The sequence below is a fragment of the Vigna unguiculata genome, chromosome 11, assembly GCF_037176805.1.
Source record: "Vigna unguiculata cultivar grain cowpea cultivar isolate G323 ecotype 2 chromosome 11, ASM3717680v1, whole genome shotgun sequence".
Classification (NCBI taxonomy): domain Eukaryota; kingdom Viridiplantae; phylum Streptophyta; class Magnoliopsida; order Fabales; family Fabaceae; genus Vigna; species Vigna unguiculata.
This window is the reverse complement of record NC_140802.1, coordinates 42,462,710-42,601,762: the sequence shown is the minus strand read 5'-3', so window position 1 is coordinate 42,601,762 and position 139,053 is coordinate 42,462,710. Positions and strand designations below refer to the sequence as shown.

The 139,053-nt window shown below is 31.7% G+C and overlaps 18 protein-coding genes, 1 long non-coding RNA gene and 2 pseudogenes across 28 annotated transcripts; 9 read left to right on the top strand and 12 right to left on the bottom strand.

Moving 5' to 3' along the window:
* Positions 1-819: 819 nt before the first annotated feature.
* On the bottom strand, positions 820-1,733 carry LOC114170565 (small polypeptide DEVIL 13). Its single transcript, XM_028056068.2, has one exon. It carries the CDS (start codon positions 1,281-1,283, stop codon positions 972-974), a length of 312 nt encoding a protein of 103 aa, XP_027911869.1. The 5' UTR covers positions 1,284-1,733; the 3' UTR covers positions 820-971.
* A 4,675-nt stretch (positions 1,734-6,408) lies between these two features.
* On the top strand, positions 6,409-11,671 carry LOC114168818 (ATP-dependent zinc metalloprotease FTSH 10, mitochondrial-like). The gene is made up of 8 exons (XM_028053778.2): positions 6,409-6,690; positions 6,773-6,995; positions 7,091-7,162; positions 7,666-7,805; positions 8,294-8,767; positions 8,915-9,682; positions 10,593-10,820; positions 11,017-11,671. The coding sequence occupies exons 1-8, from the start codon at positions 6,490-6,492 to the stop codon at positions 11,500-11,502; spliced, it is 2,592 nt and encodes an 863-aa protein (XP_027909579.2). The 5' UTR covers positions 6,409-6,489; the 3' UTR covers positions 11,503-11,671.
* Positions 11,672-16,614: 4,943 nt separating this feature from the next.
* LOC114168717 (uncharacterized protein C24B11.05-like) lies at positions 16,615-19,312 on the top strand. 2 transcript variants are annotated; one of them, XM_028053625.2, is made up of 9 exons: positions 16,615-16,881; positions 17,064-17,145; positions 17,235-17,300; positions 17,533-17,630; positions 17,736-17,773; positions 17,875-17,965; positions 18,072-18,353; positions 18,757-18,822; positions 18,955-19,312. In XM_028053625.2, the coding sequence occupies exons 2-9, from the start codon at positions 17,085-17,087 to the stop codon at positions 19,102-19,104; spliced, it is 852 nt and encodes a 283-aa protein (XP_027909426.1). In that variant the 5' UTR covers positions 16,615-16,881; positions 17,064-17,084; the 3' UTR covers positions 19,105-19,312. The 2 variants fall into 2 exon arrangements, with proteins under 2 accessions (XP_027909426.1, XP_085524754.1); XM_085668628.1 differs by having other exon boundaries at positions 16,621-16,737.
* Positions 19,313-22,227: 2,915 nt separating this feature from the next.
* Positions 22,228-24,846, bottom strand: LOC114169037 (scarecrow-like protein 30). The gene has a single exon (XM_028054052.2). The coding sequence runs from the start codon at positions 24,458-24,460 to the stop codon at positions 22,346-22,348; it is 2,115 nt and encodes a 704-aa protein (XP_027909853.1). The 5' UTR covers positions 24,461-24,846; the 3' UTR covers positions 22,228-22,345.
* Positions 24,847-31,377: 6,531 nt separating this feature from the next.
* Positions 31,378-32,250, top strand: LOC114169910 (small ribosomal subunit protein bTHXc-like). Its single transcript, XM_028055300.1, has 3 exons — positions 31,378-31,633; positions 31,736-31,800; positions 31,896-32,250. The coding sequence occupies exons 1-3, from the start codon at positions 31,468-31,470 to the stop codon at positions 32,028-32,030; spliced, it is 366 nt and encodes a 121-aa protein (XP_027911101.1). The 5' UTR covers positions 31,378-31,467; the 3' UTR covers positions 32,031-32,250.
* A 350-nt stretch (positions 32,251-32,600) lies between these two features.
* Positions 32,601-35,871, bottom strand: LOC114169909 (scarecrow-like protein 34 pseudogene; annotated as a pseudogene).
* A 2,838-nt stretch (positions 35,872-38,709) lies between these two features.
* Positions 38,710-41,599, bottom strand: LOC114169199 (scarecrow-like protein 14 pseudogene; annotated as a pseudogene). Of its 2 annotated transcripts, none has more exons than XR_014986559.1 (2): positions 39,220-41,599; positions 38,710-39,100 (listed from the first exon to the last, which is right to left on the bottom strand). The product of XR_014986559.1 is annotated as a scarecrow-like protein 14 pseudogene, transcript variant X2 (transcript). The 2 variants fall into 2 exon arrangements; XR_014986558.1 differs by having other exon boundaries at positions 38,710-39,055.
* A 1,625-nt stretch (positions 41,600-43,224) lies between these two features.
* LOC114169334 (scarecrow-like protein 14) lies at positions 43,225-46,223 on the bottom strand. Its single transcript, XM_028054446.2, has 2 exons — positions 46,005-46,223; positions 43,225-45,646 (listed from the first exon to the last, which is right to left on the bottom strand). The coding sequence occupies exon 2, from the start codon at positions 45,613-45,615 to the stop codon at positions 43,387-43,389; it is 2,229 nt and encodes a 742-aa protein (XP_027910247.1). The 5' UTR covers positions 45,616-45,646; positions 46,005-46,223; the 3' UTR covers positions 43,225-43,386.
* Positions 46,224-50,131: 3,908 nt separating this feature from the next.
* LOC114169292 (telomere repeat-binding protein 5-like) lies at positions 50,132-55,386 on the bottom strand. Of its 2 annotated transcripts, none has more exons than XM_028054376.2 (10): positions 55,120-55,386; positions 54,036-54,235; positions 53,144-53,933; positions 52,843-53,052; positions 52,665-52,727; positions 52,488-52,567; positions 52,070-52,308; positions 51,509-51,835; positions 51,223-51,286; positions 50,132-50,618 (listed from the first exon to the last, which is right to left on the bottom strand). In XM_028054376.2, the coding sequence occupies exons 2-10, from the start codon at positions 54,114-54,116 to the stop codon at positions 50,322-50,324; spliced, it is 2,151 nt and encodes a 716-aa protein (XP_027910177.1). In that variant the 5' UTR covers positions 54,117-54,235; positions 55,120-55,386; the 3' UTR covers positions 50,132-50,321. The 2 variants fall into 2 exon arrangements, with proteins under 2 accessions (XP_027910177.1, XP_027910178.1); XM_028054377.2 differs by having other exon boundaries at positions 50,132-50,573.
* Positions 55,387-58,526: 3,140 nt separating this feature from the next.
* Positions 58,527-63,521, bottom strand: LOC114169764 (oxysterol-binding protein-related protein 3C-like). The gene is made up of 10 exons (XM_028055057.2): positions 63,262-63,521; positions 62,840-62,933; positions 62,445-62,561; positions 62,290-62,362; positions 61,889-62,007; positions 61,580-61,701; positions 61,024-61,200; positions 60,468-60,612; positions 59,429-59,607; positions 58,527-59,069 (listed from the first exon to the last, which is right to left on the bottom strand). The coding sequence occupies exons 1-10, from the start codon at positions 63,351-63,353 to the stop codon at positions 58,823-58,825; spliced, it is 1,365 nt and encodes a 454-aa protein (XP_027910858.1). The 5' UTR covers positions 63,354-63,521; the 3' UTR covers positions 58,527-58,822.
* Positions 63,522-67,822: 4,301 nt separating this feature from the next.
* LOC114168574 (Rab5-interacting family protein) lies at positions 67,823-70,033 on the top strand. 2 transcript variants are annotated; one of them, XM_028053454.2, is made up of 4 exons: positions 67,831-68,194; positions 68,561-68,664; positions 69,509-69,638; positions 69,730-70,033. In XM_028053454.2, the coding sequence occupies exons 1-4, from the start codon at positions 68,090-68,092 to the stop codon at positions 69,766-69,768; spliced, it is 378 nt and encodes a 125-aa protein (XP_027909255.1). In that variant the 5' UTR covers positions 67,831-68,089; the 3' UTR covers positions 69,769-70,033. The 2 variants fall into 2 exon arrangements, with proteins under 2 accessions (XP_085524826.1, XP_027909255.1); XM_085668700.1 differs by lacking the exon at positions 69,730-70,033 and having other exon boundaries at positions 67,823-68,194; positions 69,509-69,683.
* Positions 70,034-71,160: 1,127 nt separating this feature from the next.
* On the bottom strand, positions 71,161-74,401 carry LOC114168337 (uncharacterized). Of its 2 annotated transcripts, XM_028053117.2 has the most exons (8): positions 74,115-74,401; positions 73,961-74,023; positions 73,765-73,851; positions 72,688-72,925; positions 72,441-72,514; positions 72,207-72,305; positions 71,861-71,986; positions 71,161-71,322 (listed from the first exon to the last, which is right to left on the bottom strand). In XM_028053117.2, exons 1-7 carry the CDS (start codon positions 74,310-74,312, stop codon positions 71,903-71,905), a joined length of 843 nt encoding a protein of 280 aa, XP_027908918.1. In that variant the 5' UTR covers positions 74,313-74,401; the 3' UTR covers positions 71,161-71,322; positions 71,861-71,902. The 2 variants fall into 2 exon arrangements, with proteins under 2 accessions (XP_027908918.1, XP_027908917.1); XM_028053116.2 differs by lacking the exon at positions 71,161-71,322 and having other exon boundaries at positions 71,679-71,986; positions 74,115-74,399.
* Positions 74,402-78,993: 4,592 nt separating this feature from the next.
* LOC114168531 (expansin-A4-like) lies at positions 78,994-80,576 on the top strand. Its single transcript, XM_028053393.2, has 3 exons — positions 78,994-79,247; positions 79,366-79,684; positions 79,943-80,576. The coding sequence occupies exons 1-3, from the start codon at positions 79,019-79,021 to the stop codon at positions 80,250-80,252; spliced, it is 858 nt and encodes a 285-aa protein (XP_027909194.1). The 5' UTR covers positions 78,994-79,018; the 3' UTR covers positions 80,253-80,576.
* An 8,217-nt stretch (positions 80,577-88,793) lies between these two features.
* Positions 88,794-91,420, top strand: LOC114168165 (Protein kinase superfamily protein). Its single transcript, XM_028052901.2, has 3 exons — positions 88,794-89,532; positions 90,313-90,435; positions 90,661-91,420. The coding sequence occupies exons 1-3, from the start codon at positions 88,909-88,911 to the stop codon at positions 91,231-91,233; spliced, it is 1,320 nt and encodes a 439-aa protein (XP_027908702.1). The 5' UTR covers positions 88,794-88,908; the 3' UTR covers positions 91,234-91,420.
* Positions 91,421-92,961: 1,541 nt separating this feature from the next.
* LOC114169806 (putative serine/threonine-protein kinase PBL9) lies at positions 92,962-95,898 on the bottom strand. Of its 3 annotated transcripts, XM_028055120.2 has the most exons (8): positions 95,795-95,876; positions 95,527-95,595; positions 94,922-95,247; positions 94,756-94,791; positions 94,373-94,508; positions 94,152-94,294; positions 93,938-94,061; positions 92,962-93,592 (listed from the first exon to the last, which is right to left on the bottom strand). In XM_028055120.2, the coding sequence occupies exons 1-8, from the start codon at positions 95,844-95,846 to the stop codon at positions 93,156-93,158; spliced, it is 1,323 nt and encodes a 440-aa protein (XP_027910921.2). In that variant the 5' UTR covers positions 95,847-95,876; the 3' UTR covers positions 92,962-93,155. The 3 variants fall into 3 exon arrangements, with proteins under 3 accessions (XP_027910921.2, XP_085524607.1, XP_085524606.1); XM_085668481.1 differs by having other exon boundaries at positions 93,938-94,294; positions 95,731-95,898; XM_085668480.1 differs by having other exon boundaries at positions 93,938-94,294; positions 95,795-95,883.
* Positions 95,899-99,825: 3,927 nt separating this feature from the next.
* On the bottom strand, positions 99,826-101,249 carry TIM9 (Tim10/DDP family zinc finger protein). The gene is made up of 2 exons (XM_028053403.2): positions 100,998-101,249; positions 99,826-100,187 (listed from the first exon to the last, which is right to left on the bottom strand). The coding sequence occupies exons 1-2, from the start codon at positions 101,090-101,092 to the stop codon at positions 100,001-100,003; spliced, it is 282 nt and encodes a 93-aa protein (XP_027909204.1). The 5' UTR covers positions 101,093-101,249; the 3' UTR covers positions 99,826-100,000.
* Positions 101,250-113,062: 11,813 nt separating this feature from the next.
* On the top strand, positions 113,063-116,287 carry LOC114169472 (putative protein phosphatase 2C 4). The gene is made up of 4 exons (XM_028054632.2): positions 113,063-114,899; positions 114,990-115,103; positions 115,512-115,776; positions 115,876-116,287. Exons 1-4 carry the CDS (start codon positions 113,262-113,264, stop codon positions 115,989-115,991), a joined length of 2,133 nt encoding a protein of 710 aa, XP_027910433.2. The 5' UTR covers positions 113,063-113,261; the 3' UTR covers positions 115,992-116,287.
* Positions 116,288-120,279: 3,992 nt separating this feature from the next.
* Positions 120,280-122,059, top strand: LOC114169204 (epsin-3-like). The gene is made up of 4 exons (XM_028054245.2): positions 120,280-120,658; positions 120,813-120,935; positions 121,031-121,192; positions 121,308-122,059. The coding sequence occupies exons 1-4, from the start codon at positions 120,552-120,554 to the stop codon at positions 121,906-121,908; spliced, it is 993 nt and encodes a 330-aa protein (XP_027910046.1). The 5' UTR covers positions 120,280-120,551; the 3' UTR covers positions 121,909-122,059.
* An 832-nt stretch (positions 122,060-122,891) lies between these two features.
* LOC114169203 (U-box domain-containing protein 33-like) lies at positions 122,892-127,583 on the bottom strand. Of its 2 annotated transcripts, XM_028054243.2 has the most exons (7): positions 127,211-127,583; positions 126,892-127,010; positions 126,512-126,624; positions 125,809-126,280; positions 124,650-125,201; positions 123,384-124,106; positions 122,892-123,200 (listed from the first exon to the last, which is right to left on the bottom strand). In XM_028054243.2, exons 1-7 carry the CDS (start codon positions 127,371-127,373, stop codon positions 123,018-123,020), a joined length of 2,325 nt encoding a protein of 774 aa, XP_027910044.2. In that variant the 5' UTR covers positions 127,374-127,583; the 3' UTR covers positions 122,892-123,017. The 2 variants fall into 2 exon arrangements, with proteins under 2 accessions (XP_027910044.2, XP_027910045.2); XM_028054244.2 differs by lacking the exon at positions 127,211-127,583 and having other exon boundaries at positions 126,512-126,638.
* A 2,808-nt stretch (positions 127,584-130,391) lies between these two features.
* LOC114170638 (actin-like) lies at positions 130,392-133,244 on the bottom strand. Its single transcript, XM_028056162.2, has 5 exons — positions 132,981-133,244; positions 131,937-132,011; positions 131,431-131,824; positions 130,699-131,312; positions 130,392-130,575 (listed from the first exon to the last, which is right to left on the bottom strand). The coding sequence occupies exons 2-5, from the start codon at positions 131,994-131,996 to the stop codon at positions 130,510-130,512; spliced, it is 1,134 nt and encodes a 377-aa protein (XP_027911963.2). The 5' UTR covers positions 131,997-132,011; positions 132,981-133,244; the 3' UTR covers positions 130,392-130,509.
* A 3,643-nt stretch (positions 133,245-136,887) lies between these two features.
* Positions 136,888-137,934, top strand: LOC114170452 (uncharacterized). Its single transcript, XR_003601063.2, has 2 exons — positions 136,888-137,191; positions 137,275-137,934. It is a non-coding gene; the product is annotated as an uncharacterized LOC114170452 (long non-coding RNA).
* The last annotated feature ends 1,119 nt before the right edge of the window (positions 137,935-139,053 follow it).

The following is a 139,053-nucleotide window of genomic DNA, read 5'->3' as shown; positions in this document are numbered from 1 at the left end:
CTAAGCTCTTTACTATATCTGACTTCAGATTGCAGATTTCCCCTTTTGGAAAGGGAAAAAAAAAGGGAAGAATCCTTCAAAAATCAGGTTCTAACATTTTGAACTAAAGAGTCAGCCGTTACTTTTGTTTTTTTATGGGAAAAACGAAGTAAGAATGTGGCTTGCATTTTCAATGCAGATCCAAGTGCTATTAAATAGTAATAATGAGTTGAAGCGGTTGAATTAAATATCCCTATGCTTTACCATAAAGTTAGCAAAAACTTTCCTTCTAAACACACAAATATATTTAGTGATAGAGTCAGAAATGGGATTTAACACATGAGAGCCTTTTGAAAATCCTGAACCAGAAGTTAAGCATGATTTTAGTTTAGTTATCATTGTTTAACATTAATCTTAAAAAAAGGTTTAATCAAGATTAGATGAGCTCTGAACAGGAGGGTGTAGATTTATTTTTTCAGGAAAAAAAAAACTTAGACACAGTTATATAATTATATAAGTACACTGATTCTGAGAGAATAACGTTTCAGTTTGATAATACACTAAAATATTTTACAAAGCTGATTATTATGCAGAGTGGAGAAATAAAACTTCAATTCCAATGAAAGAACATTATCAACACTTTCTGTGATATTATATTTAAGCTTTGCCTCTATACTTTTCTCCATAAAAATTTATCTCATGTAGTAAAAAACTAATGGTTCCAGAGATAGATATGTGATCAGAAATTGAATCCCTGAAGGATGAAGGTTGAATAATACTTAAACGAAGTGTGTGTGTGTATATATATAGAGATATATATAGAGAAACAGACACATATGCTTTAAGCACCAAGTAAATGAATCATATAACTCACCTTATGCAATTGGTAATTACAAAACGAATATATTCCAAGAAGAAAAAAAACCAGATCCCTTCAGCATTTTGCTGGTATAAGCATAACATAAGAATCTGAAAAGGGATCTGTGATTCCTTCATGAATCTCCATGCTTGTGCCAGCAAACTAACATGGCTACACACCTCCTCATGATGTAAAATCTGGCTTTGTGCTCCTTGGCTAAGCTGGTGCATTTTTTACCAATGGAGGGGTTCTTCTGAGAGAAGCTCCTAGGAATGGTGGTTTTTGAAGTGGAGGAACTCTTTTGGGATAAGCTCCTCAAGAGGGGAGAGTTTGAAGAAGAGCCTCTTGTTGAACAACTCCTTGAGAACAATGACTTGGTGGATGATGTGCTATTCTGGCTTCTGCAACCTGCTTCTTTCTTTGACAGCTTCCACTTTTCATCCATCAAAAACCAAACAACAGTAATATCTAGAACTAGCTATGACAGTGAGTGTGAGTGTGAGTGTGTGTGTGTGTGAGAGAGAGAGAGGAGAAGAAGTGAATACTTGATTGGAGAGAAGAAAGTTGGATGCAGTGGGACTGTGTAGTGTATAAAAAAAAAGGTTCCTAGAGAGATCATAAACAATTCTTGATGAGATTCGATGTTATAATGAGTTAATTAAATATTAAATATATGCCTATGCATATGAGTCACCTAAAACAAAGATATGTTGAATGATAAATCATACTCATACCCCTAAAACAAACATCTTAGCACTTCCTTTCTCTGTGTCTCATGTTTTTTCTCCACTTTCTCTCCATTCCTACTTTTCACTGTGTGTTAGACATGTGTTTTTGGAAAGGGGAAGTGTGTGCTTTTGGTTGATACAGTTGTTTTGAAACTAATACAGGAAACACTGTCCCTAAGAATAGCCTCATCAAATATGCACCTTTTTTTTTTCCTTGGAGACAAACCTCTTGTTTGGTTCTAAAATGGGAAATTATTTATGATAATGGTCCATTGTAGTTTGTACATTTATATTGGCTGGTTCTCATGTAGAGGGTTATATTTATGCATACGACCTGGACCTGACCCTTCCAAATCTGTATCCCTCAATAAAACCACTACCATCTACTCAATATGTTCTTCTTTCGCTGTCAGAAATCTCACGTTAACTAGAGATAAAACAATTTCATAGTATATAATCAGATGCAAATTTCACCTTACAAACGGGTTCTGTTAGGTTGAGTTAGATTTAAAGTTTACTTCTTAACGTTTATTATAAGAAGTGCGGATGAATCAACTTGTCACTTATAAATAAGCAATATCCATTGCAGTCAAAAAGTGCGTTTGAATTAGATGTCACAAAAGAGCAGTGTTGTGTTGCTCATGATCCTGTCTTATTGGTATGAACGTGGTTAGTGTTTGTCTTGTCAATTATTGTGATTGATGAAAACTGTTTTGAAATTGGCTACAAATACAACGATACTATGCAAAAGAAGACAATGTAATCCTTAAACAATATTTCCACTCTCACCCTGTTGTTTAGTTTTCAAAATTATTATGAGAGGGAGAGAGATAGTTTATTGGCAAGTGGGTGATTTGGTCAATCAATTTATGATTACGGCATTAACATAAAAAAAAACTTCATTCTGTTTCCTGATTCGGTGCTAAAGCATCTTTTTCTCCTTTTCTACCTCTGATATAGAGATATAGACATAGGTTTCAAAATTTTGCAGTCTGAAAAAATATGCAATATGCAATATGCATCACTTGCAGAACCTACAAACTGATCCTGCCAATAATTTGGTGAGAATCACAAACTCTGCAAACTATATTCTGAGATTTAATAACAGTCTTATTATTGAATTGGTTAATTTATTTATTGGAGGTATCGTGTATGGATTCACAGGCACATGCCAACTACATAGCAAGAACAGTAGTCATCAGATTCCAAAATTTTCAAATTTTGACTGAATTTAATATTCTCAACCAGAGACTCCGGCTGAACCTAACACATTGATTTGTGTTCTTTTTCATTTTTTTACTAATATGGTAATTGAATTTGCCACATTGTTTTGCAGTAAGGTAACATAATGCAGCTATAAATGTGTCAAGTTAGTTAGTTTTAAATTTTAAAATTAAAAATAATTTACTTTATTGGATGTTGGATAAGTAAGTATTAATAGAAAATATTAATTAAGTGAGAAATGTTTTATATTATATTTTGGGGGAAATATGGATCCTCTCCAACTTTTATATTTCTAGTAGCAGATGGGGAAAAAGGATTAGAGACTAAAGAAAGCAATTTAGTTGGTAAAAAAGAAAGAAATAATCATCTATATCATATTATAAAGAGATTACTTCTTTCTGTGTATATTTTTTTATCCATTTTATTCTTTAAATAACAGTTTTTGAAATTAAAATGACTATATTACCAATTTCATCTTTTATATTACTTTTAATTTAAATACTTTTTTAATATGATTATTTTTGTTATATTTAACCATTTTTTAAAGCAAAATAATTATCTATAAAACAAATTGTGTAAAATAAAACAAGAAAAAATATTTATTTTTACTTTTATAGTTATAATAATAATAATTTTATTATTTTTATCATAAAAAATATACACGTATAACACGTGTTTTTACTGATATTTATAATTGAAATTTCGTGATCGATTATATAACTTATTTTTCATATTATTTTGAAAATATTTATATAAGGAATTACTAAAATATTTTCAATAATAAATGATAAAATAGAAATAAATAACATTTTAGTAGAATTTTTTCTCCTAATTTCTTTATATTTATCTTCAACTAATGCTTTTTATTTTTACTTCATTTTTTTTTTGTTGGCTAATGTTTTGAAGGATAGATTATTTTTACTTCAACTAATGTTTTGACTAATGTGATATAAAATATGTATCATTTATGATAAAAACAGTTTGGAAGTCTTGTAAGAAAATATCAATAACATTATGTATTATATTCATACTACTCCTATTTAAATAAATAATGATAATAATAATCAATAGTAAAGCAGACCAATTATTATATAAAGTATTATGAATAATAAATCTCTCTTTCATACATAATTTGTCACAATGTCATGTATTGAGTTTAGAATAAATGCAAAAAAACATTGAGTGGAGTAACAAAATCATTGTAATTAACAATACAGAGTAGTCAAATATATATAACTTGAGATTTAATACGAAAATAATTTTATTTAAAAAACTTGAATTTTTTTTATCAGTTTGCATTTTATTTAAAAAAGTAATTAAAGCAAGGAATAACAGTCATTACATTAAATGATACAAGGAATCATATGTCTTTAATTTTAAATATTTTTACGTGTTTTACGTCCATATTTTAGTCGTTGTAATTACTTTTCTATCCTCTAAATATAGTATTTTTAATTTTTTATTTGTTTTCACTTCACATATAATAATATACATTATTGATTATGTGTGAATATAATAAAATATTTAATTATGTAATTCGTAAGAGGTATAGAAAAGCCAAAAATAAGATGTTATAAATATAAAATATAAAATATAATATCTAACTTTAATAAACAATTGATTTTAATTATTATTTATTGTCATTGTAAAATATATAAACATACGAACAATTATCTTCTTTAAAATTTGAGAGACGATGGTAAATCAGAAGAAATCAAATTTATTCCTAGTATAAATATTTTGTTACTGATAGACTTTTTTTTGCAAGATATTATAAACAAAATACCAAATGAAATGGAGTTATTCTAAAATTTTAACTGTAGAATAAAGAATTGATAAAAAAAAAATCAGAAAATATCATATTGTACAAAGAAAATTCCAAATACATAAACTTAATGAATGAACATTGTTCCCACTGAATGAAAATTCTACCCGAAATACTTACTCAATTTCTCTATGTAATACTTACATAAACAGAAAGTATTACTGTTTTCACCATTTTCATAACATTACTAAAGGATTGGTGGAGAATTATTGTTTTTTTTATTAGTTCAATAATACTAATGTTGCTCAATCTTGGTATTTTTAAAATTAATTAATAAATTAAATTGTTGAGAAACTACATAGTGTATTTCACTCGTGATAATACATTTTTTATTAAAAAAAATCAGTGTTCCTAAATAATAAATGTGGTGAGTATTATACTCAGGTAAAACTTTTTAGATCGAAAATAAAATACTAAATAGTAATAATGTTTTTGTTTTAATAAAAATATTAAATATTAGGTTTATTTAGTAATTTTGTTTTTATACTTTTAATTTATTTTGATTTGAATTTTTACCTTTGTAAAAAAAATTAAGGTGTCTCTTTTATTACATTGATGTTAACATTTTAAACAAAAAAGAGTTAGATATCAAAACATAGATTTGTAACATGTAAAAATCAGGATATTTTTTATCTTAAAACCACTATAATTTTGACATTAAATTTTTTGGGACAAATTAACCAAATTTTAGTTTTGATACTTTTAACGACCTTAATGTGAATTTAACATAAAAAAAAAACTAAATTAAGTTTATTTTCTCACTTAAGTCTATTTAAAAAAAAAAGTACAAATATTCAATTAAATAAAAAATACACATAAATCAAAACTAATGAGAGATAAAAATATAAAAATCAAATTATAAATTAAATATTTATTTTAATATATTAAAATAAATTAAAAATATGAATTTTAAAAATATTTATTGATATTATATTTTTAAAATTTAAAATTTATAATAACTTTTTAATTGAAGTTTTATTAAAATTATAAATAATCTTATAAATACTTATTTTGAAACATATTTTCAAATAGTTAATATAAATCAAGATTAAAAAATTTAAGTTACATATATAAATTTAATAATAATATTTGAAAGAGTTTTAAGATTATTAGTGGAAAGCTCATGTATGTTCATTTTTATAATAAAAAATAATAAAATTATTATTATTGTATACTTTATAATTATAAAATTAAATTTAAATATTTTTTATTTTTTCATTGTATTTTTTTTATAGGTAGTTTTTCAATTAAAAAAATTGCTAAATTAAAAATAAAACGGTCAAGTTAAAAAATTGGTTTAATTTAAAAAATGATAAAAATTAGTCAAATTTAAAAAATTGGTTAAAATTGGTAAATAATTATTTTAATTGAAAATAATTTTTATTTAAAGGATAAAATTAAAATCACATTTTTTTTATATATAAATATAGATAAAAAATATAGAATGAAAAGTAATAATAATATAACAAACTAAAAATAACAAACCACCAATAAAAGAGATATTGGAAATGAACAAAAACAAAATTATTCACAGGTTAAAACCAACCTTCCAAGAAAAAAAGTTAAGATAAAATGTTTACATCATTTTAATCTTATTGTTATTATTTATGGGCTTAGAGAACAAAATTACAGTTTACAATATAAAAAGAACCATTATCAACTGACAAAAAAAATAAGAAAAATTTATTTGTTGAGGAAAAATCTTTGGGCAGTTTGTACTTTGTGAAGAAATTTGTTGAGAAAAACATGAAGCCAACAAGTTGGGCTTGTGATGATTTCAATATTTCAAAGCTTCACTGTGTTGTTAGCAGAAAGCGAATCTTGTGATCCAAACGCGTTTTTAAACCATCCTGATCCAATTGAAACATAAGTTAATGTTTCCTCATTTTGTTCTGCTGGACAAAAAAGGACCACTACATCAATTCCTGCCAGACTCTAACCATATTCATAGCTTCAGATATTTTCCCTTTGTATTTTTTTCTTTCTTGAGATTGTCTCGATCGACCAATAAATCATTTTTCTCCAGGAGCATGAATTTTTCAAGAATTGCGCTCTCTCTGTCGCGCTCATCTAGAGTATGTTTTTCCTTTCCCTTCAATTCAATTTTGTTTTTTGCTACCAGTTATAAAGGGTTAATTTTTATGTTTGGGGTGACAGAATTTATCACAAGGTAATGGGAGGTTGAGAACCCTTACAGGAATATCACGAACGAATACATGTTCTGATGGTGCGGAATCGGTATTAGGGTTTGTTAGGAGCTATGTTTCTTCTGCCAGAGCTTCCAGTTCCCGCATCTTTTCCAATTTGCCTGATTTTAAATCCGTTGCTGCGAACCCTAGTGTTCGCCGATTCTTTTCCAGTGAAGCCCCGAAGAAAAAGAGTGAGTTTTACTTGGAATGAAGTGTGTTTAGCTCGTGATTGAAGGTTCTTCAATTAGTTTAAAGAATTGAACTCAGTTCTTTATTTGTTTGACAGATTATGAAAAGTTTTATCCCAAAGAAAAGAAGGAAGTTCCGAAGGAAGATGGCAAAAAATACGATTCTAAAGGTAAACATAGAATCTCTTTTGTACACCCTGAATTAGGAAGATAACTGTGATAACTGGTGTAATGAGTAAACTGGAGGGTGTATTTCTTGTAATTTCCATGTTGAACTAGTTTTGTGCATGAGAGTTAAGTAGGTTTTGTGTGTTGTGTTTCGGGTTGGTCTTTAGTGTAGATTTTTTAGTGTTAGTCTTTAGTGCATGAACTTTGTTTCTTTAAGATGGGAAGATGGAGAATCAAGCAGCATTCAATTCTATTGTCCATATCCAAGGCTCTATTTTCTGTCAACTTCAAATTTCAATTACAACTTTATTGTGTATGGGCCATTTTGGGTTTGGGTTTTGAAACTTGAGTTCCAATCCCAAAATGTGCACTCTATCTCTCAGTGGCTGCATTGATTTACTTGCTGTATGTTTTTGTCTAAGAATTAATCATATAACTGTATTATAGTTTATCGAAAGGGTACCACTAACAATTTTTAATGCCTGGATTCTCGATTTAATTTCAGACAACTCGAATGCAAACACAGATGATCATGGGAATTTTCAGGAAACTTTCATGAAGCAAGTTCAAAATATAATCACCCCATTATTGGTTATGGGGCTATTTCTTTCAACCTTTTCTAACGGTCCCCGTGAACAGCAGGAGGTAATCACAACTTCTTTGTATTAGCACAACCAGCCCTTGTTTTAATTTGCTTGAAAGGGTGAAGTTGGTTCAAGAACTCAATACATGAATATTATCTGCATTCCATATGATGAAGAAGAAGGCAGTGGTTTAAAATGCATGAGAAGTGAACTTTGTACCATATGACTCCACACTTATCTTGAGTTTATTGGTAAAGGGGGGAAATGGAAATATTAGAGATTATGAGATATAATATTTGAGTTCTCTATTGTGTATTATAATACTGTATCTCTATTAGGATAGACTTTCATATCCCATTGCATTCTAGCATCTAGTTGCAAGTTTTTAACTGGATTAGTTTTTTAACAATGCTTGATATTTTTCTGAATCTCACTTTCTTTTTGGATTATTGTTATGATGTGAATCCAACCATGTGCCTTTTAGCTAGGGTTTCTTTAATTTCGTTGTTATCATCCTTCTGACATTGACCAAAGTTTCATTCTTTGCAGATTAGCTTTCAGGAATTTAAAAATAAGCTTTTGGAACCGGGATTAGTAGACCATATTGTTGTCTCAAACAAATCGGTTGCCAAAGTATATATAAGGAACTCTCCTCGCAACCAAACAGATAGTGAAGTAGTCCAAGGGACCCTGCCTGCAAAGGAATATGGAGGTCAGTATAAATATTATTTTAATATTGGAAGTGTCGAGTCTTTTGAGGAGAAGCTACAGGAAGCACAAGAAGCTCTTGGCATTGACTCTCATGATTTTGTGCCTGTAACATACTCTGCTGAGATGGTTTGGTACCAGGAATTGGTGAGATTTGCTCCAACACTCTTATTGTTGGGATCTCTATTGTATATGGGAAGGAGAATGCAAGGTGGATTTGGTGTTGGTGGAGGTGGTGGTGGTAAGGGTGCTCGTGGAATATTCAACATAGGGAAAGCCCCTGTTACAAAAGTAGACAAAAATACTAAAAATAAGGTTGGGAGATTTCTGTTTCTTCTCTCAATGACATGACTGATGTTTTTTCTATTTGTTTTAAATAGCATGTCCAGTTTTAATTATTTCCTCTTGGCAATAAGTTCATTCAAGACACATTCATTTATTTTTCTGTTTTATTTTGTTTAGATCTATTTTAAAGATGTTGCTGGCTGTGATGAGGCAAAACTTGAAATTATGGAGTTTGTCCACTTCCTCAAAAACCCTAAGAAATATGAGGAACTCGGTGCAAAAATTCCAAAAGGTGCTCTGTTGGTGGGTCCTCCAGGTACAGGAAAAACACTTTTAGCAAAAGCAACTGCAGGGGAGTCTGGAGTGCCATTTCTTTCTATATCTGGTTCTGATTTCATGGAAATGTTTGTTGGTGTTGGACCATCAAGGGTTAGAAACTTGTTTCTGGAAGCAAGGCAGTGTGCTCCAAGTATAATATTTATTGATGAGATTGATGCAATTGGTCGAGCAAGGGGGCGTGGTGGTTTTTCTGGTTCAAATGATGAGCGTGAAAGTACATTGAATCAATTGTTGGTGGAGATGGATGGCTTTGGAACCACTTCTGGGGTTGTTGTGTTGGCAGGAACGAATAGGCCTGATATCTTAGATAAAGCTCTTCTTAGACCGGGGCGATTTGACCGCCAAATATCAATTGACAAACCTGATATTAAAGGCCGAGACCAGATATTTCAGATCTACTTGAAGAAGATCAAACTTGACCGTGAACCTTCATATTATTCTCAAAGGCTTGCAGCCCTTACTCCTGGATTTGCTGGAGCAGACATTGCTAATGTCTGCAATGAAGCGGCTCTGATTGCTGCAAGAAGTGAGGTGACACAAGTCTCAATGGACCATTTTGAGTCAGCCATCGATAGGATCATTGGTGGTTTGGAAAAGAAGAACAGGGTATGTCTTTATAAGTTTTTATATTCTTTTGAGGTAGGCTTATGAATACAAGGGTGGAGCTGGATGTTTTAGTTTGTAGAATTAAAAGTCTTGCAGATTATGGGAAGCCGTATGGAGATATTATAATAGAGCTGAATGTTTTAAGTTTAATTTAATGCATTAATGATCCCTATGTTAGCAATAGTGGTTGGGGTGGCTGCTATTGCAGCAAAGCAGGGCGGAGTGCAGTGGTGAGGCATAACAAATTTGTTGCTTTACATGATATAGTCGTGGGTCCTCAGGGTTTCATGATGCATTATTGTCATTTGCTAAAGCTTTCTGCAGCTCATCAAATTTCACCTCCCACCCCATCAAAAAGCTTTCGGAATTTTTTTTTCTTAAAAGGAGGGGGTGATTGATTTCCGGAAATAAATTCCGGAGGTGATAGGTTGTAGGAAGAAAATGATAGGGTGCAAGAAGTAATTGCCATTATCAATTCTCATCTGTTGGGCCTTGGTCCTCAATTTGAATCCAACATCATATTTTCATGGGGGCTGCTTTTAAATTTATAATATGTGTATAAAGGGTGTGGAAAAGCTTTTCTTTCTCTTCTGAATTAAGATATGTTGCATAAAATTTATGCAGCCAAAGTTTGATTTAATGAATTCGAACAGTATGATGTATGCTGAATGTAGTGCCCTTTCATATTTATGTTTGAAAGGACAGACTGATATACTCAGGGTCCTTTTCTCTCTCTGTTTTTAATCTGCAGAAATTTTTTATCTTAGGATTTTGTTGAGTTAAAAACTTCATGATGCTGAAGCTGGTATGCTACTTTGAATTGAAAATGTTAAACTAAAGGGGATTTGAAACACTCTTTACCTTTTCCGTTATTGTTTAGTGTTGTCTAATACCTATGTTTCCTAAACAGGTTATAAGCAAGGTGGAAAGGCGTACTGTTGCTTATCACGAATCAGGTCATGCTGTTGCAGGTTGGTTCTTGGAACACGCTGAGCCATTGTTAAAAGTAACCATCGTTCCACGTGGCTCAGCAGCTCTTGGATTTGCACAATATGTTCCAAGCGAAAACCTTCTCATGACAAAGGAGCAGCTTTTTGATATGACTTGCATGACACTTGGTGGTCGGGCTGCTGAGCAGGTAGTTTTGTTGTTTTTCTTAACTACTTTCTCTCATGTTTCTCTTCTATACTTTTTTTTTTCCATATGGCTACTTCTTTCATGTGTAAATCTTGTCACTTTATCTTACGTTGTTTAATGTTTCTCCTTCTCTGATGTTTTATGCTCTCCAAATATCAGAGGCATGACAATGATGTTTCCCTCTCTTGTCACTGCAGGTTCTTATAGGGAGAATATCAACAGGAGCACAAAATGACTTGGAAAAGGTTACCAAGATGACATATGCCCAAGTAGCAGTTTATGGTTTCAGCGACAAAGTGGGTCTCCTTTCGTTCCCTTCAAGAGAGGAATCATTTGAGATGTCCAAACCATACAGCAATAAAACTGCCGCAATCATTGACAGCGAAGTGCGCGATTGGGTGAACAAAGCATATGAACGAACGGTGCAGCTAATTGAAGAACACAAGGAACAAGTTACTCGACTTGCTGAGTTGTTGCTTGAAAAAGAAGTACTTCACCAGGACGATTTGGTTCAAATTTTGGGTGAGCGCCCATTCAAGGCTGCTGAAGCCACCAATTATGATAGATTTAAGAAAGGGTTTGAAGAAGAGGAGGAAAAGGTCGCAGAAAGTACCATTGTAGATGTGCCTGAGGAAGGTGGCGGTTCTTCTTCTCCTTTAGAGCCCGAGGTTGTTCCCAGATAGTTACCAAATACATGTTTCTTGTTGTACATGACTTTGTTGTCTCTTCAATGTTAACAGTGTCAAACAAAACTCATGGTAACTGCTAAATAAACCCTTTGAGTTCACTCGTACGAACTAAGATGTAGATTTGATATTTATAGAAATGTGGCTGCACAATATTCTTTTTTCATGTTTGGTTTTCATTGTCACTGTTCTCGCTGAACTGTTTGAAGCTCCACCAGTGATATTAAGGTAAACATTCCCCTTCGAAATTTGAATTACATTGAAATTTGCATGTTTTAACACTTTTTTAGTTTATGTCCTGTAATTCCTGTTTTAATTAGAGATTAATTTTGTCTTTTATTGTTATATTTTATTTTCATTATATTATTTATCGGTTGCTCTCTTTTTGACATATTGATCTTCATGTCATTTACTCACCGGAGGGAGTAGAGAGATCGAGTCGTGAACAAGCTCTTTTTAAAAGATATTGTCTTAATCCAAACCTTTATTTATAAATAATGGACTTATGATTTTTTTTTTCTTATACATTGCTCAGTTTTTTCTTTTTTATTCAATTAAATGTCTAACATCTATAACATCAAAGATGGATAAGTGTAAGAAATAATGATAAGAAAGTTAGGATGACAAAGCATCATTATCCCGCAAAACAAAGAGTATAAATAAATCAATATTCATCTATAATTTTCTAAGGTCAATTAAGATTTGAAGAATATATTTTAGTAAAAGGTATAACAAAATATGAGACATTTTATTTAGTTTGAACTATTAAAAATTATTAATATTATAAGAGTTTCTTAAAAGTTTTTTGTAGTCCCTACAATACTTTTTGTTATTTCCAGAGTCTGTTGTAATTTTTTAATAGTTCATAGACAAGAAACTCATACTTTTATACTTACTTTTTCATTTGTATTTAATTTTCAAATAAATTGTACATAGAGAATTCACGGTTTTATTATGAAGAAATTGTTTCTTATACACTAAACTTTTCTTTAAATAGAAGAAATTGAATGTGCCACGTAAGATTTTTCAAATGATATATTTGGTCATGTTTTCGTTTCTTCTAGTAAATAAACTCATTAAAAAAAAAACCTCACTCAAGATGCTATAAGAACTATAGTGTCTTCACATCCAAAAGAGAAAATAAAATAACTACGACTTTTTGGATTAATTATTCAATAATACCATTAAGATACAATACAAAATGGATAATGGTGACAAACTATTTAGGTTATATGAAGAAATTAACTTTAATATTAGTGGAAATATCTCGGACTTATTATAGACTATGGTTCCAAGAAAGATGTAACTTATAAAAATGTGGTAACATGTTTATGTTTGAGATTACTGATAACATATAAGTTACGATTCAGATAAAACTGAAACCTCTATTTTGAACGTCTCACAATAGGCTATGATTCACCTAAGAAATCGTAACCTATATTCTAAACATTCAGAGTGACTATAATTTTATAATGAATTGTAGTCTATAATCCCATGAATAAGGTTAATTTCAACATTTTCTACTTGGTTTGCACATAACATGTTATTGAGAACTTGTCTCTCATTTTTTTTATTGTTTTCTTCCTCCGGTGTGTTTAGGTTCACGAAATTCTTTTTCTTTATCATTTTATTCATGGTTTTCGAAGGTTCATTGTTGGAGGCAACCATTGCCATGTTTAAAGAGCTCTTTCTTCCACTAATTTTCTCCTTACTCTGACTTGATTTTCTTGCTCTCGGTTCAGATTGATTTCTTCTCGTTATCTTTTATAGTTTGTTGTCTTGGCTCATCATTTGTTTTACCACATTGTTTGATTTTTTCTATTTTTTTGCAACAACCACCAATGTTTAGATCTGCTTGCTGCATGAGACTCAATTCTCATTCAAACACTACACCCCTAAGTTTGTATTCCTCTCTCCACCATTTGAATTATATCATTTTCGATTAAAATTCTTAATAAAATAAATTTATGAATTTTCTTATGTGATGTGAATACGAGATTTAAATTCATATTTAGTATTCTATTTATCAGAACATATTGTTTGACTCTTCATAAAAAAAACATTAAATATTAAAATTCATCTGAATTGATTATTAAAAGAGAATTCATATCACTGACTTTGATTTTGCCGACTTCAAAAAAAATTCATCATGAAAAGATAACAACAAAATTTACTATCACTTATAATCTAAAATATTAATATATAATAAATTTAGAAATATTTTTTTTACTTTTGAACCGGTACAAAGCGGGTCTTCTTTCCTTCCCTTTATAGCCTCAGGTTGTTGCGAAAAGATTGCCAAATACACCTTTCCTTCTTTCTGTATAAGACTTCCTGTTTCTTCAGTATGCTCACAGGGACAATCAAAACTCACAGTAACTGCTAAATAAAAAACCTATCTTCCATTGACCCACTCCAACATAATTATTATGTTACATTCCAATTTTCATCCTGTCTTTGGGGACAACAATGTTTGTTCATATTCATCTTATTCACCACCAACTCTTCTAAATTGCACTATCACTTTCACTTAATCAACAACAAAATTAAAACTTATATAACAAATCATGTAGAACGTCATCGGTGACCGCAAAAGCAAGTAACATTAAACATGCACAAATGTTATTTTAATTAAAACAAAAAAAATGATTGCTTTAAAAAAAATTATTTTTTGTATTTTGGTCTAACTCTTTAGAATAATCATCAATGATATGATTAAATAGATAATCCGTTTGATTAGTTGTTGTTAATTAAAAAATAGGTTGTATTGTTGAGTACCCTCTCCAGAAAATTCGCACCACGTGGAACTAAAAACATATATTTATAAACTTCTTCAAGTTCACACACACAGTTTACACCTCCTCAATTATTATAACTTGAAAACAAAAACAGAATATAAATATTTATTTTGACTACTTTTAGTCTTCTATCTCTCACCGTAAAAGTCAAAAAAATGAAACTTATAATAACTTATATGTACTATTTTATATAGTAAATTATCAATTCATACAACTTTAAGATAAAATATTATAAAGACTAATAAATGTATTATACATATTAATTTATGATTAAAAAATAATATAAATTTTTACTGTTTCACACTCGTACTACTTTTCCAATCAAAAATTTAGTCAACGCAAGAATCTAAAGAAAATCTTCACCTTTCAAAATCGCGTAAGTCATTTGTTAAGCGTCTCTATCTAGAAAACCTCCCAATGCTTAATAATTAATTAAATAACTTCAATTATACCAAAATATATTATTTAGCACGTGAAGTAATTTCATAATTTTTTTTAGGTTGGACCTTTCGTTTCATCAGCACATTATTCGTTTCTTCTAAGATATATAGAAGTGGGGACATGTATTATAGAGTAAAATAATATATTCTTGATGATAAAAGAAAAGAATATATTCTCAATTAGTTATAAATTATTGTTAAGATTTCCTTAGATAAATTTCACAATGAATACAAGTAGTAGAGATACAATAAGAAAATGGTATTAGATAAAATCTTGTTCATAAATTAAGACTGTTTAGTATTAGTAAAATCAAATTTTAGAATAATTAAAATAATTTTATAAACTAATTTTAAATATGGAAAAAAAATAGACACAAATGCTTTAAGAATATTTGTTCAGAAATTGGTAGAGTAGTAAAAAAAAAAATAAATACGACCATTGGCTAGAATCATCAATCGAAAAATGAGATAGGTTAAAAGTTGGACTCGGTCAATATAGGCTAAACTCGTAGAGGACCTACCAACTTATCTAAGAAAAAAATAATTGTAAAGATAATGTTAAATTAAAACTTTAATTATTTATATCAATGTATGTTTTTTATTATAATTTCTTTAAAATAAAAAAGTTGTATAAGAATATAATTTATGTAGTTTTACAGACAACGTGTTTAAGTAATTAAAATATATTAATATTTTACAATTCAATACGAATTATGAATTTATAAATATACCAAATTATTAGATAATTTGAAACAACTAATAAATGAATTATATATATATATATATAATTGAATTGAATCAAAATTTTAAATATAAAAAATAAATTGAACAGGAGACATTGTACGTGATATTGATACTAATATATAGTACAACAATAACTTAACATGTAATCTAGTATATGCCAATTTTCTTTTTTGAATACTAATAAAAAATAAATAAAAATATTACGAGCTAACCCTTAACACATGATATTAATATTAATTTAACTAAAATAATTTAATTAAATATTTTTTAAAATTAAAGAACTTAAGAATATTAAATAAGAATTACGAATCTATTTGAATTTTTAACAAACAAATTAGAACGTGAAATTAAGCCTAAAATTTATTATCTTTTTCAAAGATATTCAACAATACTCTTCTCATTATTTTTCCTAATTGGCAAACTAAATTTGTCATGATTAAAAAATGAAGTAATGTAATTAATAACATTAAATTTATCTTAAAATTATGTTTTTTAAGTTAATTATGCATTGATTATATGCGTGCTTTATTTTTTTAAATGCTACCTCTCAATTTAATTATAAAAAAAAAACTATTTACTTTAAAAATAGTGATTAAATTGTGTTTATGACATGAAAAAAAATATTCTAAATTACTTTTAAACCATACATTGAATGCATTTTTTAAAAGGCATTCAAAGCCTAGTAATTACTATTTATTCAATGATACACGTTAAATGAAATAATTAAAAATAATTGTCTAAGCCTAATCAAGGAAGAAAAAGTGTTCCGAAATTTACTTTTTTCACGCAAAAAAGAAAAGATTTAGCTTATATACATGTTCCTTTTTTATTTATTTTGGTATCTTTCCTATTAGAAATCACTTTTGTTTATTAGTTTCAAAGTTGGAATGATTGGTCTCTTTAAAGCCATTGAAAGTTAATTTTATTTATGGTTTCTTCATTGTTATTGATGAAAAATTAGGAAGAGGTATTTTTAGAGGGTATAATAACATGACTCAATATTAAAAGAAGTGAAGAACGTGTTTTTATATAAAAAAAAAAAAGTGAAGAAGGTGGCAACAGGGGAAACTAGAAGAGACAAGTCAGAAAGGGATGGCATGAAAAAACCATTTCATCTTTCGATCTTTCTTTCTTCTGTTTTCTTTCTTTCTTCTGTTTCCAGATCTTCAACTACTTAAAACGTCGTCGTCGAACGGTCTAGAATCAACAATTCAACACTTGGAAAGAACCCATTCTCTCTCCTTTTCAACGTTGTTTTCTATATAAACTCTCTCCGCCTCCTCTTTCTTTCCCTCATTCTGTTTCATTCCTTTCTTTCTCTTCTCTCGCCACTTCAAGTAATTTATCATCCAACATTGCTGAATTGTGCTCGCCCCCCACTTTGTTTTTTCTCCGTAAGAAGAAAAAAGTTTTCGTTTTCATGTTAAAGTTTTTATTTTTTTTCCCTGGGATACCGGGAAATGTGTTTCAGACAAAGATACGCTGTTTCATTTATGTTTCTGTGTTGGGGTTGTTTTGTTTTTCGCTTTATGTTTTCCTCACTAACCGTGGTTTTGACCTTTATACTTTTAATTAGGCCTGAGAAATTCAAGCCAAAATGGAAGACGGGCATAATTTTCAGGATGTTCAAAAGCCAAAATATGATTGTCTTCTGTTTGGTAAGCCTTCACGATCAATGGCGATTTCTCTCTCTCTTCGCTTTGTTGTCCTGCCTAGGTTTTTTAATTTTTTTTTTTTATAATTTCAGATCTTGACGACACCCTTTATCCCTATAGTTCTGGAGTTTGTCAGCAAATAGCAAAGAATATCGAAGGTACTGAATTTACAGGGTTCCATTATTTGAATGTCAAAAAAAAAATGCAGTATATGACAAAATTATCTCATTATTTTGTTCTGTATGTTTATCTTTTTCATTTACACATGCGTCTCAAGAATATGCCTTGAAATTAAAGGGATAAGAAAATGTTGTTCCGTTTTTATACTTATAAAATTATCTGGAATTAGCCGAACTTTAAAAAAAAATAGAAAATTCTGGTTTATTGCAGAATATATGATTGAAAAGCTTGGGATGGATGCTGATAAAGTTGCCGAATTAAACGTTCCGTTGTATAAGACTTATGGAACCACGATGGCTGGTCTAAAGGTATGATTTTTATAAACCTTTAAATGAATTGTATTAGAAACGTTTCTTCAGACAAAACCGATGTTTAACAATAACCAATCCTCCTTTCTCTTGTCCTCTCACCAGGCAATTGGCTATGACTTTGATTACGATGAGTATAGCAGGTAATTTGTGTACATATTTGTTTCTTTTCTGCCCATTTTTGTACTTAGCCATTCATTTCAATCTAGTTTAAACCATGTTGAATTGTCCTTTATTTGAACAGTTTTGTTCATGGGAGATTGCCATATAATGTGCTGTTGAAACCAGACCCTGTTCTCAGGGGAATTCTGCAAAGCTTGCCTATTAGGAAGATTGTAAGTTTCTATGTCATTTTCTAATGGTGAAAATAGTACTTATGAGAAATGCTCTCTTCAGGAAGATGATGATGATGATGATGTCTATTCTTGGTTTTCCTTTCAGATATTTACAAATGCAGATACGAACCATGCAATTAGTGCACTTAAAATCCTTGGATTGGAGGATTGCTTTGAAAGTATTATAAGCTTTGACACTCTGAATCCTTCTAACGACAAAGATGGCAGCGAATCCAGACCTACTACCGCAGAAGTTTTAGATATCTGTGAGCGTTTGTGCCGGAATGACTCTGATATGGAGCTTCCAAGCACCCCCCTTGTCTGCAAACCCTTTGATCAAGCATTTGAATATGCTTTCAAGATAGCAGACATTGATCCTCAGAGAACAGTAAGAACATTCACCCTTCTCTCATTAGGTGTTAGCAGTTTCCTTCAGTTTCAAAGTAACTAATTAATAAATTTAGTTTTCTTCAAAAGACAAAATAGGCATAGGTTACCATGTTCTTAATATTTTTAACAAACATTGATCATAAATTACCAAAGGGTAGTTGAATCAATGCTAATAAAGGGTGTTGAAACCTCTGTCATGGTTCGAATTTGGATTTTCTGGTGTGTTTTCTTGTGTTGTTTCTCTATTATGTCTTCAAAATATATGTATTTTTGATACTCAAGGGAGGACATTTTTAGTACTTAGCATATGACAGTCCCCTGCTGTTTCTCTGTCTTGCATGTTTTTGTGACAGATGACATTATATATTCACTTATGATATTGTTGCTTCTGCACTTTTCAGTTGTTTTTTGATGACAGCATCCGCAATTTACAGACAGCTAAACGCTTAGGCCTCCACACAGTTGCGGTAAGAGTAATCAAATGATTCATAAGAAAAATATTTTATATGGCATTTGGAATCAAAGTATTCATATTCATTCTTTGAACTACATACATTACGTGAAGAAACATTTGTAATTAAAATCCGATGTGAATGCAGGTGGGCACATCTGTTCGTACATTAGGAGTTGATCATGCATTGGAGAGTATTCATAATATGAGAGAAGCATTTCCAGAGCTTTGGGATGCTGAGGAGAAGCACGAATTTGTGCACTACAACGCTGGAATTGAAACACCAGTAGAAGCTTAGCTTAGAAGTTTGGAATGTATATGAAAAATAACTGTAGTTGGAGATGGATCACACACACCATATGAATGTGTTTGTGGTTCATTTTTTTTCTGATGTGATGCATTGGATTACATGTTTGATCAGCTTTCTTTTAACCCCACATGCGTCAAAGTTAACCACATCATCATATATTTTAAAATATCAATCTTTGCAATGTGTTTATCGTGAATTTTTCTTTTTCCATTAATTTCTCATTTTTATTTCAAATCACAACTTATTTTATTATGGGAGTTAGGATATGTATATTTATAACAATATAAACTCGCGTCATCAAGTGATTAAAAACCAACATAATAGTATTACTTTCATATTAAACATTAAATAAATTTACTAAATGTCAAGAAATTTTGAGACCACAAATAAAATTAGCATTTAGTTTAACGAAAATTATTGATACTCATCATTTGTAATTTTTGGATTATGAAATTATGTAAAAAAAGTGTTGATATATCTTACTATATGTATACATATATTTTGAATCAAATATTTTTCTTGTAATATATAATGAACTGATATATAATTTTTTATTTGAAGTTGTCTCTAATTTCATAAGATTTATTTTTAGAAATTCAAAATTATTAGAATAAAACTTAGAAGTTATAATTGGTTAAAGATTTTCAATCTTTTTTATTATTATTTATATATATATATATATATATATATATATATATATATATATATATATATTGTAACAGTAGGGTAATTATTTTTTATTTGAGAAGCAGTATTTGCTTTTAATAAAATATTCTATTTCCTTCTATAATATTTACTTTTACTATGGAGATAACGGCAATTTCTTTTCAATTGAAACAAATATTTTCTTTTAGTCTTCGTTGCAAACATAATATAATTATAATATAAATTATTTGAACACCATTTCTTTTCTTTTATAATCTGTTATTATAAATTTAAAGATTATAAACAATCTTTTACATTCTACTCTATATAAATTAACATAAAAAATATATATAGGACACTACACTTAATAGTACCAAACAGCATTAACGAATCATAATGCTCCATCTCACATGAGTACCACATTATGTTTAGTACGAATACAAAAGCTACTTCATTTTTTGGAAACACAAATGATATATCCCCATAACTACAAACAGTACTTGATTTCATATGTTAAAGTTATATTTATTTGCCATGTAGTATGATCTTATCAGGTTAAATCATTTCGGTGTTATCGTAACGAAATTTAAGTATGTATTTTTTGATTTGATTTAATTGGATTTTTATTTTAAAAATTTTGTTGTAATTAGGTCCATTAACCGTACACTGTAATTGTTAATTATGTGTTAGATGTGAGCACCTGGTTTTTTTTATTTTTTCAATTTTTTATTTTTTTTTGTTTTAAAAAAATAAAATAAAAATTATAACGTGTCAATCTAATATTGTGTCACATCATCACATGGCAGAAACAGTGAAGTGGTAGTGATAATGCCAAGTGTTACTATTAGATATGAAAAGTCTTAATGTAATTCTTCTATTTGTTATTTTGTCTCAATTTGATCATAATTTTTTTAAGACTAAATCAATTTCAGTTCCTATACCAACTTTAATTTTTATATAAATTTTACAATGGTATTTTAATTATAATTGATATTTTTAACAAAATTAAATTTATTTAAATGTATATTTTGTATTGAATTTTATTTAAATGTCACAATGATATAAATGTTACAATGATATTTCTAACAAGATTAAGTTTTTATTTTACATTAAACTTTATTTAAATTTTGTTTTTAATATTTATTATCAATCATTTATAGACAAATGTTAGAGTTGATTTTAAAATAACAACTTCATAAATTGAATTGTAAAATTAAATAAATATATTTATTTAATATTGTTTTATAATTTATATTTGAGTTTATAATTTTTTATTTATTTTTAAATTCACTCTAACATTTATCTATCAATTATAGATATATAAATATTTAAAACAAAATTTAAATAAATTTTAATGCAAAATATACATTTAAATAAATTTAATTTTGTTAAAAATATCAATTATAATATCATTGTAAATGTATATAAAAATTAAATTTGGTATAGAGATAAAACTGATTTAGTTTTAAAAAATTTGGAACCAAATTAAGACAAAATAACAAATATAGATATTGCATTGAGACTTTTCACATCTAATCGTTACACATGGCACTACCGTTGCCATATCACATTGTCTATGTCACGTGTCACAATGTCAGATTGACATGTGTCAATTTTTTTAAAATTATAAAAAAATTAAAATTAAAATTAAAAAAAAAAATGCATGCTAACATGTGACACATAGTTAACACCGTTAGAATACTACTAAAATATAATTACAACGAATTTTCTAAAATAAAAAACAATTGAGTCAAATAAAAAAAATACATACTCAAGATTTTGTTACAAAAAATAAAGATATCTAAAATGATTTAACCATGTTATTATTGTCCAACTAATAAGAATATGTGTTTCGATTCCAATTTTTTGATAGCCACTTAAACATGTGAATCCAATATGGTCTGTGTGAAAAGAGAGAAAAAAAAATCATTGAACTGAAAATGGTGCTGTTCATTGGTGAGGGCCATCAAATTGAGGAAGGACAGTGTAGAGGACGAGGATAATTATGACTTTGAGTAAAGCAACACATGCAATAGTACTGTTGTTGCAAACCGCAATCAATGAATGAATAAAGGACCACAAAGAGAATAGTTTTTTTCCCATAGTAGAAAATTCTATCCATTTGCCAGCTTCATGGAATTAAAAGCGTGCTTTTTTGAAATTGAGGGAATTTGATAATGGGTATGTCTTTGTCAGTTAACAGATGAAGATTTCACGTCTGAAATTCTCTTATGTCCACACAGATGGAGAATCATATCATATCCAACTAATCACCAATATAGCAGAAATTCTGCTAATGTTGTGACTTAATCTCAGATATCGATTAATAACAGTAAGCAGTGAAGATAAAAATAAACGCCAACTTTTCTATTCTCTATGCTGCTTTCTAAGCATACTGAGACTATTGTATTAATGTAGATATTGTTCATAAAGTGCACAGGTGACAGTGTATTTACACTATTCAAATTGAAATAGAATATGATCATGATACACTTTTATTCAAGGATAAATACACCCAAAAGTTGTGCTATTACACCTAAAACAACTTTTCATGACGATGAATGGGTTATGAGTTGGTCATTCCTCAAGCAGGAACCCAACAAGAAAGAGCAAAAAGAATACGCCCTTTCCATCCTTGCAAAACCCACTTCCCATCCTCATCAACTGTAAAATCTTTATGATATTCCTTCTTCACCATTTCCTTTACTCTGTTCACGAGCTCTGTGCTCAATGGAAGTTGCTTGAACCTTGCTCTCTGGTTCCTAACCTGCCATTGCTTGTAGGTCTCTGGCCTTTCAACCCTCTCTGCCCCCTCACATGCTATGACATTGATTGCGTCCCTTCCAAACAACCCTTTCTCAAACATAAGCCTAGATGGATCTTCCCGAGGCACATTAGCTTCAAACATATCAAACAATGCTGAGAAGTGGAACAGTGCTTCCCTGAACCTTGTCAAGAAGAATGGTGCATTGTAGGTGCCATTGCCAACCCCGTGCATGAAGATGGTTGGATTGATCCTCCTGATCAACCTCAGCACAGCATCTCTAGGACAGTCTGCAGTCACAGTTTCATCCGACAGGTTCTTCATTCTGTACAAACAGTTAACCACAGTTACTTCACTCCTATCAAGTTTGAGGTCCTCAAGTCTTATGGTTTCCCATTTCTGAGCAAGGCCATTGTACTCAAAAGGGACTCCAAATCTCTTGCAGTACTTCTCTAGGCGCCGCCCCGTCTCCTCTACCCTTTCTGCTGGCCTAAACCCTGACTGAGGAAAATCGATTCCTGTTATACGAAGCCTCGGAGGACCTCCTGCTCTCTGTGAAAGCCGTTGGATGAGGCAAGGCCACTGGAAGCCATAGCTAATCCCAAAGTCAATAATGTGAAGACTGCTTTCACTTTTTGTAAACTTAAGAATAGTGCGGTTAGCCATGAAATATGACATCCAGTGAAATGGTGATGATGTGACATACACTCTGTAAGCTTTTAACATATCTGCAGCAGATGCTGACTGAAACAGCATGAACTTTGGTGTCCCTGCAGCTAACCTTGTCTCCAGACCATCGGCAAAGTAGTGAGCCAAACGCTGAAGTCCATCGCCTGAAGGTGAAGAGTGCTGCCTAATCTGCTTGAGGATTTCATTTGCAGTCCTTGGGTCAAAGCTAGCCACGGCTTGTGCGCATTGAGTTAGCAAAGTCCATAAATCCACCGTTGTTCTTGCACTTTTTCCCTTGTTGGGACCTTTCTTCGAACGTGTTGTCTTCCCATTAGATCCTCCTGAATCAGCAAGCTGTGATGATGACGGTTCACGGTCAGATTTCAAAATGGCTGGACTCTTGCCATCACTGCAAAACAGCACTTCATCGAACATGCTACATGACTCCGAATCATCAGAATAGACAGCTGAAAGCTTATTGCTTCTCTCCTCTTCTTCATGTGAGACATCATCTTTCATGAGATGGCTCCTCTTCTCCCTTGATCCTTTGCCTGTCCTTGTCACACTCTCTTCAGTTACGCCCGCCTTGTTCTGCGACTGAATCAAATTCCAGGCTCCATTTGAAAAATGGAACTCAGCTTGTGCCCCTCTAATCAGATCAGGAGCAACATAAGCGTGTTCCTGAGAATTATGCAGCGATCTTTGTAGCAAATAAGAATCAAAATCACCAGCACCGTTAAACCTATCAGACTCGCATGAATTGTCAGTGGTATAACTGCTATAACTCTCAGAACTAGTGGTTCCACCAAAATTATCATCTGGGTCTGGGTTATCGTTAAATTGACGAGGTGATGATGGGTGACTATGAACCAAAGCATCATAGAATGATTTTTCAGCAGCCTGGAGTCTCAAACAATCGTGCAACATGCAGGGTTTGCGCTCCAAATCATCCTCTTCTTCCATGAGGATATCACTTATGTACCTGAGCATGGGATTGGAGAGCTTAGTACTCTCTGTGTGTTCTCCGTCAGAGCTTGTCCCAGAAGAGGGAGCATCATCGGCGGCAGACTCTGACGGGGAACGTGAATCATCCAACTTGAATTCACTTCCCCCGTTCTGATTCGTAAACACCGAGACAGGTGAATCATCCAACTTGAACTCACTTACCCTGTTCTGATTCGTAAACAACGAGACAGAACCGTTTTCAAATATGAATCCATTTGCCGAACCAGGAAAATTATCCAGAAGGGAATCCATGGAGAGCATGATGTTAGCCAGAATAGAATTCGAACAAAAAAAACTTTACTTTCCACAGAGATCTAGTTCCTACGGTGCTTTGCTATAGCAGACAAGAATCTTTGACTAAGCAGAATCTTCTACCACCCCAAAGACAAAACAATAACAGATCAAGCAAGCAACAATAATGAAGAAAAATTCAGAGATCTAACGAAAACTACAGTGACTCTAGTCCTATATTTTTGGAAATATAGATTATAACGCAGAAGAATGAAGGTATGAATGAATAAGAGACAGAGACAGAGAGAGAGCGAGAGAAGAGAAGAGAGAGAAAGAGAAACCTAGTTTTGTGAGGAGTTACCGAACCAAGACAATGCAACTAAGAGTGAGCAGAAGTAAAGCAGGGGAAAGGTACTGAATGGGAATACTAATATATACTAATTTACAACAACAAACCTTTGCTCTTTTCCTTTAAGGTTCTGAAGTTTCTAGGAAGGTGTACGTGTTTTTAAAAGGTGTGGGTCAGACACAATTTTTCACCACTACTTTCTTGTAATTATCGTGGGAATAAATTATCAATTTAAACTTATAAATAATAATAACCACTATTTATTGAAAATTTTATGTAATATTCAAATTGAAACATGAACATCAATTATTTTAATTGAATTAGCAAATTTATAATATCATCCCATTGTAGGAAATTTGTTTATTTTTGTAATTTCTTTAAAAAATGTATAATAAAATATTTTAACTTTTTGACCTTGTTAAATATTTTTCGTCAAAATTATCAAAATTAAAATATTGTTTTTTATTTTAATTTAAAAATATATTTGATTTTAACCATAATAATTAAAAAAATTAATTTTATATAAAAAAAGTAAATGTAATATTTTTAACTTCATTAGAAATTGAGTGAAGGAGATTCTCAAACACGGTTCTAAATGCAATCTTTAACAAGTTGTTTTTTCTTTTTTCCTTCTTTTAAATTAGTATTCATTAATCCATTTGAATATAATAATTATCATCAATTTGATCCTTGTTTTTTATATTCATCAATCAATCAATTTGGTTACCACATAAAATAGCTAATAATTATCAGAATAAAAATAAAGTAATAAACCTTGGCAACTACGACCAAAATATCTTATTAATTCATGTTTTAATGATCATATTTTACTTTTTATCAATATTTATTTATTAAAGCTATTTCTAAGTCTTTAAGACGAATTTTTTTTTTTCATTACTTTAACACTACAACACAAGTATTTAAGACGATATTTTTTTTCATTAAAATTGTAATAAATATACACGAAAACTGATTAAAAACGTATATCCTTTATTTAATAAATGCGGATAAACTTATTGTACGACCAAATAAAAGTCCAATGTCGGATTTTATAGAAAGAAAGAAAAGAAAATAAAATCACGTGTCGGTTTTGTTTTAGTTTATCTAGACAGAAGAAACATAAAATTCGAATAAATATGATTACCAATCAATTAGTTTTGTTCTAGAGAGGAAAAAATTTTAATTAATCAAACTAAATTAGTAAACTACCTTTTTAATCGTGTTATTAATATGAATTATTTATTATCATATATAATTATTAATATTGGTGAAAATGTTAACCATACATAATTTTGAAAATTTTTAATGTAATTATTTTATATTTAAAGTTTCAAATTTAATCCTAAACGATTATGTTAAACGTCACTATCTTAAAAAATTTTCTAGTTTGATTTTTAAATATATATTTATATCGTTAAAAATTACAAACGTATTATATTTATTTGTTCTCGTTTAATTAGTCTTTCTTTTATTTTATTTTTTTAAGTAACAAATCATAAAATACAAGTTAAAAAACATACTATAAATTGTATTGTTAATTATATATATATATAGAGAGATTGGGTATATATGTATGTAATATTTGATTTTGGAAAACCTTGATCGGATGGTTTCATCATAGTTTTCATGTGTGATGTATAGGAATATCCCTAAAGTGGTTAAGTAAGAACGGTAAACACAATTTTTAATAAAATTCTTATTAAAATTTGATAAAAATTTTATATTCAATTTAAAAACCGATTTTAACTTTAATTTATTAATAAATTTTATTATGATTTTTTTTAATTTATCAAACCAATCATCTTATTTATTAATTTTCACAAATTTTTTTTTTCACTCTCTTTTTTAATAAACAGCTTCACTTTCATTTGCTTTTTTTCTTCTTCTTCATATTCATTAATTTTTACTTTCAATTTCATCTCCATTCCAAACATAATCTAAGAAATATATATTGGCTTTATTATTATCTAGTTACATAGAAAAACTTCAAGTAAAACCGACATATGCATACATTTGACTTATGCATTTAACTTAATAACGAATATTTTATGTCATCCTAGCATTAGAAATATAAACCTACTACTAAAATTGAATAGATTTATGATAAGCTAATTGTCACTTTCTAATGAGAGTTATTTATTATAGATTTAATTAGTCATATGGTATACATTTTAGTTCAGATGTATCATTTTGGTACTCATATTTTAAAAATGTGTCAATTAAATCCTAATTTTTGAAAAAATGTTTTAATTAAATCCTTTTAAGACAAAAATTATTAAAGCCGTTAACTTAATTAATGATTTTTACTACTAAATTTTAATATAAATATCAATGTTTAATTTTGTAAGTTATTTTAAATATCAATACTGTTAATGGGATTAATAATTTTTTGCTGCAATGGAGTTAATTGAAACATCTTTTCAAAAGTTGAGATTCAATTAACACATTTTTTAAAACAGTATCAAACTGACACATTTAAACGAAAATGGACACCATCTGACTAATTAAACCTTTATTATAATTTTAGAATCTTATGAAAAACAAAGTACATATGATCAAGATATAATGTTTGAGTAAATCTGAGTTGATTCATGGAAAATATATATATAATTTAAAAGTATTATTTTTGAAAAGAATAGGGAGGATTATCTCAAAACAAGGAAGCAGTGAAAGAAGGTTCGTTAGTCAAATCAGAAGCTCACATGTTGAAAGGTATCCTTGACCAACAAGTTATTGACTAAAGCGTGTATTACTTAATTAAATACAATTTATTAATAAAATATTCGTTTTTCATGATGTCCAGACACATTTGACTTAGCGTCAACATCTTAAATCTAACTAGTGTCAATATATTATCACAAATTAAATCTTTATTAAATGGATTATCAAATATTAATGCATCTCTTTTCTACGTCACTATTTAATTCTTTCAAATATTTTTCCTTACCAATTACTTTTAGTTGTTGAAGGCTTCCCTTTAGAAAATTCTTCCACAACATTCTTTAAGCTTTTCGATATTAGATTTATCCAGATACATCCCCTAGACCCTAATAATTCATGTTTATATATAAATATATTATGTTCATGACTTTTTATTTTCTTTTGTTTGTCCTCCAAGTTGTGGATGCAATCACGTATCTAGACTCTGATTTTGTTCATTTTCAACTTCACAGAATCTGGGTGAGTGAATCTGTCTTGTGTTGTGTTTCGAAATGGAATATTCGATGAGAATTAAATAAAATAAAAATGGTGTGGTAAACGAGGAATGAATCAGATCGCAGATATGCTGTTTCCGAATTGGTGCTATCAATTATAAACTCAATCTCTGTACAAACAAAATCGAGAAGGATGAAAAAAATGTTGTCGGGAATTATTATTATTTAAGAAAAATAGTTGAAACAATATACGTTTATATATATTAAGAAAATGATGATATTTGAATGAATTTGAGTGAGAGAAAGAGAAAATTGTGTTCCAATCTAATGAGTGGCTAGCCGTCAGCACAGGAAAAAGGGAGAGACAATGGTGAGGCTTCTGTAGTCACCTTGGACTTCAAACAATTAAATGTTTGATTTTTAAGTGAAGCATTATAAAGAATTTGACTTCACTTACTCTTAAATAAATTTATATTAGTTCTAGATAAATTCTATTACAGCACTATTTTCAATTTTAAAAAATTAATACAATACAATGTTATGAATAAACTTATAAAATCATTTTTGATTAAAAACTTTTATAAATAAATTCGTAGCTTTTATTAAGTTAAATATAATTATAGTTTCTAAATTTAAACATAAAATTAAAATTTGTTTCAGTTCCTAATGGATATAACCATTTAGATTTAACGACCTTAAAATTTTGTTGATGTATTAAATGATATTTCGTAGTGTATCAAACAGATTAAATAGTTTAAATGAATTTAATATAGTTAGATTAGAATTATAGTATTTATTTACTTTTAAAGTTTGATCACTTAAGATAAAATGAATTCTAATTTTATATCAAAATTAAAAGAGTAAAAATATATTTAATTATTTTTTATTAATATGTTGTTTATTTTATTCATTTTTAACTAATATAGAATTTATGAAATTGCTTAAATTCTCAATAAGAGGGAGGGGTGTTATGTTTTAAATTGATAAATAAATTTGTGTTGTTTGTGATTGTAAACGTGAACTAAGTTTGAAATTTGAAAAGTAAAACTTTGTTTAGACAAGAGAATGAACTGGAAGACGTGGAAAATAATGAATTTAAGGAGAAAAGAATTAGAAAATGAGATTGTTTGGATAAAAAGATGAAAAGTTAAAAAATGAAAAGAAAAGAAAAAAAGTAAGTTTGTGAGTGTGATAACTAACAAAAATATTTTAATTAATAAAATTGTATAATTAAATTATTTAATATTTTAATATTATTACAATATAAAAATATATTAATAATATAGTTATTAAAAATTTATAGATATAATTTGGTTTATCCTATTATATAAAGTTTATAAATATAAATATTAATAAATCATATGAGTATAATTTTGGTAAATCGATTATACTTGTAAATATTTTATTAATATGTATATCTATGATTTATTATGTAAATTTTTTTATAGATTACACATTAGCTTCTTCTTTTTTTCGTAAATCCACTCTGTTTTTTTTTTTTTTTATGTAAAGCTAATTTACTTTTTTATGTTTTTCATAAAATTGTCGCATATTCGTTCGTTTATATTCTGTAGATACAAACAAACATAATGAATGATTGTTGGGCAGAGGAAAAGGAGGGCCACGTGTTAGACAAATACATGGGAAACCGACCATAGTACTTACAAAAAACAAACCATAGTTGTCTATCCTGTCTTAACTTTAGAAATTCACAAATCTAAAATTCAGAGCAAGTATAAGCGTGAACCACCGTCAAAGTGTTTTGTTCCTAAACCAAGATTTAGAAATTAAGCAAGTACAGTGAATTTTTGTTCTCTCTGTTTAGGTTTAATTACTTGGTATCCATTTTTACATAGGAGTATGAATTTGGTATTTGTCCTTAATAAAATGTTAATTCGTTTTAATTTTTGAAAATGGTTTCAATAAAGTTATTTAAAAAAAAATAAAAATTATGATATCTCATATGTCAACTTTTGACTTTTTGTTTTTTTATTTTACTTTTATTTATTTTTAAAACTTTTATGTCTCTAATGTAACACTTGTTAATTTTTGATTTCTTTTTAATTTTTTTAATTTTAATTTTTTAACAAAAAATTTAATATAAATATCAGTACTTAATTTTATAAAATATTTAATTTAATTAATTTTAATTTTATAAAAAATAAATTATAAAAATATATTTCAGTTATTACAAGGACAAAATTGAACTAAAAACATAAAAGTAGAGACTAAATTGAATAAAAAAGCATGTATGAGTACTAAATTGAAATCAAGACAAATGTCAAAATTAAAATTTTTGCAAAAAATAAAAATAAATTGGAGGTTGACATATGTTACATTAGGGACGTGACATATGGCAAAAAAAAGTTTTTGTAAAAAAAAATTAAAAAATTAAATAAAAAGAAAATCAAAAAAATCAAAAAAGTTAGAGGTTGACACGTGACATGTTAAAGACATTAATAACTTTTTCTTGAAAGGGACGTAATTAAATTAATTTTTAAAAGTTGGCACACAATTGATATTTTTTTAAGTACAGGTATCAAATTGAGATTCTCCTACCAAAATGAGTATCATACCATCCGAATAATTAAACAACCTTGTATCTAAGATTCATTGTGTACTTGAAAAGGTAGTTAGTGTGCATTCTCTAAAGTTAAGCATAATTGCATACTTAATCTAGTGCTAAGTTAAAATAACAAGCTTCCATCATTTAAGATCAAATATATTGAACATTATTTAGGCGAGAAATAGAGAAAGTAGCAATTCATTCAAGGTGACTTCAAGCATAATCAAACACAAGATTAAAATAGAAACAACTTATTAGAAGGTGTAGAAATATAAATATAAAGATACACATGATTGAATAATTCAACCAAAACAGATTTCATAGATTTAATTCAATGTGACTAATTCCTGTATTTGCTAATCAAAAAACATTTAAATTAAATAATATCATTGTCTATCTTTTGAAATTCAACATATTTCTATATTGAATTCGGTGTTAAAATACAAAAACAAGTTTTAGTCTCTCCAACCATGAAACTAGTTTTGGAAGAAAAAAAAATGTATAACAACAAAATAGGTGGAGGAAACAAACGTAACCATGAATAGAAATGAAGTCAAAAGAATAAAACTGAAATTGAGTATCAAATTTACAAGAACAAAAAACAAATCGAGAATATTCTTTAATATGAAACCTACTTTATGATGGATTTGATCAAGTTCTTACTAAGTCAAAAATTATAATTATTATAATACAATTCTTTTTATTTAAGAGTGTGATTTTATAAGTTAATTTATTTCAAGGCAGAATTCATATCACCTTCAACAAAATCAATATATGAGTTTTGCAATTTTAAATTACAATCTCTCTCTATCCTTTTACCCCTTGAATTTTCTTTCTTTTTTTATTCTCCATATTCCCACTTTTCTTTTGATAAAAAGACCTCTTCCAATTACACTATAGAAGCTACCCTCGTACACTGCACCATATTCCTCTTTGTGGAACCTTATCCCTTGAGTTCTCCTCAGCCATGGCGTCACTGCTCCTAGCATCACCTCCTCCACTTTTCACTCAATTTCACACTTCCACCTCTCACCTTTCCTTCTCTCACTCCCAAACTCTCTTCTCACCACTCTCCACTCCTTTCCCTTCCCTCTCAGCCTCTGCAACCTCCACACTCTCCCCAACCCCTTCTGGTACTTTCTGCAACACTAAATCCATTTTTTAACCACTTTTCTTTATTCTGGACGAATTCTAACTCCCCATTTCCCAATTTTATGTCTTTTGTTATCTCCCAGTGTACTGTGGCAGAGGGGACAGGAAAACTGCAAAGGGAAAGCGCTTCGCTCATTCGTTTGGGAATGTAAACTTCTGCTTCCATATTCTCTTTTTCAGTTTTAATGTTAAGCTTTTCGTGGTCCTAATATTGTAAATGGGATTGGGGGCTTATTATTTTAGGCGAGGCCAAAGGACAAGAAGAAGGGTAGAGGGCCACCGAGGATTTATGCTCCACCTGCACCTTCCAAGAAAGATAGGTTCGAAGATAATGAGGTGGTGAAGATTGAAATTGACGAGTCCCTCTTTTCTGGCTGATTTTACTTGTGAATTGCAATTTTTGTGTCTTTCATGGTTTAGTTGTTGATATATGATTCCATTGTGACTTACACAATTCGGATTTGGGTAATGTTACATCAGTTTTTGTATTCATATCCTTGACTGAAGTAACACTTTTGTTTCTCTCGTTTTTTAGAGTTTTGGACATACACAATTTATGAAGATTGTAATATCTGAAATACACGAGACTATTTACTTATATTGACTCACTGTGGATGACTAAACAAGATATACACAGTATTTTACAAAACAAAAATTCAGAATGACACTTTTTGGCTTTCACTTTGAATGAATGAGTGGAATGTCTATGAAGAATGAGAAGGTGAGTTTGCGTTACTATATATAGCAAAGTAACAGTAGCAACCATTATGGATTATATATACTGTCGTAGTATGTCAGCAATACAATATATTAAAAGTTCATTGAATGTTCAAAATGATCTTGTGTGTGAAGACTTATCGAACTATTTATTATTGGATCATTCATTAAAGTTTAATCTTTTTCTGAGATATATATGTCTCATGAAGAGAGTGACTTTTATAACTGGTATGCTTCCATCATGTGGCTCAAAGGAACCAATAGGTTATGAAAATATGTTCACTTTACAACTCTGAAATTACAGTAACCGGATATTATTAGCACTCCATCACTAATGGATCATATAGAATGCGGAATTAATGGCCAAATTTAAGACTAAGTTAAGGAAATGGTACCACAGATTTTGTTACTTCCACTTGTTGGGTGCTGGCATAAAGAGATGTTATTGAACCAGGTTCAGGACTTATAACTAGACAAAAAGGTAGGTTTCTAAGAATCAGCCATTGGCTTTTAAGATCCAAATATGTTCTATCTTGTTAACCATTGTTAGAAGTTCAAACTTAGCTAGCATTTATCAGCACTCGTATTCTTTTCTTTACCATTTATGTAACAACAATATGTACTAAATACTAAACTCTTTGATCGGTGGAACAAAATATGAAGCATTTTTAGAGCAAGGTTAGCTCAAGGGACAATTTTTCCTGCAAAAACATTTTACATAATTATTAATAAGGATGTGAAATACCTCAACATAATAATTGTAAGTATTCAAGTAAACATGGGAAATAGGCAAGCGCATATCCTACTCTATTATTCCTTCCTTATCATTATAGAATTAGCATTACATTCACTAGTCTCAATTATACCAGTAAATTGGTGACATGAATTTACCAAGTAACTTGTGCAAAGCTTGGTGCGATCTTCATCACAGCAATTTTTTATTTAACGAGCAAAATAAGCTTCAACATTGAACCATGCCTTTGCTTAAATATTTCAAATAACCATGATGTGTTAGCAGATACTAAGTCAAGCTTCAACATTGTCTAGTCTGAGTTCTAAACCAAGTGCAGAAGTGCAGTGGCATCTCATTATGTGGGCACCCAACAAGTGGAAGCATTAAAAATTCGGCCCTTCCAACCTTGAATCATCCAATTGTTATCTTCATTGAAGACAAAATCCCTGTGATATTCCTTTAACTTAGTCCTAAGTTTGGCCATCAATTCCTCCTTCAATGAGAGCTGCTTGAAACCAGCCCTTGTATTCCTAACTTGCCATTGTTTGTATGTCTCAGGTCTATGAACCCTGTCAGAACCTTCACATGCAATGACATTCATAGCCTCCCGACCCAAAAGCTCTCTCTCAATCGTCAACCTCCAATCGTTTTCACGAGGTATGACAGTGTCAAACAGATCATAAACCGCAGAAAAATGGAACAGTGCCTCCTTAAACCGTGTGGTAAAGAAAGGGGAACTGTATGATCCATTAATAATGATCTGAGTAAAGATATCCGGATTTATCTTCCTGATCAAATGAAGAACTGCATTTCTAGGACTGTTCACTTCAACAGTACTCTCATCCAGTAAATGTTCAAACCTCATGTGACAGTTGACAGCAACTATCTCATTGCTCTCAATTTTAAGGGCTTCCACCTGAATAGTTTCCCAGTTCCTTGATGCTATGGCATGGTATTCAAAGGGAACCTTGTAACGCTTACAATAGTTAGCAAGACGGTGACCCGTCTCCTCAATCCTTTCAGAGGGACGAAAACCTGGTTGGGGAAACTCTATCCCTGTGATCCTCAACTTGGGAGGACCACCCTCTCTATCTGATAAAAACTTTATAAGAATTGGCCACTGGAAACCATATAGGATGCCAAAATCAATAATATGGAGAGTTTCTGATTTTGCAGCTGCTTCCGTAATCATTTTGTTTGCAAAGAAATATGTAAACTTCTTGAAAGGGGTGGAAGATAGAAACACTTGATATGCCTTCAGGTACTCTGCAGCAGTAATCCTCTGAGAGTTCCGAAAAGAAAATAGTTCATGACCGCAAGAACCAGCCCCAACCAAGCGTGCATCAAGACCATTGGCGAAGTAGTGAGCTACCCTCTGTGATGCATCACCAAAGGGCGAAGAGTGTTGCCGAATTTGCTTTAGTAATTCGGTGGCAGCTCTATTGTCATTGGCATACACAGATTGTGCACACATCAGCAGAAGATTCCTCAAATCCACAGTTTCCTTCTTCGTCCCTTTTTTCTTTGATCGGCACTTTCCTCCATGTCGCTCCTCACCTTTCACTGCTCCACTCTGCAAGGAATCGTGTTCACTGCCCACGTTTTCCACACTTAGAAACACCCGATCTATGGCATCTGAAATGTCACTCTCATCAACAAGGCTAAGTGCCGATTGCTTACTACTTCTCCCTTCTTCTTCTGTGGTATCTCTCTCTTGACGCTCGTGATTCTTTCTACTCTTGGAATTAACTTCAAACGTTTCGATTTGTTCTTCACCGTTTAAATGGAGACCAGTTACAAGCTCAGGGCCAGAAGGAAGAAACTTGGTAGCTTCCTCTAATCCTCTCCTGAACTGGGAAATAGAATCAGCATCATTGAACATATTCTGTGCCAAGAGTTTGGCAATAGAAGAATCTAAATCTGAGAATCCATGACTAACAGACTGAAAAGTAGAAGCAGAAGCAGAAACAGAATCCGGGGAAGGGAAAATTTCATCTAAAAAACTGTTGTTATCAGTGGCGGTGGTTTCACCTTGGGGGCTGAGAAGAAGGGCGTGTTGATTAGGGGAAAGGTTACCCACTAGAGTATCATAGAAGGACTTCTCGGTAACCTGCAAGGTGAGTGAGTCGTAGAATGGATTCTGTAGCTGAACGTTCTCTTCCATGAGGATCTGGCTTATGAACTTGATGGTTTCTGAGAAGTCGTTGTCTTCAAGTGGAGGATCCATTCTAGCAAAACCAAGTGATTCTGAGAGGTGTGATATGTTCTCCTCTTCATCAAACAGGTCAACTCCGGGAAAGTTGGGCTCCATCGTTATGGCTTTTTGTAGTGTTCAGAAAGAGAAAGAAGAAAGAAAAATGGGGAATTCAGTCACAAAGCTGCAAACAGCAACGTATGCAGCAGCCCTTTGAAGTTTGACTATCATGGTCATGAACATGACCGCGAACCTTCCTATTTCGGAGGAGGATGGTGTTACTGTTGTCAAAAAACTCTATCTTCATGGGGTAGATTTTGTTGAAGGGCCAATCCTAGAAGCTGATGTACGACGCTAATCCTTGAAACTTATCTTCAATGGGAAACAATATATACTCTAACACGATACAGTTATAGCTGATAACACCACACCAGCTCATAAATCTGTTGCAGGTTTCACAATATTTCTTGGAATCAACATGTCTCACATACTGACACAAGTATGTGGTGAAGCCACTGATATGTAGCAGTTTTGGCTCTTTATCTTGAAGACATGTGCTATCAGAACAACATAACTTTTTGTTAGGTTTATAAAGAGGGTATTATCGGGGAAATATAACACCAATGAGACTTAAATACAATCGCATAAGATATTGACATCACTCTCAACCCACAGTCTTAAGACAATGAATTTATAAGTCTTTATTTTTATTCAATACTATAGTTTCTCATTTCTAACCAATGTGTTACTTAAACTATTCCTAACACTTATATTCATTTGATAATGCATATACAACTTTATAACATTGCAGGAAAACAGATTCACACACTCCTTTTACAAGTAAATCTATTATGTGCACAGACAAACAAACATATTGAATATGTTTGGCATTAGATTATAGTATATTCTCAAATCAAATTATGTGCACAAACAAAATATATATATATATATATATATATATATATATATATATATATATATATATATATATTCTATGGAATGCTGGATATGTAATTTTGGGCATCTAGCACTAGTCTAATAATTTTAAAAATAGAATTTTTCCTGTCTAACTTGTTGACATTTAGGTCTACTTGATAATATTAATAGAATCTTAAGTAGCTTAAAATAAACTTGAAATAAAAATATAATAGTTTAATAATCTAAAAATTGTTCAAACTAAAATGTAATTTGAATTTAAATGAATTATTCCTGCATGCAATTTCTTAGAAAGAAAAAATAGAAAACAAATACAGAGTGAGAAAACAAAAATCTAATTTTACTTAAAGTATGTTGTATTTGTTTTATGTTTAAAATCTATTAGGGAATCTTATAAACCAAAAAAGAAAATGACTCTTGCTAGACTCAAATTATTTTTTAAACAAAAGAAATTAGAAAGGAAAAAGGCATTCACGACTCAACTATCAATATTTAATCATCAAAATTTATTTTTAATGCATTGTACCAATTCGATTTTGGTAAATGTTATCAATCTAATAAAAATTTCTTTCAAAGTGATAACGTGTTACCGGAAAAAAAATTAAATAACACAACAATTTTAAAAGAATGTGGTTCAAAAGAAATATGCTATGAAAATGTTATTCTTTTGATTTTTGTTTTATTTTTCTGTGATGCCTTTTTTATTTTGTTTTTACAATTTAATGAAAAAAAACTTTTTTGATATAGGAAAAGTTTGTGACTCTAAACAAATTATCAATATACTCATGATTACACATATTACTTTATCACAAATTAATAATATCTATAATGAATACATTTTATAATATAAACATCGTAAGAAAAAAATATTTAATCATAAATAAAAGAGAATCATCGTAAAAAAAGTAAAAATTAAAGTAAAGAAAAGTAGAACAAATATGAAAACCTTATGCAGAATAAAATTAGAGTTTGAGTTTATCAACCTTTACCAATCTTAATATTTTTTATCGAAAAATTTCTTCTCTCTCTATATATATACTATCTAAAACTATTGGATTTCTTTGTTCAAATTCATTAGTATATGATATTTTTCTAGAGATGTATATTGTTAGTAACATACCTAATGTACGTTTTGAAATCGGTTAATCGTTAATTGAATCCAAAAATACAATAATTTTCTTGCAAATACACAAGCGAAGTTTTACAACTCGAACAAAGCTTTAACTGAGAAAATAGGAGCTTGATAGAAAAAAAGGCAGTGATTGATTCTTAGAATCGTAGTTTTAGGATTGCTTCCATTAGACTGATATTTGGCATACAAACATTAAAAATAACAAAAAGTTATATTGATTATGTTTGGTAGGGTTTTCTGGTTTAAAATTTGAAACAGTGGCAAGAACAAGATACAGAGTGAAATTAGAAATCACTATATCAAGATTAAGAATCAATGTATCAAATAAACCATAAATGATTCCCTCCCAAATTGCTACTTAGTTAAAATTTGAACATATGAGATTATGTTGCAAGTATTTTGCAAATTGCTAAATCAATGCAAAGTATATATGTACACAACTTCAAAACATTACATTCCTTCAATCTTGCTATATATATATATTTTTGGCTAAGTTTGTTTCAACATTCTGTCAAAACCATTTCCCCAGAATAACTTTTTTTCAGTTGACCATCAAATTTATTTCAATCACTTCCAGCAAATTGCTTAAGATACTTCTGCTGATACTGTGATTGCCTCAGACAAAGTAAACTTCCACTTCCAGCAACCATACTTAAGTGTTTGTTTGTTCAAAAGTCAGATAGAATTAACTTTAATAAATAAAATAGTTTTCTAGTACAGTAACTTTGCTTGTTTTATTAATCAATAACCACCTTTCGATCTTCAACTTCAAGTTCTTGAGGTACTGAAAGATTATGTCAGGTAAAACAATATTTACGAAACTTCATACTATTATTAATTTCTAAATCAAGTTTCACAGTCTAAAATCATTGAAATTAATCAATTCATATCATGAATAATATATTTCACAATTGCAGCAACAGCCAACAGATTATTTGGCAGCATGATAATAAATCACGGGTAAATCACTTTGGCAATGGCACGTAATAAGAAAATAGCATTCATAGAAGCATCAAGAGCCAATGTTAATGGAAAATTTTTAAAAAATAATGCAACCAAAGAGCATGCAATTTATAAGATCTAATGAAGTTATATCTCGTAAAGCACTGTTAAAAGTTTAAACTTAGTTTTTAGTGGCACAATTAAGGCAGGGAAAGAAAGCTAGGAGAACCAGGCATTTGTCAGCATTCTTATCTGAATATTCTAGTTTATATCTAAGTAGTAGCAACAAATAAAAAATTTGAAGTTCTTTGATCAGTGGAACAAATTACCCGAAAATTTTAGACAAGCTATCGCTGGAAATCATGACTTTTACTGCAACAAAATAAAATTGCAAGCATCACCGGAAAAACAAACTGAACATTGTCATCTGTTACATCATGTCAATTCAGTAGCTAATTTGGTTCAAGAGACAACGTATTACAGATTTAAATAGAAGGATGTGAAATGCCTAATACATGTTGGTTAGAAAGAAAACAACTCGATATTTTGATCACAAGTACTCTAGCAAACATTTTACAAGGATTCTCCTACTCTAGTACACCTTCCTTATCATTATAGAAATTGCATTATTTTCACAAGTCTCTATCCTACAAGCAAAGTCATGCCATAATTTTACCAAGTAACACGGTTCAAATTTTGGTACAATCTTCATCACAGCACCTGAAGGTGAAGCAAGTAGGTACCAGAACCTGGAACAGTGTAACGAGAAAAATAAGCTTCACCATTACAACAACCTGAAATATCTCAAAGCTCAAGCAACAAGCAAGTGTTAGCAGACTATAACTCAAATCCTTGACAGGGAAAACAAGAAATGGATAGAGTAAAAGTCAGTGACTAATTCTTAGAATCACACCTTTAGTCTAGTATGAGTTCGGAACCCACTTCAGTAACATTCATTATGCCGGCACCCAACAAGTGGAAGCATACAGAATGCGGCCCTTCCAACCTTGAAGCATCCAATTGTTATCTTCATCAAAGACAAAATCTCTGTGGTACCATTCCTTTAACTTGGTCCTAAACTTGGTCATCAATTCCGGATTCAATGGGAGCTGCTTGAAGCCAGCCCTTGTATTCCTAGCCTGCCACTGTTTGTATGTCTCAGGCCTCTCAAGTCTCTCAGAACCTTCGCATGCTATAACATTCACAGCCTCCCGGCCCAAAAACTCTCTCTCAATCATCAACCTCCATTCGTTTTCTCGAGGTATGACAGTGTCACACATATCATAAATAGCAGAATAATGAAACAAAGCCTCCCTAAACCTTGTGGCAAAGAAGGGGGCATTGTATGATCCATTAGTGATGGAGTGAGTAAATATATCTGGATTTATCTTCCTGATCAAATGCAAGACTGCATTTCTAGGACTGTCCACTTCAATAGACTCATCCAGTAAATTCTCAAACCTCATATGACAATTGACAGCAACAAACTCATTGCTCTCAATTTTAAGGGCTTCAACCTGAATTGTGTCCCAGTTCCTTGATGCTATGGCATGGTATTCAAAGGGAACCTTGTAACGCTTACAATAGTTAGAAAGACGGTGACCCGTCTCCTCAATCCTTTCAGAGGGACGAAAGCCTGGTTGGGGAAACTCTATCCCTGTGATCCTCAGTTTGGGAGGACCACCCTCTCTATCTGATAAAAACTTTATAAGAATTGGCCAGTGGAAACCATATAGGATGCCAAAATCAATAATATGGATGGTTTCTGCCTTTGCAGCTGCTTTCATAATCATTTTATTCGCAAAGAAATATATAAACTTCTTGTAAGGGGAAGCGGAAAGGAAAACCTGGTATGCCTTGAGAAACTCTGCTGCAGAACTCCTCTTAGAGGTCAGAAAAGAATACATTCCCTGTGCAACTGTACCATCCCCAACCAAGCGTGCCTCAAGACCATTGGCAAAGTAATGAGCCAACCTCTGTGATGCATCTCCAAAGGGAGAAGAGTGTTGCCTAATCTGCTTCAGCAATTCATTGGCCGTTCTGTTGTCATTGGCATACACAGATTGTGAGCACATCAACAAAAGATTCCTCAAATCAACTGTTTCCTTGTTCCTCCCTTTTCTCCTCGAACGACTCTTCCCTCCATCTGCTTCATCGACCTTCACTGCTCCACCTGGCAAAGAACTGATTTGGCTACACATGTTTCCCTCATGAAGCAACACCCGATCGAAAGCATCTGACAAATCACTCTCATCGGCATGGGAAAGTGCTGTCTGCTTGTTACTTCTCCCTTCTTCTTCTTCTTCTTCCTCTATAGCGTATCTCTCGTCCCTCTTGTGATTTTTCCCACTCAACCCATACGAAGTATCTACAAACTTATTCAACGCTTGTTCTCCGTTTGAACCTAGACCAGTCACAAGGTTAGGTCCCGGAGGAAGAAACTTGCTAGCTTCCTCCAGGCCCCGCCTGAACTGGGAAACGGAGTCAACATCGTTGAAAATATTCTGTGATAAGAGTTTGGCAATAGAAAAATCCAAATCTTGGAGTCCATGGTTGGCGGTAATGGACGGAGACGGCTGAGAAAGGGCGCGGGAGTTAAACTTAAAAACAGAATCTGGAGAAGGAAGCTTCAACTCACTTGAATTTTCATCCGAAAAATTGTTGTTACTGCTGTTGCTGCTGGTGCTGGTGCTGGCGGTGGTAGTGGTGGTGGTGGTTTCAGCTTCGGGACTGAAAGCAAGGGGGTGTTGATTGGGGGAAGGAGGTAGGTTACCGGCGAGAGCGTCGTAGAAAGATTTCTCCGTAACTTGCAAGGTGAGTGAGTCGTAGAATGGCTTGTGTTCGACGTTCTCTTCCATGAGGATCTGGCTGATGAACTTTGCAGTTTCTGAGAAGTCGTTATCTTCCAGCGAGGGGTCTCTGGAAGAAGGATCCATGGTCGGAAAAGCAAGCGGGTCTGTGAGATGGGTCATGCCATCTTCTTCTTCTTCACCACCGAAGAAGTTTGGGTGCTCCATGGTAAGAGTGAAAGAGTTAAGCTTTTGTGTTGGGAAAGAAAATTGATCGAAAATGGAAGAAGAAAAACAGAGGCAAAGGAAACCCTTTTGACTATTATGACAAAAACCTTAGTTTAGGGATGCCGCCGCGAATGTTCGGAGCTCAAAGGAGGGTGCTTTTGTAGTCAAAGAATAGAAGAACATCATAAGTATATGTCTCTACAATCTCAATACTGCACACAAACTGCAACTTCTTGATTTAGGTATGCAAGATTCTCTAATCCACTTTCCCAACTCCATTACACTTTTTTTTAGGAAAAAGGCATGTTCCTGAATCATTTCATCTATTATTGTTCTTCATCTCACAATTTTTATTTTTATTTTTTAAATATCTACATCCTTTAAGGAATGAAACTATTTTAGAAAGTACGTTTTGTCTTCATTCTCAAGCAGTGTAAGATTTTTTAAATTATTCTTCTTCAAAATGTAAGAAAAATTGGTTCTTTTTTACATAAAAAAACCTATATTTCTGAACGTGTGATCTAGATCCTCTTTTTAGCATCAACAGTGTCATATCATAAGGTATTAAAATTTAGTTTCACTGTAACTAAAACCATTAAACGAAAAGTCATAACAAGAAATTATGCTAAAAATATTTTTTTAAAATAGTTATTCTAAATTTAAAAAACTTGTTATAACAAATTATAATTAAATAAAAAAGTGGTTTTTTCAGCTAATTGAAAAATGATAGTTATTTCAATTTTTGAAATGGGATTTGAAAATTAATTTACTGACTAAAAATTAAGTTAAATTAAACTAGTCTTTAGCACGCATATTTCCCAACATAAATAACTAATCTATATAATAAAATTTATAATCAATAAAATTTAACATAAATAAATTATTTTATAATTAAAGTCTTCAATTTTAACATATAAATTACAAAAAAGGAGTGGTTGGTTATTTATTCCGAACCAAAATGCCAATAGTTGACCGACAACGGTTCACGAGTGTCCTGTTTTTTGAGACTTTTCATAAGAGTTTGTTCTCTTCGTTGAATACGTCGAACGTTCAAATGTTGAGATGTTGTAAACTACATTAAAGCGAATAAAGTTTCATTTTACGATTTTGAAACATTTTTACTTGATTTTTAAAATTATTAAATTTTTAATAAATAAATAAATAATATTAGCCTATGATAGTATTTAAATATATATTTGCGAATATCTATCATGACAATATATGACTTAGTTTATTTAAGAATTTCGCTGCAACTGCTTTAAATTAAATTAAAATACCATCAACAAAAATTTAAATAAGTAATCAAGAAATCAATTTAATTAAGAGAAAAGTTTAAAAAATGATTTTCAACATTTGCAGTCAAAGAAGAAATAAAACTTAGACATTCATTACGAAATTCAGAAACAATAAGAGTGAAATTTCCTTTAGTTAAATGACTGATTAAAAGGAATGGAATATTATCTTATCATACAAACTTAGAAAAAGATGCATCATAAAGAAAAAGACAAGGTAACATGAGAAAGAGAATATGCATAGAAGTTATACGTTCTTAATGATGAAGACTACACTTTAATAGTATATTGACGGATAAGAAAACCCTACCATGGTGCATCTAGAGACTGAAGGAGAGTCCAATTCTCTAGGTCTTTTTGTTGACCTCTACTACACATAAAAAATACCTAATGTTGATATATTTAAACATAAAAATTAGTGTATAAATAGAACAACACAGAAAAAATCGGAGTGAAGGAAGTATTTGGCAGCATTTCAACTTCTAAAATCTCTAGCTATCTCAGGATTCTGCAGCTTAGGCTTACCTATCATAAGAACTCAACAAGGAAGAGTTCAACATTTGAATGTGTCATGCTCATGACTTCATCAATTAAAAATGTTCTGAGAACTGAAACTTAATTGAGCTGTGTCATTCCATTAGCAGGGATAAGCTTCTAGAATAAGTCAAGTTTAAGCCATAAATAAGACTTGTGGAAGTCCATGTCTACCCTACAAACACATGAAACATTTCTCCTAATGAAAAACTACCCTGAGAAGATCACTGTCAAGGCCTATGCAGGCACCCAACAAGATGAAGCATAAACTACTCTGCCTTTCCAACCTTGCAGCATAAAGTTTGCATCTTCAAGAAGCATGAAATCACTGTGATATATATCTTTCAACTTGCATCTTAATTTGTTGATGAGATGTTTATCCAGGGGAAGTTGCCTAAATCCAGCTCTGGTGTTCCTAACCTGCCATTGCTTGTATGTCTCGGGCCTCTCAACCCTCTCACAGCCCTCACAAGCTAAAGCATTCATTACTCTCCGACCAAAGAACTCTTTCTCAAACATCAACCTCATTGGATCTTCACGACTGACATTAGTGTCAAGCACATCAAACAACGTAGAATAATGGAAAAGGGCCTCCCGGAACCGTGTTACAAAGAATGGAGCATTGTAGCTTCCATTGACAGTACCTTGTATAAAAATACTGGGATTTGCCTTCCTTATTAAACTTAAAACGGCATCACGGGGACTGTTCAACACAACTGTCTCATCAAGTAGATTCTGAAACCTAAACATAGAATTCACTGCAAGAAGTTCATTCTCCTTTATCTTCAAGTCCTCAACTTTGATGGTTTCCCATTTCTGTGCAATGGCATTGAACTCGAATGGAACTTTAAAGCGATCACAATATCTTTTAAGGCGCAGCCCCGTCTGCTGGACTCTCTCTGCTGGCCTGAAACCAGGTTGTGGGAGTTCTATCCCTGTAATCCGAAGCTTGGGAGGCCCACCGAGTCTTTTTGATAGACGATAAATAAGAGCAGGCCATTGGAAGCCATAACGGATGCCAAAGTCTATAATGTGAAGAGATTCAACTTCCATGGCTAGCTGCAGAATTGTATGGTTTGCAAAAATGATTGATAGCTTCTTGAATGGACAGGCTGAAATATACATTTGGTAAGCTTTCACCATGTCTGCTGCAGAGGTTCTTTTGTGTGATAAAGCAGTATACATCTGAGTTCCTGTCCCAGCCAAGCGTGCTTCAAGAGCATTTGCAAAGCAATGGGCCAACCTCTGAGTCCCATCACCCAAAGGAGAAGTATGTTGCCTTATCTGCTTCAGCAATTCATTAGCAGACACACGATCATCAGAAGAAACAGCTTGTGCACACAGAATCAACAATGTCCTCAGATCCACAACTCCTTTTGTGTTTCCTTGCTTCTTAACACGGCTCTTCCCACCACCAGACTTGTTTGTTTCTTCTAATTTCTTCTGTGCACTCGAGGATGCTCCATTAGGAAGGTCTGCGTAACAAATACACAAAGGAGCTGGCTCCTTTCTGCATCCAGTGCCCAGCAGAACCTTATCAAGCAATTCTGATATCTCACTGTCATCAATGTAGACAGCAGATTGCTTGTTGCTTCTCCCATCTTGCGAATCTGCTTCTTCATCTTCCCGCCCGTGATTCTTCCTTCCTCTTAACTCCGCAGAAATTTCATCTCTCTCTGCCTTAATTTCCTCCTGCAGAGGAGGAACCTTCCTAAAAGTGGGGTTCTCCAAGTCAATAACCAAAGGATTCACTTTAGGTAGGAACTTATTGGCTTCTTCCACACCCCTCTCAAATTGCAGTACAGACTCACTCTTGCTAAACAAGGTTGGATCCAAAAATCCAGCCGTTGGCAAGAATCCTCTATCGGTAACACCGAAGTTGCTTGTGGTGTTCATGGAAGATTGGATTGAACTGGCCTGGAAAACAAAGTCAGTGGGAAAAGTTGTTTGCAGTATGGAAGGCTTATAGTCTGTAAGATCAACGTTATTCCAATGGGAATCAATCGAGTTAGTAGTGCTAGTGGTTGTACCACTGCTGCCATAATCACTGAAACTACTATCCTCAGGGCTGTCCACGTTGTGATAGGTTTTTACTGAAGAAGGGTGTGTCTCACCAATGGCCTCATAGAATGATTTCTCAGCAGCTTGGAGAGCCAAGGAATCATGAAACATACACGACTTCGCCTCCAAGTCCTCTTCCATAAGCATTTGGTTTATGTAGCGTAAGACAGTGGCAGAAAAATCAATCTCATCCAACGGAGACTCCTCATCGGGGGCAAAGGAAACATGGTTCTGAGCAAAGTTTAGATCAGGTGGAAGAATTAACGGGTTATCACTGAACCCAAACTCAAAGGGTCTCATCATCCCATTAACAGGGACAAGGAACTGATCCTCTGCAACAACCGTGTTGGGCACTTGGTTAGGTTTAAAACCGTTGATGAAATTGGACTCGAAACGTGGATCCATCAAGGCGACAAATTTCAATTCAAAACCAACACTGTAAATTGAAAAATTCAGAAAAAAAAATAAAAAATCAGTTTGTTTCCCCCATGAATCCAGAACCATACAATTAGCATAGCTTTTTAACAAGACATGAAAAGTGGAAGAGAGAGAGGTAGTAACACATGTATGCAAAAAGCTAAAAATATGTTCAAGCAATCAAAAGTTGTAACTTGATGCATGCGTTAAAAGAAGAAGCTTGAGGGAACATTGGTAACCCTAGGATAGTAAGATTTTGAGGCAATTTATGTGCATGGAAGCAAAATCGATGAGTTTGCTTTGCATAGCTGATGGACACAAGAAATAAAGATGATTGATTGATTAATAATGATTAATAGAAGAGAGGGAGAAGGAACCTGTGATGGAGAATTGAGATTTTCTTTGGTTTGTGGCCTTGGTGGAGAAGACAGAAATCATGGGGTCAAACTGAGACAGATCATTGAATGTTGAAACCCAAAACAAAACCAAACAAAACCTCTTTTGTGCACCAAATGTTAGAGATTGGCCTCTGAATCTTTGATGACAAATACAAATGCAAATGTTTGGTGGCTAAGGTGGGTGCTGTTATTTCAGCAACACACTTAATTAAATGTGGTCTTAAGTGATTCTTAACACCTTTACTTCTTGTCTTCAAGTGATTATTGTTGTAAAATATGTCTAAAGTGCACTAACTTTAGTGAACTTTTTATATACGAAACTTAGCATTCGTTATTAATTAATGATGCACTTGTTCGGTCATAGGAGATAATTACAATCTTTATCAAAATAAAAAAAATTCTAATGTCAAATGGTGTCACCTCACCTCATTTTTATAATGCATCTTCCGTACTCACTTTCTTTTATGAAAAATGAAATTTTGAGAATTTTTTATTATACATGTTAAAGCTCACAAAAGAAAATAAATAATATGTCAGCACTTTTTATAAATATTCGGAAACTTCAAATCAAATTTTAAGAGGTTAATTATGTTTTTCAGTTTATAAACTTTATTGTAATTTTTTTTTCTTTCTCAATGATTTGGTCCACTTAAACATTGGAATTAGAATATAAACAAGACAAACGACCAAGAAAATTCAACTTTCAGAGATGCATGTATGTAACCAATGGTGACTAATAAATTACTATTGTTAATATGATTTGGTTGAAGACCTCATAGGTTTATATCTTAATTTAACCTATTTTGACCTATTTCCAACCATTTTAAAGTAATTATTTAGTCAAAGGAAACAAAAATATGCTTCTCTTCATTATTAAACATGAGATTAATTTTCATTGATTACATTACATGGATAATATAAAAATTCAACAAGTCATTTTCAATTCAAAATTTTAAAATGATAAATATATATCATTCCTTTTACTCACTTTTATCTAGTAAAACTTCTAACTTAAATTTAAATATTTAAGAGTTTCTCCATGTTTACTTAAGGTTAAAATCTCTTAAGGAAAGACTTTTATCAGAATTTTTTTTTGAAACTTATTTTTATATGTTATAATCATCTATCTTATAAATGATCACTTTTAATTTCATTTATAAGTTTAAAAAAAATCGACATCATTAAACCATAAATAAATTTATATAAAAAACTAAAATATTGTTTTGAAATAAAAAATAAACATTTTATTTTATTTCTTATTTGTTGTTAAGCTCATACATTCTTAACTTATTCTATAATTTTTACGCTGCTAATTTTTAATTGATAAGATTAACTACCACACAACTTTAATATCAATACAAAAAGACTTGTATCGTATATACTATTTACACAATTAAATATATGGTATGCTGTAACTATATTTAGGTAAATAATTGGATTTGTACAAAAATAATTGATATATAACTTTAATTTATTAATTTTGTTTAAATTCTGTTAGTGATTAAACTATTTTTTATTTTTAACAATTATTTCATGAAATAAACAAATAATATTAATATATAATTAATTTTTAGAGAAAATATTTTATCGTTTATTTACTTGTTAACTTTAAAAATTTAAAATTCATAAAAATACTTTAAAATAAATATATATTAATTTTTCATTCAATAAATATACATAACATCAGTGTCTTTCTTTTCATCCATTCATAGTATAAAACATGTGATAAGAACACATTCATTGGTAGAATGAAAGTGAACACATAAAGGATATTCTAAACAAAAATATGCAATGAAATCATTTTCTTTTTGTTGAAATTCACATTAAATATATACTAAAAGAAGAAATACGTTGATAACTTTTTTTTGTAAATATTACTTTTTATCCACTGTATTTCTTAGCCTTTGTTAACATTTGTCAAGCAAATAAATACAAAATTCTTAATTTAGTGAGCAATAATAAATGTTCAACCATGCAGATTGTTAGAGAATTGTGCTGATTCGTCTATTCCTTATTTGTATAATAGTTTGGACAAGCGTCTTGCAACATAGACATAATTAATAACTCTAATCAATCAAATAATAATGAATAGAAAAATAATATTAGTACTGTAGAAACTACTAGTTTATCTTCTTTTCTTTTATTTTTTTTACTACTTTTCACTTAATTTAAACATTTTATTTTCTACCTTAATATTCTTTTCATGATCATCAAAATGGTAAAAATATTATATAGATTAACATAAAATCAGGTATTATTGCGTTTGTGTGTACGTATGCATTTCTTAAATATGTATAATATTATATTAGTAAGTGATTAAATATGTGTATACATATTTTTTTAAATATGTGTGATATTATATTATAATGTTATTGAGTTAATATATAAAATAAAATTATATTTATTAAAAATAAGATGAAATATATCAGAAAAAATGAAAAAATAATCGTTAAATAATAAAGAAGAGAAGAAGCAAAAATAAATAATTTTATACAAAATTTATAAAAATAATAATCAATTTTAAAAATTTTAATAAATAATTATATCTTAAAAGATAAAATTGATATTTTGAGATGTTAATAAAAAAAAATCTTTGTTATATATTGTTATAAATATCAAAATATCATCCTTAAAAGTTTGCTACGCGTATACACTGAAATGGGCCTTAGAAGCCCGTCATTTGCTTTACTTTTTGAATTGAATATGACAGAATATTCAATTACTAGGACACTTTGAAAAGGAATATTCCATAGATAAAAACGAAATTGAAATTTTGTTGAAATTTTATGAACCACACTTTGAATTGATGGGGTTTAACTGTCTGAGTCACAATCTTTGTGGTCAAAGTTTGAGAAATGATGGTTGTATTCACTTATAAAGAGATAACAGATGCATGAACACAAAACAGGTTCCTCTTTTCTACAAAAGAGATTGTTGTGTACACACTCGCAACAAATTTAAACATGTTTTAGATAAAACATGAACCTCTAAGATACCTTCCATTCTTTATCCATTCTTTTTTAAAAATTTAAAACTAGATTATATACAATTGTACCATAAATTAAATAAATGCGCATGCATTTATAAAAAATATTGTTTATGTTATAAAAATACTTATTGTTTGATAGTGCTTTAGTAGTGGGAATAAAAATAATTATTTCATAGTGCTTTAGCTATGACTTGATGGATAAAATGTGTGTGGATATTGTTTTCTGATGGTCTTTATTCAAAAGGAAGTACCATGTTCATTTAATTATATATTTTTTTAACTTTCTTATTATAAAATTAAACCAAAAACTGGAAAGAAAACATTTTTCCTTGTCGTTTGTTGGAATGAAATCATATCTTTTAACTCTGATTATTTTTGTTTCAAATACATATTTTCTCTTAAAAATATCAAATTATGTGACAATCGATAGATCAGAAAGAAATAAAATAGTAATATTAATTATTACTATTTGAATGGTTTAAAATTGTGTGCAATAAATTGAGAGAGTGGCGATTTTTCTTTTGGCCCACGCTATTTTTTACTCTATTTTTTTTCCTTATTGTATTTTACCTTCTTTCTACAATAAATTTATAGGAATTGATTTGAGATAATGTTTAATTAGCAATTATATTACTTAATAACTAAATTAAACATACCTAAATTTCGAGAATGGAAATAATTTTAGTTTCTAACTCTTCATATTATTTTGACAAACAAAAGTGGTACGATCTTCAAGAAAAATGGATCTAAGTAGAATAATTTCTATATGCTCTAGAAAAAGAAATCAAAATCATATACTACTTCATTCTAAAAAAAGTAATATAGAAGTGTGTTACCCTCTTTTTTACATTTGAGATTATCTTTCAAAAAAATTTGAATTCATTCTTTCAGAATGAAAAAATAAAAACTACATTAACTACCCACAAATTGTAATCGAAATTCAGATCAACTTGTATTTCTTTTTTCCAAAACAAGTTCACATGCAACTGTAGTTATCTTTTCAGAAGCATATCTTCAGAAATTAGATAGGTAAATTGTAAAAGTGAATGTCATCTATCTAGAAGTAAAAACACAACGATTCTGTACAACAGCAATTAAATATTTACAGTGGAAAGAATTGTGTTAGGGAGCACTTTATTACATCAATCATTTACAAGAAGCAGTCTCCACGCAGGAAAAGATCTACATCAGGAGCAGAGATAATTTTACACGAACCCGATCCTGTGTACCTTGTCATCATCACTTTTTACATGGTTCATTCACAGGTAAACTTCATAAATATTTATTGAAAGCAAAAGAAAAGGACACTAATAACAAAAGTCAGAAACCAAAACACTTTCATCCACTTGGCCACATGCTGATGACAACCCCTGCCCCTTACGATTGAAGGAGAAGACGGTTTCAGTTTCCGGATGCTGCTTCTGCGGTTGCTTAGTCTGCTGATGGGACCAATATGCGTGGGCCACTAGAACCCTGTCCAAAAGTTCTTGGGGAACAGGTTCACCCCTTCTTTGCTGAGGGGATATTCTGGCAGTGTGCACTAGTGTTTTCCATTTATCCTGCAACAACCCCAAAATCACGTGTAAAATATTTCTCTGCCATGCCTGCTCAGTAAGGAAACAAAAAGTCCATGATTATCAAAATGGTCTTCATCTTTTCATAGATTCAATCAACATCTTGCAGTAGTTTTACAAAAGGCAGAAACATGAGGAATAACTAAGTTTTGGTTTGATTAGGATTTTGGACACTTGTATCTCATTATGTTTTGATTTTTATGATTAACTTTTCTGAATATCAGTAGCCATATTTTTAGTTTTGTGGGTCTTGCTACCCAAAATACATGGAAACTATAAGGGATTAGTTTTTTGGTGGAAATAAAGACTAATAATACCTTAGAATATAACAACTTGTATATGAAATAAAGTCCAAACGAATGAAACTTCTAAGGATCTATGACTAAACCTCAAATAATAAACTAAGGGGATTAATTAAGAATCAAAACCTGAATATGTAGAAATTATAGGACCCAAAACATTTAAAAACCTCAAGTTATTATACATCAAAATCTATTTAAAAGATAAGACCTGATAACGGGAAATAGCACTAGACAAGCAGGTAATATCGAGTTAAACATGTTTTAAGAGTCATTTACATAATAGCATATACAGTACTGCAGTTTCCAAGCAAAAAAGGATCACATGCTTTTACCTTCAAATCCACATATGTCCGATGCTTTGCATTATCGAAAGCACAAAGCTTAACATCACGCCACCTGATTATATTTTTTCGAAAGAAAATAAAAACACAACATAAAGGGATTGTATGAGGAAATCTCTCCAAGAATCCAGTCACTGAAAATAAAGACGACTATTATCCACACGCCCTCACAAGCAACAGGATGGAATACTAGAACAAACATGACCAATACTATTGTCTGGCCAGCTTATGGAAAAGAAAATATTATTGTCAAGACAAAGTCTCGTGTATATCTTACCTTCCGGTTCCTAGTTTTTCAACTGCTTGAACCAGTGCTTCTACTTCATCTACAGAGAAAGGCCTACGTATTCGGCGCTGTACCATTTCTGATCGCCTTGGCTTCTGGGGTACAGATACCATAGCTAGTTCCTCCTTACCCTTTTCAAGAACAGTAACCAATTCTTTGAAATCTTCCATACCTTTGTCAACAGAAGTGTTAGCAGGAGAAGGTGCCGAATCATTATCACTTTCGAATTGGCTACCAAAACTTGCTACTTGATCCTCCGGTAACGTGTCAGAATTGCCTTGAATGCTCTGATGAATTACAGCTGGACTAGAAGGACACCTGAACAATAATTTTCAGAAATATAAACTAAATAATATTTATAAGATGACAGTATGAATAATAGTTCATACAAAAACATGCCAGTGGTACTAGAATAATTGAATCAAGTATATAAACACCTCATTTCTAAGAGAAAATATAAAGTCCACAGTGTGTTCGAGTACAAATAATTAGGAACACTAATGGACAATCCCAGTTCCTACCATACAACTTCACTTGAAGGTTATACACTACCTTAATACAGGTGGAGTTACGTCAGCGCCAGAACAGGGAGAATGTGCAGCACATACAATCGGTAGGCTTTGTGAAGAATTAGGCTCCAAGGTGAAACCCAAAGCATCAAGCTGGTTATGATGAGAAATTCCAGTTTGAAGTAGTGTTTTACTATCATCCCTAACTTTCTTTCCCTGGAGAAAAACACCAATATGCAATTCACTTCCGAGTACAGCAGTCACTGCATCCATTACTGTCCTCTGCAGACCAAAATGCTATAAGAAATACAGCAAACTGAACTTGTGATGGAAGAAACATGCAAATGGAATGGATTCCTAAAATGTAAAAGCAACTTATAAATTACACAGATGTCATTCCTCGCAAACATCTAGAAATGCGAAAATGGTATGTAGATGACCAAATATATAAATTATTATACCTTCAAGGACCCAATTGTTGCAGTTTCTGGAACCTCTATAAAAAGCTCTGGCACTCTAAATGACTTGATCCTAAGCTTCACTGGTTAAAAGAAAGAAGTTTACATGTAAGAACCGCTTTGAAGATACCGATCAAGTCAAAGAATACATAAAGAACTGCCCCCTTAATCTTCGCATACCATGGGAACCTATTCGTCGTAACATCTGGTGCTGACATGCCTCCAAGGATGGAATTCCAGGGTCTGCATCAAAGATTTGAAACTTATTTAAACAAATATTCCATGAGATCCTTAAATACAGAGGTGAAGCAAAAATCAAACAGTAAGAAGGAAGCCACATAGAGGGAATGCGTAAAACCTCTGTGCATCCCGGGAAGTGAGTCACAAGCATCCGGATTACTACAATTCTTGGGTGAATAATAAATTCCACCACTCCTGGTAAATCCACTAGAATTTGAGACAGACTTATAATTAAAAAGCTTCCTCTTTTTGAAAGGAATATTCATCTGAGAAATTTGGCGCTTATTGCACTTCCTCTGATTGTGGCAAGTTTTCCTCCAAACCCCATCTAAAATTAGCACGTTTCCAATTAAAAAAACAGTGAACAAGCAAAGAAGGATGAAGGTTAAATTAATCTCATACCATAAGCATGAACTCACCACGGTTAGAAAGTGTGTCATGCTTCGGCTTTCGAGCAACTTTCTGAAAGTTGGAAGCCAGTCTTTTACTTATTCCACTGTCATCTATACAATCCTTCGGCCTAAAAGCGTTGGTTTTAGTATTAATAGGGTGAGTACACCCAGAAGAGTTTTCGTCATCATCTCTACTAACTACTGGTACATTGTTACAACCTTTGGACAACAAGCTACAAGGAATCCTATCCTTATACCCAGACAATTTGGCACTGCCACCTAAACTGATCAACGCAGGAGGATTTTCATCCAGCGGATCCCCAAAACTGTACATCTCAATCCCACTGCCAATGGGCACCTTCTCCAACTCATGCATCCCATCCTTTCCTTTACCTGTATTGCCATCTATCTTGAACTGACTTTCCTTTGGGTAACCGGAAGGATCTAATTTGACTTCGCTAGTAACATTTTCCATTTTTATATGGCTATTGTCATCCACCCATGTATTTGCAATGAACCTCTCTAAGCAACTAGAACTAGTAACTATAGAAGCAATCTTTGCATGGTCATCAATTGCAGGATGTGGGAATTCATTCAAACTTTTTTTGTCACAATTTCCTTCGTCAGAAAGCTCAGATTTGGATGGTTTATTTGCATCATGGCAATCTTTGACAAATCTACACTGATCCTTATTTGATGATGTATCACTAGAAATGGCCGGATTCTCTCTCTCTTGTAATAGTTTACCAGCTACGGTGGCCAATAAGTCAAATGCACACTTTTGCTTGTCTTCCGCTCTTTGAAATTTAGCCCTCCTCTAGGAAACATTTTAACAAAACAATTATAAATATTGTTTTCATGAAATCTTACGTAAATTGAAGTATTAACCAGCCCCACATGAGAAGCAGAACATATTTACCCTAACTGAGCGAGAAGCTCGGGGCATGGCAGGAGCCTGATAGCCATTAAATCCGTACTCTATCCTCTTCTGTAAGACCATATCTTAGAAACCATGCCAGAACAGACGGATCAAGCACAGATAATCAGCAATCAACACCCACTATCCGATAAATGAGCACTTTTCTTCTTGCTCGACTTAACAAGCCACAATTTGAAAGCCTGACAGCATACCCATAAGTAAAAGATCAGATGCATTACAGTTTCACTACCAGTAGAAGTAAATAGTAAGTATTGTACAAAGTTTTACGTTAGTGAATTTCGTCTAGAATGATAAAATAAATATCTAAGAGAAAGACTACGAATTAAATAGTCCCACCCTTCCCTTATAACTACGCAATGCTTGGGTGTGAGGGTATATCTGGTGGGGCATCTCAAAAACATGTTCGTTTCTTTAAAAAGGAAAAAAAAAAAAAAAAAACTTTTAAGACCATAGTCTAAAAGAAATTTAAAAAAAAAAAGTGCATGTTTCCATTCCAAGATTTGAGAAGATATCATAGAGAGATGACAACAGAATATTTGCAATAACAAAAAACTAGATTCGGCAAATACCATTAATTGCAACTCAATCTTTCAGAGTTAAAAATCAGTCCCTTCATATGCCAAACCCAGAGAAAGTTAATTAAGTAACTTTCACCAGATCCAGGCAATTGATGATAAAGGCATAAATACAGAGGATCACACAACGAAAACAGATTCAGAAGAAGATAAAAAAAGCTTTACAAAACAATTCAGCTCATATAAGACACCATGCGCTCAAATCAAGGAAGAAGCAAAACCAAACGAGATTTCAGACAGGTTCACGGGAAAAGTCAAAAAAATTCAAAACAGATACCGTAGTAGGGATCTGAAACAACGAAGCAAGACCGATCTTAAAAAAACAAGCAAAACCCAAAGAAAAACGGAGATTCAACTCGGGTAAAGAAAACGAGACCGAAAATTCTGAAGTTTCAACATAACCATACAACACAATTTCCCATTAATTTCATCCTCCAGCAATCAAAATCACTGTCATAAAAACCTTCGGTGAAACAAAATAACCTTACCTGTTTCCCTTCACAGAACAGAATTTGAACCGGACGAAGCGAAATTCCGGCGAATGTAAGATCGGCGAATTTCAAATTTCGAAGTGAACCAATAAAATCAACAACACTACTTTTTTTATCACAGAAGCAATTTGTCTCATGATTTGGTTTGTTTTTGTCTCAGGAAACTAAATTGAAAAGAAAAAGAAAACAATTTGTTGCTTTGAATCCCAAAACCCTCTGGTAAAGCTTCCCATCCTTCGCTTAAACCCCCAAAGCACTATATGACCAACCCGCCCACCGGATGTACCGGTTATTGCAGTTAACTCCACCGGATATCGCAGGTTAAAGGTGAAAAGCGTTGGGAAGGTAAGTACGTAATTGCAAAATTCCATCATTTTTTTATTTTATTTATTTTCCGCTATTACGCCTCTCATTTGAATTATACAGTATAATAATAATAATTAATTAATTAATAATGTCTAAATATGTGTATAATATAATGGATATATATATATATATATATATATATATATATATATAATATGAGGTTTTAGTGGGAGGGTGGGTGAGAGAAGCGTGACACTTTTACTTTTTTGTCATGAATATTATTACACGGTTTTTCGTGTTAAAGATAATATTTGTATGGACGACAAAACAAACTTTTTATTATATTCAATTCTCATAATCCATCAAATATAAAATTAAGAAACTAAGTAATGTGATGTAGAGGGTAGAAATTTGGTACACTCGTTATCATTTATATCATTATCAATTTCAACACCAATAAGAGTTGCGTTCTGCTTGATAAACGGCGTTTGGGAATCTCTGTCAATACGTCGTTATAGTGTAATAATGTTTCATACTGTTGCAAATACAATATTAAAAGTGACGATTTTGACTGTAGCAGAGTATATAAGAGAAACTATAGTGACAAAATATTAAATATTATTGCTGCCTGATGTGGACACGTGTAGGTCTCCAGAGAAAGACTTGGGTTATCGTTACACGTGGCAGCGGTGCAGTGGCTGAACCACGTCCTTTGTTTCATTTTAGCCAAAAAAGGGTCTCATATCATATCATCCACGTCACTACGTCTATTTTCTTTTTGTCTTCCTTATTTTATTTGTAGAGATAATGTGATGTCACTGTCAAAATGGACAAGCTTGTTTAGGAAAAATAAATTTGAGTTTATCTATGTTTTATAGAATTCACAAGTAGGTTCGTATAAAAAGTTAAACAAGAATGTTTATATATAATGTAGTTAATTTAGTTTTTTTTTTTCTCTTATAGGTGGTGTGATGAGTTACATTAGAGTTGGTTAAGTGAGAAACAGATGCAAAACCAAACCAAGCATTGATTACTTTGGAGAAAGTTAGTTCAACCAAACAAGCAAGCTTGCAATGCAACACATGTTGCTGTCTTTCAATATAACACAACTAGTTATGATTCGTTAAATGTTTGTGCATAACACATAAAAATTTAGTTTCTGATTAAGCACAGTTTTATGTTCTTTCATTAAAAAAAAAAACAATAATATTATAGTTTGTTGAAGTAATTGTACGACGTTGGTATAAACATTATCCTGAGTAAACAATTGTGTGTTAGGAATAAAAAGAAGGAAAAAACTGAAAAGGATTTGTCCTTTAGGAATTGAATTGGGTTGGAAAAGGGTAAGGGCACGTGATGAAGAGGAAATGCAAGGTGGCCCACGAAAGAGATGGCGTGTGTTGTTCCACTTCTTACTAATTTGATTGAAGACAGAGGAATCCATATTCCTTCCCCAAGAAAGCTGGAAAAGAAAACCTCTGTTTCATTGTCTTGTATTAAAGATCATGTTCATGCCATGGTCGAATCATTAGTTACAGATCTGTGTTTTCAATCCCCGTGAAATTTTGGATCCAAAGAATAACTGATACCTCAGAGAAAACAAGCAGAACAAAGATTAAACAAAAGCTTATTTGCAGGTAACCCAATCCTCTTCGCAATGCCCACCTTTGTTGGATTCTCGGTGCAGCAATGAAAAAGGTTTAATATATTTTAATTAATGTATTCTAATCACATAAACTAAAGAGAATGAATTTTTGGTACGTGAATTTTATCTTATAAATGGATTTTATTAAATTGAATTAAACTTAAAATTTTCATAGAGAATTGTATTAAAAATATCCCCTTAATATAAAATAGACCAAATGTAGAGTCAATGTAAACTTCACCTTAATAAATAAAACTGAGAATTGTCTATAAAAATGATTGATTTTAAGAAGTCACAAAATAAGTACAGCAAGGACAGTCAAAAGTGTGACTGTGACCTATGAACTGACATGGCGATGGAGTAAAAAATGAAGTGAGATAGAGAAAAGAAAAGTAGAAAAAAACAAGTAACAATGATCGGAAGAAGTTTGGAAGAGGAAGCTAGGGATCAAGTGCGTAGTTGGAGGGAGATTAAAGGTCACGTAACTTAAATGTAATTTACTTGACGTACAAGTCACATTCAGATCTCAGTCACACCCACAAGGAAAAAGGGAGAAAGAACAAAAGTTGAGGATCAAGTAGATAGTATTACACCTCCAAGGACATGCTTCAATTAATGGTTATAAACTTAAATGAGTTAAATTTAAGTTTAAAAACCCAATTCAAAAAAAGCGACGTGTAAAATTAAGTTTTCTGGAAAAGTTTGTGTAACAAACGTATTTTTGAAACTATGCCAAATTCAAAACAATCAAAATAGAAAACCAAATACTGAATACAGAATCATGGTGTGCACCTTTTTGGGTAGTGCGTACAAATCAACCTATCGTTCGAATCAGACAAGGCAATGGTAAAAACAGTAATGAAAAAGTCGTGTGGGGACCAATTGAACATGCGTTATTAAAAATTCATGCAAATACCTAATTATGATCTTAAAAGATGTGCTGTGAAAAATATTGCATTTAATTGATCAAAATAATCAAGGGATGTGATCCATCGCAATTAAATTAATATCAGTTGCAGTCAATGACTGATAAAGGTAAATATAACAAAGAAAGTGGTGGAAAAGAAAAGGCTGACAATAAATAGCTGTAATATTTCTACCCCCAACCTTTTATAATAACCTTTTTATCTCTATCAATTATTTGTAAAAAAAAAATACAAAATTAATTTACAACTATAATTTCTCAAATCTAAAAACAAGAAAGGGCACTTGCACTATCTGATCCTAACCTAGAAAACAAGGGCACTTTCACTCTCTTCCCCCAGATTCTTCTGGCTACCAAAATGAACGTAGGAATCCCACAAGACACACTCAGGTGATATGCATATTGGTCTAAAAGTGCAAAGCATGTCACAGGCTTCAAATTCATACCGCAAATATCATATATACCAGTTATTTTTAATTATTTAGAATTGCGCATCTTACCCTTTCTTTTGTTTTGCCCCCAAGCAAATTATTGAGGAAAACCTGGAATATCTTGCATGTTTGACACTAGCAAAAACACCAGTGGACAGCAACGGATATATACAAGTTCAATCAAGGCAACCCTCACGGGCTATGGCCTGCCACCATCCATGCAAAAACAAAAAACATTGTATCTGTGAGAGAATCAAAATACTAATGTTTTGCGGATATTACAATAATCACAAGCCAACAAACCAAAATAAAATTAGATTTGTTCGTTGTATCAATACAATGTTACATGAACCAACTGCAGCATCCGAAAACAAAAGGCAAATTGAAACCGATTCATTCCGCGGCCAAATTACCAAACTGCCATGGATTGAATTCAATTGATTTGACATCACAATCATCAATGCCTCCCGAGTTATCTGCAGCTGCCCGATGTTCAATGTATTTACCATTATATTGATAGATTTCCAAATCACCCCAAGGAGTTGCTGTCACTTCTTCAGTTAAATCAAACCATCTAGGCGTGAACTTATGGCCTTTTTCTTCTCGGGTTCTCTTTTCAGCACGCTGCCTCTCCTCCAAACTGAAAGGAAACAAGTGAAGGATAAATATCCTAGGAATCATCTAACCAAATTTCTTTGGTGATTTGTGAAACTAACCCATTTCCATTTGAGAAAGAGGATGACAGTAGCAGAGAAGCCTAACAAATTCTCAAGAGATTACAGAATGGTTTTAATTTCCAGCCACTCCCTTGGGCAGGAGATATCAATACGTAAGGCCACAGAATGATCAATTAAAACCGAACCCCCACCCACACGATAAAGATTATGTTGACTGTTGTCTGTTACTTATATTTACATTACATTAGTATTAGCGCTTCTAAAATGCTCTGCTGATTTTTTGGACACAGGGACAGGAGCAATAAAAGAAAGCGTAAAGAACCTGCTCTTTTCTGCCCCGGATTTTGAAAGATCACCCATCTCAAGTGCATATCTATCTGGGCGTAGACGAGAGTCTGATGCCAACAACTTTCTAGGGGCAGTGTCAAAGCTGTTTATTTTATGAGCAAAATATGTATACTGAAATTTGTCATTCTTTGGAACATCAGCTACATGCCAAACCTGCAGAATAAAATCAGTGGAAATGCCAAGGACGACAATGATCAGGAACTTTAAGGTATTAGTGTCCTCACCAATCAATATAACATAACAGTAAAGTATAAGTGCAAAATTATTTCTTATCCAAAGTGACGTGTGAGATTATTGATTGCAATGGTTATAACTTCTAACAAAAGAATTCATAAATAAGACTAAAAGCTGGATTTCAATGGATTATGCACTTTGTCAACAGATGTGTACTAGAAACCGACCTAATATACTACAATATATTAATGTCTTCTTGCATCACATCATGAGGTTCCTTCAAAAGATTAGCCTTTTAAAGATAGGTTCAGAATTTCCAGCGTAAATTTAGGTTTCTTAAAAAGGAAAGAGCAGAAGCAAAGTAAACTAATAGAAATAGTTAAAAAAAAAATGAGTTCAATGTCACCACTTTTGTGCTTGATGGAAGTGCGAAGAAAAGACAAAAGCTGTTTTCTTCTTTTGAGGAGCTCAGGGTTGATGGATCAACAATATTCACATGGCTTCCCATGCACTCTTGGCTTGTGAAAGTTCCTAAACTGGGTAAAAACTACGGCTGTTTGCATTGGTCTCTACAACTCTAACCTAAACCAACCAAGTGTAACAAGATAGACCATCACTTTATCCTCAAACAGTACAACAACAAAGGTTTGTCCACTACATGATATCGGCTACGTGAATCACATGATGCTATTCAACTTGGTAAAAGATTAAAGTTTCAAAGGTGTTATTTATCATCAAACATTAAGACCAAGATGCCTAGTTTTTGAAGCAAAGTTACCATGAACTTTAATTGCAATTAATCTCAAATTTTTTCTGAAGATTTTTTATTGACAAATCACCTCTTTCAATTCTGTGTTTGGGAGAGGCTCTCCTTCTGAATCACAGGGTTGATAACTCATTGACTCGTTCCACTTCCCAGTCATTAATATTTTAGGCTCCTCAGAAGAATTATAGATATATCCATCCACTTCATATCGACCGGCACTACAAGAGATCAAGAAATAGATAGCCTATTAAAGGTTAGATATATTGACAATAATAAGATACCTAAATAGCTGAGTAGAGTAGAGAAAGAAGTAAAGTATAGAAATCCTAAATGAAGGCAGAAACAATTCAGTCCCCTCAATTATTTTCAAATAGATTAGTTTTAATAGGAAAAACTTGTCATGTAAACTAGTGATCAATGAAAACAGAGTCATGTGAAACAAAAATATTCAATGCCACGTTGCCAAGAAAATAATTTCAATGTCATTAGACATTGAAGTGAAAGCTGTAATAGAATAAATTAACAAATTGCTCAAATGTTGAAATCTAAATCCAATATAGAACTGGCGCAAACTAATTAAAAAAGTATTAATGGCTTCTTAAGAAAGTAGAAACAGAAATGATACAGACCCGAACCATCCACATGGTTGAAAATATAGTACAGCTTTGTCTCCAGTTGTCAGATTAGTCATTATCATTTCCCCAGGCGAATCAATCCAAGTACGGCCAAATATGAGGTTGTTAACCTTTGTAGGAGGTGGCACCAGATCCAAGACTACACCATCTCTCTTAAGAGTCACACGCGTTCTGAAAACATACAAGTCCTTTCAAACAGAAAATAACAATAGAACAGGACAATTCAGATCAGAACTAGTATTAAATCAAGTTATTTTCCTGCATAGCTATATACTGTACCATAAGGAGATCCTTATAAGAAAGTATTATAATTAGCTTGGAAAAAATATGCATATTCATCAAATAACCCCATAAATGTCTCTACCCTGCTTGAAAATACATTAAATCTCTTCACATCATAGAGATGTCATCGAAACTCTTTCATTAGCAGTGCCATAGGCGAACACATCAATCAGAGTTGGAACTTAGAATAATACAAAACAACATCAGTAACAAGAATAAAATGATATAACAGAGGGAATCTACTAAACAACTGCAATATAACTGTCACCTTCCAACAGGGTAAACGTCAACAGAATTTCCCAAAAACTTAGTTTTCAACTTTGAAGTCACATCATATGTAAAATGCTCATTCTCAGCATGCCCAGCACTCATTGGGGGATGATGACTCACCTGAAATTTAAAATAATCTCTTTTATATACAGAGAGAGAAAGAGAGAGATAAGAAAATCCACAAAAGGAAAAAATGAGAAGAAATTTTTATTTCAAGGTCCTTAAGAACCCTATATTCCAAAGACAAATGCACAGAGAGAGGGAAGAACAGAAAGTAATGTAGAGCATGCTGCATCAGAGAGAATACCTGTTCTGCAAGAAATGTAATTCCGCCGTGATTAGTCATTTCATAAGTCTCTCCAAGGATAGGATTAAAAGGCTTCCAGGTTCGTTGGTAAGCAAAGTACACCGATATAGCCCATGATGCTTTGATGATTATCATAAAGTACAACAGTGAAGAAATAATTAGGAAAACGAATTCCTAAACTTACTACAGTGCAACTGGAAGATTGAAGAACAATAGCTAATACAAAAAGCCTCAGATGAAGATATTTGAGGCCAGTAAAATAAATCCTTGATAAAAACTGGTTAGAATGCCTCTGGTTTGACATTCAGTCCTACCCAAAACTATATCGTCCGAAGAATTTTCAGTTCGATTGGGCAAAAAAAGTTAGAAAAGCAAAATAAAAAGGGATGAAAATAACTCACTTGCATAAACTAACCGCATGTATGGATCCTCTGATTCATCTGCCTGATCTAACAAGTAGGAGTACTCCATCAACTAGTTCAAGCAATTTAAAATCAATCAATTGATACTACAAATTAAGAAACCATCAGCAATGACAAACTAAAAGTAAACAGACCTCGGCCATTTTCTGAAGCATAGTCATCGGTTCAAAGATAATAACTGGTAGTGTCACCATTGATGTTACATCCGAGCCAATATATTTCTGCATCATCTTCCAGTAACCATCTCTTTCCTTTACACAAAGAGCCAAAGGGGAAAAAAGATACAAAAGATGTTTAGAATATGAGCACGAATGAATGAGGCATATTCCAGAAAGAGAAGAAGAAAATAGAATAAAACCAAGACATACGTCAGAATCATTATCATGAACAAACAACACAGACAATTTAACTCAAGGGAGCAGTAATTTACGACAGCATCTTAAATGTCCAAACAGGGAGCTGGAAATAAAACAATGCTAGAAACAACCATAAATAAAAACAAAAAACAAAAAATAAACTAAACAAACACCTCTTGTTTCCATCTTCCTCTCTCTGCTTCCTCCTCTGCATCTTCTTTACCTCCCTCTGGATTAATGACTTCCACACCTTCATATCCAAGAAGCCTGGAAACAAAAACAGAATCATGTAAATAAGCTTATATTCCGCTCCAAATCGTTGCAAATCCTAGTGAGAAAACTGACAAGTGCTTTGACACTGCTAGAATAGACTGAAATTGTAGTGTTGTAAGAATGCAATATCCTAAGCGGCTAGTTGCAGAATCCAATAAAAGCATTTCAATTACCCTATTAACGGGGAACCACTTTTTTTTTCACCCTATAAATGCAATCATCAAATGCTACTTGAAAGTTGAAAGAAAGCATATGAATATAGACATTTACAGTTGACATATTTTAGAGGTGAATTAAGGAAGGGATGATGAAAACGAAGTACCCGTTGACCGATCGGTGCATAGCGTTGGTGAAGATGGAAGACATGGCGGAGAAAAACCCCTTACTTTCATTCTTCTTCGAGGGGCTGCCCATCTCTGGGTGTAAGACTTAAACCCTAATTCAGAAGACTATCAGTTTCAGAACCCCAAGAAATTACAAAACTCCAACCTCGTCCAACTCAAATTCAAACCCAAACTCAAACAATAGAAGAGACGAGCATGTAGTGTGTTTTGGGTAAAATGAAAAACCAATAGCGGAGTATATGGAGTTCCGGGGATTTATACTCGCTTCAAATATATATATATATATATATATATATATATATATATATATATATATATATATATATATATATATAATTTTATGAAAAACAACATTAAAAAATGGGTTAAATATGTTTTGGTTCCTTAACTTTGAATGAAATTTGGAATTAGTTTTTCTCCATTTAGTTTCCCAACTTTAAAACTGTGTGGATTTAGTCCTTTTATCAAATTTTGTTAAGTTGATTTAACGTTTCATATGCATTTCATGATAACATTTAAGTTATTTATATCGTTTGATACATTTTTGCTTTAATGTGAATTAAAAAACTATTATGAAACGTATTTGAAATATCAAATTTACTTAATAAAATTTGATTATAAGGACTAAATTCATACAATTATAAAGTTTATGGACTAAATTGAGCCAATGTTTTGAAAAGGGATTAAAAGTTACATTTTGAAATTACAGAAATTAATAAAAAAGATATTATTGTTTCTTTGTATCTAACATCGAAGGAAATGTCATCAACCAGAGCAAGAGATAAAAAGTTAGGGTTTAGGTTTTGTTGGGGTTATCTCATCAGCTATACCAGGACAGTTTTTTTCCCAAACAGGTGCAATTTTTTTTCCAATTTCCCAAAATGGTGCAGTTTTTTTTTTAATTCCCGGCAGAGGTAAGTCGTGAAAAAATGGCACGACTTCATCTTGAAGAAGTCGTGCCAAATTAAGGCGAATTTGATTAAAATAAGCTGAAGTCGTGGCAACATGGAGAGAATTCTGTGTTATGAAGAAGTCATGCCATATTCAGACGACTTTAATTAACATTTTAAGCAAAGTCGTGCCAATATGGAAAGACTTCAGTATTAAATTGTTAATGAAGAAGTCGTCCCATATTGGAGAGACTTTAGTGTTGTATTGATAATGAAGAAGTCGTACCATATTAGAACGACTTTAGTTCGAATAAAAATTAAATATTTTTTAGTCATATTAATTAGTTAAATAATAATGCATATAAGTAATTAAAAATTTTATGATGATTTTGGTTTCTTATAATAGGGCATGAAAGTTATCTACGAGAGTCTGTGTCACAAGGAGGTCTTTTTCGGTGTCGTCTAGGTCTAGATGAAGATAATGATGATGACGATCCAGTTCAGAGCCCTCAATTAAGACCTAGACAACACCGAAGAAGACCTCCTTGTGGCACAGGCTCTCATAGATAACTCTAATGCCTATTATAAGAAACCAAAATCATCATAAAATTTTTAATTACTTATATGCATTATTATTTAACTAATTAACATGACTAAAAAATATTTAATTTTTATTCGAACTAAAATCGTTCCAATATGATACGACTTCTTCATTATCAATACAACACTGAAGTCTCTCCAATATGGGCCGACTTCTTCATTAACAATTTAATACTGAAGTCTTTCCATATTGGCACGACTTTGCTTAAAATGTTAATTAAAGTCGTCTGAATATGGCACGACTTCTTCATAACACAGAAGTCTCTCCATGTTGGCACGACTTCAGCTTATTTTAATCAAATTCGCCTTAATTTGGCACGACTTCTTCAAGATGAAATCATACCATTTTCTCACGACTTACCTCTGCCGGGAATTAAAAAAAAAAAACTGCACCATTTTAGGAAATTGGAAAAAAAATTGCACTAGTTTGGGAAAAAAACCTACCAGGACAATATTTTTTAGTCTAAGACTAGAGACAAGGTAAAAGATTTTAATGTATAGACTGAATAATAAAAAGTAGGAGTTAAAAGTAATAACTATTTTTTTTTATTAAAATTTGTGATTCTTATTCTATTTTGCACTTGGATATTTATAGATTTTTTAATATAAATTTATTTTAAATATGTCAATCCTAGTTATACTATTGTAGAAGACTTTTATAGTGACATCTATATTAACCTTTTGTGATTTTGAAGATATATCCACATCTTATTATTGCATATATATATATATATATATATATATATATATATATATATATATATATATAATAAGATTCCTATGATTATTTCCAAGTAAAATGCTAAAACTAAAATCTCTTATATTACATATTTCTTCTTGCATCATTTTGGAATTGGTAACGTATTTACATAGTTGTTTTTACCATTTGTTTTTTAGTATTCATACTAACATCCTTTTGTGATGATTAAAACAAAAAGGTAAAAGCTAAAAAATCAATTATCATTAAGTACAATTTATGTTTTTTCGCTTTTTTTTAATTGGATAGTTCATAATTCTTAATATATTTTGTTAACAAGGTTTCAATAATATCTTTACATTGTTGTTTTTATTTGGACTTTATGATGCTATATTCATTCATATGTTATTTTATAGTAAAGTTTGTGCTTCTGAAAGTTATATTATAGGTTTGTTTTATTCATCTATAACTTATATGTTGATTTAATCATTATAATGATAACGTTTTAACTGTATTTATAAAAATAAAATTAAAACTTGTTCATAATTAGATTTTTATTGTCTTAGTAAAGTTTGCGCAGTTGTATTTATATTACGAGACTCTATTTCTTGACATACATATTAGTATATATAGAATATTTTAGAAGAATGTGTTAAAAGATGTGATGAGGTTTCAGCTAATAACAGTAGTATTGGATGACCATAACAGGATTTAAGTTATTATATATATATATATATATATATATATATATATATATATATATATTTTGATATTTTTATTCATTTTGTTTGAATGATCTTTAATTCACAATTTTCATCATCTTTCGGTTAAGTTCAAATATGTTTTTGGTTGTTTAATTTTTAATAAAAATATAAATTAATATATCTTAAAAATTTTGAATCATTTTAGTTTTTTAATTTTATAAATGTTTAGATTTAATCTCTTAATCAGATCTGATTAAATTTAGTCAATGTTTCAAATACATATTTTTATAGTATTTTAGTTTGATGTAAGATTATTAGATTGATTAAAGATTTTAAATATGGATTAATTCTATTTTTCACTAAAAGTTAAACTATCACGACCATACACATATTTAACTCCTTCAATTATTTATTTTAACTTTTTTTAATAATATGATATAATAGTTTAAGAATGATCGAAATGATTGGTTAAAAAAGAGTGACTCAAAAATATCATCATCTATATATTATAAAAGAATTGAATCAAATATTTTCACCACATAAATACTGACAACTAAGCCGGTTTTTTCCTTAAAAAAAGATTAAGCCAATTTAAAAAAATAGGAGATAAACATTTCAACACTAAAGTAAAAAAATAAAGTTATTTGTGACTAAACACTTTATTTTAAAATTCGTTTAAAACTAAAAGCTCAGAACAACAAAACTATTCCACCTGATAAATAAGATAAGTAATCGACTGCTCATATTTTTTTCAAGAGTAAATGGTGATATTTTTTTTTTTTTTTTAACGAATGGGATTCTGTGAATAGAATCTTAAAAAATATAATTTGGTTCTTAGTAGTATAAGATAACAATAAGATATTTCTTAATTTAGCGTGAAATTGATTTTTAAATAATATATTTTAATGATAAAATGATCTGTAATTAACAACAAAATATAATAACTGCTTATTTTAATTACAAAATTTGTATGACTAAGAACATAATTATTCAAACGATAATAAGTAGTCGAGTGAGATATTCAAGTTATAGTATAAAAAAATATTTTAAAAAATATTTTATATTCTCAAAGACTACTACTGGTTTACAGATATGAAAATTTAAAATGATATTTTATCTATCTTTAACTTAATTTTATGTGTTATTGAGTACAATTTTATTTATTTAGTGTATATAATTAGTTTTCATATATAAAAGTATTTCATTTTAATTCTTTCACATACATTTTTTAAACTCCTAAAAGATTATAGATAATTAAAATAATATTATAGAAGCTACAAAGTTAAAAGCTAATTCGTGTCAAGATTAAAATGAAATACTTTAACTGTATACATTTAAAGACAATTCTTTATATTGAAAAGCAATTAAACATACAGAAGATTTACATGTCAATGACATTTTTTTTTTAAATATACATTTAAGAAGGAATGAAATAAAATTTGTTATCTATAATAATAATCAATATATAAAAATTGTTATCTCTATTGAAACATATTAAAAATAATAAAATAGTGTATAAATTTAAAGAAAAGACATTTTTTTAAGCGTAAAATAACTTAATGAATAAATTTTTATCTGCAAACATGTTTGTTTGATATATTTAAATTTAAATTTATGATAAACGAAAGTAAAAAGTAGCAGAAAAATAATCTCTTATTCGGTTGTTGAGATTTTAGGGAAAAAAGAGATAGATACTGAGATGTTACTGTTAGTGTAGATGAAATGCCAGATCGAACATTAACAACCAATTTCTGCAATTTTTAATTTGCATTCAGATTCCTTTTCCCTTTTAATCATAAACCCTAATTTTCTTTTTCCACCTTACAGAGTCGCCGAATCCCAAATTCTGTGTGAAGTACTTCACTCTCCCGATTACTCGTTGTTTTGATTCTTATTCATTGCTTCGTCTTCCACTATGAAAGAGGGTAAATCCGTTAACCATCAACAGCCGCACCAGAACGGTCACCTCTCGCCTTCAAAATTCGCCAAATTGTTTGATCCCGAAGCTTCCTGGGACAAGGTTTGTTCTTTCAATTCATCATTCATAGATCCATTCATGTTCCCAATTTGATCTGTAGATGTTTGCTGAAATTTACTTAAAATGAAATACTTGATTTTGAAGATGCTGAGCTGAATTATTTGCCTGCCTGAAATTTGGGTTAGCAACAGAGTTAAAAAAAGAAGAAAAGGAAATAGCTGTGTTACTGATATAAGACGTTCTCAGCTTCTTTTATAGTATGTGATTAAAATTGAGAATAACGGTACATAGTTTTTGTAAGGATTTAAAATAGTGGTTATTACACGTTTTTATGCTGTGTGCAGTTGTTACTTAATTTTTCTAATGATATGCTAACAACCGTTGTCTGTGTGGGTTACCTCCAAGCAGGATCAGTTGGGAGACGTATTACATTGGATTAGACAAGGGCTTGGCCTTGTGTGTGGATTCCTTTGGGGTTCCATACCTTTGGTTGGAGGCATATGGTTCATCCTGTAAGTGGATTTTTTTGTGTGCAATATGTTTATGTTTATCTTGTATTTGTATGTCATTGAAGTTCTAGATTGAGTATTAACTGAACCAGTTGATACTGTGCTATTGTTTGCAAATAACGTTAATGCTCTTGTTCATTAATTTTGATTGTCTGCCAAATGGTGCCATGCATAGGATCTGGAACCATCTTGTGTATACGTTTCGTTGTGGCAGTAATACTTTTGAGTGGTCCTTTAGCATATTGCTTAGAGTGGGATCAACTTTTGTTCACAACATTTATTAGATGAGGAAGTACATAGTAGAGAAGGAGATGGTTAGCGTTCTATCAATAATTAACTGACTATGAGAAAGGACCATGCAGATCTATGGGATGTTTATGTGTGAAAAAAAAAGTGTAGAGTGATTAACCTATAAATGGTGGAGGATATTCAACATAAATTTGGCAACAGTGGTGAATGTTATACATAACAATGTTTTGAATTTGTTATGCTATTGTTTCTTGATTTTCGGTTTTACCATTCACTGTGAAGATTTCTTTAGAAAATCATCTAGTAATCTTAATGAAGTTACCTATTGTTGCGGAGATCAGTTTTACTTTGTGCTATCATCAATTTTATAAACAGAATAATTGTGACTTTCTGAAGTATAAATTTTCTCAGACTTGAATTGTTTATGTCATATTGATTCCTTAACATCATATAAATTATCTTTGTCCAAATTGAAATCCTTAGTTCATAGTTTCTTCCATTGCATTTTTGTGCCATTAAGAATGAAATGCGGGACCTACCTAGTCTTAACACACTAAAATTTGATGTTATTTGTTAAATATTTTTCTGTGTTTTGCAGCTTTTTGGCGTTATCGACTTCGATTATATATAGTTATTATGCAGTAATATTAAAGGTTGACGAGGAAGAGTTCGGTGGTCACGGAGCCCTCCTTCAAGAGGGGCTATTTGCTTCTATAACTCTTTTCCTGGTATTGTGCTCTGTTGTTCATTGCTTTATATGCTGTAGAAAATGAGGCTTATCCTGTTCCACAGTCTGACTTCAACTTAATATCTGTGCAGCTTTCATGGATTCTAGTTTACAGTTTAGCACACTTCTGATTGGCTGGGCATTGAAGTTTTAACAGAGTTGAGAGATTTACTTGATTACATTTGCCCAAATTGCAGTTATCTGCTTTACTTCTATGTAAAATGGTCTAATTTTGCAATGCATGCATGAACAATAGCTTCGGCATCCCATTGTAATAGATGTTTTAGTCAAGCATTTCTAGTGACACCTCGTACTACAGCAAATTTTGTGGATTGGAACTGATGACAATCGAAATTCTGTTTGTTGAACCGTGAAATAAAGTTGCTTGCAGACAAATCCTGAAGGACCATTTATCCTTAATGTTTATGCCATAAACATGGAATTTCCAAATAGGTTCCCTCATTTTGTTGGGGGTGCTAGTGTTGCTGTTAGGGGATATATATTTTATTGTGGGGGATTTCGTTGCAGCTACTATCAATTGATTATTTAAGGACCCAGTCTTGTGTATTTATGCATGATTATGGTAACAAAATTTCATGATCTGGATTTCGGATTTTGGTTGTTTGCGAGATAATAACACTATTATAACTAGCAAAATACATACGCGAATTGTCATGTGTATTTATATTTGTATTTGTATTGTATTAAGAAATATAATTGTATTATTTTTATGAATGATTACTTAAAAATAGAAAAATAATATAATTTTTAAATATAATATATATATATATATATATATATATATATATATATATATATATTTGTAGAAGTAGTATTATAAAAATGATACATTGTTTACTTTTAAATAAAGAAACTAATTAATTATTTTAAAATAAAAAGCTTATTTATTTCTTTATTAAAAAATAAAATTATTTGATTAAAAGATAACATACATTATAAGGTATAGATAAAGTTGTCCTGTATCTTTAGAAAAGAAAAAAGTGAAAGAATCTTTTAGTTTGTAGATTTATTGGGATGAAAGGGTATTTGTCGCTAAATATGGAATATGAACGTCAAAATGGAAGTTTCTTTTATTTCTATATGTAATGGAACTTTTAAACCACACAAATATCATTTTACTGTTTTGAAGATTAGGAAAGCGACGCAATTCCCTTGCTATTTCGGTGCGTGTTTTTAAAAGATACAAAATTTACGTTGAATAAGAATTAATTAATTATTGTTTCTGTATTGAAAAATACGTTAGAGAATTTATTTCAACTGAAATCATTTCTCTTGAACCAAACACACTTTGAATGTAATTAATGTAAAAAGAGGTTGATGCATTTCCCTTTCTATTTCAATGTAAAAACAGGTTCTCAAATTAGCACCACCTTTCTCTAAAATGAGGGTTAATAAAAAGTTACAATCAAGTACCATCAACAGAAAGTTTATTCTTCAATTTGCGTTAATGTCTTATTATGGTTTTTCAGATCAATAGATCATGTGATAACTTGAAAGCTGGATTATCCTTGAATGCATGCCACACTTTCTTTTTCTTTGTCAACGTTTACATTCTTTAGAATTTCACAAAATAGAATTTTTTTTTTTATTTAGAAAGAAAAATGAATTTGACATGCCTTCTAAACTGAGCTCATCCCCTGTTTGCATGAAATCCTTGATATCACCTGTAAGATGAAAGAATTTTCCTTGAATTTTAGGTACCGGTACGTTAATAATTCTTCAAATGCGATAATTGATTTGAGGATGGTATTTCAATAGATTTAAAGTTGAAACATTGAAGTTGTATATAAAAACGAAAATAAATTTTCAAATTCACTTAGTCCTCATCTAGGTAAGTAATTTCGGTGGATAGTAACATGCATACAACAGCAATTACAATAAAGTGGTGGCATGTAATTTAATATTTGATCACCAAGTATTTGTACAAGAGTAAAAAAAATATATATAAAAATGCTGAGCTCATTTTGTAAACAACATAATCGGGATTCTACTTTACCAGAGACATCAATAGTCCTGAGACTTCAATATCAAAAAAATCTTGCATAGCACTCACTTACATGAAAGTAACATATAAAAGAAATTAGTTGTCCATCAATTAACAAGTCAAATTATTCCTTATGATAAGAACTTTAAATCGGTTTCAGGCAAAACTGTTCCAGACTAAAAATAAGACTAAGGAATGGATGATACTGGGACCCTTACTATCCACTGCATGCGAGAAATTCGGATGAAAATTCAGTGCTGTTATTGGCGTCGAGATCTGCCTCTTAGTGAAACAAGATAAATACGCCCGTAAATCCACTGTCTACCAAATCTCGAGACTGATTGCTGAGAAACAATAAGATCATGTGTCATGAAAAGTGCAGCATCATTTTTGGTGGATGAATTTTCTTTCAGAGGAAGAGAATGATAAATGGAAGAGAAAATTCACATTAACAACATGCATTGCAAATTGTTGCATAACGATTCTCAATTGTAACAGTTTAGTTTTTTAAACAGCATTTGCAAAAGTTTCAATTAAAAATATAATAAAACTCTAATTTGCTACCTCCACTTTTGTGCGAAATTCTAATACGCATTCACACACATGACAATCTGCTCTATGAGGTGACTCAATATTCCTGTCCATTCTCACAAATGCAAATACCTGAAAGAAAATTAATCCAGCTCAATGCAGATAGTGAAATTAAACCTTACACATGTGCAGTGTCTCACAAGTTATTAACACAAGTTGAGGGACAGAATGGAAAAGAAACAATGGACAGTTATCACAGTGACTGACCTCTTCGCCGCAATTTGGACACGCACCTTTTAGTGCCACCAAATCATTCCTCCACAGGCCTTGAAGTACCTTAACTGTGAAAGGACGGTTAATTGAATATAGATGTAGAAGTAGTGACAAATTGACAATATCATCAATCGTTGAATATTTTGAGGTATACAATGAAATTTTCCTATAAGGAATTCCTAATTGAAGGGGAAAAGCATAAGATATTGAAGGAGAAAAGCAGCAAAAAAAGGGTTTTTACCTGAAGCTGAAGCAACAGGGTAACCGATGATAACACCCAGCCCAAGGAAAATAAAGCTGTTCAGCAAGGCCAGAAACCCTACTCCAGGTGTTTGGCTACCAAGTGTTACGCCTGAATCGAATGCATTTTGATAAGCCATGCCAACAGTGTATGATATGGGACCAACACAGGCTAAACTGCCAAATGCAAGGAACATGGCCCATGTGCTTGCTAAAGCACAAACCATAGAAAGATCTTCCTGCCCTACGACCACATCTTTCAATATTCTAGAGAAGAAACCAAGAAGAAAGGAACACAAGGCAGGGAGCCCTATACATTCTAGCTAGATAAACATATAGCAAGCTACAGACATTCAATAGAATAGAAATACAGCAATCATATCACACACAAACAGAAATTCTTGAGCCACATAGTAACATGTTTGAATGAGTGAAAAGGAAATACAGAGGAAGACGAGACAAATAGCAATGCATTTTATTTTATTTGGTTGAAAAGAAAAAACTAAATATTGACTTTTTAAAACAAGAAAAGTTAGAGCCTGATTGATTCCTTTCCAATTTTTTATTTAAGAAAAAAAAAATCACTACAATAACTCAGCATTGCCTAGCAATTAATTTCTCCTTGAAATCTATTATGAAAATTACATTATAGAAACAGCTGGGAGATGCTCATTCATTTCCTCTGTTTTCTTCAAGTGCTCAAGAGATAAACTTTTAGAAAACATAGATATACTCAGACAGAGTATAGTCATTCTCCAATGAATCAAAATACAAACAAATTTAAGAACAGGACAGACAACAGCATTTTAAAACAGTAAACAGAGAAGGACTTAATTTTTCTATCCTTTATTCCATCTTCAATCCAATTCAATTTTCAAACCAACCTCTTTCCTTACTTTCTTTCCCCTGTATCAAACAGAAGGAAAGCAGAAAATTGCAAATACATACTACAGCACTTCATTCTAAACTACCGAGAGTGTGATAAAAAATCAGCGACCAAGATTTGAGATCACAAGCCATCAGAGACAGGTGACAGAAGAAGAAGTTAATAAAAAAATTGTGAAGAAAATAAAATCACCTCTGCATCAGCAAATGTGGATTGCCTCCTGATACTGCACCTAGGATACTTGACAACAGACTTCGAACCATACCATCTTAACCTTAACTGTTTCCATAATATTTGTACAATTAAAGGAAAAAGTAATCTAAATTAGAAACTAAGAACTCTATACTATGACAGGTTAAACAGTGAACAGTGAAGGAAGGTGGCAAACCTCAACTCTATCAAACATGTCATCAACTATGAGAGGATGACCACTATAATACGCATCCCGTGCCTGTTACAAAAGCCAAACACTAATCAATATTCGCATAATAGTAGCAAAATTGAAGTTCTGCAGAGAGTAAAATTGAAATGGTTTGGTTTACTTGGCAATAGAGAGCTTCGAGGTTCTCTTTGTCGGCGGTTTCGAGGGGCCCGACGTAGATGCAGTGGGGTCCCTCGGGGCGATGGTCGGAGGTGGCGGAGACCCGGTGGCTTTTGGCGGAGACTCTGACGTGGCCGGTGGTTCTGGGCAGTTCCAGGAGCGTGGATTGAATTACTTGAGAGAGGCTGGTGCCGGCCATCAACCCACGCCACACTCTCCACCCAAAATCATTCCTTCTATTTCATTTCATTTCATTTTTCTCCACACAATAATAAATTAATAATATTAATAAACGCATAATTTTTTTTTTCCACCTTCTCTTCTCATTCCACTTGCTTAAATATCTCTTTGCTTCTCATTCTGTTCACCAAAAATGGAGAATTTTTTTTTTTTCTTTTCCCCATCTTCTCTTAAGAACTGAAATATACTTTCATTTTACTAGCTGAGTTAACTTTTACTCAAACAAGGTTATTAGTCCAAAAAGTTAAAATTAAAAGAATAAATCAAAACAATATTCACAATTTATCTTGGGTATTAGCAAGGCCCATGTCTGGCTATTACTTCTTGCACCCCCACAATAACAGGAAAAGACTAAAAACACTCTTCACCACTGCATTACACTACCATTGTTTTTGTTGCCACCACTTCCATCATTACCACTACTGTAGCTGAAGAAAATGAGAGAAGAAAAAGAAAAACTCATTTCAAAAAGTTCTTTTCAAAAGATATAATATGTATTTTGGAAAGTTTGTTTGGGAAATCTCACTTCAGAAAGCTTGTTTCAGAATGCATTTGTGTTTTAAAAATTGTTTTGAAAATCTCATTTTAAAAAAAATATTTTGAAATTTTTTCTAAATATGTAATTCGAAAGTTACTTTTATGAAAGATAAAATATCATTTTGAAAATTTGAGGGAGTGCGCAAAGAAATTGTGGGGTGTAGGAAATAAAACTCTAAAGTAATTCTATTCGCACTTTCCTTTTTACTTTTTCCACTCTTTTAAGGATTGTGTAATTTTTTTTATTAACACTATTGTAAATCCAAGACAGACTTTTAATTATGTATTAAGTAGAAATAAGGAAAAAAATCATTTCTACGTTTACTCGAGTGAAAATGTATAAGTTTTGTTTTTTTATATATTTATGGTTCCTTTGATTGAATTTTGTGAAGTATGATACTTTTAATTTCTTTTCTAATCATCTCTTTTGAGTACAATTTTATCATTATAATTATATATAACATCAAACATAAAACTAAATTAATGCATTACCGATGACCAAAGGGTCGTTGATTTGGTAATATGCAGAAAGTCACAGGTTTAAACTTCCATATATAAAATATATAAAATGAAAATGATATTTTGATTTATTTTTTTTATTCACTTTTAATTTATCATTCTAATCACTTTTAGATCATCACATCACACTATTAAAAAAATTAATAAATAATTGAAAGGTGATTAAAGTAGTGAGTTAAAAATGTGTTAAAAAAATTATTCAAATATCATTATCCAAAAAATTCAATTTAATTAAGAAAAGGGGGTTTGGTAATTGTGACCAACTAACATGATAGTATTTTTGCTTAATGGGTAGAGACAATATATAAGTTAGATAGCTATTTATTTAAAATTAGTGTATAGACTTACATCTTTTACCTTATACAAAATTTAATAATTTTCATAAAATTAAAATACATTTTATTTTAATGTTTTAGAATTTAAATTGTTTCATTTTTTTAAAATGTTTTATTTAAGGTAATAAAATTTATATGTATTTGAATTTTAATTTTCCTATATAGATAAACTCTTTCAATCAATACCAAATTTTAAAATAAAAAATAAAAAATAAAATGACCACTAAGTGATATGTTGATTAGAAAGTAATACTTGCATACATAAATAAAAGTAACTAATACAAACTCCAATAGAAAAATTTTGGTTGACATCTTTTGAAAAATGACCACCAATATTAATTAAGAAAACTCTAACAAACATAATAAAAATAACTCTAAACTATGAAACAAAATACAAACATCAAGAGAACATAGCAAGTGTTCACAGATTCTTTTGTTTGACCTTACAATGTAAAAATCATACATGAAAAAACCCTTTTATTGTCTAATTGAGGTAAAACTAATAGTGATTAAATTGGAAAAAGTGAAATATAATGCCCCTAATTATGTTTCACCTGTTAGGATTACTAATTTTGTTGCCACGACCAGTTTGCACAGTTGCTGCAGGTGGATGACCCTACAGTTATTTATGTTTGACCATCCTGCTGAAACAAAAACAATGTTGAACTGTGGTCCCATTTGGATGTTTTACCAGTATGATTCAGTTGTAACACTTGTTGTTTATTTGATTTATCGAAGAGCTGTTATCATCACCTGAATTATTAACCTTTGAGATGTTTCGCGACAGCAGTAGAATATACATACTTCAATTTTTCTCTCTTTTTTTTTTTTTCATGTATGATGCATCATACTTCATACGCTTCAAAATAAGAACACGACAAAGAAGGAAACTGCTCCCTAATCTCAGGGGTCCCTCAAAAGAAAAGGAGAGAACTGGAAAAGACAGTGTGACAGTGTTCATCTGATCAGAAAAAGAACAAAGCTTTGAGATGTATATATGAATTATGATGGATGCTTCCTTCAAAAGACTCTGCTTTTCTATCAAGCAAAGTTTTGTCTCTTAAACAACCATGATTATGGGATATATGTATATAGGATTTATGATTTCAAACTCTCAAGCAAAATGGTTCTCAGCATTGTTATATTATGCATGTATTTTTACTTCAATGAAAAGAGAGACAAAAAGGGAAAATGTAGTGGCACTTATGTTGTCTCAATTATTCTGTCATTAAAACATAACAGTATCATTGTTAGACAAAAGCATGGTTTGAGTCAAGTGTGTCAAGTGTTTCTGTGTGTGAAGTGTTTCTTCCCCACCACAGTCCTTTTCCCTTTATTTGCAAGAAACAAGCTTGTTCTTCCTCTGGGACCCTTCCCTTATCACAAAGTTTTGGGCTTTAACTAATCTTATCTTTTGAGAAGGCTGAAGCCATTGAGGTGCTATGGTGTGTATTATTCTTGGGTGGCAGGAAGCGAAGCCTGAAATTTGGAGGAACTGATGAGAGGCATTGTAGTGTAGTAGATGATCACATGGAAGGAATATTGCCGATAAGGATGGGAGTGAATGAAATAGAAAGATCTCAAGAACCCAATCTTTTTGTGGGGGTACATGGACCACACTGCGTAGGAATTTTCAGCTCAAATCTTCCATGTCAATACCAACCATGCACATGCAAACCTCAAACTCTTTTCAAGCTCCTCTTATGATGTCTCTCACTCTCCTTGTGACATGAAGGAGAACAAAATTTCTATGACAACAAAATTACATTAGAGGCAAAAGTCTATGAGAATGAATGAAATTACTAACAAATTTTAAAAGTCGCATTGCATTGCTTTTCTAATTTTATTTTAATGAACAACAAGTATATTGACCCGAAGGCTAAACCCACTTTGATACCTGTATTCTTTATTACAAGGTTGCGTGTGTGGGGACTGATCATAAAAAGAAAATGTTTTTGTTTGTCAAAATGCACAAAAATGGAAAAAAAAAATACCCCACATTACTAAATTAAAGGTTACTTGGAGCAAAGATATTGGGCCCAGGGTTTGATGTGTGTTTTGTGTCTTCTCCTGACCCGACCCGTGTGGGAAGCACATGGCATTAGGGTGGGTGGCTAGGAGTAGGACTAGGACTAGGACCCTACCACCAAAGTCACCCCTTCCCATGTCCCCCACGCAATCTCTCTTTTTTTCTTTTTTTTATTTTTTCACCTTCATTTGCCTCTCATAATCATATTTCCACATGACGCAACCTCATTATGGTTGCTTGCATTTACGCAATTTGAATTTTAGCCCCTCCATCATCATCATGCCCCCATTCAAAACACAATTCTCCAAATACGTATGTATAGATTATATATAACACGTATTAATAAGTCAAACACCTTTTACGTTAATTGGGTGTCCCATGCATATATATAATCTAATAAAGTATATATTAGTTAACCTAAGGATGATTGTGTTGTGCTTATATGATAATGATGCTTCACCACCATTTGCGTGAACAGGAACGCGATTTTCACCGGCTCCATGAGCATGACAAAGTGGAGCTTTTTGGGTTTAACTTGAGCTTTACTTCGAATCCAAAATCTCACTCCTTTCCATGTGACCTGTTTGGTATATTTTGACAAAAAATGAGAAGGTTCGCACAAGTCTGGGGTGTTGAATCATAGCACCGCAGAGAAGACAAACCCGAAGCTGGTCACAGATATCTTCACTCATCTTTTCATGTTTGGAGCATCCGATGCAGCTAATTCGCTTTTCCCATTTCCAACCTATTTTCTCAAAAGTTAAACGCTATCGTTTTATCCGTTTCAGAAGGTTCATGGCATTGGTAACTGTAGTAGTAGTAGTAGTAGTGCTTCGGTGGGTGCAGCTCGAGAGAGAGAGGAAAGAAAAAGGTGAGAGGCACTACGTTAGAGTTAAAGTGAATAATCGGGAGCGGTGTCTAAGGAGCGATGATTACGGAAACTACAGAAGAAACAAACGACCCGCCCCACACGTTGGATTCTCGATCCCTACTTCTGTCGTTTTCCGAACTCCACCGTTACTCTTCTCTCACTCACTACTTCACTCTTTCAACTTTTAACCTTCTCATCATTTTTAATCACCTAATTCAATTCGTCCCAATACAATTGGAACGTGCTGCATACGCGCTGAAAAACAGAGTAGCTGGTGAATTTGTGTATTTTTAAAATAAAATGAAAAGTTAGCACTGATTTAATAATGATGGAAAAAGTTAACAAAATTCCAAAATTCGCCCCTGCACTGGAACATGTCCATAAGTACTCCACCCTCTCCCACTCACCAATCGCCTCTCATAACTATTTTCAACTTCCAGAGAAGAAAAATGGCAGTGCCCACCATTTTGCTCTGCGTTATGTTTACCATCTCCTTAACATGGACGATGGTTGAAGCACGCATTCCGGGGATTTACTCCGGCGGTGCATGGGAAAGTGCTCACGCAACCTTCTACGGAGGATCCGATGCTTCCGGCACCATGGGTCAGTAACTAAACTAGCTCACTCAACACAACAAAAACATGTTACTGTGAAAATGTAGCATGGCTTCTGCTACTTATAGTACTTACTTAACCAACCACATTTTCTTTTCGATGTTTAGGTGGAGCGTGTGGGTACGGGAACCTCTACAGCCAAGGCTACGGCGTGAACACGGCGGCGTTAAGCACGGCGCTTTTCAACAACGGCCTCAGCTGCGGCGCGTGCTTTGAGATCAAGTGCGCTAACGACAAAAAGTGGTGTCACTCGGGAAGTCCTTCCATCTTCATCACCGCAACAAACTTTTGCCCTCCCAACTTCGCTCTTCCAAACGACAATGGCGGCTGGTGCAACCCTCCTCGTCCTCACTTCGACCTTGCCATGCCCATGTTCCTTAAAATCGCCGAATACCGCGCCGGAATTGTCCCTGTTGCCTTTCGCCGGTTCGTCACCCTTCACATTTCTCTTTTTCATATATCCTCAAAGTAGAAAAAGATCATATTTTTATGTGTGATTTTTGGATTTTTTTTCGGGGTTTAAAGTACGGTTATTAGTTATTTTGATTATTACCTTAATGATGTTGATCTTTATTTGATTACATCTACGTAACCTTGGTTTATAAAGTAGTATGCTAAAGCAGAAATCTTATTAAAGAGTGTTAGTTGGATAATAATGGGTGGATTGGTTGGTATTTACTGCAGAGTGCCATGTAGAAAGCACGGAGGGATAAGGTTCACCGTCAACGGATTCCGTTACTTCAACCTGGTGCTGATTAGCAACGTGGCAGGTGCGGGGGATATCGTGCGCACTTACGTGAAGGGGTCCCGAACCGGGTGGATGCCAATGAGCCGAAACTGGGGTCAGAACTGGCAGTCAAACGCGGTTTTGGTGGGGCAGACGCTGTCGTTTCGCGTGACGGGCAGCGACCGCCGCACCTCCACCTCGTGGAACATCGCTCCACCCAGTTGGCAATTCGGTCAAACTTTCACCGGAAAAAATTTCCGAGTCTGATGAAACCCTAATAATAATCATCATGGAACAACAACACTCATGTCATCAACATCAATGACATAATTATTTTTTTAATGTAATCTTTTTAACTGGATTGATGGTGACATGTTGGTGAGTGAGATGTTTTTAATAGTAAGTAGATGTTGGTTTTTAATATTTGGTCGATGTTGTGTCTTGAATTGTATGGTAGACAAAATGGTGTAACAGGAGCGAGAGAGTGTAGGCATTGGTGAAATTGCTGAAGTGGCTTAATCAAATGGTAGCCCGCAGCTAATTTGTAATGAACGATCATGATGCTATTGTATATTCATATTTTCAATTTAATTTTTGCTGTGTCAATATATGTGCATCGTTGTTGTGGTCTACAAATCGAGTTGAAAGGGAAAAAAATATAAGTACAGTGGTTGGATTTGAATATTCATATTGCATTAACTGAGATAACCGTAACAACAACTTCTTGGAAAATAATAAATGAGAGGTTTGAATTGATTAATTGAAGGGTAGAGTGAAGCAACTTGGGCTTTATGACCTGATGACAAAGAAAACTTCTTAAAATGAATGTAGACCCAAATTATTGAAGTAGGGGTCAACATTTTGGATATGAATTTGGATTAAAGAAGGTATGGGCTCCAATATAATACAATTTTCACTATAGCTTCTTTTAATTCGTTTTTATACATCAAATGTAATATAGGTGGTGAAGCGAATAATTGTAGTAACTTTTTTGCGTATTATGTTAGTGTTGAAATTGATTGAGATAAAACTATTAAGGTGGTGTTGGAGGTATTGTTTTTATTCAAATTCGGACATTCCAAAAGACGTTTCAATTTAATATGAAAATTAGATATATTAGGTTTTTATTTTACATTTCATAATTAAGGTCTAATCTAAATTTCTTTTTTAAAATAAAATTGCTAACTGGAATTTTTATATTCATTTTTTTACTTTAGTTTTTTTCAATTTTATTTTTATTACGAGTGTACACACTTATAAAGGAGTCACTCTAACTAATATAATTCAAAGTCAAGTGAGTCATATAGAAACCAGATAAATTGTAAACCAAAATTCTTCTTCATTTCCAATCTCAAATATTGAACTAATCCAAATTGATCTAACTATAAGTTTCTCAACCAAAGTGATTGGGCAAAAGTTGAAAACCAACTTAGTTTTATGGCATTATCGACCAATCAAGTTGTTTGGGACGTAGTTCCAATCGGACGACAATTTCTATCAAAGGTTAAATACTAATGAGAGTTCGATGGTGAATAAGTAATAAAAAAGAAAGATGAAAAGGATTATGTCCAACCGAGTTATCACAAATCCAAAGAATTTACCACTTTTGACTCTAAATAAACATTTCTTTGGATTAAGGTGCATATTGTGCCTTCTAACTTTATTGAATACCCTTTCATAAGTGAGAAAGGTGATCCTTAGTTGTAGTCGATTTTATGACTACGCCAACAACATAAACTTTCGTAATGATATCAATGAACTTTATGCATTCCTTTCAATTGTGATTGTTTTCTCCTTAACACCAAGGATCAAATTAGCAAATTTGACTCCAAGATAGACAAATGTATAATTCCTCGTTACCAATGGTGGATTATAATGGAGGTTGAGGGAGGCTTTGCCAATTTTGTTAAAGATATGTGGTTGTTGGTTACTCAAACACATAAAAGACCTTAGATTTTATAACTCTCCTATCTTGATAGTCAAATAAGCCACAAATGTAAATTTTAACGAGTTTTCTTAGTCTCATGGTGTGTGTGTGTGTGTGTGTGTGTGACCCGTAACATCTAAGGACATCACATATTTGCTATTGCCTCAAACTTTTGTGGCCTAAGCGACCATAGTTCCTCTTAGGGATGAATACGCAAAGCAAATCGTGTATTGGCCTGCCCGCATTCCCACTAGAAAAAAAGTGTGGGACAGACTGAGTTTTTGAGCCTTTTAGCCCACTTTGGCATGTCCTACATAACCTACAACTCATGCAGACCAACGATGGAGCATGGACCATAGTTCCTCTTAGGACTGACAACATAGAGCGGACCGTGTGGACTGGCCAGCCTGCATTCTTGCAAGAAAAAGGCATGGGGTAAACTGAGTTTTTGAGCCTATTGACCCACTTTGACCCACCATGCATAACCTACAACCCACGAAGACCAATATGGAGCATCGCAGGCCGAATCACATAAATTTAAATTGTAAAAACAATTATAATTTTTGAACATTAAATGGAAAGACAAATACTCCATAATGAGGGTCATTTGTAATCATTATAGGCATATAAGTATAAGGGTTATTAATTAAACATTCAAATATATACGTGAATATAATCATTATGATTAATAATGCTCATAATCTCAATAACAAAAAATCTTAATAGCAAGAACTGGAAAAATCAAGATTCAAAAAGTATGATTATTATTTTATTTTGAGCAAATATTTAATTGGTTATGTTTAATTTTTTTCTTCTTCTTTTGGATGCAATGCATTATTCTTTTTAATTCAAAATAATAAAATTAAAAAATAAGTAATTTTTATGTGGGTTGGTCTATAGACTCGTGGACTAGGTATTATGCAGGACGGATCAGAAAAATTAGTCCATATTTATATGCAGGGTGAGTTAGTTCAATCTATTTTTTACATACCAAATGCATACCAATTCGAAACAGATAGGCTTGCATTTTTTTTTTTACGTCTTACAGATCATCTATAATCTTCTAAAGTAATTTTGTTGTTTGTTCACTTCAAAACTTATAAAAAAACACAATAACGTTAAGTCACCAAAATGAAAATGATCTTGAATGAATACATGATGTTAACTTTTTAAAGTTCAATGTTTCTATAAAATAATTTCAGGTTTTTCATAATTTTTTTAAGATTTAATTAAGTTTTTAGAAACAAAATTTAAGTATTTTTAGTGAAATATATAATTTAATTTGTAAAAGTAATAGAATTTTCTATGAAAGGAAGGGAGAGAATGGGTGAGATGATTGGTAGCGTAAGTGGTTGAATAGATGATGCACATGGGTGGGGTTCATTCTTAAATGCTATCCAACACACTCCAACGTGCTTCGAACCACTTTGGCTACCTAACTATTTACTCTCTCTATAAGTTAAAACATAGAACAAATTATTAGATTACATGTCTTTAATTTCACTATTAATTAAGGTCATTCCTCTTTTATCGGTGTTTTGTAGTCGCAATATCTTTTAATCCTTTATCTTCTATTACAATTGTTGGGGGCGGGAGAATTAATTCAGATAAATTTATTCTTTTCTTAACTTCTCATATAGGTTTTAAAAAACTAGTTATAATAATTTTAAAACGGCTTCTTTATTTATTTATTTTTCAAAAAATACTTTCAAATAAAAGAAAAATTAATAGAATGGGTTTTAAGGCTTAATTACCCTTTATTTATCTGGACCAGAGACTTCAAATTAGGTAAGCGTCCGACATGTCTTAACGATGGACACCACAACATACATACGTTCAATGACTCAATTTCAAACTAAATTTGGACATTTGAAATTTGAAAGTGTACTAATAGATGTCAAAGGATGTCAGCTATGGTATAGCTTCGACATCAAAGGTTGTCTTATTTTATGTTTTGTTTGTATTTATAGTTTACTCAAACCCTAAAAAGCAAAAAATATTCTAGCACAACTCAGCAAATTTACTAGCACATATTGTATATCAAAACTAAAGATTTTAACATAAAATATAACTATTAACATTAAATGAAGCAAAACTCATATTATCTTATCCTCGCCTAGGTCGTCGTAGCCGTTGGTTAGCTTGAGAAGAAAAGTACAAAAGAGAAAGAATAGTGGAAGAAAAATGGTCTCGCGTTGTGTTATAAAACACATTTGACATCGAATAGAATGGATCAACATTAATTTTTGAAATGACGTCGATGTACAGGAAAATTAACATCCCTTAGGGTGTGTTCTTTTGTGGGTGATGATTTGAGGGAGAGGGAAATGATTGATTTGGGTTGATTAGAATGTGATATTTATGTTGTTCTTTTTTATGGATTTGAGAGTGATAGTAGAATGAATTTGAGAGTAATTTTTGTGAAAGTTTGTGAAGAATTTGACTAATGTGACTAAAAAAAAAATTTAATAGATGAAAATGTAGAATGACCTAATTGTCCTTGGTGTTAAAAGGTATAATAAAATGATATTTAGATGAGTTGTAAATATTTTTTATTTTTTTATGATAAATAAAATTATTAATTGAAATAAATAGAAATTATAATATAGTTGATATAAAAAATTTAATATTTTGATGCATGAAGTTGGAATTTTGGAATAGGATAGGTTGTTTTTTATAATAGAAAGTGGAACATGTTCCAAAATAACCAGAACTGGTTCCATTCTACACTTCCAAAATATTAGATCTGGTTCCAAAAGTCCTTGGAGCAAATTCTGTTTTTGCCTTCATGCACCATTGACGCTGCAACTTCATTTTCTTTCATGTTCTTTGCATCACACACCCCCATTTTTCATGTTCTATCCATGTTGGTTGCACTATATTGCCACCATCATGATGTTTTTTTCATCGATAGTTCAATAAAATCTCATCATTCACCCGCAAATCATGATGTTTTTTAATTTCATGAAATTCAAGTTTGAAGAAGGATAATGTGACGTCGTTTCCCAAATATAATATAATCTCATTGATATATATATATATATATAAATTTTGTTGCGATTCCATTTTTCTTCGGTAATTATATTTTAAATTATTTAATTTATTTGTATCTTCTTCTCTATTTTAAATTATTTTAAATAGAGGGATTACTTTAAGAAGGTGCGATCTTCATGTTCACCGATTTGAATCGTGGTAAAATTTTGATTTGAAATTGTAAATTTATGGGTGTAAGGTACGGAATATGGAATCCGGTTCGAATCCCTGGATCTAGGCATCGTAACCCAATTATGTAATCTAGGGTGTAGTTAACTGGAATATGGTTTTTACACTCTAGTCAAGGTCAAAGACTAATTTAAACATTTTAAAAAATTTGGGGGGTGCAATAAGAAAACAATGGGATGCAGGAAGAAGCTCCCTCTATTTTAATCTGTTCCCAATAGGAGTTAGATTTTGGGCCTTAAAAAATGCCCGGATAATGCAACCCAACATTCCTTGAAAACAATTCACATAACCTAAGATCTATCGAATACTGTGAAAATCAATTATCCATCGTCACAACCTATACTCCAACGCATCAAAATTTCAAATTTCATAAGAAAATCTCATAATAAACAACATGAATTTATTTTATTGAATATCAACGTCTCTTATTCTATCATGTTATTTGTTATTGTGATGTAATGAGATAAGCCACGTGTCTCAACATACATAAAATGTATTTAAAATCTCACTTAACTATGAATAAAATTAATTTATGTTATATAAGTAAATAAATCTTTATCTAATAAATTAACTTTTGTAAAAATAAAACAAAATTTATTATATAAAATATTAAAAAATTAACTTTACGATCGCATCCACTTCTATAAATTGATCTTCTCCACTTATGTGAAACTTTTAACTAAAAAAGTGGATTTTACTTGAAAGAAAACAACATAACATTGCATGCGTAGTTATCAGTTACAATCACTGTGTAGTGATGATGATTAAGCAGAAGTAAAGTTGAAGTTTAAGTCATGTCCATAATTATATTGGGGTCATTGCTAATCACAACCCTTAATTACCTTCGTTCTTGATATAATCACCTTCTGTCCCTGCACCATGAAACCACAGTATCATTAACTCTCACATAACAAATGCTAGATTGTGCAACTGTGCTTCACAAAAAAGAATAATAATTAGTCAGATAATACTTAATTTTACTCTATCATTTTGGTATTTTTTTAAAAATGATATTAATTGAATTTCAATTTTTTAAAAAATATTTTAAATTCTTTCAAAAAATAAAAATTAACATAATTAAATATTTAAAATAATTTACAAAATTAAATATTTATATTTATATTAAAATTTAGTGATGAAAATTACAAATAAAATTAAATATATTAATAACTTTTATTTGAACTGAGATATTTTTTCAAAAATTAAAATTTAACTGATATCTTATTAAAAAAAGTTATAAAATCATTACATCTAAATAAAAATGCGTACCTCCGACAAGTTAAAAAAAATGTTGATCAGAACACCGTATTAGACTTCCATTTGCTCCCTCCCATGACGGCTTATACTTTTTATATTACTTTGACACCATGGGAGTCTTGCTCTTTTCTATTTTCCTTTTGAAGAGTCAATACATTAATTCTATTTCTACTTTTATTTTGGAAAAAAAAAATACTTGTTTGATAACGTGAGTTTTATTTTCTTTACTTTTAAAACAACTTACTTTGCAGGTTATTTTTTTAATAATAAAACATTGAAAATAGTAAAAGCGGTAGCAGTGATTTTTGGTATTTGAAGAAATAATTATTTAATGACGCGATTTGAAGGACTTAACAGATAAGTGAAGACTGCGTCAAGAAAAAGCAAATTTTCTCAGCACACTTTAGTTTCAGCTACTCCATGAAATGGGCCCCACCGCAAGGGTGTCCGGTGAATGCGATGATAAATTCTGATCCAACGGCTGCCGAGGCGCCCACCATTGACAGCAGCCACAGCGATCAACGGTCACCACAAAATTCAGACTATTGTGTTCCATGTTCCCGAAACATGACTACCATGGGAGAAAAAAAAAGATTTTATAGGATATATAAATTTTAAAATAATTATAATAAAATAGCAATACGTTTTTATTTATGAGTAAATAAGTATCTAAAATTACTTCACGTTGTTAAAGCTCATATAAATACTCCATCCATTAAATTAAAAATTCTGAGCACATACAATATTAATTCTCTTAGTTTAATAGGATTTATTCGAATTACCTACTAAAAAATGATGAATTTAAATATTAAAACAACATGTTTACAATGTTATAATTTAAAATCGACTATGTATTAAAGTAATGTTAAAGACTTGGATTCTTACTCCACAAGGAATCAAAGAAAACAAAACAAAAAAAATGACACTTTCTCTTATAATATATACTTTCCCTTTCGCTATAGTTTCATTTTCTTTCTCTTTCTATACCACAAACCTAATAATCTCTTTCCACTTTGGAAATAACTTTTAGTGTTTTCCGTCATTTTTCTCGCATGTATAATATTTCAGTGCACATTTATTATTATCTAATTTACCTCTCTTATAATCAGGTGAGAATAAAATAGATTACAAGTAGCATATAAAAAAGTATTATTAGCGTAATTGGGTCCTATATAATTTATTCCATCACTCATAAATGGTAAAATAATAAAACAGAATTTGTTTACCTAAAACGCATCGTTTTCTTTTAAAAAACATATTACTTCACATTTTCCGCAATGTTATATGTACAAAGTTTTTATTATTTTTCAATATAACTATTTATTACTTTGAATAAACTAATTTGACTTCAAGGAAGAATTTGACTCATCGAAAATATGTTAAGGTCACAAGTTCAGCCAGGTTAAAGAAAAAACATTTTTATTAGTTTTGTTAGTTACATTACTTTGCACAAATAGTCGTTTTGAAGTTTTCTTTTTACCAAAACCAAGACAATCATTTAATTGTTTTTTGTTTTCAAACAATTTTAAAAATCACAAATAAAACAGATAATTAAGAAGTAAGTGAGAGTATTTTATTTATAAAATTTTGTATACTTTCTTTAGAAAAGTATTCCTTTTGAGTTATATTATTTTCATGTGTTAAATATCTTTTTCTCTCTCCAGTTTTAATAAAATTTAAAATTAGTCTTTTTTTTAAATTTTGACCAATTTAATTCTTCATATGTAGAAATGTTTGAATTTAATTTTTTAAGGTAAATTTTGTTAATTCATCTAAGGTTTCACGCCTATCTCATAATAGTATTTAAATTGTTTACCCCGTTTGACATATTTTTTCTTTAATGTTAACTCAAATATTATTGTAAAACGCATTTGAAACATCAAATAAACTTAACAAAATTTGATTAAAATGACTAAATTCACACAATTTTAAAGATAAAGTCTATATTGATCTACGATTCTGAAAAAGAACTAATCTCAATTTTCAGTTAAATTTAGGGAAAAAAATATATTTAATTATATTTTCATTGATAAAGCATGAGATCTTTAAATAATCTTAATACAATTTTAGTTGGACTATAATTACATTTCACTCGGTTATAATATATTTTTGGCATTTATTATTTCAACATAATGAAAAGTTTCAGTTTCCTCTTTTAAAACGCTTTGGTTACACTTGAATTGAATATTTTGTCAGGTTTTTTTAAACTGATCCATTAAACATGACAATGTAATAAATAAATATATTTAATGTGACATTTGTTGTCACGGCTTTTTACATGATGCAATTAGCATAATAAATTAAGTAAAATTTAATGATAGAAATAATAAAAATTGAATCATAGAGAGAGAGAAAAAAAAACATTTTATTTTATCCCTTATTATTAGTACTATTATTATAATTATTCGTTTTCTTCGTCTTTCTCTTCTTCATTCTGAGTCTGAAAACAATGAAACGTTGAAACAGAAGAGTGTGCGAAATTGGAATGTTTTTGGGTTTGTTCATTGGTTTCCGCAAATGAAGTGCTTCTACTTCTCCAACGCAGAGGACGAAGATTGCGTGGCAGCGGCACCGAGTTCGCGCGGTTCCACCTCGCGTGTGTCATGGGCGCGTTCGCTCAGTCTCATGGACACGCGCAGCCGTTCCAACTTCGACTCCGACTCCACGGAATTCTCCGACACGGTGGATTTCCATCACTTCCTGGTGCAGCGCCGCGCCAACGACCTCCGCCTCTTCCCATTCTCAGCGCTGAAGTGCGCCACGCGCGGGTTCAGCCGCGCCCTCCTAGTTGGCGAGGGGGGGTTTGGGTCCGTGTACCGCGGCGTGGTGGAGGAAAAGGAGGTGGCGATCAAGCAGCTGAACCGCAACGGGCAGCAGGGGCACAAGGAGTGGATCAACGAGGTGAATTTGTTGGGAGTGGTGAAGCATCCCAATCTGGTGCGGTTGGTAGGGTACTGTGCTGAGGACGATGAAAGAGGGATTCAGAGGCTTCTGGTTTACGAGTTTATGCCGAATAAGAGCTTGGAGGAGCATCTCTTGGCGCGAGTCCCTTCCACGGTTCTGCCTTGGGGGACCAGGTTGAGAATTGCGCAAGATGCGGCTCGCGGTTTGGCTTATCTTCATGAAGAAATGGATTTTCAGGTACTCTGTGTGTGATGGATTGTGACTTTACCTTGTCGTGTCGTCATTTATGTGATTTTCTTTCAAAACGAACATGTGGGTCTTTCTGGTTAAATTGAAAAGAAATGGGTACTTTTTGTTGGACTGTGTTTATTTATTTTACGAATTCATTAGTGATATATATGTTGTGGATGGATGGATATCTTTTATGGAAAACGATACTTGGTAGAGAATTTTTGTCATGGATTGCTGAAGTGAATGCTTGTTGCTTCATAACAATGGGTTTAGTTTTGGTGTGGAATCAAGTTTAAGAGATGAGGATTATTTGGATTGAAAGTAGAGGAGAATGTAACATGAGGAATTTAGGATTATTTGGTGGGCACATTTGTATATGGGTGTACCAAATCTACAACCGCATTGAGCAGGAAATCGTTGATCTGGATTCATGCAATTAAGGACATTTTAAGTGCTCTGAAATTTTTGTTAGTAAAGCAAATGTTGAGAATTGATTTTCTTTTTTTCTTTTGTTTAGGATTTAGAGTGAAGTAGAATATAAAAGAATTGTGAAGATTGAAGAATTCTGTGACTTAAGACATCCCTCTTTGGCTTTTTTTTAGGATTAATAGTGGTTTACAAGCCCCATCAGATTTTGGCTCGACTTTTTTTTTTTTTTTATTTTATATTTGTGGATGGTTTCTAGTGTGGATAGAGATATCTTTTACAGCATTTCACATCTGCCAAAAACCATAGAGAATTTTTGTTGAAACACACTATTGATGATTGCCACTATTACTGGTGCAGCTAATATTTCGGGATTTTAAGACGTCCAACATCTTGCTGGATGAAAACTTCAATGCAAAGCTTTCTGATTTTGGACTGGCTAGGCAAGGACCTTCAGAGGGGTCCGGCTATGTATCAACAGCAGTAAGAATTTGTCTGTACTCTGGGGAAAATTCATTATATTCTACAACTATACATAACATTGTTTGGAAATTAAAAGATTTGCAAATTAAACCATATTTTACCATTTTTCAATGTGAACAAGTCCAATTTACGAAAAGCCACACTGATGATCTGAAGTCTGAATCTTTGTTTTTGATCCTGATATTTTGCTGCTATGCTAAGTAAATGACTTGTTTATTTGCAAAGGTTGTTGGCACCATAGGTTATGCTGCACCAGAGTATGTTCAGACTGGTAAGCTAACTGCTAAGAGTGATGTGTGGAGCTTTGGTGTAGTTCTTTACGAGCTTATCACTGGGAGGAGAGCTGTAGAGAGAAACCTACCTAAAAATGAACAGAAGCTTTTAGAGTGGGTTAGATCTTATGTTTCTGATCCTAGGAAGTTCCATCATATTGTAGACCCTCGACTTAAGGGACAATACTGCATCAAATCAGCCCATAAACTTGCAATCCTGGCAAACAAATGCCTCACAAAACAGCCGAAGTCTCGCCCCAAAATGAGTGAGGTGGTTGAGTCTCTTGGAATCATTATCATTGAGACTGATACTCGGTATGAAGGCTTCCCCCAAGCTGCTGTAGCCGCCGGAGAAGAAAAAGAAGAGAAGGTATCTGTAGAAGAAACTGAACCTGAACCAGCTAAACAAGGGAACAATTACCTGAAGAAGGTTTTTGAATTCAAAGACATGGTCAGCTTAAGAAACAAGTCTATTGGAAGGTTGGATTGGAAAAGTTGGGCGCCTGGGCTAGTAAGAAGCTGGTGATTAAGTGATCTTACAGTCAGTCACCTGCTAATAGCAAATTCGCAATGTTTGTTGATCACATAGTTTTCAGTCAGTGAAATCGACATTGTCAGGCACACAGTTAACTTGCTGGTATATACCCAATTTTGTATCAATTAATAATGTTATGTACAGGTTAATTTTGAGGAAAGCTATGATTTATTGATGATTTTGCCTTCTCAAACTAACAACGAATTTAGTCATGCAAATTTGGGCAATAACTGGAATTAAATGTTTCATCTGTACTTCTTTGAGCCTTGCTTGCATTTATCATTTTTTCTTTTTGAAATAAATTACTGTAAATATTTTATTAATAAAACAAGGTGCTACCATTTACTGCAACAGCACAGCGCACTGGTTTCACTTCTGTATGTTTGATTTAATGTAAATATATAATTAGGTTTCTTTTGGGCTTTTGTGGATGATGAAATATTTGTTTTATATAAATGCATATATATATATATATATATATATATATTCTCTCTTTTTATTTGACGTTAAATATATAGTGTTCAAATTATATTATTTTCATCATTTATATAAGATTATTTGTAATAAATATTTTTTATCTCTTATTTATTTATATATTTGATGTTGTATATATAACTTCTCTCCTTTTGATTGGGGTATAATAACTAAACAAATGTATTTTTTTTCTTGTTTTAGAACATACAATGAGATCTACATCTAATACTAGAAGTTTTAGAATAAGAGACAACTAGATTTTTTTTTTCAATAATGACAGATACACCGTTTTCTTCAGAAGTGACAGGGTAAAAGAAAATGTGGTTCTATAATTTTAGCTATTAATAAAATTTATTTGGTAAGTGACTTTTTTAGTTCCTTAAAGAAAATAAAGTTCCGTGTTTATTGGTTTTCAAATTTTCAAAATTGGAAGGAAATTCACACGCAAAATGGTTGAATAAAATAAATTTACATTTAATGAAAACTTCCAAATAGAAGTTGAGGGTGTTTTGTAATAAATTTACATTCAATTGATGGAGGAGTTGATTTATTAGGGTCTTTACAGCGAGTATCTTTAGGTCAACATTTGTCATAGTTTATAATTAGAAAAAAATTTGAGACTCAGAAGAACCTGAGAGAACGCAAAAAACATGTTCACATCAGTTTGCAGAAACCTATGTACTTACTAAACTTCAGTTCAGTTCATATCGATTTATTTGGTGTTTTATACTTATTTTAAAATTATATTTGAATTGTTTATTATTTGACATATTTTTATTTTAATGTTAAATCAAGTATTATTATAAAACACATTTTAAATGTTAAATAAATTTAATAAAATTTGATTAAAAAATTAATTACACGTATTTAAAAAGATGAAAAACTAAATTGGTCTAAAATTTTAAAATGAACTAATTCCAAAATTTATTGAAAATTAGTACAGTGAAGACATATTTAACCCATTTTTTCTTTATGGTTGTTCCAAGAAAAGTATATAATTGGATACAGACACACACAGTTGAATAAATGTTCCAGAGCGTGTCCAAATCTCGTTTAATTGATCGTGAATCTTGCGTGAAGTCGCTCTTCAATTTGTCACACGACAAACGGTCCTAGTGACTGCGATTTGAATGCAAACAATTTCCACTATTCCCACTTGTGTTGTGATAGTTTCAATAAAGCACAACTTGAAATCGAAAAGAACCCCACATTGCAATTCAGTGTAAGAACACAGAGAAGGAACAATAAGGAAAAAACAACAAAATTGATCTAACCAGAGTTACACAAGAAAGTATATGCAGGTGCAGATATTTTGACTAAGGTTATGTTACAGACAGAGCCTAGAATATGTACAAGCAATAATACTAAGATATGTAAAGCCTATAACATAAACATGTGTGCTATGAACGTGTTCAAGTTGATGTGGTAACATACAATTTTCAAGGACGTTTATTTGCAGTGTCATGTGAGAGAGGGGAAACTGAAGCTTTAACGCTTCTACCATTGGTTAAATCATCAGCACTTTTCCTACGACCACGTGAGGTATTCACAGAACGATTATGATGCACATGAGGAACCTGCAGCTGCTCCAAATCTGTGACAACTTCGTGCATGTTTGGTCTCAACTTGGATTCTGTTGCAAGGCATTGCAGACAGAGAGTAGCAACCTTAAAAGCCTCATCTATGTCATATTGTCCTTCAAGACGGTTATCCAACACACGCAGAAGCTTTCTCTTGTTTGCCATGTATGGCTTTGCCCATTCCACCAAATTCTGCTGCCCTGATGGTCTGTTCTTGTCCACAGCCCTCCTACCAGATAACAGTTCTACCATAACTACTCCAAAACTGAACACATCACTCTTAGCACTCACATGACCTTCACATAATGTTGGAAAAGTCTAAGTGTGAGTCAAAAGTCTCACATTCGATAAAATAGACAAAGTTAAACACTATATAAAAATAAAGACCCATAACACCATTGTCTTAAGGTTTTGGTGTAAAACTGGTGTCAAATGTTGTGTAAGACTAATGTCATATAACCATATGCAACCACAATCTCTTAATGACTATAACCATAACCCATATATAACCAAAACATATGAAAAAATATATAACCCAACATGTATCGAAGTTTTAAATGAAGACGAAATTCAATTTTGCATCAAAGTTTAAAGACTAAAAACGAATTTAACTCATTTTTGTTTAACCGCACACACAATACCTGTGGCTAGATATTCTGGAGCTGCATATCCATAGGTTCCCATTACTCTAGTGGAGACACTACTTTTGTCAAGTGTAGGTGCTTCTTTTGAGAGCCCTAAATCAGCGAGCTTTGCATTGTAATGCTGAAACAAATGAGCAAGGGAATCTTCAGATATGATATCTAAATAATTTTGAAACCTAATAATAGCCATGGGTCTGTGAAGGGCACATACCGAATCCAACAACACATTTGAGGTCTTGAAATCTTTATATATGACTTTTGTTTCAGCACTGTGGAGAAATGCAAGCCCTTTGGCAGCACCAAGAGCAACTTTCAAACGCAGGCCCCAAGAAAGAGGTTGAAAATATGAACCTCCTGTTGCAACAATGTGGCTGATTTTAGGCACACTTCACAATGTCAACGATTTGAAAAGATGGGAGATGAAGAACTCACTCATGAACAAGTGATTCTCCAAGCTACCACGAGGCATAAATTCATAGACCAGAAGACGGTCTCTATCTTCAAAGCAATATCCAATTAATTTCACAAGATGAGGATGAGAAAGCTGTCCTAGACAGTTGACTTCATCCTAACACAATAAATTTAAACACTGTAAGCCAAACCCGTGTAAGGGTAGCACTTAATCCTCATTTTCCAAGTTTTCATAAATCAGAATCATAAACTCGTCATGCATGAAAAAAGTTGTAATTGAATGTCATTACAAACAACTTTTACACTGCATGATTGCATATATTATATACCAATCACTACAGTATGTAGAGTCATGTTGAAAACTTGAGTTTAGTTTAGAAGAGAAACATGGATAAGATAAGAACCTTGAGACTTGCTTCCTGAGTTATACTGCGCCTTGCCTACAAAGAAAAAACATTCTGAAACATGAATTCATAGTTAAGCATTTAACAGAGGCAGTGCTTGCTTCTTGTTTAGCAGAAGTGAACCAAATCAAAGTGTTTGAAGTTTAAAGAAATAGATTAAACTCACCAACCACTCTTCGTGACCTTGGAAGCTATCCTGGCTAAGTCTTTTGACAGCAACAACAATCCCCGTGCCAGGATTGGTTGCAGAGAGTGAGTTATCATCAATCCAACCCTTAAAAACTGAACCAAAACCACCCTCTCCTAAGACACTGTCCTTACGGAAATTTCTTGTGGCAGCTGTAAGTTCTGTCAAACTAAAGCTCTTCAGATTGGATGAATTCAACATCTCACCCTCACTCTCAAGACTCTGAGGCACCGAAACCTCTGAGACCTTACTAATTCTGCTACTGAGATCTTTGGCATCGGCACTCACATGCTTTGAGTTTAACCCTGAGATGATATACAAACTTCAACTTTCATAAACTACATGGCATATATCAAACATATATCACATTCAGCCGAAAAAACTGGACTTTAGTTAGACAAACCAAACTCATTGAACAAGAGCTATAGCAAGGAAGTTAAAAACATTCCCATGTAGTCTTCTAAGGTGAAGAACACCAAAACCAATCAACACAGAAGCACATGGATCTAAACTCGTTTCATAAGCATGTAGCTAGTAGGGTGCTAAAACAAAGGTGAAGAAAAAAAATCTGAATATATATATACCAGTTTTAGTTTTGGTGCTCAAACAAACTCCCATGATAGAAGGAACACTAATTCCTTGAGCCTTGTTGCCTGTAGATCACAACAAAGTGAGTTCATACACATCAGGTTCAGAAGAAACCATGATCATGAATTGTAAAGAAAGAGAAAAAGAAATATGTGGCATAAAAAAATGGAAAGAAGAATAAATCATAAGTTCAAGAAAACCTGTTTAGGAAGCAAAGCTGAATCAGGGGTTATAGGAAGAAGGAGAATAGAAGGAAGTACATACAGCTAGCCTCTACAGGGGATGCAGGAAGGGAGAAACACAAGTTTGCTGACATGTAGACCTTATTATTAGTGTTAACTTGTGTGTGGTCCCTAGAGAGAGAACAGAAAGACCATTCATAAGTTAAAGAGCAAGTTGACCAAAGTTTCAGATAAAAACTTGGAAGGATTAGAAAAGACAAAGAGATAAAGAAGTTGAAGTGACTAAAGAAGGTGGGTATGGCCATTCAAGTAGCATTGCATGGCCTGATGTAATGGAAGGAACTCTTTTGGTTCAGATTTTTTGAACTTACAGATAAACTTAACTTCAAAAATTAAGTGAAAGATGTTCAGATATTTTCCTACAGTTTAGTCATTGTTTATTCTTTTGTATTATCAGTCAATCACAGATGATTTTTTTTTTCAGAATATAGAAAATTATCAGTTTAACTTAATTTTATGAAGACCTTGACAGTACTTTCTTGTGGACAAAGTGTCACACCAGTGCATGAATCTGCCAGCAATGAAAAATCTGATTTATCAGCAAACAAAAAAATCTGTGCTAATTTATCAGCTTCTAGTTTAAACCATACTCACTTTATTAAATAAAGCAATGAAAAAAATACTACATAAACAACATGATGATTTCACAAAAATATGCTGCATAAAGAGTAGAATCTTGGTTAGTTGTTTCACTTTATGCAGAAACTACAGAAAAAGTTACTGTGAATGAGTTGGATTATTATTTTGTTAGGTTGGCATTTATTTATGATCTATGATAAGGTGATAGAAGGTTTCCTGGTTTGGCTTTTGTTGTGTTTGTGGGTGTGAATGATTTGAAGAGGGTAGGGTCTTACATCAAGTTGGAAGAAAGCTTGGTTGTTTTGTAGCATTGCATGTTGAGAAAAAATGGACCCCTTCAGCTTTTGCCACTTGCTGATTAATGTTAACCACACTTCACGCAAGTGATGCTCAACACGCTCGCTTCTCATTATCCATGTCCCATATCGGAATATCCTAATTTTATAATACCCTCGTGCCATTTCTAGATTTTCTGTGTTCCATAATTTAGATTAATTTAATAGTTAATTACACACACTTAAAATATTATTATAATTATGATTGTACTAATTCTTATAAATCCTAAGTAAATATTTAAATATTTATTCACAATCATGTTTTTTTTTTTATTGTTTATGAATATTATAGATTACTTGTTTAATATTCAATTATTTTTTATGTTCTTTATTAGAAGTTTTTATTAATCTGAGAGTTAGACATCTTTTTATATAGATTTCTTTTCGATTTTTAATAACTACAAAATTCATTAGTGGAAAATTCATAAAATTCATGTATATGATGGAATCTCCTCTTTTCGCGTCTTTCAAAGACGTTCCTCATTTTTTCTATTAAAAAAATCGGTAATTCTGATTCAATTATTAGTTTGAATTATATTTTATTTTAGTTCGGTTCAATCTCAAATTTAATATTTGCATTTAAAACATCATAAAAATAATTTCATAATGTTAGAAATAGAGAGAACTGATAAGTATATTAAAATAACATTTTTTTAAATAAGTAAATAACATGTTTTTTTTATTTAAATGGAATAACCAGAACTTCGAATTGAAAAAAAAAATAGAGAAAAAATTTATGCTTAACTTTTAGTTTTCGTGTGTGTAAGTTAGTTGAAATGTCATTTTAGATAATTGATTTTGTTTGATATATAAAAAATTAGTTTTCACGTAAGAAAACGAGTTAGCATCAACATAGAAAAGAAAAAAAAACAGAGATTTTGGTGTGATGCTCTCAAACTAAGATTCGTTTATATTTATAATCTATGGAGGGACTCGAATTAGTACAAAATTGACAACAACAATTTAAAATAAAACGTGGATAATATTTTTTGGACGGCTTGGATGACTCATTAATTTTTTTTTTCTGATCTGATTTAGAATTCTCATAGGTTATATTTTATAAATTTATGATAAATTATAATATAGGACAACATAAACAATATATGTTAATATATAAATATATATCTATATTTATATAGAGAGAGACTATTAGTCATTTCATATGATATTATATTAATTAAAGAATTTAAAGCTTAATCAATAGTCTTAAAAATCTAACTAATTTTTTCCTCATTAATGGTTGTCTAGTCCAATAAAGTCAACCATAATAAAGGTTTAATATTTGTCTGCTATTCTACAGAACTCATAAAGAGTAAGAAAAATATTATGAAGTTATTTGTAAAGTCATTTCTTCTGAATAATGTCACAGTATAATTTAGCTATTTTAATCTTTTAATTAACAAAAAATATTTTCTATCTTCTTTCCGACAAGAAAATGAAGGATATTTTGTTATCTTTTCCATTCTTTCCCTTTTCACCTTTTGTGTTATCTTTACTTTAGTGATGTCTTCTCCACTTTGCTTCTCTTCAAAGCCCTGGGCCATAGTTACAAGAACAAACAACAAAACTAAAAGTAAATGTTTAATATTTAAACAAATAACAGAACATACGATTATCCATTTTTACATATTTAGTGTGATTGGAATATATAACTTTTTATTATTTCAATAATCAATTACAGCCAGAATAAGTTTCTATTTAACATAATTAATTTTATTTGATAAAAAAAACCAGCTTTTATGCATTGAATTAAGAAAAAAAAAGAGATATGTACTGATTTTAAAATAATAAGACAGATAGAAATAGAATAAATGGGACAATTTTGATAGGGCAATCTTTAAACATAAATAGGTCACTTTAAAATAATCACAGTGTTGGTGTAACAAAACAACTGAAAATTTGTAGGACTAAGAGTAATTAAACCTAATTAAAATTAATTTTTGAGTAACATAATTTTTGTATAGTAAAAGTGATTTTTTTTTTTTGTATAATGTTGGATAGTTTAAATCAAAATTGATTTGGAATGTAGAATTACTAAAATAAATTTTTGAATGATGAGGTGTGTAGTTGAAGTTAGGTGAGAAGACAAAGAAGGTGGTTTCTTAAGTCATGATTGAGTATGGACCTTAAGGATACTTTTGAGAGGTATATTATTTGTTATACATACTTTCCATGATACAACAAAAACTCCTATGCTAAGAACCACAACATCATGCACAGAGTACAAAACTCACGCAATACATAACTCACGCAATACATAACCGTTACTCTATGAAAATATATAATATAGAAACTTGTTCTTATTCTTTGAAGACTTAAGAGTCTTAGAATATAATTTTTTTTAAACAAAGTTTATGCAGTTTTAAACTTGGAGTCTTTTCGGAACACTTAAGTTAGGTGTCTTCCTTTCCAATTATAATTAGCTACCCTGCTATATAAAACGACAAACTAAAAAAATTTAACAATTTTATTTAATCATTTTCATTTTTTTAATTAATAGCGCATTTTAATTAAAAAAATTATTACAAGTACGATGGTTGCATTCTCCTATCATTACGCAACAGATCTTTGTCGCCTATTATGCAGCAAGAAAATAATCTATGAAGTGATTGAATTGTGTCTAAGGCTAGATATACAAATGAACTATTCTTATTACGTTATTTAACTAATTTTAAAAACAAAAAGCTAGACATTTTCTTCTATGTAACAAAAAAATTACAAAAATAATCCATCATAAGCATGAAGCAAGAACAATTCTCTAGATGGAACATTATTCCTACGATTAAAGAACGTGTAATCCATTACAAAAGTGAGATAACCCAAATTCATTTTGGGTCGCAAGAAAACACTATTTCCCTAGGCCCAAATAAATATAAAAATAAGACTGGAGAGTCCAAACAACATAGCACGACTCAATGATTTGAGTAAATATCATAATGTTTATAACAATAAAACCAAAATCTCATCTTAAAAAACATTTCAATGGAGTTAGTGGCATAGACTTTCTCTGGATAGTATTGAACCAGTAATATGTGATATGGACCTTATTGAATGGAAGGAGGTAACTCCTTAACAGCAATGATCTTCACAATGGATAAAGAGTAGTTACACTAAAAACTCATTCAAACAAGTGTCAGGATTCCAAAGCACTGTGATTGTATCACCACAAATTTATTTAACAAGGATTGTTGCGTACTAATTGCAAATTAGTGTTCTCTACAGTAATCTCATTTCTCAAGACCCAAAAATGTAAGTAAGCAAAGTGCATTCAGAATAACCATAAACAGTTTTTCATTTAAAGAAGTTGACAGATATCAATCTTGTGTTGCAGCTCCTTGGTTGAGCTCGGCAAATCTCATGCCAACCCTCATAGAATGCTTCAGAAATTTCTCTGCACATCTTCGGACACAAGTTTCCTCTTGCTTTTGCAGAGATTTATGCTTAAAAGTGTCAACACAATCAGTAAAGCATCTCTCAACAAGTGAATTATACATTCTCAGACTGCAATGAAACCCAAACCATGATCAGGAACGCCATCACATACCACAAGCACAAGATCAACTAAACAAACAATTGCTATACCATGATTGACAATGGTTTTCCAAAATTTTCCCTCTCACAGATAAAATAAACTGTCAAAATGTCCCAAACTAAAACATTCAGGCATAATTTTAAACCGTAATAAATTATTAAATTCATACTCAATAGAAATAATATATCCCCTAAAGGGCTCCTGAAGTAATGAACAGTAAACCTCTTCAATTATTAGAAACCATTCTCAGTAGTCCATCCAGTATTGAAAGAACCTCCATGATTAAACCATGGTAGTCAAATATATCAAACGCCATATTAGTTTTATTACTTTAGGGATATTTAGGAAGGAAATTGATATTTAGTATACCAAATTGATTGTTCGATCTTTCAAAATACATCCAATCACCAAAATTTCAGCAGTATATTCCCACAATTACAAAATGGAAACTAATAAAGAGGGTTGGTTTGATCGAATGGAACTTATTTCAAACCATCTAGGTCAGTTCCAAGAAATGTAGTTCCCAAAACGTCCAGAAGCAACATTCACGTGCTGCGCTGGTTTTAAGGAGAACTTCGCTCTGGGCTTCATGGAAAGGGATCACACAGATATTCTATAAAAAAATAGTGCTGCCCTAACAAATTAGCATGAAGCCCCCAAATCTAAAAGGAAGTCATCAACACACACAAGCTCATACAATATACCTAGATTCCAAGTTCGAAAATGGAAAACGAATGAATGTAACAAAGTGAAGGTGATAAGAAGCAAAACGAAATTACCTGTCACGGATTTGCAGCTGTTCCATCATGGCAGACATTCTTTGCCTATCTGCCTCAGGGAGCGATTCCAGATCCGCTAACATGCTTTTGTCCATAATTGATCCACTGATCAGTCACCGTCGAGGGTTTTGCGAGAAATTACGGAAGAAGAAACCGCAATGGAGACAAAACCCTAACACTGTGGGGAAAGAAGAAGAAGAGGATGAAGGTATATATAGGTCGCACCACCAGTTTCCACTTAACCTAAAATTATTCAGGGCTTCAGCTTTTGACCAAAACGCATCGTTCCGCCTCTGTGTTTTCGTTTTTGCCCCTTTTTGTTTTTTTTTTTTTTTGTTTTTGTTTTTTATGTTTTTCTTTCTAAGAGACTAAGGGTACCAGGTTACATTTTTTTTTACTAAAAAAACACGAATCAATTGTTTTTTAAAAGATTTCAATACCGCATGATAATAATATTTAAGCATACATCCAATAAATGTACTTTAATTCCTTTATTTATTTATAATATATATATATATAATAGACTAATTACATATTTTTTTTAGTCTAAACTAATGGACAAATTAGACGCATACTCTTGAATAAAATATTTTTTGGTAACATTTTTGTTTGAAGAAAGGGTTTGTAAGACTTTTATTCATGAGAATATTTCTACGATATTTTAAATTCTGACATATTTTTTAATATCAACAGTTTAAAATTAAATTTGATATTTTAAAAAAGTCTATCAATAACTAAAATAAAAAATATCACGGTATAATTTTTTTACATAAATATAAGACATAATTTCACGTTAAAAAATATTTGTTAAAAATATTAATCATGATACAATAATTACATATTGATAAAAAAAAAGTTATTATGAATTTTAACTATATAAAATAAAGATTTATTCTGCGAATTTACCAGTTAGTTTTAGAGCTTGTAATTCTTAAGTTTATAAATCTGATTCGGGAAAGTACATTCTACAGTAATAGGAAAAATATGAAAAAAGTCAAACATTCTTTATCGCCTTGAAAAAAAGAAGAGAGGTAGAATACTGGAGAAGAAAAGGGAGGGAGATTGCGGAAGAAGAAGAGAAAAAGTGCAGAAAAAAACTCATTTCAAAAACTATTTTCTGAATTTTGGAAAACACTTCTCGAAACATATTTCATGTACAAATACTTTGGAAAACTTATTCTCGAAGATATTTTTGTAAGTTCTAGAAAGCTTTTCTCGACATTCTTATTTGAAAAAAAAAATTAAAAAAAAATTTATGCGCTTTGTATATTCTGTTTCGAAAATCATGTTCCGAAAATCTTGTTTCAGAAATACTGCTTTGAAATTCTAAGAAGTTAATTCTGGCAAATTTTTGGAATTTGTAATCTAAAATCACTTTTTTGCAGTACAAATGGTCATTTCCACATTTTGATACGTGCTCGAAGAAATGTAGGGGTGCAAGAAGTAAAATCGTAACGCCTTTGTTGAAGCCGCTTAATCCAGAATTATTTTTGGGACAATATTATTTTAGGGTTTTTCTTCCTGCACTCCCAATTTTTCTTCCTACACCCCCAACCTTTTTATAATTCCACTGTTACTCTTTTGGTTTGTGGTTATCGGCTTTCAGAACTAGGTGTTACCGGCTTTCAGAATCCGATTTTATTGATTTTCAAGATACGAACAGTAGTGAAATATAAATAAAAATTTTAGGGGTGCCAAATTTAATTTTTTTATATATAAATTAAATTTCTAGTTAAATAAAAAGTTTTTCATTTTCTTTACTTAAACCATTTTAAACCATTTTTATAGAATGATTCACGTATTCAGTTTTTAATATTTCTAAATCATTGAATTCACGCAACAGAAATATTCTATATTTTTATTCCAAATCAAGGTTATCCAACTAATTCATTATGTGTAGCAAAATTTGAAATGCAACCTAAGATATATCCATAAATTTTATCATTAGAGCAGAAAACACAACAACCTTTAAATTTCATAATTTAAGGTTGTACTAATTTGAGTAAAAATATAATTAAGGTTCATGCCAATTTGATAAAAGAATTCATAAAATCATAATTAGGGTTCATACTAATTTGGGTAAAACTTAATTTGGAAGAAATATTATAGGAGAATCATAAATTTAAGATACATAAATCATAATAAAATATTAATGATTTATGATAAATATTAGGATAACCATTTATTTACTTACTTTTCGTTTTTACTTTAATACTTTCTTGATGACTTATTGAGAAATAATTTATTATGACCAGAGATAGAACCTTAATCGCTTTTATCAACCAACATCCATCAAATTAATTTTTATTTTTAAACAATAAAGATATATAACTAAAAAATATATAAATAAATTTATTATAAATTTTCTTAAACTTAATATAAATAATATAATTACATATAAATATAATTTTAAAATATATAAAAATATATAAAAAGAATTAAAAACAAAAATTGGGATTACCAGCTTTTAGAATCCAGTGTTACCGACTTTCAGAAATCGGTGTTACCGGCTTTCAGAAACTGGGATACCGAATTTCATTTATGGAAGTGCAAGTTGGAGAAATATTTAATTTATAATTTATTTTTATTTTTTTAAGAATATAACGGTCTTTACAATCAAATTTAGAGGTGCAGAAAGAAAAATTGGGGGTGCACGAAGAGAAACCCTTATTTTAAAGCCTAAAAACTTGGACAAAAATCCATTTTAGACCCGACAGTATTAGTTACTTACGCAGAAATATAAATCAATGAGTATATACAATCAATTTCATTTGCTCTTAATACTTTTTAAATAAAAAAAATTTATATTTATAATAGTAATCAATCAGAAGTAAAATTCCAGCTGTGCAAGAAAACTATATCAGGTGACACTTGTCATATTCTCATAATTTATTTTCCATATATTCTCATTTGCACACTATATTGTTTTACATTTTGCTACTCCTTTTATTATTATCAACAATAAAATTAACTTCTAATATTACTAAATCAACTCCTCTGCTTTTTACCATCTTTGTACCACTGAGTATACTATTTTTGTCGTATCATGGTTAGAAAACACAGCTCTCGGTCAAATTTTAATTTGTTTCATTTAGTTTCTCAATTAAATATATAATAAGAGAAGAAAATTTTTTAACACTCTTTACATGTATAAAATTTCTTACAATTCTCACATATTCCATCTTCTTTTCCGCCTTTTTCACTAAAAATAAGATAATTTTATCCATTCATTTTAAGTAAAAATATCAAAATGAGATCAAACGAGATAGATTTTTTTTAATGTGTATCAAATTAGACTTGATTAACTTGATTCTTAGGTTAAATGGATTGGAGTAAGTTAAATGTATTAATCTATAACTCACTAACAACAATATTGCTTTTTACCATTTTTTTGTTATAATTTTTATTACTTTTAGTTAAATAGTAGAATATTGTTTAATAATATTTGAATAGTTTAAATATTTATTTTATTTATTTGTCGTTGACATCTTAATTTTTAACTGGTGTCTTTATAATAATGTTCGACTAAATAAGTGAATATATTGATTATAATACTATAAAAAAAATTAGTCAATCCACTTTTACTGTGTTACGATAAATATATAAAATAAATTAGAATAACAAATCATCATTAAATGAGTCAATCCATCGAACTCATAACTTGTGATCAGTCAAGTTGAGATACAAAATTTTTAATTTATTAAAGAAAGAGTCGAGTTAAGCTGACTTGTTTCTATTTTAACTTGGTGTGTTTGTATTAAAAGATGAATTTGGAAGAATGGATTTGAATGGGAGGAAAATGGGGTAAAGTCGGGGTTGTTTAGATTAAGTGAGAGATAATGAAAGTTTGTCTATGATGTCATCAGTATAATATACTAAAAAAAATGTTATAATGGATAATATTAGATGTTTATTAAAATACTCTTGAGAGAAATTGCGTTGTAAATTTAAAAGTAATTGGTATAAATTATGTTAAAATGAAATTTAATTTTTTATTTAAATTGAAAAAAGTTATCATAAAGAATTAAATTAAAGTAATATTACTTTTCTCATTAGTTGGTCGTAAAGCCAAAAAAAAAAACAAATTTAGGGAATTCTTAAGTTCTTAGGGACATATACATAGATGCACCGGTATGAGCTCATTTTTTCTTCCATTATTCACATTTTTTAGGAGAGTGGTAAGTCACATTTTCACGCTGGCAATTCACCTAATCTCTCTACAAACAAACATGCCAAACATCCGCAAATCAATCTTGGTACACATTACTTCACCCGAAACAAACATATCAGTAATGAGTCAATTCATATGAACTGAGTTAATTCATTTTGATACCCGCAATTTTAATAACTACATTTTATTACATTAGAATTAAACAAATATATAAGTGACGATTTGTATATTTATCCATTCCTTTAAAAAATGTAGGCTATATTAACCCAATAACAATCCTACTTTTTTTAACCTATATCTAAAGATGATCCCTATGATGCAACTAAAAAACAGCAATAAGTCCAACCTTAGTAAACCCTAGATCCATGAATGGCTTGGCAAAATGGAAGTGTGCCCTCCAAAAAAAAAAAGAGCATTTTCTCTACCTTTGTTCCCTTGAATGAAGTTAAGAATTTACTATTTGAGAGGGTGACACAAATGATGGAAGAAACATTGAAATGGTAGTGTGAAAGTTGTTGATGGCATATAGATAGAATGAAATGAGAGAGAAAACGCGTAATTGTAATTGTTGAAGCTAATGAGAATGAGATTGAGATTGACAATGACGATGGTGGGTAGCTATTGCCTAATATGGTCAAATCTCATGGATTGTGTATGCTCAATGGCTGGCATTCTAATAATAAAATATCTCTCTTTCTCACTATAACTTCTTCATTCTATCTTCATCTTTTTCTCTCAACACTCTTTCCTATTGCTCTTTCTATTTCTAGTTGTGTTTTCTTTGGCACATCACACAGTTTTCTTGACTTTCAAATTTTGAACTTCCGACATTCTCTTTGCCCATTCAACCATCAAACACAATTTCCAATGTCTGTTCACAAAATGAACTTTTAAAATCACTTTGGAATAATCGAACTTATTTTTTATCCATTTTTAATTTATTATTTCAATTACGATTAGATCATTATATCACATTATTAAAAAAAATTAAAACAAATGATTTAATGATAATTAAAATAATAAATTAAAAATAATTAAAATAAAATACTTAATAAGAATACATTTCTTTGATGACCACGGTAGTTCAATGCCTGTAATCACTGGACAATACAATTTAATTTGGATTCTGAATATTATTTGTGTATTAAATGAGAACTTGTATAAAAAAAATATAATGCGATAACTTGAAAATCAATTTTTTGAACCATTTAGGAGTTTGTTTTTAACAAAAATAAAATAAAAAGAAAGAGTGAAGTAAAATATATGTAAAATTATTTAAAAAGAAAAAAGCTTGTTTAGTGTAGAACAAAGAAAATTCAGCTAACAATAAGTCCAGGTACTGGTATTCAGATGTCTAGACTTTCAACTTTGGCATTTGATTTCTTGTCCTTTAAAATTGGTAAACGTTTTTGTGAACCATGAAAAAGAGGTCAACTCTCTTAAAGCATAATTTTGAAATTTATGTATGTATAGGGAGAAAGAGTCAAGTTTTAATTTATGCGTGGATAGTTATTTTTTATAAAATTATAAAATTATAAAATATTTTTTATAAAAAAATTTTGCAAAAATTGTTTTATACAAAAGATTAAAAAAAAAAATTGATGATACTTCTACATGTAAGTTTATTAAACGCAACAAACAATCCAAACTTTTTACAACAATATAAAATCTATATAAATGATGCAGTTGTAAATATTATATTCATGCAGAAGACAATGATTTTCTTCAAGACAAACGGTGTTTTCAAAACTTTTAAGTAAAAAAAAAAAAAAAAAATCCACTAAAGAAATCTTGAAATTGAAGTTTATAAATCTTGGATCCAACATTATTTGACACCTAGATAAGTTTTGGAGATTTTGGCCTCTAAACAAAAATCCTGAATAGACCAATCTATGGCTATGGAAAGAAGGTGAGAGAATGAAGATAATTTGACTAATGAAAAGTGGTTATTATATATCGAATTGTGTTCAACGCATTAATCAATTGCATTTTAATGCTCAAGAAAAATTAAATTAAAAAAAAAAAATATATATATATATATATATATATATATATATATATATATCTCTTGAGTTCTGAGCAAATCATGATTAACTATTTAAATTACTTTAGGGTTTTACCAAGGGTAATCATATTTTAGTGCTGTAGGGAAAGCAAATACTGACATTGCAATAAAAAAAGAAGAAGAATGTGAAAGATAATTAAGCATGAATCCATATTAGACATAATGGTTGAAGTGGAGAGCATTAGGATGCAAACCAAATTGTTTTGGGTAGAGAACCAAAAAGGTCCACCATGTAATAAGAGACATCGCACTAACCTTAATTATGTTTTTTTCTTTCTTTCTGAAAAAAAAAGGTAGAATGACAGCAATGGTTGGAGTCTGAAATTCTCTCAAGTGGAACAATTTTTAATAGCATATAATAATAATAATATTAAATTGAAGTCAAGTTTAAGGATCCAAAGCTAGATTATAATAATTATTAACATTCCTTTCACCAAGCAGCTGACTCAATGTCTTAGCCCATAGTGTTTCTTCTAGACAAGTTTAAAAAAATTCCAATTGCCATTGTTCTTCCAATTAAACATCGTTTGCATGCGCAACTTGTTCAGTTTTTTGAGGCATATAATATCTGGCATTCAAATTTAATACTCATGTATAAGGATTGTGATATCATTATCAAAACGAATATGAACTACCACAGTATTTTTTTTCCCCAAAAATTGAACTTTAGATTCAATCTTATAAAATTAGTATATAAAATGAAATTTGCATTTTACATATTATAAAATCGTTTATGAGATTTTAAATATATATATATATATATATATATATATATATATATATATATTTTCACACTAATTTTAGTCGAGAGTTAGGAGTTGTTCTCACATAAAACTCGATCACGATTTTGTTAGAAGTGTGTTAAGTTTAACTCAATTTTACAAAACTGTTTCGATATCGGGTAGAACAGAATGTTCAAGAAAATTTGTTAGGATAGGGTCTAACTTTTATCAAAAGTGAGTTTTAAACCTAACTTAACTCCACAAAACCGTCATCTCGATATCGGGTGGAACAAAAGGTCCAAAAAAATTCACTAGAATAGGCTCTAACCTTTGATACCATGTTAGAAGTGAGTTTTAAGCCTAATTCAACCTCACAAAACCGGCTTATAAGGTGAGGATTGTACTTACTTATATATTGTGAATTGTCCTTATATTTAGTCGATGTTGGACTTTCAACAAGTCTTGTTCTTAAAGACGTCTTAGAGAGTGAAAGAAAGAAGAATTATTTAAACTGTGTTTGATCTTCACTCTAAAAGATGTGTGACTTATTAGATATATTATTAAATATTATTAAGTATGAAACTAAATATTAATTAATAGTGCGATAACGATATGATAACAAGTAATGCAATAAGTTCAAGAGGCAAGGAATCATGCTATGTGAATTTTACTTCCGAAGTAACTCATTCCTTGGTTTGTTTTAAAATTCTAACAGCTTTAAACTCGTTTGAGAGAAGCCAACATTAACTCATGACTTTTAACTTGTTGATCACAGTACAGATTTAGATTTTTTTTTGGTTGAATCGACCATGTTTGTGCAACTGTTGATAAAAAGACAAAAGAGAAAAAGGGTAGGTGGGTCATGCAGATGGATTGTGGAGAAGGTGGCAGGGAAAGGTCTTGCCACTTGCAAATAATCAATGATGATGGCATTGAATTTCTTTCTAATGTTTTTCTTTTTTTATATGAATTCATCTGTTTAACAGTTGATTTGTGCAGTGTTTAGTAATATTTAAAAGAATGTGAAACATTTTATTCCAAGAATAGTTTGTTGTTATTGTAAGATACGTGGGAGAATTTGGCACCCTACATTTAAAAATTATTTAGGATTGGAGTTAGGAAGCAATCACTTACCTAAAACTATTTGTCTATTTGATTTGTCTGGTAATAAGACACAGTGATTTTTATGAGTTGACAAGTGTCTGAATTTTATATGTTCCATCTACAACCAAATTGGTATATTTTCGGAAGATTACTACGGCCAAATCAGACTTCCTTCTAGGTCGCAGGATTTATTCAAAGAACAAAGTAATCTATTCTCATTCTATGCAGTAAACAGTAAATGCTTTTGTGAGTAGTATTTTTTCATGTTGGTTTTCATCTGAGTATTTATTAAAATTCTACATTGATTAATATAAAAAAAAAAGAGAGTAACGAACAAAATATTATAAAAATAAGAGTTGTTTTTAAAATTATCAACCCAATTCAATAAGCTTATTGGATGAATCGGATCTAAAGTAAGTGGTGTATCACGAGAATGTTTGTAATTTTTTTTCAAAAATTTATAGGATTAAATATATTTTTTGTCTCTCAAGTTTCAGTGAATTTTAGAATTAGTCTCTTTTTGAAACTTTATACCAATTTAGTCTTCCATCTTTAGAAATGCGTGGATTTAGTTTTTCTTACCAAATTTTGTTAAGTTTATTTGACATTTTAAACACATTTTATGATAATATCTGAGTTAACACTGAAGCGAAAATGTGTCAAAAGGTGTAAATAATTCAAATACTATTATAAAATGTAATTGAAACGTTAAATAAACTTAACAAAATTTGGTTAAAATGATTAAATTTTCGCATTTTTAAAAATGAATGATTAAATTGGTCAAAATTTTTAAAAAATGACTAATTTCAAATTTCATCGAAACTTGAGAGACAAAAAATATATTTAACCCAAATTTATATTACCAAAAAATTCTCACTTGAAGATATTGATTTTTAGTGCGCAATTTTCCGACACATCACAATGTTCATCATGGTTTTTGAAAAATCTTGATTATTCGTAGCAAAAGTAAACTAATAAACTTTGTCTATATGGATTGAAAGTTAACATTTTTTTTTTCACAGATCACGGCAAAAACTTTGTATCATGCTATAATTTTCTTTCTTTGTGAGCTTCAAGATAAATATGTTTTTGATTTGAAGCGAACATAACATGTGTTGATGTCTTAATACTTATGTCAAAACTTGTTGAAAAGTGCTTTAAGATGTGAAAGTTTGAACTAACTTATTAGTAAATGGATAGGGAACAAATGTAGTATATATTATTAGTTTGAAGTGTAACAAAAGTTAATTAACTTGACTGGGTATAACACACTTTGAAGCAAGATAAAAAAAAAATGATCTGGGGAAATTTTAGGGTTAGGTTTTAAAATCAAAGATTTTAAATTTTTATAATATTGTTTTTGTGATATAGTATACAACTTATGTCAATTCATAAATAGGTATGTAAATTGTATTTAATTTCTAATGTTTTTCATATAAAAAGTAATTTAAAGTTTTAGGAATTGAAATAAATTGAAATGTACCAAATGGAAGATAAGATTAGAACGTAACGGAGGGTGAAAACGGTACTTTACTAAAAATTTAAATCCAAATTTAAGTAATTAGTCAATTCAACTAATTAATTAAGTTAAATTATACAAATAAAATTAAATATGATTTTTAGTGCAATCATTTTTAATGTAATTTGTATGTAATTTTCAAATTAAAATTTCATTCATTTTTTATTTAATTTTAGAATCAGAAATACAAATTATAATTAGAACATGCAAATTTAAAAAAAAAAAATTAAATGTCAAACAATTAATGAAAAACTCAAGTTAAATGGTTTGGTGTTAATTTTAGTTAATTAATTATTGGAAATTAGTTCTCAATAAGAAGAGGTGTGTAACTCCAAAATTTGAGAAAACTAGAAAAAAAGTAAAAGTAAAAATAAAAATCTAAATCTGAAAACTAAACAATTTTTTTTATGTATAATAAAAGTGTAAGTAAATATTTGCTTTGATTTTTTTTAAATGTTATTTTCAAAAACATACAACGAAATTAACATTCTCAAATATTTAAAAGGAAAATGTTTAAATAGGCATTAAAACTTCTAGATTTTATTTTTACGTTTATGCGATTAATAATTAAAACATATTTAGTTTTTGTTATTTAAAATAATATGTTCAGTTAACGGTACAAGTAATACATGTTAGATAAGTATAGTGTTTATAAATTAGATTGAAAACTTAATTTTCACGCAAAAACTATGGTGGCCTCATCCATGTTTTTATTTATTAATTATAAATTTTGATTTTGTCGATTATCTTAATATAAATCTAAATCTTATATTTATTAAAATGATAAAGTTAAATAATTTAAAGAAAACTCAAAACTTATTATCTTAAACAAATAAATTAATATATTTTATGAATTAAGTTCATACTCCAATATCGTGGAAAAAAAATCATTAGAAACTGATGACCCTTATTGCCTCTTCAATATAAATTTCCTCTACAGTGAAAATTACACTGCAAAATCTAATCATGACACGCGGTTTTGAATATAATGTCAAAACAAAACTATAATCGATTTCAGACCCTTCTCTTTTTCTTTCTAATCAATGATAGTAATGATAATAATAATAATAAACCAATGCAAGTATAACTCGGAATTTTATCTAGAAATCGCGAAAACCGATGTTAAATTAAATAAAAGAAGATAGGTAAGAAGTACTTTTTATAATTGATAAATTTTAGTCAAGTAAAAAATTGATAATTTTTTAGTAAAAGTATTATGTAAAACTATATTTAAAATATTTACAACAAGATCCTTAAAAAAAGAAGAAATTTTTAGTGGAATATACCATATCCCAAAACCCGTTTCATGAATTGTGTAACTGGGAAGGACAAATTATATGACTTTGAAAGTAAGAAAAATCTTGAGAACCATGTTCTGGCAGATTGCAAAAGTCAAGTTCATTTTTTCTTCTATAAGACTTAATTACATTACAGAATTTAATTGTTGACGTGGAAGCACCTAAATATGTTTACATTATGTACTTAAAAAGTCCACTCTCAGAAAAGCTTTTAAAAACTAGGCTAATAATCCACTCTACTATCAAATATTAAAAAATGTCTTGAAATTGTAATGCAACATTACATATACAATAAACAAATAAAGTATGGGTTGAGAGCCAAACATGATGAAACACATTCCAAATATGAACATTGAATTCAATCTGTAATTACAAAAAAAGTCAATGGAGTAATGGGCTACATTTAAATCAACATTAGTCAAATTACCTAAATATTCAGGCTATGCAGTGATGGCAGCATTACTAATATCAAACCACCCCACCAGCACATTCAATTAAGGTTACCCAACTTTTTTTCCTTCTCTCTCTACATTACCCTTTTCTCATTTCAATTAAAACAAAAAGCCGAAATATTTGACATTTTTTTATTTCTATTTTTTCTTTTTTCAAATAAATTAAATATATATATTACGAGCTCTCGGGAAACCTAAAGTTGACAAATTATCAGACGAGAGCAATCGGAGAGAGACACGTGGACAGTCAACCTTCATGTCTTCGACACCCTCCGCTTGATCCAACGGCGCCCGTGTCACGCTTTACGAGATCTTGATAAAAAAAACAGCTTTAAAAACATTTTTTTCCCGTGTTGACTTTTCGATTCTAAACCAGAATTTATGACCCTCATTTAAATTTCACCCTCCATTTTTTCTCCCAAGACACAACAAACGAACACGACAACGCTCTCGCCATCAGAATCATTCATCGCTCCCATCCGTGACCCTCCCACGCGAATCTCGTCCACTTGCCGCAGCGCGTGCGCTCCACGCTCCAAACAAAACGTACGCGAACATTGAACGAGATAGCAAAACCGGACATAAACCTTTGAGTTTTACTTTATCTTCAACATAGTCAACGCCCCACTCCAAAAAAATCCCCAATTTTTAATTTCTTCTGTGCATAAAATCACCAAGCAAAAAAAGCAAGTGCATTTTCTTATTTAAAAAAAAAACTTTATTCCAAAGTCAACGCCCTCTCTCTCTAACTCTCTTCATCTCATCTCAACTTCAACTTCTCTTTCTTCTCACATCTTCTTCTCTCTCTCTGTCTCAAGTTCTTCATCTTCTCTACCAATCCACCATGAGCAGAGTCTTGTAGCGAGTAACAGCGAGAGAAACGTTAGAGCTTGTGTTATTTTTTTTTTCTTTTTTGGTGGTTTTTGTGTTCCGATGGGAAACGGCATAGGGAAGTTAACGGTGTGCTTCACCGGAAATAACGGTGGGGGACGTCGGAAGCAGGATATATCCATTTTAATAACGGAGCCTCTGGACGAGGGTTTGGGTCACTCTTTCTGCTACGTTAGACCCGACCCGACCCGGATATCGTCATCGAAGGTGCACTCGGAGGAAACAACGACGTTCAGAACAATCTCTGGCGCTTCGGTGAGCGCTAACACATCCACGCCGTTATCGACGGCGTTCGTGGACTTGTACTCATACGGTTGCATAGACCGAGCGGCGGCTTTCGAGAGTTCAACGTCGTTCGCGTCGCTTCCTCTGCAACCGATTCCGCGGAACCTGGTGAACTCGGGGCCATTCTCGGGGAACCTGGGCGGTGGTGGGTTTCCGGGGTCGGGCCCGCTGGAGAGGGGTTTCATGTCGGGCCCCATCGAGCGCGGGTTCATGTCGGGGCCCATCGATCGTGGGCTTTTTTCGGGGCCGATGGAGAGGGAGGGAAACGGATCGGATCATTTCCCGAGAAGCTTCTCGCACGGAGGGATGGGTTTAGGGTTGGGATTGGGTTTGAGAGTGAGAACGAGGAAGGGTCGGTGGATTCGTGTTTTGCAGAGGGCGATTTCGAAGACTCTCTCTCGGGGGCAGAACTCGATTGTGGCTCCGATCAAAGGAGTGGTTGTAAAGGAGCCGGAGTGGATGGTGGCTGCGGCGGAGAAGCATAATGAGAATCTGAGTGTGAATTTGAGCAGTGAGGGGAGCTTGGAGGACGATGAATCTATGGAGAGTCAGAATCTTCAGTGGGCTCAGGGGAAAGCAGGGGAAGATCGTGTCCATGTTGTTGTGTCTGAGGAACACGGATGGGTTTTCGTGGGGATCTATGACGGTTTCAACGGACCCGATGCTCCCGATTACCTTCTCTCGAATCTCTACACGGCGGTGCACAAGGAGCTGAAAGGGTTGTTGTGGGATGATGGGTCTGCCCCGGAAAATTCGACGCCTAAAGAGGAGGTGTTGCGGGATGTCACAGACGTTGCAGATGCAGTAGATGCATGCTCTCACTGTGTTGAACATGAAAATAGTAACTGTAATAAGAGTACTAGTAAGAAAGGTAGGAATTCGAGGAACAAGTACAAAGGTGCTGCGAATAAGTGGGAGGAGAATCAACGGAGGTGGAAGTGTGAGTGGGACAGGGAGAGGTTAGAGCTTGATCGGAGATTGAAGGAGCAACTGAATTCAAGCCGATCAGGATGTGGTGGAGCAGCAAGTTCTATTAATCATGCGGATGTTTTGGAAGCTCTTTCACGGGCTCTGAGGAAGACTGAGGAGTCTTACCTTGATGTTGCGGATAAGATGGTGATGGAGAATCCTGAACTTGCCTTGATGGGTTCTTGTGTTCTTGTGATGTTGATGAAGGGGGAGGATGTTTACGTCATGAATGTGGGGGATAGCCGCGCTGTGCTGGCTCAGAAGGCTGAGCCTGATTATTGGCTCGGCAAGATCAGACAGGACTTGGAGAGGATCAATGAGGAGACGATGAATGATCTTGAATCTTGGGATGTTGATAACTCCAACTTGGTTCCAAGTCTTAGTGCGATTCAGCTCACAAAAGATCATAGCACTAGTGTTGAAGAAGTAAGTTGTTTGCCTCTGTTTGATTACCTTTTTTAGCAGTTTTTTGTTTTGCTGCATGTCTTTATTGGGAGTTTCTGCTTTCTATTTCAGGAAATCCAGAGAATTAAAAAGGAGCACCCGGATGATCCGTGTGCTGTTGTAAATGACCGTGTTAAGGGTTCTCTCAAGGTTACACGAGCATTTGGTGCCGGGTTTCTCAAACAGGTTGGTACCTATTGTTTACTGATATATCCAAATGTATTCAATTATTCATATGTGTCTTTAACATGAACGGCAAGGGAATCAACAACAAATGAAATGGTTTTCATATATTGCTATAACAAGTTATACCCTCTTCCACATTTCTTTTTGTTGCCACAGAAGGTTACTTAATCCAATAACTAGCCTGATCCTTGGATTATAAGGATTTATAAAATTGTTATTACTGGTATTAGTTGTGATACTCAAGTTAGATCGCAGAGTGAAAAATTAGTCACACATTGGTAACTTAGTTCCTCTTATCAGAAAGCGGAATATTGAAGTGCATCTTTAGAAATGTGTGCAGCATTTTGTATGCTCTAAATGGACACTATTCTTCTGCATTTTCTTATTTGTGGTGGTAATCTTTTGCAGCCCAAGTGGAACAACGCACTTCTAGAGATGTTTAGAATAGACTACGTGGGAAACTCTTCTTACATCAGCTGTCTACCATATCTAAAACACCACAGATTAGGTCCAAAGGACAAATTTTTGATTCTATGCTCCGATGGGCTCTATCAGTACTTGTCAAACGAAGAAGCAGTGGCTGAAGTTGAGCATTTCATCACATTGCAACCCGAGGGAGACCCGGCTCAGCATTTGGTTGAAGAAGTGTTATTTCGTGCTGCAAAGAAAGCTGGTACTAATAACAACAACAACAACAACAAACCACAATTTCACTTCAAAAATCTCACAATTTGATTCTACAAACTGATGTTTTTGGCATGTTTATTTTCAGGGTTGGTCTTTCACGAGTTGCTCGAAATTCCACAGGGTGATAGGCGCCGTTACCATGATGATGTTTCCATCATTGTTATTTCTTTGGAAGGAAGAATATGGAGATCATGTGTATAAATAAGTATACTGAAATGAAAACCATATATATTATCATATACCAAAAAAATGGAAAGGGAGAGAGGTATGAGATATATCTATATCTATATATAGTGCCGAAGGGTGAGGAATCCTTTTTGCTGTTTTTCCCCTCCCTACTCACCTTTTTGTAAAACAACAACTAAGGTCTGAGAAGAGTACTTAGCTGTGCAATTAAGTGGGTGGTGAGGACTGTAAAGTTGTAAAAGCTGGATGATTTTGTTGATTATAACTCACATAAAATTGTAATTTTTGTAATAAAAGTCATTCCTTAACAATGTTTTGGTCGTGCAGAAAGCACTAGGCCCCTCCATCACTTTCTGCAACTCTGGTTGGCAAATGGCAGGGCTAGTTATCTGTGCATCAGCATCTTTTTCCATTCAAAACATAAAAAACAATACAACATATTCCAAAATGCCTACTACAGCATGGCCCCAAGGTTCATGCAGGTTTTGTTTGCCTTTTCAATTTGATGTGGATCAAGCACTATTTGCAATATGGCATTTGTTTTTTGGTGTTGCGATATTCCTTCACCCAAATGGGTCTTTTTTCTCCCTCTCTTACGTGTGTCCAATTTAAACCAGATGATGCTTTGTTCTGTTGTTGCCCATTTCTGATAAAAGGGAAACATGTGGTGCGATTTCGTATTAGGCACGCTGTTTATCGCAATCAACTTTGAATTTTAGAATTTGACCTCAATTCTTCTTTCTTCTTCTTTTTTCCACCATTCAAGGGTTCAGTCGTTGACGACACTTACAAATTGCACACGAAAGGGTTCAATGAACCATGAATTGAAAGTAAGCAATCTCCACCAAAATAAGCATTAGTCCATTTTCTGCAGTTATCACCGTACGCAAGTCTATTCAAAAACTATCTTTGACCAAATAATTTCTTATGCATAAATAAAAGGTTGAATGCTATGTTTCTAAATAAAGCCATTCATTATTAAACTTTTGACAGTATATCGAATTCATATCTCTGTAGTTTATTTTCTACATTATTTTATAAACATTACTTCAATTTTAAAATTTCAACGCAACACACAAAAAATATGTATGATATAATATAATCACTCATCCCAATAGTTAATTTATGAGCTGGGACAAAAATTGAATTGCGCGTTGCAGGTTGCTCCTACTCAAACGACAATTCAAGTGATGATCAAACTTTTGTAATAATGCCTTGTGGTTTAGGAATTTAAGGCCATGTCAATTGGAGAGGGTCCACGGGGTAAATATTTTGTAATTTATAAATTAAATTACCTTATAAGTTATTATTAAAACATGAACATAAAAGAAAATACAATAATCATCTTAGATTTTGTACATGATTTATTTCTTGTGATAGTACTAGTAAAATTTAACCGTGTTTGATTTCATTAAATAAAAGTATTGTCTATTTATGTTTTGAACTAAAAATACATGTAAATTAAAAAAAAATAAAAATGCATAAATAATTATGAATGACAATTGGTATCTAGAAAAGGTAAAAGTCATATATATTGAGTGTTATTAAAATTAATATTAAAAACTGAAAGAATTATATCTGACCTAATTTTACCAAATTTACAATGTATGACACAAATAGTTTTTTGAATATTTTAGGGAGTTACTTATTAACTGGTTTTTTTAGATCCTTAAAAGATTAGTCTTGCAATTTAATGTGGCCACTTTTGAGTCCACTCCTATATAGAGAATGATAACTAAAAACTTTTTATAATACTATTTTTATATCAGAAATTTTAAAATTAATGTAATTTCATAAAAATGGTTAATATTTAAAATTTTGAAAAAAATAATGTATTGAAATACACGGTTGAAAACAACCATCTAAGCCTGTCAATTTATACAATTTCCACGAAAAATATTTTAAAATAGTTTTTTCAAGGATAAAAATAGCAATGAAAAAAGTTTCTTTAATTTTGTTATCTTTTTCATTCTTTTCCTACTCCTTTATTGATTTTTGAAATAAGTGAAATTGATAATTAAGATTGGTAATCCTTGTAAAGACACGTAGGTGTGCTATTTCCTACCTTTCTACTACTACTTATACTACCGAGGTAGGAAATTAATTAAAAATTGTAGTAACTGGTAACTACCATTTAAGAGAGAATTAAATACGCACCAAATGAATACTATCTGTCACTTTATAAGTGTCATTAAATTCCATGTCACTGTTTCATATGCATTCATTTTGATGGAGAAGAAAACCATCCATCTGCAATAAATCCAATTTATTGCATTCTCTCTCCCTCACCATAACTCATCCTATTAATTCAATAAATAAATTCATTTTTCCTTTCTTTCTGATCCAATATAGCTAGTTTTTAGATAAGCGTTAAATAGGTTTTTATCCTCAAGTGAAACTTAGAGTTAGTAGTTTATCTTTAAGAATATGTAAATTTAATCATTTTAATCAAATTGTGTATTAAATTTATCTGACGTTTCAAGCACATTTCATTATAGTATTTGAATTATTTACACTGTTTGACACATTTTCATTTCAATATTAATTCAAATATTATCATACAATGTGTTTAAAATGTCAAGTAAACTTAACAAAAATTAGTAAGAATGACTAAATTTACGCATTTTTAAAAATAAAGAACTAAATTGGAATAAAATTTCAAAGAGAAACTAATATCAAAATTTACTAAAACTTGAATGACAAAAAATATATTTAACCATTTAAATATAAAAAAGAATATTTAACCATTTGAATCAATAAACACTTTAGGTCAGTATCGTGGACAATGTAATTACCTAATTTTTTTTTTCAAAAACCTGAGTTATTAAATCTAATCTAATCTTATATTTATTTATATATTATAAATTCGTTTTATGTTTTATCTTTTAGTTAACGTGAGATATGTATGATTACAATAACATTTTTTTTTTCACATAAATAAAGTTATCACCACCCACTAAAATCTTTCCTATATTGTACTTGGTTACATTCAGTCAAAAAACATCGTTGTCCTTCCTGAGTTAACTCGTGTTTTGCCACTCTTAACAAGGATTTTTATTTTTAAAAAAATGTCAATTTATGCAATTATTTAAAAAAAGTCAATTTATGAAATTATTATTTTTCAAAATACACGTCACGTTAAATAACAAAAACATAAGACGAAGGCAATATAATAACCCATTGTATATAACGCAATTACGTCAGGCTCCACCAATTGGTGCTCAGTGCAAAGTGCTGATTATGTTTTTGTTGTTTCACCAGAAATTTCTCTATTTTGTTCCAAAACTAACAATAATTTGGTAATGCTAGTCAATTCAAGAACTGAGAAATTTAGTAGAAGACCGTCTTTAGGGTTATAAAATTAATAGGAACGTGTCATTCGATGCCGCCACAACTGAGAAATCATTGTTCAATCAATTTGGGCGAAATTTCCAATGCCCTAATGGATCCTCACAATAAACTATATCTCATTGACTGTGACCTCTCAACACTTCAATTGCCATGTCCAAAAAACTCAGAAACTCTCGTGAAGCATGCTTATTTGGACATAACCTGCGTTCAACCCCTTCACCATATAAAGTACGGTGCTGTGTCCATGGCTTAAGCTCGTAAAATATTAACAAAATAACATAAATAGTCAAAGAAGCATACGTTAAACCTAATTCAACCTCAAAATGTAATTTGTACCTATTAATATACTGTAAATTAGTTTTATCCCTAATTGATATAAAATAGAACATCCAATATACCCTTTCTTGCAAAGACATATACATTTTGAGTTTGGATAAACAAACTCTAACAGAAAACTTTAGTATCATGTTAAGAAATAGACTTTATGTCTAATTGAACCTTACAATACTCAATTTATAAAATGAGATTTATATCCATTTATATACGATATATACGATAGATTGGTCTTATGTTTAAATAATCGATGTAGATGTTCATCATAAATAACATATGATGTAAAAAAAAATATGAAAATGAATGTGGTATTGTGGTCCACAATGTCAAGATTTTGACATTAATGTTTGGCAAACCAGCACCCACGTACTGATAACCCTTCTGGAAAGAGGGAAAAACTTTTAAACTTTGACTTATTCACAATAATCAATTTCAAAATTCAAATATAACTACCCCAACAATCCCCAAGATGTTGACTTATTCTCACGTACGCGTTTGTAATTTCAAATACTGAAAAAAAAAATCAAAAACTAGAGTAATTGCAACTTGACAAAGCGTAATCTGCAAAAAATAATTAAATTTGTGTATGCAAAGTCCAAGCACAAAAGTCACTCATACTTTGTTTTCATAAATCACTGTACGGTTTAGATTGATTATTTTTTCCTCGAGGTATCAGTATTGCCGCAGTTTCACGTCATTTTGATAATTAATAGTGTTGATTTTGGTGTCTGGTTGAATAATTTGTAACTTGTAACTTCAGCTTTTTTTACTTGTCGTAACTCAAACCAAAACCACTTTCTCTTCTCCCTTTTTTTTCTTCACTCTGTGCCATCCCAAATGGAATAAGTTTAGATATGTCCAGGATCGTTGAACAAAACTAGCACCAGCAAAATGAGCACGCCCTTGTTCCATGAATTCAAAAAGCAAGCTTCTTTCTTCCTCAAGGAGAAAATCAAAACTGCTAGATTAGCTCTAACAGATGTCACCCCTGCAGAACTGTAAGTCTAATTCTTTTACGACATCATCAGTGAGATTTTGATTTGTCATTTTGATCAATGATCACCCTTTTATTTGTTCCATAACAAGACTAGTTCCAGGGTTTCTGATACATCTTTCTTTTTTCTCTTTGTGGATGTGTTTTACCATTTGCAGAATGACAGAAGAGGCAACTAGTGGAAATCCATGGGCTCCAGATTCCAGAACTCTCAGATCAATTTCAAGGGCTGCTTTTGAGCTAGATGATTATTGGAGGATTGTGGAGATTCTGCATAAAAGGTTTTTCCTGGTCCCTTTTGTTTTCCTGAACATGTTTCCTACTTTGGGGTCAATTTCCCCATCATGGATGAATGACTGTTAGAAATCTGAAACAGGTTCCTGAAATTTGAAAAGAAGAATTGGAGGGTCTCTTACAATTCCCTGATCGTGCTTGAGCACCTGTTGACTCAAGGACCAGAGAGTGTTGCTGAGGAATTCAAGAGTGACAAAAATGTCATCAGCCAGATGAAAAGTTTTCAGTATATTGATGACACTGGGTAAGTGGGTATGTTCTTATTTTGCAACTCTTACAGAAAAATATATGCTTGTTAATTTTCCTTCTCTTGAAACTGGTCCTGCAAGACAAAATGAGTGCATTTTGAGTGTTTGCAGGTTTAATTGGGGCCTAACTGTCAGAAAGAAATCAGAGAGGATAGTGAATCTGCTGGAAGAAGTAACTCTTCTGAAGGAAGAGAGAAAACAAGCTAGAAGGTTATCTCGAGGAATCGAAGGTTTTGGAAGTTTTCCCCATCGGTCAACTCCAGCACAAGGTATTCTACGTGAGAAATCAATGCCAGCAACACTCAAGAGATATGACTCAGACTTGAACAACAATGAAGATCAGGAAAACAAGTCCTCTTGTTCAAACAATGGTGTGGATGTGGACACAGTAGCTGTGAAATCTCTTGGCCATGAAGGTGGAACTTTCAAGTCCTTGGATAGTGTGGAAGACAAGAGATACCAGGATGATCTAGGCAACAATGAAATGCTTCAGAAATCAGAAACAAATGCTAAAGAAAACAAGGAGCCTAGAAAGGAGGAGTTCCATCTATGGAACATGAAAGGTGAGTCCAAACCCCTTTTGGATTGTGGTGAAGAGGATTCCAGAATTGGAATCATCAGAACAGAAGATGAACACCCCTTTAATTCAACTGAATTGCATGGCACTGCCTCACTGCTTTCTGCTAGAGACGGAATACTACAAGGGTGTTGAAGCAAATTTGGAGATTTAAATGAAGCCAACAAGTCCAAGTTGTCTGCAAATTGAATTTTCCATTCCTGAATATGGGTAACCATTGTGTTACTGCCAGAAGTTCCCCTCCATATCACGGTTTTTTACCGAACAAAGAAGACAGTTTTTGCCATTTTGTAATGTATTTTTCCATATTTTGAATCTATTCAGATAATTTTTCATGCAAGTAGAAAAAAAAAATATGATGAGCTAAGTGGTTTTAACCTTTAATAAAATTCTATCGTTTCACTCCTCCAAATTTGGAGTGTCGATTAATTTTAACTTAGAAAAGAAACTAAATTTATTGTTCTTATATTTTTCTTCTATAAATACACATGGGAGACCATAATCTGTGCAGACATTCAACCTTACTTTAACATAATCACATAGGCGCTCAAAGAACTGTCTTCAAGTTGGGACACAGACAGCCATTCATTAACTACGCAAAATGGCATCTTGTTTATTAAGAATGTATTAATGGTTTGATTGAGTTCAAGATAGATTAAAGCATTTTCATAAGATTTTACTGTGTCAGTAAATCATACACTACAAAATTCAAGAATATCAATCTTTTTCAGTCCATCACTATTAGTCTACCAAAAGCATAATCGAATGGACTAATATATAATGATTAGAGAAGGATAAGGTTATTGGCCAGTGGTATCATGACAAAATCATCCACCACACCCATATATATTTTAAAAGATTGATTAATATCTGATCCTATAAATGGAGATAATTAGTATCTTTACTAAAAATGTTAATCACCTTGTTAAATTAATGACGAGCAAGCAAATTGGCCCATTAGACTTAATCCGCTTTATCATCTCTGATCATTGGAAAGCACAAACAATAGAAACCAACAAACCTGTATTCTTTTTTTTCTTTTTAATCGGTAAATGTTAGTTGTTAGTTTTTGTTAACATGAGTAGTTGAACCTACAATCTCTCCCACCCTAACATGCCTTGTATGATTAAACCCTAAAGAGTGATTGATTTGAATTAGAATGCAATAAAGAAAGGCCATACAATGATGTAAAAAATAGATATGTAGATATTTACAACATTGATAGATGAATTAATAACGGAACCTCAAGATTTGCAAAGCCAGCCTTGAATAGCAAGTCGAAGTGCATGATTGGGAGTGAGATGCAAGTAACTCAACTTTAAATTAGTCATAGGAGAAGTTTCGTGCCCATTATCCAGCCATTCACTAATGGCCTTCCTTTCATAAGTAAATCCGTCTGCTGCAACTTGCGGATCATGCATTATTTCCTGAAGAATGCACCAAAAAACATGACCCACATGAATACAACAACTGTGATGAAGATCTTGTAAATTTTCTCTTCAACTCACTGCATTAATATTATAGCCAATACTATGTATGTATTTCATTTGAGCCATTGCATTAATATTACCACTAAATCTAGTTCTATAAATAACAAAAGGAACAGTTACCTGAAAGATTGGACACAAGAAAAAAGATGGCACTGGTGGCTCTTCTGAAACATACAACTGCTTCAGTTCCCTCACTAGAGAAGGTGTTAACTCTGGTCTGTCTCTGCTGTTCAGTTGGCAGCATTGCAATCCCAGTTCAGCCAACCGTGTTGCCGCGGTGCAATTCCATTCTCCGGCTGAAGAATCCAAAATCGAAGACAATTTTCCACATGAAACTGCTCTGCGGACTTCACCAGCTAATCCAACTGGTGTCCTACCAGTGAGAATTTGCAAAATGATGAGTCCAAAAGAGTATACGTCAGATTTAGGAGTTAGTACTCCAGTTCTCTGAAGCTCAGGATCTGTATATGAAAAAGAACCCTTTGGCTCGGTGCTCAAGTGAAAACTAGGAAGAGAAAGTGACTCCTCTTTCACCAGCCTGCTGAACCCAAATTCACATAGCTTGCAACCAAGTCCAGTGTCAAGAAGGACAGTTTCAAGTGTCAGACCGCCATGGATAATAGTTTCAGGTCTGGAAGAATGTAGGAAGCAGAGAGCTCTGGCAATTTCAGAAATCCATCGTGCTCGGATACTCCATGTCAAAGGGAGAAGACTTCCCTTTCGGAATAGGTAATCTTGAAGAGTTCCATTGGGATAGTACTCATATACAAAGGACCAGGCTTCAGGGCAAACACCAAGCAAAGTAACCAGATTAGGGTGCTGGAGCCTACCAAGAACTCGAACCTGGTCTCACAAGCATAAACATTGGTTGGATCAAACAAGCATGCTATCTGCATACGTTAGACAGTCAAACCAAAAGAAGAAATAGGATAACTTATTAAGACAGAAATTCATTTTCCACAGTTCATAGAATTCATACATTTTGTAACTAAAACCAGTTACGAAAGATGAGGATACTTTAACTCATTATAATGGTGATGGAGAAGGAGAATCCATTGATTTGTTTCCATTCATATAACCATTCTCAGTGGTGAAATTACTAGATGGTATTTATGATACAAAAACCAATATCATCCAAAGTTATGCAAGGATATATATTTCATAGGATTGGTCTGGGATCTACTACTTAAGTGTTTATAAGACAAGCTATTACGGGCCTAATTAAATTACCTTTTGAAAGGATTATTGAGGAGATGAATTGTGGTTGTTGCAGCTGTGAAACCAATTGAAAATACAAAAGCCTCTAAATTCTGTTTTCATCACTGATACTCTAAAGAATTTATGATACATATCTCAAAGCAGAAAGGCTGTTATGGGAAAACTGACCTCTTGCTGAAACTCTGTCGATCCTTGCATGTTGTGTGAATGGAGCTTCCTTATAGCAACTGTTCTACCCAACATTTCTCCCTTGTAAATAGAACCATATCCACCCTCCATAGCTTTGAAACTCTCAGAAAAATTGCATGTAGCGTTTTGGAGATCTGATAATGGAAATTCTGCCAGCTCTGGAAATTCTTCGGCAAATCCAATAATCCCATCGCAGTGATCTGCTCCAACATGTCCACAACTTTTCCACCGCTCAAGCCAGTGCAGAGCCTCCATTTTCTGTCGCCTGATTTCCTGCTTTTCATTCTGCAAGCTTGAGAAGGATGCTTGAATTAGTGATAGTTCCTTTGCAGCTTCATCACACTTACTGTTGATTTCATGTGCACAATTTCCTAGAAGGGAAATACTTCTTGTGGTCCTTTCCAGTTCACTAGCAATTTCTTCTTTCTCCTCCAACAACATCCGTTGCTCCTTTATTGTAGCGCTCACTGCATCCTCAACCTCTTTTCTGAGCTTTGCTTCATGTGCATGGGCAGATTCAAACAAGTTCACCTGATGAAAGATTAATAACTCGTGTTGGAATAGAAGCCCTGAGAAATATCAGAAAAAAACTATATACTAAATATCACCACTAGCCATTAATTTGGAGATATGTAGTGAAAGTGCATTGCCTTGTGTCCATGAAATTTCACAACAATAAATTTGGAATTTGGATTCTCTGGGTTTTTCTGTGTTTCTCCTGTGTTATGTCTTTAAAATACACTTTTGGTTCTGATTTTGATGTTTTGAAATATATCAAAGAGATTTTTAAAGTACCAACATCAATGTATTGTTAATGCTAAGCAGAGGACAACACCAAAAAAATTCCAGTTATGAAGCTGGACTCATAAATTTTGGCACTTTAATGAATCTGTGGAAACCAGTTCTTGCTACCTACTTACTGGTTTGTTCTACAAGTTTTACTAAACATTCATGTTTCAGAAAATTTATTTACAGAATCCTAGTATCTTTCAAATGGCTTTTCTCTTGAGTCTTCATGCCTTAGTTCTTTACCAATGTTTCTTAGTTATGTACGAAAGTATACTTGAACCCTCATTGGCAAACAATAATTTGTCTGTACAATCAGAAGCCCAAAACTTCTAGATTAGGTCATGCTTACCTTACTAATGGCCTCAATGGCTTTGAGTTCCAACGTTCTGCACTTCAACAGCTCCACAAGGGCCTTGTCTGTTGCAGCATTAACTTCAATAAGTTGACTATCTATTGTTTCTTCCTCGAGCTCTGAATGTTGGGGAGAACAATGACTACTACAACTGGATGATTTGGATGAAAAGGTGGATTCTGCTTCAATGATTACATTTGGAACTGTACTTCTTGTAGCCCTTGCAGAATTTGATTGAAGACATTCTGAATGGATTAATTCATTTGTACCATATTGAAAAGATCTACAACTCAAGCTCTCTGCCGTTGTAGTCTCAGGTTGAGCATGCGAAGGTACAAAACAAGGAGTTTCAGAAGCTTCTCTTGTCCATATGTGTTTTCCTTTATAGACAAACCATATTTCACAGAATGGAGGAGCATTTTTGGCAGCAAAGTTTGCTTTACTAGAATTCCTTTTGATTTTCATGCAACTGCATTTTTCCATTTTTTTTGTAAAAAGGAAAGATTATTAACCCCTTTTATGACAGAAAAGGTGAGAAAATAACAGGAGTATATTTTATGGTTCAAGTTATAAGAGCATAGGAAATAAACACAGAGATAAGAGAATAGCATCAACATTTATGAACTATGAAGGATTATAGAAGTGAATAATCATTCCCTCTGTCTGACAGAATTTATTGGTGATCAATGGCATCACTTACTTTTCTGGGGTTATTGCTCCAATAACAAGCTTCCTGATATTATGCACAGTAACCAAATCCACAATCCCTTTCTGAACTTGATCAGCTTCACCAACGACACTACTTACCTTAACCTGAAAACAAATTACTTTAACAAAGACCATTAATAATTCAAGTCTTCTCACAACTTGCATTACATATAGTACATAATGAGATAATTTTAACAAAAGCAAATTTCAGTTATAGATACTCATATATTCTGAAGGGAGAAAACATAAAAACAGCATGATAACATTTCCAAAAGCCATAAAATAAGCAGCTTCTTCCATCATAAGTGAAATCAACAAAAAAATTAACCATAGTGAAGATCAACATGCAGAAATCAGCATCAAAATTAATACCTTAGCTGCACTGCAAAGGCTCAAGTACTTCTCCAGAAGCCTCTTGGTCTCTTCCCTTTCCTCTATTCTATAAGCAGACACGACTTCAGGACTAGCTTGGGATGCTGGCAATTTTCCCACTGCACACAAGATTTCAACTTTACGCGAATCAAATCATGGGATATGACGAAAATTTCTCAATAAATAACCAATATACCATAATTCAACTACCAAAGTGCCCAAATAGAAAAGGAGCTAAATTGACAGCAAAACTCAAAGGAGAAAGATATCCAAATTCAAAAGAAATGCACATACATGAATATCAAAGACGAAGACTTACACAGTGTAGGGATCATAGTAGAAGGTTGGTAAACATGAAGTAAGCATATCTGTGCTTTTCTGAAATGGGTGAAACACCATTGAATCAAAGTGGTGCCTTTCTTAAGGGACTTCCCAACTGCCACGTGGACCTTCTCATCACATTCATACTCATCCATGGCCATGAGGTGGGGTGGTTGAGTTGAGAAGTGCAGAGCGTCTCAGAAGGCATGAAGAAGAAGAAGATGTGAAGGTCGAAGAAGGTCCACCATAGTTTATGAAAAAGTTAGAGTAAGGGAAAATTGAAGGGTGTGTTTGATGGATATTTATTTGTTTTTTTTTTTTCAGTGATGATTTTCCATTGAAGGGTGTGTTTGATGGATCATTTTCAAAAGAACAAAGCTTGACTTTTGCACTGACTTGATGATGCCGCGTGTATGTCATCACTTCGTGTGTGCGCGCTTTTGCTTGTGCTGTGTGGTCTCAAGGAAACAAAAATTAGGTAGCTATTTGGTAGATTAATCTTTTTAAGACTTGTGAAAAAGTTGAGTTCATTTCTATAAAAGTTGATAAAGTTGTTGTGTGTGATAGATTCTGATTGGATGATAAATAAATAAAATAGTTAGTCAAGAAAGGTTTTGGTATTAGACAGAAGAAAATAAAACAAAATAAAAGAATTTTTTAGATGTCAATTTATAATAGTGAAGAATAGAAGATTGATTAGCTTTATAAGTAGGAATAAGATTTGTGTAATAATTTAGTGTTTTCCTTATAAATGTTCAGTGTAAACTGAGCTGTTCTAACAATGTATTTTAGGCAGCATTTTAGGTAGTTATAATTTTCTTATAAATGTTACTTGTATTGTGAAGTAATCCATTATAACAATGTATTTTACACAACATTGTAGGGAGCTGGTTCTTACTATACCATTAAAAAAACATTATAATCAAATTGAATGAATGGTTATAAATTTCTTACTTATTAAAGAATTGTTTACAATTAAGATTGATTTCTATCCAATAAAATCTACTTATAAGTGTGTATTCAGATTTATCTAAAAACATTTTTTATTTATTTTAGATTACACTTGTTTTATTTTCAATCATATTTTTTCATTAAGTTTTATATTTAACAAAAACAGTATGTTTTAATCGTTTAACCATTCGTCGACAGGATCTAAAGGAATATGATTTTTCACATTTTTAGAAAATTGAGAACATTATATTTTTACTTAATATTTTATAAGCTAATATATTTTATCATACATAGTCGCACCATCAATATTTTACAAGCAAAGCCTCCTCTTTACTCTTCACTTGAGTTTTGATTAAGATACATAAAACTGAATTACTCATACCTTTGAAAATCCCTCAAACGGCTCAGTTAGATTTAAAGGGAGAGAACTATATAAATAAAATTATATATATATATATATATATATATATATATAAATCAAATTTTTTATTTAACATTATCTCATATACATTTATTTTTATAATTATTGTGACACAAAAAGGTAAACTATATTATTTATTAGGTATAAATACAGATTTGGTACCCCAACTTTTTTGAAAAGTTCGATTTGGTACCCGAACTTTAGGAATGTTCAATTTAGTACCCAAACTTTTTAAACGAGTTTATTTTGGTACGTTTTGTTAAACACTACGTAACACCGTTTGGCTTCTGTTGAGGTGGCACTGTGTAGGGCATACGTGGCAGAAACAATGGTTAGGCACGTGGTTTTTGTGGTAAAAAAAAAATTCAAAGTAAAAAATTTTAGAAAATCGTTGTTGTCGATTTGGGACAAAATTAGGGATGTGAAATCGAAAAATTTGCAGAATGGAAAAGTAGGGCAGAAGCAAAATTTGGGAATTAGGGTTCGATGGTTGATTTGTGTTCGGTGATCGGAGAATAAGGACGGAGATTTCCTTCCGTTCGTTGGAGAGGGCGAAGCTGGGAAGAAGAAAGAAGAAGCTTCAGCGGTGGAAGACGGAACTTTGGCAGTGGAAGAAGAATATTTGGTTGTGAAGGTGAGTTTTCTTTCCTGCTTTTTATATTTGAGTTGATGAATGAGTGCTGATATATTTTTTTTCTACAGCCACCACTATTACATGACAAGCTTTGATTCGCATTAACCATGAATTGTGAGAGCAAGAGGAAGATGATTGAGCCCTTGATATTTCTTCAACGTCTAGAAAAATCAGAAGAAGAGAAAACCACCTATTAGGGCACTCTCCACAAAATAGGGCACTTAAAGTTTACAAATAAAGGGGGATTACAATTCATTTTATCTGAACCATTGTTTCTACTACGTATCCCCAGCACACTGCCATCTCAACAGAAGCCAAACGGCGTTATGTAGTTTTTAACGGAAGGTACCAAAATAAATCCGTTTAAAAAGTTTGGGTACCAAATTGAACATTGCTAAAGTTCGGGTACCAAATTGAACTTTCCGAAAAAGTTGGAGTACCAAATATGTATTTATACCTATTTATTAAAATACAAATTTAAATAATTATTAGATATTAATTAAAATTTAAAATCTTATATAAATTCTTTATAAAACTAAAAATAGGTATATAAATAAAATATCATGTTCCATAATTTATTTAAAATTTAATTAATTATAATCATTTTCATAACTTATGAAAAAAATTGAATTAAAAGTCAACTTTGAGAAAAATAAATGTAATTTTAATAAAAAAAAAGTTTCATTTAAACATAATTTATTGTGTATTAAACATTTGATATGGTTTGAAATTGACTTATTTTCATCATTTCATAGTCGTATTTTAGCATATCATAATATTTTTTTTTCTTATTATGCATTCAATACACCAGCCCTAATGATCTAAACTTTTCTTCCAATTATAAGTGACTCGACCTTTAAATTAAACAATTTCAATTTTACAATTAATTTTATTTTACTTAAAAAAAATTGACTAAATTATTTATGTATTATATTGTTTTAAATTTATTATTAAAAGTGAACCAATATAATAAATTTTGTCTAAAAAAAACTAAAATATATTTCATCCTCGAATTTAATGTGTCTAATAAATTTTAATACTAAAAACTGTATTAAAAAAGGTATATATCTGATAGCCGCAGCTATATTAGTAATTTTTAGTTTGCTAGCCCATTATAATAATTAAGATTATCCTTATCATCTAGATGAAAGTATAAGAGTAAGAGGAGAGGCGTGCCAAAAAAATCAACCGTTCAATTGCCAATATTAAAAAATATAAAATCAAAGAATTTTACTCCGTCATCAATCCAGTAACTGATTTAACAACCCAAAATTTTTATAAAATATAAAAACTAGAAGCATTTCCTGTGTACAATTGATGGACCAGCCTCATCGTACTCAGCCTTTGCAATCCACATCTGCATTTCAAACATGATGTCCTTATATTAGTATCCCCACATTGTGCAATTTGCAGTATATATTATTCACAGGAATATTTGATTTGAATTAAAATAACTCGTAGTCTTTAAATAATTATTTACCTGTTGGAAAGTGCTGAGAGAAGCCAAGATAGAGCCACCAATCCAGACACTGTACTTTCTCTCAGGTGGAGCAACGACCTTAATCTTCATGCTACTAGGGGCCAAAGATGAGATTTCCTTGCTCATTCTGTCAGCAATACCATGGAACATGGTAGAACCACCACTGAGAACAATGTTGCCATACAAGTCCTTCCTAATGTCAACATCACACTTCATGATTGAATTGTAAGTGGTCTCATGAATGCCAACAGCTTCCATTCCGATCATGGATGGTTGGAAGAGAACCTCAGGGCACCGGAAACGCTCATTGCCAATGGTGATAATCTGTCCATCGGGCAACTCATAGCTCTTCTCAACAGAGGAGGTAGTTCTTGATGTTTCAAGCTCTTGCTCATAATCAAGGGCAATATAAGCCAGCTTCTCCTTTACATCCCTTACGATTTCACGCTCAGCCGTGGTAGTGAAGGAATAACCACGTTCTGTAAGGATCTTCATCAAAGCTTCAGTGAGATCGCGTCCTGCCAAGTCAAGACGGAGGATGGCATGAGGAAGAGCGTAGCCCTCATAAATGGGGACAGTATGACTGACACCATCTCCAGAGTCCAGAACTATACCTGCACAAATTAATAAAAAGGGCCTTCTTAGAGCATTAAAGATGATTGACCAGCTTAACAATTTTACACAATACCTAACATGGAACAGAATATTTTTCTCGAAGAAGAAATGACTAACCAGTTGTACGGCCACTGGCATACAAGGACAGAACAGCCTGGATGGCAACATACATGGCAGGGGTATTGAAGGTCTCAAACATAATTTGGGTCATTTTTTCACGGTTAGCTTTTGGGTTGAGAGGTGCTTCTGTGAGAAGAACTGGGTGCTCCTCGGGAGCAACACGGAGTTCATTGTAGAAGGTGTGATGCCAGATCTTCTCCATGTCATCCCAGTTATTCACAATACCGTGCTCAATGGGATACTTCAGGGTTAATATACCTCTCTTGGACTGAGCTTCATCCCCAACATATGCATCTTTTTGGCCCATGCCAACCATCACTCCAGTGTGACGGGGACGACCAACAATGCTGGGAAACACAGCCCTTGGAGCATCATCCCCGGCAAATCCAGCCTAAAACATTGGAATACATTAGACTCGCGGTAAATCAAATGAAGGGGAAAGGTACCGTTAATCACTTCATGAAACAAAAAGTATTGGAAATATAACCATCAAGGAATCTTACTTTGACCATTCCTGTTCCATTATCGCAGACGAGTGGCTGAATATCCTCACCATCTGCCATTTTCTATTTAAAGATCTGAGAAAATAAAGATAAAAAAAGCCGCTCAGCACGTTGAGAGCAGAGACATTTCACATACACAATCTAAACAAATGTTGCACATGCAATGCAATCTCGGGAATTTATGATATAACCTAAAGAGGCCTAAATCACGGGAATCATTCTCTTGTTTGATATCTTTACTTCACATGGTCATCCGAAAATTTTTATGTCTAAATCACCCAAGAATCTAGATACACCCTTAGTTAATAAAACAGGAATTTATGTCTGAGATTGTTTTTTAAATAGAAACTAATTCCATTTTTTATTTTTTTCTTAAAATGTTTAATGAGAAGCTTCCTTAAAAAATAAACCTGATACATTTCATAACTTTTCTCACATTCAATTTAATTAGAGTGGAGAACCATTTCAGCCTTCGTCAATCTTGAATATTTATAATCCATTTTTAATGCAAATAACACATAAACTATTCACACTAAAATATACACATTCACTGCGAATCACAATTAAATTCTATATAAATACTATTATATAATATTTTATTTTATCGGAAGAAGAGACATAATACTTGAACCTTCACATTAGATTCAAGATTTTTAAAAACAACTTGCAGCATGCATAACAATGCAGCCGCGGCAGCTATATTTTTCTGCAATTTCGGCGGATTACACGAAACCGCAACTTCAGCAGCTATTTTTTCGATATGAGTTTAACGAGACTTGTCTAAACACAATCAGACAGCCATTTCTGACACTTGAAGATTGCGATATTATCAAACAGGTTATATATTAAGCTGCATAACTATAAACAATTCAACAAATCCCACCGATTCCATAATCCGAACACAGATTTCATAGACTCGTTATAAAAAAAACTCGAGACAATAAGAACATAAGAATCAGAATTCCACCATAACTAGCATAATGCGAGATAACGACGGTGATTAAATGGAAACGGCGAATGCAAGAGGAGAGAAGAGAGTGTGACCTGAAGAAGGAGATGGAGATGGCGTTTGGAAGAAAGGTTTCTCCGATCTCAGCGACCCGCTCTTTAGGTTCAAAACTGAATTGTGAACGGATGTAATATCCTTTGAGAATTTACGATTTTAAAGCCCTGATTTCACCCTCCCACACCACAAACCCGTAACGCATCACCACCGTTCCTTCCATTTCTCCACAATTCAATTACCGCACGACACGTGTCCCCTTCGATCTATGGCTCATCGGATAAAGCTGGTTTGTCTTATTGCCTCTTTGCCAAATCTAACGAGCGGTGACTCTTCAAATGTGCCCTACTTCATCTGCTTCTATTCGCATACCCTAAATTTGGCTTTAACTTCCATTCTTCACGGTCACACACTTTTTTTATGGGCATAAATTTTCGTTTTTGGATTTTAATTAAATTCTCCTTGCCGGTCAAAGCTATTTAGTACCGAAAAAATAGAAAAGGAAAATTATGTTTAATATTTAACATCACATTTTTGTGTGTGTGGGTATCAAACAATAACCATATTTGCGGAGAAGATGAAGAAAAAGAAAGATAGAAGGATAACACTATATCCACCTCATTTGTTCCATCTTAGAAGTTTTGACAAACAAAATAAGAGATATAATCAACGTCTTGGATTTTATATAATAAAAAATATTATGATTTTCTAATAGATTTTTTTACCTAGTTATTAGTTTGATTTTGCTTTCAGCCATTTGTTTTTTGCCTATGCTTTTCTTTTTACTGATTTTCAATTTTATTTACCGTTAATTTTTATGTTACTGATATTTTTCGTAGACAGTTAAATAACTTTTCGCTAAAACCTAAAATGAGGCGCATGCATGGAGTTCCTACCTTTGCATTTTTTTTAAATGCATTACTTTTGCATATTTAATTGAAGTGCCTAAACTATTATTATTATTTCTTAAATGATTAACGAAATTGTGCAAGTTACATGAGCAAAAACGTATTTGGATAATTTTCTTTCGTTTTCTATTACAGAGAGAATATTCAAGAAAAAATTGATGGACAGACTTTTCTTAAACTGCAAAATAAAAAATAAATGAAAATTTTCGTGGTCACACTTTGTCCATTGAAAACATAAATGGGATAAACAAAAGTTATATAAGTTTTTCATTAAAAAAAAAAAAAACATGTATATCCAAACCTTGATTTAAACCATTGAAGGTTGAACAAGCACTCAAGCCCAAACTTTTCGGCCCAATTCTCAACTCTTATAATGATTCTCTGCTTTTTGGGCTTGGTCTTAAGAACCTAGCCCAGCCTTGTTTCTTTCGTTCTATAATCAAGAAACGAGTCAAAGAAGCAACCACAAAATCACAAAACAAAAAAGTAATGAAACCTATAAAATATGAGTTATGAATGAAAAACACAAATTCTTGTTGGATATTTATCGGAAATTAACATTTTATAATTTAACCCTACCATTTGGTATAGTTAACTGAGAAAAAGGAATTCACAGATATTAAGAATTTGATACCAAATATAACTTTTGTTACAATATTAAGTAAATTACTTGATATCACATGCATCTTTTAATGAGTTGAGTATATTTAAACTAAAACTGACCATACAACACTCCAAAATTAATATAAGACTGTCATCAAATTTATAGTTTCACGCATATATAAACTTAGTCATTCAATTTCAAATTCAAATCAACTTTAAACACAAATAAATATACAATAATTCATAAAGTATAACTTCTCTTATATTTACCTCTGATATTTTTGTCTTATTCATCCTAATATTTGAAAAAATATAAATAATGACCTATTTAACATTTTAAAAATATAACAAAGATTTATTTAACAAATAAAAAAATATTATACCATTTAAAATTATTGGTAAATAAAGATATTACTCATGGTACGTTTATGAATTAAAGGTGATGAGCAGAATATTACAAAAAATACGACCTTCAGTTGTTCTTCTTAGTCTTTTTTAGAATGTTTTTCTTGTCGTAGTTGATTTGACTTCGAGAAAGCAAATGAGAGAATCATCCTATATGGGTTTTATGCCACAAAGTTTACCATTCATAGTGAAAAGTTGAAGAGAATATAACTTTACATCCATAAAGACCAAGTTATTTATATTTATTATGAGTAATTATTTCATTATTTTTCATAGTATTTTTTTTTTACGTAACTTCTACTAACTTTTTTACTTTTTTTTCTTTATTTTCATTTCCATCTGTGTTCCTATCCAAACAAAGGATAGTTTTAATATATCTATTTTATTTGATCAAATTAATGAAACTTTTAGATTGAATTTTTAATGTAATGTGAAAAATATACTTAAATATATTTTTTGGAAGAATATTTTAGATTCAGTTGAACACAGTTTTTGTTTTCAATATAAAAAGAAATAAAATTAATATAAAAACTTAATTTTTTTTTTATTATTTAAACTCTATTAGTGATTAAATTATTGAGCATGTGTTTTTTCTTGGAAAACATTAAACATAAATATTATTTTTAATATGAAAGAAAATTGTTATAATTATATAAAAACTTTAATTTTATTAATCTTATTCAACTCAACTAATAATTAAAATAATTAAATATGCGTTTGATTTTTTTGGAAAATGTACGTTAATATATTACTTTATAAATTTTAATGAGTTTATTCCCTCACCACACACACGCTCCAAAATATAATTAAGCATTTCTTATACTATAACAAAAATAAAATATGTAATATTAAGTATAACGAATCAATTATTTATTTAATATGTTCTTTAAAATCACTAACACAAAAATGTTTAATATTAGACATCTATTATTTCAAAGAAATCAATAGTGATACATTAATTAATGTTTTACATTAACCTACATCAGGGAGTACAAGATAAGAGTCAAATTGTGAAAGTCAAAATATGATTTTCCTTTTGTAAATAATTTATCAATTTTTAGGTATGATACTTCCCATCATAGATAAATTCGTAAATTTTAATTTTTAGGTCTAATGTTAGATAGGTCAGACATAAAAATCAAAATTTACGTCTAACGGAGAGGGGTCAAACGTAAAAACTCATTAAAAAACTCCTATAACCAATTTCATTTTCACCTTCTCCTTCATAGAGAGCACACAGAACCCATGCGAATGACGGTGGCAAGAGTTGTGACCTCCGTACGGTATTTATCGTTGCTTAAAGCTTCTATTTTCTTCCTCTATGATGTTTACCGCATTGAAAATCAGCATCATTCTCACCTATTATTTTTGACATTAAAATTGGTATTTTTCGTTTTTTCTGTTGAACTTGACCTTTATAATGTATGAATGTGATAAATTTTATGCTTTTTTTTTTCTTTGGATTTTTGTCTACACGTGATGAACCTTTGGTTTGTGCATGATGACGAAGCATGTATATATGAATTGATTTTTCTTATGAATTTTAAATATTTAATATTTTTATTTGTGAAAAAAAAAACAAATAAGAGAAAGAAGAAAAAGAAAAAAGCAGAATAAGAAGGAGAAGAAGAAAAAACGAAGTAAGAGAAGAGAAAGAAGTTGAAAAAGAACAGATTTCCTAAGATCCGAAAATAACTAAGTCTATTGTTTTGGTAACATACATAAATTTACATTTGTAATAAATATGTCTCCCACAGTTACTTTTGATCTAATGTAAAAAGTGTAAAATAATAATAATTTTTTATTATAAGTAATTAGTTAAAAAATAATAAAGAGTATTTCTTAAACATATTAAACATTTAAGATATTATTTATTGATTTCCAATAATAAATATATTTTAAAAATAATAATAAATAGGATTATTAGAATAATTAAATGTAAGACAGAAAAGTAAATTAACAGTTTACATATTAAATAATGATAAGAAACTATTTAAACCGTTCTTACATATTATCATAAATCAATCCCACAAACACCTACTATCATTAATTAAATCACCTATACCAAATAATGAATAAAAGAGTACTTTTTTTCTCATTTATGAAACACCATAAACATATCTGTTTGTTCTTGGTGTAGATTCTATCCCAGACCAGTGAATATAAAATGAAAGTCACCCTTTTGACCGCTATGATGATCAAAGTTTGGGTTCGCAACAGAAATCGAAGAGAAAAAGACGATTCCTATGTTGGAATCTGACACTAGGTGCCATTCTCACTCAAATATAATTTTGAAAAGCTACGTGACAAGAACAGAGCCAAACATGGATCCACAGGTACCCTTTCACCTTCCTTCACTTTTGGAATTTTCACCTCAACGCATATCACCCTATGATCTTTTTTCCCTCTCTAATCTCAGTGGTGGGTCTATTTTTTCTCTCACAATAATTGCAAAGGTTGTGGGTCTGGTCGGGTGAATCGCTATATCATTGTTTTTCACGAATACAATTCATTTCATTTCGTGTCCGCTACAAGGTTGGAGCTTTCCCAAACCCTTTTTCGTTTTCTTCGATCAATCTGGTGATTGATGTTATGGGTTGAAGGATGATGTGCTCTGGGGTTAGAGCCACTGAATCTGAAGAAACTGTGACAGAGTTTGTGGTCAACGTCACTCAACACGTTACTTTCTGGTTCCCTAACAACATCTTCCACTTGATTTATTTTAGACACACACAGGTCGGTGAAAAGAATCACTACTTTTTCGTTTATTTTATTGTTTTGTTTTGAGGTTTTGGTATGTACCTGCGCCTGCGTCTGGTTTCAGAACCGCAGTACCAATGATCCTGTTTTCTGTCGCCGAACGCAGCGATTACTCAGAAACCTCATGTGACGCACTGACATGACTAGAACAGAATATGCCTTCATTTTTCGTCCTTTTAATTTCCCCATTAACGCAAACTTATGCTTCTATGTGACACCGTGATTCATATTTAACGTATATATCACTATGTTAATCACGTTCTTAGGACATACAATACAATATTCCTCGAGTTTACAATATATATGACTATGTTAACAAGCCTCTAGTGCATGTTTGATACCAATAACTATGTTTCAGGAGAAAAACTATTCATAAATAACATCAACTTTTCCTTATACAATATAAACATTTAATTTTTCTAATAAATTCAGTGAATTCCAATAAATAAGGTCTCTCTTGAGTGATACGTTATTAACAAAGCTACCATAAAACATCTCGTACATTATCAACCAGTTATACTCAATAATCAAATCCAAACCAAAATCATCATTATATCTATTTGAAACTTTTAAACTTAAATCAACATGTATGGATCAAAAATGAATACTATAACATGATCTTTCAATTCCACCACAAAATCTAACATCATATTTAAACTATAATAATAATTCATCGACCTTATTCTTGGCTATTTGAATAAACATAAGGGACTGAAATGTCTTACTTATGATTCATATTATGTTTGCCCTGAAATAGGTTATATCGATTAAGTATCAGAAGTAAAGTTTAAGTTTGATTCAACTTTATAAAATCTACAAAATCAACTTACAAAATAAAATTTATAACTTATTTATATATTATAAAATTATTTTATTTTTAATCGTGAAACTTTCAAGATGAAATCATCGTGGAAGAACAGTGATTAGTTGTGAATGATACTATTACACCCTCTCAGTTCATAACTTGCAGCAGATAATGCAATGAATCAGGGTACGGTCACAGATGCTTTGACTCACTTGCATTGCAGATGTATATATGTTTGTGTGGACAAGCGTTATTGTGGTTCACTGAGACCATGTTTGGTTCTGAATTCACAGGTTTCGACTTTTAATGTTTGTTGTTCAATGTTCTGGGATCTTCCAGAACAGCCAGTGAACCCCCCTTTGGTCCACTCTTCTCATAGTAATTCATTACACCTTTTTTTTTTTCTTTATCATTAAGAATATACAAGACAAAAAATCTTTTTTCAAAAATTGCTTTTATAGACATTTAAACTATTTTTCTTCTAGATTGACATGACTTCGAAGGGATTATAATAGGTAGGTTGCTGTTAATTATTTTATCTCGATTTTTTTTAAGGTATAAAATTTTTGTGTTATACTTATACACTTGTATTTATTATTTTGCTCTTTCAAATATTAATTAAATAATTTTTTA

What these genes read in the sequence shown, in the direction of transcription:
- LOC114169472 (XM_028054632.2), top strand. Translation starts at nt 113,262, where the DNA reads ATGGGAAACGGCATAGGGAAGTTAACGGTGTGCTTCACCGGAAATAAC. An exon ending in ATAGCACTAGTGTTGAAGAA is followed by an intron (nt 114,900 to 114,989) that starts GTAAGTTGTTTG and finishes TTTCTATTTCAG; the next exon opens with GAAATCCAGAGAATTAAAAA. An exon ending in GTGCCGGGTTTCTCAAACAG is followed by an intron (nt 115,104 to 115,511) that starts GTTGGTACCTAT and finishes AATCTTTTGCAG; the next exon opens with CCCAAGTGGAACAACGCACT.
- LOC114169037 (XM_028054052.2), bottom strand. Translation starts at nt 24,460, where the DNA reads ATGCTCTCCATGGATTCCCTTCTGGATAATTTTCCTGGTTCGGCAAAT.
- LOC114169806 (XM_085668480.1), bottom strand. Translation starts at nt 95,846, where the DNA reads ATGTCAGCAAACTTGTGTTTCTCCCTTCCTGCATCCCCTGTAGAGGCT. An exon ending in ATCCCCTGTAGAGGCTAGCT is followed by an intron (nt 95,596 to 95,794) that starts GTATGTACTTCC and finishes TGTGATCTACAG; the next exon opens with GCAACAAGGCTCAAGGAATT. An exon ending in CTCAGGAAGCAAGTCTCAAG is followed by an intron (nt 94,509 to 94,755) that starts GTTCTTATCTTA and finishes TTATTGTGTTAG; the next exon opens with GATGAAGTCAACTGTCTAGG.
- LOC114168165 (XM_028052901.2), top strand. Translation starts at nt 88,909, where the DNA reads ATGAAGTGCTTCTACTTCTCCAACGCAGAGGACGAAGATTGCGTGGCA. An exon ending in ATGAAGAAATGGATTTTCAG is followed by an intron (nt 89,533 to 90,312) that starts GTACTCTGTGTG and finishes TTACTGGTGCAG; the next exon opens with CTAATATTTCGGGATTTTAA. An exon ending in CCGGCTATGTATCAACAGCA is followed by an intron (nt 90,436 to 90,660) that starts GTAAGAATTTGT and finishes TTATTTGCAAAG; the next exon opens with GTTGTTGGCACCATAGGTTA.
- LOC114169292 (XM_028054376.2), bottom strand. Translation starts at nt 54,116, where the DNA reads ATGGTCTTACAGAAGAGGATAGAGTACGGATTTAATGGCTATCAGGCT. An exon ending in GTAACTCCACCTGTATTAAG is followed by an intron (nt 51,836 to 52,069) that starts GTAGTGTATAAC and finishes ATTATTGTTCAG; the next exon opens with GTGTCCTTCTAGTCCAGCTG. An exon ending in GGACATATGTGGATTTGAAG is followed by an intron (nt 50,619 to 51,222) that starts GTAAAAGCATGT and finishes CTTACTGAGCAG; the next exon opens with GCATGGCAGAGAAATATTTT.
- LOC114168818 (XM_028053778.2), top strand. Translation starts at nt 6,490, where the DNA reads ATGTTTCCTCATTTTGTTCTGCTGGACAAAAAAGGACCACTACATCAA. An exon ending in CAAAAAATACGATTCTAAAG is followed by an intron (nt 7,163 to 7,665) that starts GTAAACATAGAA and finishes ATTTAATTTCAG; the next exon opens with ACAACTCGAATGCAAACACA. An exon ending in GTCCCCGTGAACAGCAGGAG is followed by an intron (nt 7,806 to 8,293) that starts GTAATCACAACT and finishes CATTCTTTGCAG; the next exon opens with ATTAGCTTTCAGGAATTTAA.
- LOC114169334 (XM_028054446.2), bottom strand. Translation starts at nt 45,615, where the DNA reads ATGGATCCACGTTTCGAGTCCAATTTCATCAACGGTTTTAAACCTAAC.
- LOC114169203 (XM_028054243.2), bottom strand. Translation starts at nt 127,373, where the DNA reads ATGGCCATGGATGAGTATGAATGTGATGAGAAGGTCCACGTGGCAGTT. An exon ending in GCCTTTGCAGTGCAGCTAAG is followed by an intron (nt 126,625 to 126,891) that starts GTATTAATTTTG and finishes ATTTGTTTTCAG; the next exon opens with GTTAAGGTAAGTAGTGTCGT. An exon ending in CGACAGAGTTTCAGCAAGAG is followed by an intron (nt 124,107 to 124,649) that starts GTCAGTTTTCCC and finishes TTGTGAGACCAG; the next exon opens with GTTCGAGTTCTTGGTAGGCT.
- LOC114169204 (XM_028054245.2), top strand. Translation starts at nt 120,552, where the DNA reads ATGAGCACGCCCTTGTTCCATGAATTCAAAAAGCAAGCTTCTTTCTTC. An exon ending in GATGTCACCCCTGCAGAACT is followed by an intron (nt 120,659 to 120,812) that starts GTAAGTCTAATT and finishes TACCATTTGCAG; the next exon opens with AATGACAGAAGAGGCAACTA. An exon ending in GTGGAGATTCTGCATAAAAG is followed by an intron (nt 120,936 to 121,030) that starts GTTTTTCCTGGT and finishes AATCTGAAACAG; the next exon opens with GTTCCTGAAATTTGAAAAGA.
- LOC114168337 (XM_028053117.2), bottom strand. Translation starts at nt 74,312, where the DNA reads ATGGCCGGCACCAGCCTCTCTCAAGTAATTCAATCCACGCTCCTGGAA. An exon ending in GTCCAAATTGCGGCGAAGAG is followed by an intron (nt 72,306 to 72,440) that starts GTCAGTCACTGT and finishes ATTTTCTTTCAG; the next exon opens with GTATTTGCATTTGTGAGAAT. An exon ending in AATTTCGCACAAAAGTGGAG is followed by an intron (nt 71,987 to 72,206) that starts GTAGCAAATTAG and finishes ATTGTTTCTCAG; the next exon opens with CAATCAGTCTCGAGATTTGG.
- LOC114168574 (XM_085668700.1), top strand. Translation starts at nt 68,090, where the DNA reads ATGAAAGAGGGTAAATCCGTTAACCATCAACAGCCGCACCAGAACGGT. An exon ending in CCGAAGCTTCCTGGGACAAG is followed by an intron (nt 68,195 to 68,560) that starts GTTTGTTCTTTC and finishes ACCTCCAAGCAG; the next exon opens with GATCAGTTGGGAGACGTATT. An exon ending in GGAGGCATATGGTTCATCCT is followed by an intron (nt 68,665 to 69,508) that starts GTAAGTGGATTT and finishes TGTGTTTTGCAG; the next exon opens with CTTTTTGGCGTTATCGACTT.
- LOC114169910 (XM_028055300.1), top strand. Translation starts at nt 31,468, where the DNA reads ATGGCGTCACTGCTCCTAGCATCACCTCCTCCACTTTTCACTCAATTT. An exon ending in ACTCTCCCCAACCCCTTCTG is followed by an intron (nt 31,634 to 31,735) that starts GTACTTTCTGCA and finishes GTTATCTCCCAG; the next exon opens with TGTACTGTGGCAGAGGGGAC. An exon ending in TCGCTCATTCGTTTGGGAAT is followed by an intron (nt 31,801 to 31,895) that starts GTAAACTTCTGC and finishes TTATTATTTTAG; the next exon opens with GCGAGGCCAAAGGACAAGAA.
- LOC114168717 (XM_028053625.2), top strand. Translation starts at nt 17,085, where the DNA reads ATGGAAGACGGGCATAATTTTCAGGATGTTCAAAAGCCAAAATATGAT. An exon ending in AATAGCAAAGAATATCGAAG is followed by an intron (nt 17,301 to 17,532) that starts GTACTGAATTTA and finishes GGTTTATTGCAG; the next exon opens with AATATATGATTGAAAAGCTT. An exon ending in ACATTGATCCTCAGAGAACA is followed by an intron (nt 18,354 to 18,756) that starts GTAAGAACATTC and finishes TGCACTTTTCAG; the next exon opens with TTGTTTTTTGATGACAGCAT.
- LOC114168531 (XM_028053393.2), top strand. Translation starts at nt 79,019, where the DNA reads ATGTCCATAAGTACTCCACCCTCTCCCACTCACCAATCGCCTCTCATA. An exon ending in CGATGCTTCCGGCACCATGG is followed by an intron (nt 79,248 to 79,365) that starts GTCAGTAACTAA and finishes TTCGATGTTTAG; the next exon opens with GTGGAGCGTGTGGGTACGGG. An exon ending in GTCCCTGTTGCCTTTCGCCG is followed by an intron (nt 79,685 to 79,942) that starts GTTCGTCACCCT and finishes TATTTACTGCAG; the next exon opens with AGTGCCATGTAGAAAGCACG.
- LOC114169764 (XM_028055057.2), bottom strand. Translation starts at nt 63,353, where the DNA reads ATGGGCAGCCCCTCGAAGAAGAATGAAAGTAAGGGGTTTTTCTCCGCC. An exon ending in GAGGAAGATGGAAACAAGAG is followed by an intron (nt 62,562 to 62,839) that starts GTGTTTGTTTAG and finishes CTTTGTGTAAAG; the next exon opens with GAAAGAGATGGTTACTGGAA. An exon ending in TCCGGGGCAGAAAAGAGCAG is followed by an intron (nt 59,070 to 59,428) that starts GTTCTTTACGCT and finishes GTTTCCTTTCAG; the next exon opens with TTTGGAGGAGAGGCAGCGTG.
- LOC114170638 (XM_028056162.2), bottom strand. Translation starts at nt 131,996, where the DNA reads ATGGCAGATGGTGAGGATATTCAGCCACTCGTCTGCGATAATGGAACA. An exon ending in ATGGAACAGGAATGGTCAAA is followed by an intron (nt 131,825 to 131,936) that starts GTAAGATTCCTT and finishes CCAATGTTTTAG; the next exon opens with GCTGGATTTGCCGGGGATGA. An exon ending in TGCCAGTGGCCGTACAACTG is followed by an intron (nt 131,313 to 131,430) that starts GTTAGTCATTTC and finishes TAATTTGTGCAG; the next exon opens with GTATAGTTCTGGACTCTGGA.
- LOC114170565 (XM_028056068.2), bottom strand. Translation starts at nt 1,283, where the DNA reads ATGGATGAAAAGTGGAAGCTGTCAAAGAAAGAAGCAGGTTGCAGAAGC.
- TIM9 (XM_028053403.2), bottom strand. Translation starts at nt 101,092, where the DNA reads ATGGACAAAAGCATGTTAGCGGATCTGGAATCGCTCCCTGAGGCAGAT. An exon ending in CAGCTGCAAATCCGTGACAG is followed by an intron (nt 100,188 to 100,997) that starts GTAATTTCGTTT and finishes GTTTCATTGCAG; the next exon opens with TCTGAGAATGTATAATTCAC.